The 136,741-nt window shown below is 41.2% G+C and overlaps 7 protein-coding genes across 13 annotated transcripts; 2 read left to right on the top strand and 5 right to left on the bottom strand.

Moving 5' to 3' along the window:
* Positions 1 to 712: 712 nt before the first annotated feature.
* Positions 713 to 8,761, top strand: taf1c (TATA-box binding protein associated factor, RNA polymerase I subunit C). 2 transcript variants are annotated; one of them, XM_037752486.1, is made up of 15 exons: positions 713 to 1,195; positions 2,394 to 2,505; positions 2,591 to 2,640; positions 2,831 to 2,920; positions 3,309 to 3,370; positions 3,452 to 3,702; positions 3,898 to 4,035; positions 4,119 to 4,236; positions 4,388 to 4,459; positions 4,554 to 4,689; positions 4,896 to 5,024; positions 5,397 to 5,595; positions 5,727 to 5,864; positions 6,011 to 7,434; positions 7,621 to 8,761. In XM_037752486.1, exons 1-15 carry the CDS (start codon positions 1,067 to 1,069, stop codon positions 7,849 to 7,851), a joined length of 3,279 nt encoding a protein of 1,092 aa, XP_037608414.1. In that variant the 5' UTR covers positions 713 to 1,066; the 3' UTR covers positions 7,852 to 8,761. The 2 variants fall into 2 exon arrangements, with proteins under 2 accessions (XP_037608414.1, XP_037608415.1); XM_037752487.1 differs by lacking the exons at positions 713 to 1,195; positions 2,394 to 2,505; positions 3,309 to 3,370 and having other exon boundaries at positions 2,590 to 2,640.
* A 667-nt stretch (positions 8,762 to 9,428) lies between these two features.
* ccng2 (cyclin G2) lies at positions 9,429 to 18,284 on the bottom strand. Its single transcript, XM_037752489.1, has 8 exons — positions 18,180 to 18,284; positions 16,440 to 16,598; positions 16,122 to 16,259; positions 15,461 to 15,711; positions 14,844 to 14,922; positions 14,552 to 14,650; positions 13,232 to 13,431; positions 9,429 to 10,775 (listed from the first exon to the last, which is right to left on the bottom strand). The coding sequence occupies exons 2-8, from the start codon at positions 16,542 to 16,544 to the stop codon at positions 10,643 to 10,645; spliced, it is 1,005 nt and encodes a 334-aa protein (XP_037608417.1). The 5' UTR covers positions 16,545 to 16,598; positions 18,180 to 18,284; the 3' UTR covers positions 9,429 to 10,642.
* A 1,536-nt stretch (positions 18,285 to 19,820) lies between these two features.
* ccni (cyclin I) lies at positions 19,821 to 34,521 on the top strand. Its single transcript, XM_037752488.1, has 10 exons — positions 19,821 to 20,060; positions 21,873 to 22,026; positions 28,526 to 28,660; positions 30,130 to 30,204; positions 30,429 to 30,569; positions 30,963 to 31,091; positions 31,302 to 31,403; positions 31,511 to 31,676; positions 31,950 to 32,182; positions 32,931 to 34,521. The coding sequence occupies exons 2-10, from the start codon at positions 21,916 to 21,918 to the stop codon at positions 33,162 to 33,164; spliced, it is 1,326 nt and encodes a 441-aa protein (XP_037608416.1). The 5' UTR covers positions 19,821 to 20,060; positions 21,873 to 21,915; the 3' UTR covers positions 33,165 to 34,521.
* An 11,260-nt stretch (positions 34,522 to 45,781) lies between these two features.
* On the bottom strand, positions 45,782 to 53,739 carry LOC119478590. 2 transcript variants are annotated; one of them, XM_037753422.1, is made up of 5 exons: positions 51,705 to 53,739; positions 49,908 to 50,147; positions 49,390 to 49,775; positions 49,080 to 49,267; positions 45,782 to 48,153 (listed from the first exon to the last, which is right to left on the bottom strand). In XM_037753422.1, exons 1-5 carry the CDS (start codon positions 53,614 to 53,616, stop codon positions 47,694 to 47,696), a joined length of 3,186 nt encoding a protein of 1,061 aa, XP_037609350.1. In that variant the 5' UTR covers positions 53,617 to 53,739; the 3' UTR covers positions 45,782 to 47,693. The 2 variants fall into 2 exon arrangements, with proteins under 2 accessions (XP_037609350.1, XP_037609349.1); XM_037753421.1 differs by having other exon boundaries at positions 49,080 to 49,270; positions 51,705 to 53,738.
* Positions 53,740 to 55,153: 1,414 nt separating this feature from the next.
* shroom3 (shroom family member 3) lies at positions 55,154 to 110,065 on the bottom strand. Of its 5 annotated transcripts, XM_037752826.1 has the most exons (26): positions 109,399 to 110,065; positions 102,166 to 102,320; positions 88,126 to 88,314; positions 75,973 to 76,098; positions 73,294 to 73,497; positions 72,730 to 73,058; positions 72,377 to 72,641; positions 71,843 to 71,898; positions 71,203 to 71,686; positions 70,724 to 71,002; positions 70,019 to 70,451; positions 69,739 to 69,866; positions 69,476 to 69,625; positions 68,907 to 69,382; positions 68,457 to 68,678; positions 68,105 to 68,315; positions 67,480 to 67,792; positions 66,292 to 66,368; positions 64,649 to 64,740; positions 63,597 to 64,371; positions 63,237 to 63,471; positions 62,804 to 62,949; positions 60,471 to 60,570; positions 60,148 to 60,313; positions 59,908 to 60,029; positions 55,154 to 57,676 (listed from the first exon to the last, which is right to left on the bottom strand). In XM_037752826.1, exons 1-26 carry the CDS (start codon positions 109,582 to 109,584, stop codon positions 57,278 to 57,280), a joined length of 6,318 nt encoding a protein of 2,105 aa, XP_037608754.1. In that variant the 5' UTR covers positions 109,585 to 110,065; the 3' UTR covers positions 55,154 to 57,277. The 5 variants fall into 5 exon arrangements, with proteins under 5 accessions (XP_037608754.1, XP_037608756.1, XP_037608755.1 ...); XM_037752828.1 differs by lacking the exon at positions 88,126 to 88,314; XM_037752827.1 differs by lacking the exons at positions 102,166 to 102,320; positions 109,399 to 110,065 and adding an exon at positions 98,707 to 98,852.
* A 5,243-nt stretch (positions 110,066 to 115,308) lies between these two features.
* Positions 115,309 to 121,759, bottom strand: LOC119478725. The gene is made up of 7 exons (XM_037753647.1): positions 121,644 to 121,759; positions 120,082 to 120,201; positions 119,625 to 119,993; positions 119,371 to 119,484; positions 118,079 to 118,612; positions 117,653 to 117,769; positions 115,309 to 117,521 (listed from the first exon to the last, which is right to left on the bottom strand). The coding sequence occupies exons 1-7, from the start codon at positions 121,723 to 121,725 to the stop codon at positions 116,935 to 116,937; spliced, it is 1,923 nt and encodes a 640-aa protein (XP_037609575.1). The 5' UTR covers positions 121,726 to 121,759; the 3' UTR covers positions 115,309 to 116,934.
* Positions 121,760 to 123,211: 1,452 nt separating this feature from the next.
* mfsd14ba (major facilitator superfamily domain containing 14Ba) lies at positions 123,212 to 135,662 on the bottom strand. The gene is made up of 12 exons (XM_037753498.1): positions 135,314 to 135,662; positions 130,912 to 131,010; positions 130,701 to 130,763; positions 130,198 to 130,325; positions 129,419 to 129,533; positions 128,892 to 129,110; positions 128,457 to 128,570; positions 127,669 to 127,740; positions 127,394 to 127,506; positions 126,981 to 127,078; positions 126,195 to 126,358; positions 123,212 to 125,615 (listed from the first exon to the last, which is right to left on the bottom strand). The coding sequence occupies exons 1-12, from the start codon at positions 135,404 to 135,406 to the stop codon at positions 125,343 to 125,345; spliced, it is 1,551 nt and encodes a 516-aa protein (XP_037609426.1). The 5' UTR covers positions 135,407 to 135,662; the 3' UTR covers positions 123,212 to 125,342.
* Between the last annotated feature and the right edge of the window lie 1,079 nt (positions 135,663 to 136,741).

The following is a 136,741-nucleotide window of genomic DNA, read 5'->3' as shown; positions in this document are numbered from 1 at the left end:
CATCTCCATTCATTGTGTGTATTGTGAGGTTGTAGATTTATTTTATTAATTTTATTTATTTATTTATTTATTTATTTATTTATTTATTTATTTTATTTAGCTGCTTAACCTTTACGCACGAAAGTTCATTATTGACTTTGAAAACAATAGTTTGACCAATATTAATAATAATAATTATTATTATTATTATTATTAATAATAATTATCATTATTTTTATTTTTTTTTATTGTTGTTGTTTTGGTTGCTGTTATTATTATTATTATTATTATTATTATTATTATTATTTTATTATTATTATAATTCTATTATTGTAGTCAGGTCCCAACGTTAGTTCCACTTGGCTACATCATCATTCTAATAATCATTATTATTTGTAAACTAATAAATTAATAATTTAATTAATTAATACTCCACCAAGAAAACCCCATGGCAAACTCCCGAGATGCAGTTGAAAGCTCCGATTTTATTTTGAAAGTTCACCAGAGTCATGATGGTCTTGCTCGATATTTTTCCTATCTTCAAAATAAAAGTCCAGATGACTACGTTTTTTAAGTCGATTTTATTTGATATACTTATTTTTTTTATTTTATACGGGTTTTTTTTTTTTTTATCTCGCATGTCATATCATCTGACGTGTTGCCTCGTTAAACAAAATAAATTAATAAATAAAAAAACAAAATCACACCAACCGGAAGTCGTACTGTTGTTGTTTTCAGTTGGCGCCACAGCGAGCTTGACTGTCATTGCCGCGAGTCTGCACGTGTTCTGCGATACACTGCGGATTTTGGACAATTCCACCACAATTTTAATGTTTTTTCGGACTACTATGTTTGCATCCACGTGTACAACTTGTAGTTCGAGGTGCTGAACGCGTGTCACGATGATCAGAAGACGAGAAACTAGTTTATTCCTGCTAGTTAGCTAGCTAACTGGAGGAGCTAGCATTAGCAGAGCCGGAGAACAACATGTTCAGACTTGTTCCCAGACACCACGCTGAGAGAGAGAGAGAGAAGGAACAACGACACGTGTATCATTAGAAACCCAGACAGTTGTTTTAATTCGTTAATGACAAATACAATGGATTACCAGTTCCCACAGCAGCTTTTTCCTTCGTTTTATAACTGTGGACCTCCGGACTCGGCCGTGAAACACTGTGCGGGAACCTGGGGCAGCTATGGCCGAGTCATCCCTCAGGTGAGTCACCTGTCAGCTCAATGACTATTATTAATAAGCCAATAAATATATTATTCCAAACTATATACATGAATATACTCAACTAAGCCATGTTCGATTATGACAGTATTTACATGTAACGTTATGTATATTTTCAAAGAAGGACTTGATTGAGTTTATTAATAATATTTTTGTATTTTATTGGGTAAACGGGTACTGTAACATTTTATTTAAAAAATACTAAATAAATATTAATTGCAATATTTACCAAAACGTATTTTTATTCAGCCATCACCACTATCTTTAATAGTTATTAAGATGTTATAATAGTTTTGCATCAAGTAAGGAATGAATGAATGAAAGACTTTATTTCGAACATAAAAATAAATAAAAACAGATACAAAATAATAACATACATTTAAAAATATAAAATAAATAATAGGGTAAATTAAACCAAAGAGTGTGTATATATATATATATATATATATATATATATAAAGAAGCAAAATTAATACAGAAATATCAATTTGTCACATTTTATTAATTAATGCTACATTCATTTTTAATATTATTTTTTCATCAATTAATGACATATTTATTTATAGAGTCATTTATTTATTTATTCATTAATTCTTTTATTTTGGCAGGTTCCTTTGTCCATGCATTTCTGCCAGGAAAAGAAACAAATTAATGTAAAGTTATACATAATTAAAATATATATATGTCTAAATTATGAGATACTGAGTTTTAATATTTTTTTTGTTATGCTTTACTTTTATTGTGTGTGTTGCAGAAATGGGCTTCAATAGGAACTAAATGCAGTCCACTTTCCAGATTCACAAACACCAAGTAGACACATCAGTCTAGTTTAAGTTTTTTAAAAGACAGCCTAAAGACAATCTAGGTGTGTTAATTTTGTGTTCAGTGATGTGATCTATAAACGGGTGTTATTTAAGAAACAGCAAGTTGTGAAAACTCCTGTTCTGTTCCACTGAGACCATTAGACAATAAAACTGATCGCTTAGCAGATCAATAGCAAATATTGCTGATCATTTTGATAATTATAACAAATTCAGATTTTGTTAAAAACGCCAACATGATCTGCTCTCAGATTCTCTGCTGTGGTGATTTTTGGACTGTGTAGGATTGGATCAGTCGTTTGAAGAAGTCATCTGTACTGTCACACTTTCTTATTGTTTGGGTGTGTTTGTGGTTTCAGGGCAGCTCTGGTCCTCTCTCCAGCTGGTCATTTACATCCAGTCATCAGGTCAGAGGGGAGACATGGCGCCACACCGAGCCGGTGTCGGTTCCCCTCCTGTCTCCTAAAAATGGTGAGTCCCAGTCAGCCGGTTTTACCTCACTGGAGTACACTTGATTTAAAAAAAAAAAAAAAATCTATTGTCATTTTCTTTCCAGCTTTCCTTTGGCCTTTGAAGCCTCCAGATCCGCTGGACTTCATAGAACATGTGAGTGCGACAGTTCTACACAACAAACCTGTCTCAGATTTAAGAGATGTGTACTATGCACCTTTTTTAAGCCTTAAATGCATGTGTACATTGCTTCATACCTCTGGTCTTAGGTGACCCAGCACTTGTTAGTTTTTTTTTTGCCTTTTTGTTTTGTGTTCTGAGTTTTCTAAACAGGATTTGTATTTAGATGCAGAACTTCTTCATGGACCACAGCCAGGACGCCTTCGGGTGCATGGGTGAAATTCTGAGCGAACATTTCAAACCAGGACCGAGAGAGGTGAGATTCACAAGAATAGACTTTCTATGTTTATTTGATTTTTGTATTCATTCGGGTATTTGTTTGTTTGAATACATGTTAGACAAAATAAACAAGTTACAGACATCAGTTTGTGCTCTGGAAGCTTTATGATTTTATAGACTGAAATATGAAAAGTTAATCAGTTATTGATCAATAATCCTTTAAATCTAAGTTAATTAACAAAACACAAGTAAAGTACACTTCAAATTGCTAGTAGCTTCTCCACCTGTCATTATTTAACAAGCGGTGACTAATCAGTCCATGATAGATTATTAACATCTATTATTTAAGTATAGATATACAGTATAAAAGATAAACTGAAGAAAACAGAATGTCATCAGAATGTTTGCATGTTGTTTTTATGCAGAAATATCACAGGAATTCAGTCTATGAGGTGAAAAACGTCCTCGACATGCTGAACATTAAGATGTGAGTGGACCTGATCGATCAGTGGATATCTCTGCTTGTCTGATGGGTGTTTTATTTCGTCACGTTGTGTCTCTTGTCCAGGTACTCCAAGTCCCATTCCTGCAGATTGCTGGACACGTACAGCACCCTGCTGTCGGACGTGGTGCCCGCCGTCCCTCCTGAGCTGCTGGGTTCTCTGCTGTACGAGGAGTTGACGGAGCAGAGGGACCGCATGCTGTTCTCTGAAGGAGCCACGGGGGGCGCTCTGGCCTTTGTCCCCTTCTCACAGAGCGGCAGTGACTCTCAGCGTGGCTGCCTCATCTACCCTGGAAAACAGGGACATGACTGCCTCAGTATCCTGCAGACCAGATCATATACTAGAGTTTTAAGACAAAGATTTACAACCCAGTAGGTTGTTGAACCTACATGTCTTTTGTGATATAAAACAATAACACATAAGACTGATGAATGGGTGAGGATGTGAAACAGAGTGGTGTCCTTCCTGCTGTGTGTTTCTGCTGCCTTTGTTTCTTAACGCAGTACCTCAGACTTCCACAGAGTGGAGCTGCAGCACCACAGAGGAAGTTCCTCCTGTCTGGACGCCAGCAGGAGCAGCAGCGACTCCTTCAGCTTCCAGCTGAAAGGCCCCATCAGACAGATCAGCTCTGCCTCTCTGCTCGACGACTGTAAGAACAAGAAAGCATTGAGACATGTCATCAGGAGTGTGATGCCCCGGCTGTGCACATTTTAACATGTTTGTCTTTTGCAGGTTGTGTTGCAGTGCGATCGGACCACCTGTGTGGAGTTTGGAGGTTCAGTGAAAGAACCGAACCTCGTCTGCTGCAAGTTGTCAACACCAAAGAGGTCGCGACCTGCATCAGCGTCAGGTGAGGGATCACGAGGGAGGAGCAAGGCATCAACGCCGCTGCAGGGTGGGAGTTCAATTGCAGCCTCAAGGGTCGGAGACGGGAAGTTATGAAAAATATTCCAACCGAGGAGAAGGTGTAAAGTGACGTCTTGTCTGCTGTGTGTTGTCAGTCCTCATGTTTTAGGTGAAGTTCTGGTGGCGAGTGAGAGCGGAGCAGCAAACCTGTGGACTGTGGGCAGAGGGTGAGAATGTTTTTTGTACTTATTCTCCGTACAGATAACTGGTGTAATCTGTTTCAAGTCCCATTAAAATGAAAGTGACTCTCTGTGCCGTCAGGATGCAGAAGGTCCGGGAGGAGGTCGACAACCTGTACTTCAACGCCAAGTCGTCGTGGCGTTGGTGCGAGTTCTCCGCCCACCCGAGGGTGATGTTGTACGCAGACAGGACGGGGGTGGAGCTCACAGACATCAGGGTGAGACATGAGATCGTGGTGGTTGTCTCAGTTTGGACAAGCCTGAGTTTAGCTTCTGTTTGTTTTCACCGTGTAAATGAACAACATGGGAATCATTTTAATCGTTTTAGTGTCCTTCTTTACCAGATGACTTTTGAATGTAATTTGATTTCTTGGACTCTTGTCCTCTATCCCTCTGCCCCTCCCTTCCTCCTCTGTCCCTCCAGGCGAGTCCTGTCTCGAGTCACACTCTGTTTCGTATCAGCAACACCCCCGAGTGTCGCAGTGGGGAGAGACTCATTCTGTCCAGATATCTGGGAGACGTCCACTCCTTCCAGCACCTCATCACCACTCAGGTACAGCAGCACTATTAAGCCTGAAAACAGAGCCATGAGGAGGTGCAGAAGTCTAGTTTTCTCTCAGAACACTTGAATTACAATATGCTGAAAGGTTATTATGGAATTTTTGCCCAATGATGCCAAAAATATTCTGCCTACTGCCACTTTAATTTAAACAAGGGAGATTCTGATGCCTGATTTGACACAATCAGATGATTTACATGAGACTCGCCACTCCGTTAGTGTGTCGATATACAAAAACACTGATCTCACAAGCCATCATCCCACCCAAGCACCTGTCCAGCTGATACATTCTGCTGGGTGTCATATGGCAGTTTTTTTCTTTCAGTTTCAGAAAGCATTTTTAATTCCTCTCTCTCTCTCTGTCAGTACTCGGCCTACATCATGGACGAGCGTTTCCCCTGCACGCCCATGCTCAAGTGGGATCACCTGATGGAGTCCCCACCCATGTTTTGTCACACTGTTCGTGGCTCGGCCTCCTCTGGCTCAACAGTGGGTGGGGCTAGGACCACCAAGGTCCTGCTGGGCTCCCACAGCTCTCAGGAAATCGCACTGCTGCAGTACTCAGGTCAGTCCACTTTGATGTTTCTACAAATTAGTGCTAAATGTTTCAGTCTAATGGTCCCTTTGGAATCTCACGGGTGTTCACGTTCCGTACTAAACATCTGTACTAAACTCCCTCTGTGTGCGTGTTTTCAGGAGGCAGAGCGGAGGCCTGTTCTAGTCAAGGTCCTCCTCAGGCGCTGCTCAGAGCCAGAGACAGTCTGAAACACCTTCCTGTCCAGATCCCTCACCGCTTGGACATCGCAACCAGCAGATTGTCCTCCCCTGCTGCAGGTATGGATAGACGATTGCAACCAACTGAGTACCCCTCTGCTCACTCCTCCCTTTCAAAACTGCGGCTCTGGGTCTGAACACAGCATTACTTTAAAAAGATAATCATACATATATGATGTGGCTGAACGTTTTTGTGTTGTTATCAGGTCTGACTTGTATTCAGAAGAGAGGAGGAAGAGAGGCAGGTGGCGAGGAGTGTATCTGTATCCTACAGCTGACGGAGGCAGGAGATATCTTCTACCAGGTCCTGGAGCCTGCGCAGCAGGACACCTCTGGACCTCCAGCAGTAGAGGACGACCTGCCGCCACAGCCAGCTCTGAAAGAAGCCACAACTTCAGGGAGAAAGACAGCCAAACGGCCTCAGTCACTTTCTCAACTGGTTATATCGGACACGTCGAGCGATGAGAGCGTAATCGGACCGACTCAGCATCCAACTGTGCCGAGGTTTGTGGCCGAAACGCCGGAGAGGGAACAACAAGGGCTGATTGTGTACTCTGACACTTGTTCTGAGGATTCAGAGTCCAGATGGAGAGGTCGAAACCTGAAGCGACTGCGGCTGCAGGTCGTCATCAACGATGATCCAGATCTGGATCAAGTGAGTGGATCGGACGCAGGTGTGAAAGATGGAGAGGTGGGTGAAGGTAACGTCGATAGAACTGAGGAACCCGGCGGTGTGGAGGAAACCGTCAGCAGCTTGGGTCGCTCAGAGTGTCCGGCTGCCGTGAAGCTCAGCGACGCCACTCTTGTCACGTGGAAACATTGGCTCCAGAAATTGATGCAAAGGAGTCGTGAAAAGAAGCCCCGTCAACGCCGCCCGCAGCACCTCACATTCGGAACTGAACACCTGCTCCACCGTGTTGACGATGAAGCGAGTGATTCGACAGAAGCGAAGCGCGTACAGAGCCTGAGGCGTGATCTGAGAGCGTGCATGTCCAAGCGCTCGCTGCTGGTTCACGGCGCCGTCTCTGCATCCCTCGGGGCTCCAGATGTGGTAATGGTGCCAGATGTGGTGGATACAGAAGTCTGGAGTGATCAGATCAGCCATCGCCTGACCCTCTCCTGGCAGGGCGAGGAGGCGTGGCGGGCGTGGTGGGAGGACCAGCTGGGCCTGAACAGGGAGGAGAAGGTGGCGGCTCTGAAGAGGAAGAGGAGGAGGGAGAAGGAGGCGAAGAGAGCCTCCGGGCGACGCATGGAGCTCTCCGGGAGCTTCACCTCGTCTGTCAGCTACCAGACAGAGCTGAGCGATTTCTCCGATTCCACTGGCTGGTCTTCTGCCGCGAGCCAGGGGGCGTGGTCAGACTCCGAAGGTAAGCTGTCCCAGTTGGAGGATGTTTCGGAGAGTGGGACGCCAAGAGCCGCAACACCCTCCACCGTGCAAACTGACACTCCAGTTCCCACGCCGACCCCCACACCTCAAAGTGTTAGATATAATCAAGTTGACCAGCAGACCCCCAGCAGCTCCCGAGCCCTCCCCCCATCTCAGACACCAAAACCTGACTCCACACCGGCCAATCAGAGGAGAAACAAACGTCCAGTCAAGGACTACCTCAGCTCTCTGTTTGCACCACAGGTAAGAGGAAGGCGTTCAGTAATGTGTCATGTTGGTTTGCCACTAATGGCGCATAGACACCAAGAGCAAAGCAAACTTTTCGCGCAGTGCGATCTCTTACAAAGTCCATACAAAATGTTATAATAACGTGTTATTATCGTGTTAACTTTGACAGCCCTCCTTTTTTTTTTCCTGGTCCGTCTCTAGGATGAGCCCTCGCAGCATGACAGTTATTTCCTGGAAGAGGGGAGCGCCGCGCGCCCCCCACCTCCACCAGCGACCTCGTCCTCCTCCCAGAGGAGCCTCAGGATGGATCTGTCCCAGGACGCCCCCGTCTGGTCGGGTTTCTTCCAGTCCCAGAGTTCACAGGGTCGGCTGGGGCTGTCGCAGGCGTCGCAGGCGTCGCAACCCAAGAGAAAGTCTCGAATGGGATTTTGATTCACTGGTCGGTCTGTCCGTCACACGGAGGGGGAGTGTATCGTTTGGAGTACCTGATCTCAGGAAAACAAAAAACAGTCTCAAGGAACGTTTTTCTGATTTCCGGCTTCTTCATCTGCCTCAGGATTTGTAAAAATGGATTTATATCGGTATTATTCACTGGGATTGTACATACAAAAAAATTAACATGCAAACGGGATCTTATGGAAGTGGATGAACTGACTGCATGTTGGAAAAGGATCCCTGGCACTGTTGCTGATCCCTGAAGACGTCTGCAGACTGGCTGAAGAAGACCGACTGCCGGCTGGTTTGGTAGGACTCAGTGCAGTTTATTATCTTTGTTTTGTGGTTTGTGCCGTTTGTTTGCTGATGTCATATCCTTTGTGTGTGTGTGTGCAATGTAATGTAAGATCAAATGAGCAGTCATTCATTCTTTGCATCATGATGAGGTGTTCACACTGCAGGTGACGTTTAACTCTAAATGATGACTGTTAAATGATTACAAAAAAAGACATTGCTTTTATGTGTTGGAATGAAAGGACTCAATCATCTCGTTGTTTTTGGTGTGAAAACAGGAACAGTTTTTACTTCTAAGTACTAAAATATGACATTTCCAGGACCGGGATTTCCTGATTTGCCTAAATCAGCATCTATCTGGTATCTGGTCATAATTGTGACCTTGTGTACGAATGTGAGTGTGAAAGTGAAAGATTATTTTTTACAGAAAGTCTGGGTTTCTTTTGAAATTTCTCTTTACCAATTCTGTTTCTCAGAAATCAGTCGGTTATTTTTTACTTTGGTAAATGAAAGTACACCTCGCTCACTGTGATAAATTATTTTTATGAAACCTTTCTACATCTGCTTCTCTAAACAAAACAGAACTGATTTGAATAAAATCACTCAAAGAATATTTGGGTTGTCATTGAAAAACAGCAGGACATGGTAAAAGCTTTACACGGTATTCTCAAAGACAAAAAGGGCCACGTGTAAAAAAACTTGAAATGAAATGTTCAACCAAGTTAAGCTGGTTTACTAAAGGGATTTCCACTCTAATGAACAATTATATTACAAACATGACAAATGTCAGCATTGAAAACAAAAAAGTTTTGTTTAATTTTTCGTGGCCATGTTGCAGTACTCTAGTCTGACGATTGATTAATGTTAGAAGTCTCACGGTTTGCCAAATACAACCTAGTATCAGGGCCACTGTGGGACTATTTTAATTTGTTTCAGGTGTGAATTTTGTGACAAAATATCTAAAATGGTTGTTGAAATATATCAAATTAGTGTCTTTTCATGCTCCTATGCATTGATGAATATTTTAATATCCGTCAACCAATCACAGTGGACAACGAAGGCCCTGAATGCTCCGTCATACTGAAACCAATATCTGCTGGAGGATTTAAATTCTGTTGATCACCCCGCCCTGTGACATTGTTGTCTAAATAGATCAGTTATGTTCAGTTATCTGCATCATCTGGTTCGTTCAGTTTATACTTTCAGGTTGAGTTATAAAATGAATCCAAACAGCTGGTTGTTGTTTTCAGACACAATGGAAGAAAAAGACAGACAACAGATTAAAAATAATATTTTTATAAGATTTTAGACTTTTTTTCAGTACAGTGACAAAAAGAGAATAAATAACTTAATATCTACAAAAGAACTATTAACATTTTTTTTTTTTTGTACATCATTTACAGTTTTACATGTTTTTGTATTAACATTTTTTTTACATTTTTGAAATTTTCGACTTTTTTTTTTAACACCGTCGGCATCATTTAGTTCCATACAGCATTCTCACCTAACAGTCTCAAAACACCAAACTTTTTTTTGTAAGCTACATCCTACCATTTTAAACCAGGGTCATACGTGCACACATCCACAAACACACACTCATTAAATGTTTTCATCAGCAGGGTTTGAACCTGAACGCTCTCTGCCCCCCGCTGCCTTTGAGCAAGGCACGTCACCCTGACTGAACACACTGAACAACTTCTGACACAGCAGAGTTTCACCTCCAAGACACAAAGTCAAACCTCCAGTCTGACCATTTAACACTTCAAAATGACATAAAAAGAAAACTGTGCAAATAAAAAGTTTACTACAGAAGATGAGAGCAGACGTGCGCACTAAAGGTTTTCTGTCAGGAGATCACAACGCAGTTATCTCAAGAAATGACAAACAAATTTACTTTTCAACCCTGTTAACTAGAAAATAAAGACCGTTTAGTGGTGATCAGGACTTCAGTGAGTCTGTATCTCAGAATCAGTACCTTACATTAGAGGTCTTAAGTCATAAATTAAACGTTTTGATCACCACCCACAGTCGCTCTCAGCTTCTGTACATCAAGAAAACTCCTACCCTTAATAAAAGCAGTCTTGGATTAATAACAGTCCAAAAAAAACATTCTATTAAATAAATACCACGTTTTGGCAAATTATCTTCTTGTCGACAACGTGAACAGTTTCTGGTCTGAACAGACGTCTGAGGTTGAGAAGTTTCTTATCGGACTGCAGGGTCTGCTAGCTCAGCGCCTTTTTTAAAGACCAGACGTTATCTAACATACATTGTATATCCTTAAAATCTGGCATCCTGGAATGTGACATCTCAACATGCACCAACACGGCTACAAACTAAAAAAATCTACCAGGAAGAGTCCGGACTGCTCAGCTGCCAGTTGTTGTTGTTGTGAGACTCTCCACCAGCACCGGAGCTTATTGAACAATAAATTAAAGACTTTGGGTAAAGAGGGGGAAGGGGATGAGACGGCGAGGCACTGGGGGGGAGGGCATCAGGCGTGGAGGTGTTGGCGGTGTTTTTGGCGGCGGAGGTGCAGAGGGAAGTAGGGCCCTTCGGCGTCGCTGCCCGGAGAGCTGCTGAGAGACTCCTCACCTGAACTCATCATGTCCTCACAGGAGTCCTCACTGTAGAGACACACACACAACGATATACTGTCAGTACACAGTTATATAACACAGCTGATTAAATCTGTTGATTGACCTGTACTAGGTAGAGTGACACAGAACCTTACTAGAAAAGGTTCGGGCAGGCGGGTGACAAAGCAGCGTTCCGTGTAAGTTATTAATAACTTACAGAAACATTGCATGCAATAGTCCACCTTCTCATCCTCTCTCTCTCTCTTTCAAACAAACACAGAAACCAGCCGTGGTGGCGCCACAACATTTGAACACAGGATCTGTGCCACCATCAAGTAATGCGCTGTCAAGAGGTCGCGATCATTTCACGTGTCTGTGTGATGACGTTGCGCACACACACCGCTGCGCTCAAGTGCGCTTGTCTCAGACCTCAGTCCTGACAGTTGTGCTACTATAGGCTAATACATAAAGTTGGTGGTTTGCGGGTCGGGTTCAGGTGGTTGATTGACGCAAATTTTTTGCGAGCCGGGCGGTGCGGATTGGCTCCCATTAACAGGTCGGGTGGGTGCGGATCATAAAAAGACCCTGACCCACGCATCACTAACTTGTACAGATCAGGAAGAAGATGTGTTGGAATGAGAGCAGAGAAGAACTGACAACTGTTTTGTCATAATGATGTTAATATGAATACTGAATAGTAGTAGTAGATAATAGGTCAAATAGTGGATTAGTCAACAAACGGAAAACTGACAATTTTGATAATCAAATCACTAAAGTAATTCATTAATCAAAGATTTCTTGTTCAAGACAATCGTCAATAAAAGAACAAGGTATTTTCTTGTTATAGTGAGCTACATGTTAAAGTAAATTAGGTACATTTGTTTAGTTTTCTTGGCTGTTTATTAGTCAGATTTAAATTGACATTGGTCATAATTTATGTTGTTTGAAAGACTAAATGGTAAATATGGATTAAAACTAAATAAAGAAATACAATCAAATATGATTGAGGAAATATACTAATGAAAATAAGCATCACTTTGCCCTCTGAGGATTTTATAATTCCTGACCTTGATAAGATTTATGTCACACTAGGACAGAAGAAGACAGTTTATGAGTAAAGAAACAGTCAAGCTGACCATGTTCTGACTTGTGATAGTTAAAGTCTGACTCAGCTGTCTGTCTGTTAACGTCTGCTGAAAGTTCAGGTGTGGAAATTAACATAAAAAAAGGCTTTAAACAAACATGTGATGTTCAGCAGGTTTGTGTTTGAGCTGCTCTTTGGGTTAATGATCACTGTCTGCTGTCAGCTGGGTAAAGTTTTAATGTTTCGGTTCCTCTTTATTCTTGTTACGCACTCTCCAGAAGTTCCATGTTACATAAAGGCGAGGCCCTCTGGCCTCATGCGACGTCATGGAAACGTCTGTCAGTGGTGGGACGTGATTAGTGACTCGCACACATCCCATCATGCAGTGCTGGGAGATATGAGAGGCCTTGACAAGCTCAGACAGTCGGGGGGGGTTGGGTCGGCCTGTGTGTGACGTGATGTTACAAAACACCAGAAACTTGTGTGTTGCTGCACAGCTCGTTACAGAAGGAGTGTTACGGCACACACAGTACACTGTAAAAAATGCCCCCCTCTAAACTGAAACACAAATTAAATTTGCTAAAAAAAATGATAGTTTTCACTTCCAGCTAAATCAAAACTAACTATGAGATGATTCACCACAAGACTACTGCTGGTAAACTAACTGGGTTACTTCATACACTGTTTCCGTGCGGTGATGTTTGTATGACACACAAGGTGTGTCTGGGTTATTTTTTTATACCTGAAATGCCTCTGTTATTGTCGTCAGGAGTGTTTGGAATTTAACAGCAGATGTGAGCTGCCATCACATGATGTCAGTTTGACGTCTGCATCACAATGAAACTGAATCCAACACAGTCCGTAGTTCAGTTAAGCAATTCCGAGTCTGATTGTTGAAGTTTGTTTTGAAGCACAGAACTCAGTGTGTTTGTATCAAAAAACATTTTTGCTTCTCAACGTTAAGGCCCTGAACCACCAAGCCAACGGTCGGCCGTCGACCTAGTTTTTTCGGTGTTTCCCGCACCGTCGGCTCTATTCTCCTGTGTCTGAGGTTTTTTGGCTGATTTAGCATGTTGAATTGGCGGCAGTGCCCGTCGGTGAGAGAAATCCCTCCGGATGTTCAGCTTAAATGAATCATTGCATACGATCATTCCAATACACGGATAGTTTTTAAGTGGTGAGTGAGTGGTGTGAAAATGGTCGGCAAAAATGCCGCTTTGTTTCACGTACGTATCATTACAACGACTTGTACATCCGCCATCCTCCGCCTTCCTGTTTCCCTTTTTAATTGATGAATACAACAAAACAAACGCGACGTGAAGCGACGCAACTGGTGGCCTTCGTCGCACCTAGTTCTTTGATGTCGGGTTGGTGTGTCTGGGCCTTTAGTATCTTGCACAGGTGTGTTTGGGGCTCTTACCTCTCGCTCTCGTCCCAGCAATCCTCTGGGATGGTGGGCATCTCAGGGACGATGCGGAAGCTGTGCAGGTTCTGGGCGGTCCGCCGCGACACAATCCACTGCAGCTTCCTGTGGTTGGGTTTGCTGCATTCAGGGGAGGCGTAGTCCGACAGGCACAGAGCCACCCGCTCACTCCACAGCAGCAGCTCGCCGTCCGTAATCTGAAACCAGAGCAGCAGTTCAGTTTAGCCGTTTGGCCCTCTGCCCTCTTCACAGACTGACATCAGTGCATTTATATTAATCTAATTACATAGCCGTATGTCCCTGTAAGCAGTAACCTGGTTTCTTTTTTTTTTCCAGGTCAGGAGGTTATGAGAAACCAGGTTAAAACAGCGCCTATAGGTTTGTGCTGGAACCTGATCAGCTAGTCATGCAACACCTGAACTTCAAAGTGTTTATAAGTGGGGGGGTTGAGGGAGCAACACAGCATGATCTAAAATAATATCTCAACTCTATTTAGGATGTAAATACTGTACTGTTACATTTCCTTAGTGGAACATTATTTGAAAAAGCAAAGCTTCTTGAACAACATACAAACTTATGGAAAAATACTGCTCCCATATCACCACATATATATGTTTCAGGGAGGTTGAAGTACATGTTAACTGAATATGGTCATTACGTAAAGGAGGGTGGAAAAGCCTGAAAATATTACCAATTCAAGCTCAAACATTTGGCAGAGTTTTCAGAAATCCCACCGTGAATGCAAGCATTTCAAAGTCTCATTTCCGTGTGGAGACGAACACTCACAACACAAGACACCAGTTACATAACCACAGTCCTCAGTAGAAATGTTGTGGACCAGAGCCGAGCCAAGAATAAATAGACACCCCCCTACCCCACCACCACCACCACACCCACTCCTGCTGCTATTCGGAATATGATTATACATATTCTCTGTGTTGTGTTCACTTCCCTTTCATTGAGCCAGATACTGGAATCTCACCTTGAAGTATAAAGCCTTGATGTAATGTTGTTTGTCATGTTACTATTTATGGAAATGCTGAGTTGATACTGGTAGTATCAGCTCAGCATTTCCTGGATCAGTAGTTTCAGTCGTTTAGTTTTACTTTTATAAAATCACTAGAGTCCTGTGACATTAAACCTTTAGACTCTCATTTCCTCTAAAAAATGAATTTGCTCCGGGCTGCTGTTGTGAGTGTTGTTGCCCCCTGTTGTGGGAAGCAAACTGTCTTTTTTTTTGGTGTTCCAATAGATTTCCACAGGTGTTACTTTCCCTTCCTAGATGAGTTGTTGTGTAACGCAGTCATGCGTGTTTACCTTTAGATGTCTCTGGATGTGATAGGCTATTTCCAACTTATCCCCCGACTGAGCGGCTTCGATCTCCTGCCTCAGGAGCGACAGGGCTAGGACGGACGGCTGGATGGACAAACAGACAGAAAGAGAAGTGAAGAAGTGGCAGGGACGAAACAGACTGAGGCTTGTTTAACAGTCTCAGTGTTGTCAAACTAAGAGCAATATTAAAAAAAAATAAAAAATTCTGAGCCTCTCATTAGACTGCTGAACTACTGTAATCCTATCTGACCTTTGACCCTGTGTTGTGAATTCCTACCTTTGCTTTAGAGAAGGAGATCCGGCACAGACAGGCTTTAAGTTGAGCTTCCAGCTTCTCCAGGCTCAGAGTCTCCTTCCTGTTAACACACACAGAGAGTCAGGTTTAGGTGTGTTTTCAGGTCAGTGATGTTTCCCAGGCAAACAGCATTTTTTAAGACACAAGACAAGGTTATGTAAGTGTGAGGTGCTGGTGCCAGCGGCATCCGACAACAAATCTTATCGGTGCACTTCAGTCAGACGCTGATAGCTGACCTACATCAGGTGGAACTGCCTGTGACAAACAAGCAGTGGTGTGGAGAAGCTCTGCCAATCAAATCATGGGAAGATCTTTGCGTTCACACACCCCTCTGAACTGAACTCTGGTATTTTATCTTGACATTCAGAGAGGTGAAACAAATCCCTAATGTGCCCCAACAAGGCCTGCAAACAAACATTGTGTTTGTAGCTGAGGCAGAAGATAAACTTGACTAAATGTTGACTTTGATGGATTATATGTATCTGCAGCAAGGTTCAAGTCTTTACAAGTACTGACACCAATAAATCTAACAGCTGATGACAACCAGCAGGAATGTCAACTTTAGTTACCCCATAATTCCCTGTACGCGGTGGTCTCACCTGTCTGTGGAGTGCGAAAGTGCGATCTGGTGGTACAAGTGCAGAAAAGTTAAGGCAGTGATGGCTTTGGACTTGAAGTCGAGCTTCTCGGCGACGATATTCTCCATGCGGCAGAGGTCGGACACGGTGAACCGGCACTGGCCGATGCGGATGAGCTCGTCGGTGGGCGCCAGGTCGCACTCCTCCTCCGTCACTTTGGCCGCCATGTGGAGGCAGCTGATGCTGACGCAGGACAGGTGCTTCTGCTGGATCTGAGGTGGACGACACGTGAGTAAGAAAGTGTTTGGAAATGACTGGTTGAGTAAAAACTTCATATAAGATCAGCAACAAAATCATTTAACTCACTGCATTTGATTTATTATTCAGTAACGAACTGATTAAGGAAGTAGGAAGTAAAATAATTTACAAATGAGGAATGTTGTTTTTTATTAATCCTGTGTTCATTTTCTGTAAACATTTTAGTGTAGATATAATTTAAAGCTGAATTCTTTTAACTGAATTAATCAGTTTCTTTGTTTACAACTTCTTTACTCCTACATCTTCTGTTCAGGTTTCAACACTTTTACAAACCGCATTAGCAGCCAATATGTCACCAGGCCCCGTTAAAAGCGAAAGCTAACGTGTCCAATGTCTGGTACTATCAGGTGTGAGCATCTCGTACCCTAATCATGGCCAGGAATCTGTCCAGCAGGTTAACGGCCAGGACGAAGGTCTGCGTGCTGTAACCGAAGAAGCTGGTCAGACTCCACAGGTCCTCCACTTTGGCATCTCTGCACTTGGCCGAGATCCACCTGTCATCCTGGAAAACAAAGACATGCTGTTGATTGACCTGGTTTATCTGCCACACACTCCGATGATGACTTACATTTTGGCAGAAAAGTATTGAAGAGGCTTGCTTGTCATACTACTAGACTTGGGACATTTCCCATTTTCCGACTTTGCTGTGGATTAATGATACATTTTTTTCAGACGTGCTCACCTCTGTCGTGGATTCGATGAGGCTCAGCCCCGTCTCTTTAGGGAGATAATAAGCCTCCTGCTCATAGTTCACCCTCAGCTCCTTCATCAGCTTGAAGGCGTCCATGACTCAGCTGGCACTGGAGGAAGTGATCTCTTGTTTTTTACCACAGTATTTTCACTGCAAAACAGGAAAGCACCCAGGTTTAGTTCCAAAACATAGCCAAGTATTTTATGTCAAAAGGTTCTCCGACCAGTCCAAAATACAAATACAATAAACAAAAAAATCCCAACTGTAATCAAGATCAATCTTGCAAGTGCATTTTTGTTGTGTCTCATGTGACACTACCTTAAGTACTTGTCTGCATAAAAAAGCACTAAAAAAAGTAAATATATTTTTTTAAAATTAACAAAATGAGAAGAAAGGGCTGTACCACCATAATTAATCAAAAAAATAATAATAATAATAATCAAGCTTCTGGCTTCTCTCATGTAAATACACCTGAAAACATCACCTCTGGCTCTTTAAAGTTTACACTTTTTTTTAAATATATATATCAGAATCAGAATCGCGTTTATTGCCAGGTGTATGAGGTATACACTAGGAATTTGCTTTGGTTTTGTTGGTGCAAATAAGCAGTAAAATAACAAAAGAATAGATAAAAACGTTAGAATAAAATAATTTAAATTCTACCATTGTACAATATAAGCTTTAAACAAAAGATAAATAATTTAAAAATATGTAAACCAAACCATTAATAGAATAGAATAGAATAGAGACTTTATTGTCATTGTCAAAACAACGAAAAACAGTTTAGCATGTCTTGGCAGTAAAAGCAAATATTAAAACCAAACATAAAAACATTCAAATCAAAATATAGACAAATAAATGGATCATAAAGTGCAGGTGCCATGATTATGGTTCAGCAGCTAGTGTAATTAATTTATAGTGTAATTAATTTACCAATTGTGAAAGTAATCTGTTTAATCTATAATGAAAAAAAACAGTATCAAACAACAGCTTTGGTTTCACAGCTATTATTTGAAAAGTGTACATAAAAAAAGGAAGAAACAAGAATACCTGGGCAGCTTTTATAATTCCATTATTTATCCATGTTTGGTATTAAAATAAATAAATAATCTTTAGTGATATCTTTGCTGTATTCCTGCCATAACTGTTACTGTATATTTGGCCTACATTTGCTCTCAGCCTTACCAGAGGGGTCACAGCTCAGAGCCCAGCCCACTTCCCTCAGCTGGGCTCCGGTGTCAGATTTCCTCTGCTAGACGCTTTCTCCAGAAAAACAACTGCTTTCTCAAGCTTCTCTCTGTTACTTAACAACCTAAAACACACAAAAACACAACCCACTAGGCTGTGAATCCTCTCGTTTTATCATAATAGTTGATTATAACCCGAGTAAGCTAACAATAACCGCAGCTGTAGCTATCGTTAAATCCTCTCTGGTAGGAGCGGGGGAGGGGCTGCTCTTTTTCATCCACTGAAACCTTAAAAGGGTCTATTAAACTATAGCTTTCAACACCATAATCAATAACAACACATAAATTATAGATTATAGTGCGGTATTGATGCTTTAGAGCGATTAAAATGTGCTTATAGTGGTTTATTTTTGAATATAATCGAGTTAAAAAGCTGTTTTACACAGGAGACGGATTCACAACAACAGACAAGCAGGAAAAACATAGGAACTAACGTTAGTTAGCGTAGTCTAAGTATAATTGTAATATATGTTAAAGGTTTTACCTGTTTTATTGCAGGTTAAATCCACATCTCTGTTGTCTTGTCTCGTCTTCTTTCTCCTTTCTCTTCTCTCTTTTGTTGATGTTCATAATGATCACGCCCATCTACCTACGTCACACGGTAGAAACCAATCAAACGCTAGGGGTTCAGTAATAGAAATCAACCCCCTTTTTGGCATAACGGCATAAAATAAAGCGTACAGTTAATGTTTTTGGTGTCGTTTTGACTTTATTTTTAATATTATCGTCTCTTTAAATTAATAGTCAATCTTTAATTCGCCGATAAATGCGACTGGAATCGAAATATACCCCCTCTATTACATGAGACGATCCCCCTTTGATTGACGTCTCTCTAAGCCAATCAGAGAACAGCAGTTTGACATGTTCAAATAGTCCGCCCAAAATGGGATGCTGTGATTGGCTCATGGCTGCATACAGTCCTGACGCAATCTTTGCATTACGTAGTGGCTTTTGACTGTTGTTTTTTAGCAATTGTCTTCAACAAGCTTTATGATAAATGTCAGACATAACGTCTGTGAATGTTGAAAATGGTTCCCTTGTTGCAGTGCTAACAAAATAGGGAGATAGGTAATAGTCAATGGCAAAATGTAAAGGTGAGTAGACATTGTGCACAGAACTTGACATTTTGCAAACTACACACTGACAGCTGTTGTTGTCTGTTGGGCTTGAGTTTGCCATGTCATGATTTGAACATATTTTTTAATGCTTTTTTATACTTGTAAGGGTTTCTGGACAATATTTGTCATTGTTTTGTGTTGGTAATTGATTTCCAACCATAAATATATACATACATTTGCATAAAGTAAGCATATTTGCCCACTCCCATGTTGATAAGAGTATTAAATACTTGGAAAATCTCCTTTTAAAGGTCCCATATTATAAAAAAGTGAGATTTTCATGTTGTTTTTTTTATTATAAAGCAGGCTTAAGTCATATTTAAATACTGTGAAAGTATCGGAACATTCAATCAACAAGGAAATATACACAGCCCATATTCAGAAACTCTGCATTTGAAACAAGCTGCCAGGATTTCTGTCAATTTGTGATGTCACGAATATATAATATTTAGACCCTTGACACAATTTTAACCGTAAACATTCTAAATGTGTCCCAGTTTATTCCTGGTTGCAGTTTATGTGAATGGTATCAGCTGACAGGAAGTACACATGGACCCAAGCTGTTGCCTATCAACACAATTCTGTTGCAATTTCGTCACAATTCCGTCGAAATGCGCTAAAACGGAGCGTTTAAGACAGAGGGTAAATACAGGCATATTCAGGCTGGAAAATAAAGTTTTTTTTAACATTACAGCATGTAAACATGTTCTAGTAGAAACACAAAATACAAGTATGATCCTGAAAATGAGCATGATATGGGACCTTTAAGGTACATTTTGAACAGATAAAAAAATATAAAAAAGAAATCATAATAAACTTTTTTGGAGTTTAAAAGTTATGCCACCAAAGATATCTTGAAGTACAGAAGGCTCACTATAAACTCACAATTGAGTCCCATTTGACTGTATGTGTATAGAAATGTGTTATTATAATGGGAATATTCCACAGAGGGTAGGATTGTTTTGTCTTCCAGCTCAGCCTGGAGGTGGGCGGAGTCTGGCTGTAGTCTCTCTTCCCCCCTCCAGTCCCCTCCTCCTCGGAAGTAGACGCATCAGTCTATTCCGTTCTTTTATTTTTATATATTTTTTAACAACAACAACCCCTTTTCTCCCCATCACGAAGCACCATGGACGCCAAGATGGACGAATAAACCGAAGAAGGGTCCCCGATTTCACCCCTAATATTAATCCTGGGACTGAGTGGACCGGATGAAATCCAACTGTGCTGTTCTCCGCTCTGCAGGGGAGGTGAGAGGCTGCTGGGCTCCGGCTACTTACTGGGTCTGAAGGAGGCTGCTGGGCTCCGGCTACTTACTGGGTCTGAGGCAGACATTTAAATGGCCCATGTTTAGTATAGTTAGCGCAGTAAACGCGCTCCAACAACACCTTTTACATGACACCATCCGATAGTACTGACCCATCAACACGTAGAGTTATCTGTTAGTAACGTATGAATTTGAACGCGAAGCTAACCCTAGCAACTAGCTAACCCTAGCAACTAGCTTACCCTAGCAACTAGCTTACCCTAGCAACTAGCTAGTTTCTAGGGTTAGCTAGTTCCTAGGGTTAGCCCCTAGCAACTAGCTTACCCTAGCAACTAGCTAGTTTCTAGGGTTAGCTAGTTCCTAGGGTTAGTCCCTAGCAACTAGCTTACCCTAGCAACTAGCTAGTTTCTAGGGTTAGCTAGTTGCTAGGGTTAGCTAGTTGCTGGGGTTAGCTAGTTTCTAGGGTTAGCTAGTTCCTAGGGTTAGTCCCTAGCAACTAGCTTACCCTAGCAACTAGCTAGTTTCTAGGGTTAGCTAGTTGCTAGGGTTAGCTAGTTGCTGGGGTTAGCTAGTTGCTAGGGTAAGCTAGTTGCTAGCTAGTTGCTAGGGTTAGCTAATTGCTAGTAGCTATCTAGTTGCTAGGGTTGGCTAATTGCTAGTAGCTATCTAGTTGCTAGGGTTGGCTAGTTGCTTAGTTCCGTTCCAGGGAGTAGTCGTATCCATGGTGATAATGGAAGGTAATGCACCTGCTTCAGGAGGCCCCGGTGTTTTCCAGAGAAGCGGGACCTCCCGGATGAGGTTCAAGGTAGTTTCCCAAACCAGATAAAGTACACTAATTTCACCCTGTCACTCTTTAGACGGTGACTGATTTGATTAACAGTTACAAAGGTTGCTGTATACACAGTTTGATTAGGTTAGTCAGGTGGCTGTAATGTAACTTAAAGGTCCCATATTATGCTATATTAGACCTTAAACTGTATGTTAACACCAGCACCTCTTGTGGGTAACGTTACTATACGGGTTGTTTAGGGTGTGCTTGAGCCAACTGAGATCTGATACTGGACGGATCCAACCTTCAGCATCTTCAATGCCCTGAATGAACAAACAGGACCACAAGCTGAGAGTGTCCTCAGTCAGCTTTTCATGCTGTGTTTGTTCCATTCATTATTAACCGCATAGCAAAGCTGCTAAAATGGATTTGTCACAAAATTCCATTTATTTTTCATGATTTGCTCTTGGGATGGGGGATGTTTCCCATATCCTAGTTTATCACATTTAATTTTATATCCTAGTGTATGTATATATATATATATATTTGGGGTGGAACGGTTCGGTTCGGTGCATTTTTGTTACAGCGAGGAGGTCATGTTCTGATTTCTACATGCTTCTTCATTTATTTGTCAAAAATAAGTTAACAAATGTTTGCCTTAACAAAAGTATGGCTTACATAAGGAACATAAACACTTCTTCATTGTCAAATCTTAATTGAAAGAATAGGTCTTCTACAGTAATTAGTGCAAACAAAAAATGCACATAACTACATGAAAAAAATACACAATCGACCTTATAACTTATTTCAAATGAACCGAACAATTCATACACGACCCGAACCGTGACTAGTGAACCGAACGGTTCGGAATTTTTACCTGAACCGATCCATCCCTAATATATATATCAACATCCTACACTACTGTCATTCACATCTATCTGTTCTCAATCCCCAGTGTTTTATTAGGCAAATCAAGCTTGGTGAATTGGAGTATGTGATGTTCTGACGTGCTGTGTCACTGTGCAGGTAGCTGTATCCAGTGGGGAGGTAGGCTCAACCAGGGGAAAGAATGAAGTTCTTCGAACCCTGGGGACGCCAGAGGCTGTCTTTTCTTCTGGAAAAGGCCGCCTCTAGGGAAGCCAAGATGTGGAAGGTCTACGTGCCAAAGAAGCCCTCACAGGTGAGGATTCATCTCTGGTAACTGATTCACTGATGAAATGTGTCTTATCACTGACAAGAGATGATTTATAGGAGCTACTGCTTGGGCCAATGATTCTATATTTGAATAGCTGGGTCTATATGGTTTGTCTCAAGCAGAAGTCTCATAAGCTTTAACTAACACTCCAGAACTGACTTCTTGTTGTATGTATTACTATGGGCTTACAACAGCTTCATAAACAATAAATATAAAATAACATAAAGTTAAATTTACTCAGGTCAAACCATTTCTGGTTTAGAATACAGACAGAATAAAGACTAAATACATGAAATGACTTGTTAAAATAGAGATATCTTTGCAGTAAGTAGTCTAGTCCCAGCTCTGGTGGCAACATGTTACCACGAAGCAGCAATGTATCAGAAACACAGTGAGTCACTGAACAAAGACTCCACTGACGTTTTGTGTCATCATACCCATCACCAGACTCAGCTGGTCTCACCCAGTTTCCACATCTCAAGACACATCCTCAAATGATGTCACAATGGTTTTTTTTTCATCACACCCTCAGCTGGTCTCGCCCAGTTTACTGACGCCGTCACAGGATATCACATACCTGTGAAATTACTTCTTTTTGACCATTTCTGCTTTATATTTTTCCTTTTTATTATCATTTCCTCTTTTAAAAAAAAAACAGTAAGTGACCGTGACCATAACAACACCACATCCTGCACATCTTACATGAATAATACTCATTGATTATAATAATTACATAATTGGCCAGTAAATGCTCTTAAAGGGTCATGAATAATTGCCTTTCACTGTTCTATCGGTTGGAGTAAAGGAAATAGGTCAATTATCTGGATCAGCAACTTTTTCAATGTCTCCTGTTAAACGTCTGAACCATGTCTGTCCCATTTCTGTTGTGGAAAAATGGTTGTCAACAAATATTTTTTGGCATAATTTTTGTTGATTGATAGCCTGATTGTTGCATTACAAAGAAATATATTTTTTTCCCACGATCTTGCATTCACACTACAAGGAAGTTGGCCTCCATTATGTTGCATCTACATTGCATTAGTACTGCAGTATTTTCCTGGAACATTTCCTGTCAGACGTGTTGCTGTTCTGCCAGCGTCATGAAGTAGTGATTGTAGCCTCATCTAATCAAGCTGATCATGCTAACCCAGCTAATGGGATTGACAGTGGGCTATCCCTAGTCACTAATCTCTACATGAGAAACCTAACCAGTTACACAAATGGAAAAACAGTACCACACATAGAATATCCAGAAATGAAACTTCATTTTTGCTGAAGATGTGAAAGTATGTCATCATCACACGACTGGTGTATGACCAAGAAATACGTGTTAAATGTTGATGATGGTGGTTTGTGGTTTTAATTAGCTTTCTTTACTTTCCTCACTCTGGACATCTGTGTGTGTGTGTGTGTGTCCACTATGTGCTTTCTATTTTTTCCCTTCCTCTATTCTGTTTCCGTATGTGACACTATCGCAGCTACCTGCACGTTGTTTCCATATTCACAGCTGATCTAATTGTGTGGCTAAATTCAAATTCAAATTCAAATTACATGGAATTAGCCGAGGGGTAATCTCTGACTGTTAATCCTGCTGAGTCACTGCAGCACGTTCATGTCTCTCTGCCAGTTTAATCTGGCCAACTCAACACAATCAACCTCCTGTTGTTGTCTGGATTTGGATCCAAGAGCACAGTCATGGTAGCTGAACATCCAAGCACTTTCCATTGGAAAATAACAAAAAAGTGAATCAGTTCACTGGGCCTGAATATGTAACATAATGACAAAAGAAAAAATATCTCCTTAGCTTGACCGTCAATTAAATTAGCAGAGGACTAATCGCTGGGAAAAGAACATCTCCTCACATACTCAATTCTAATCTAATTCAACATATCCTGGAGATACAATAAAGGAATAACCTAAACAAAGACCAAGGTTCTGTTCAATATCACATATTAGTCATACTAAGTATGACGTAAAATTGAGTATGTAGTGCGTTCCAACTGCATACTATGTGGATTTTGTGTACATGAGAAATGCCCAGATGTATACTACATTAACAAGAATGTATGTATGCGATCTGAGTTTACTGGACAAACTCAACCTCTCCAAAATGCATTGCGTCTCAGCAGACTGCATTGTGGACTGCGAGGCAGACGGTTCTGGAACCAGCCAACAACAGAGCTCGTACAAATGTGTATGTTATAATATTCATTTGCCTTAAGATAATACTGGAAAATGTTACATCGAGTAGAAAAGGTAATGTTGTTTTCCTTTTGTGATCATCAATTTTCAATCAACGGTAACTCAGACGTCATGATCATTACAGTCATGTGATGCAGAGACGACGTATTGCTTCTGTTTACTTCAGTGATAACAGTCTGCTGGTAATGGCATACTCATTCATTAGGTATGCGGTACATACTGATTGAGTAGATAGTACGCTGTACGTTACTATGTGATTTGGAACACAGCCTTGGGCCTGCCTACTTGTAGTTATGTTTTGACAGTGAAGAGGCCAGTAAAAGGCAGTAAATGACGGCACAGACACAGTTATGACACTTATCAGTGCCTTTAGCAGGCTTGTAAACTGGTGTAAGAGGTCAAAGAGGCAGTCCCTCGGAGGCATATAAACAACAGCAGTGTTGCTGGGCAAATAATACCTGACCAGATGGTACGTAGTCACCTGTAGAGAAGACTTGTTTTGTACTGTAGGACTCCAGAGGATGCTTGTTCTCCTTTTGAAAGGCCTGCTAGATGTTTTCTGATAACCACTTTTTGACAGATATGACGAAAAAAAGTGTTGTCTGCCTGATCTGAACTTGAGTTTGTTACTGGACTTGTTTACTGGTTATGGACTGTTCTAACAAACCACCCCCACCACTATGTATTATCAGATCTGTGGCTGACACTCACTCTCTGAAAGAGAGAGGAAGAGCTGTCATATGATGAGTGAGTTGGATTACGTAGTGTGTGGGAGGCTCCCTGACAAACCTGGTATACCCAAACATGTTCTGAGGGTAAACAAGGGAAATCTGGCTGAGGCCACAAGATCTCCACAAGAGGTTGAGAGCATGGAATCCGATTTGGCCATGTCCAAAGCCTCCATTGTGGAGGCAGCTGCCCCCATTTGTGGCCAGAAGGTTGTTGATGCCTTTCGTGGGCAGCGACCAAACTGCCTGCTAACACCAGCAGTGAAGGAGGCCAGGGCCAATAGCTGAGTTCCAGCACCTACACCAACAATACCTTCTTTGATTTTTTTATCTTTTGAGAAGTAAACATGCTTTTCAATAAACGTTTTTTTTTTTCATTCCGAAAACAATGTCCCCAAATATTAAATGCTGTGTGAATATAAGCAGGAGGGATTTGGATGTTCTTAGACAAACTTGGTTGACACACCTCTTCATTGTTGTGTGAAGTTTGGGGAATGGACTGGCAGATATGAGTGGTGGTATAATTTTTAAAAAGGGGAAATGTTGGGTATGCTCCAGTTACCTTGACCTTGTACAACGCACTAAGAAGGGCTACATGTCCCCTCTGGCCTGTCAGTGCCTCAGGTTCCCCTAAAAAGAGCTGAAAGAAGTGGCTTATGAAAATCGTCTGGACTACTTTGAGTAGCTGCTGCTGCTGCTGGGGAAGTAGTAGAAAATAGATGGGTGCCACTTTTACAGATTTTGTCTTCTTCGTCCAGCAGTGGAAACAGGCTGGAAGCGAGCCAGTTGTTTTAAGTTTGGACAGCTAAGAGCTGAGAGGTTGAACAGTGTCAAGTTGCAGATTAGATGGCTAACAGGATCGGTTGCCTTCTGACCTTTGATCCCTGCTGCTAGTACAGACAGTGCCACACATTCCACTCACTGTACCAGTGATTTCACCTCTGAGACAAATCAGGAATACAAACATTAAGAATTCATTTGAATGTTGAGGTAGTTTTTGGTCAAATTTCTTCAGGTGCTTTTGAAGCTGTCCCTCAAAATAATCACAACACTGTTTCAACAATTGAATAGTTTGGCATAACAAACATTTTAGGGCTGTCTATTGGCAAAAATCTGGTAATACGCACCACGATACAGAGGTTACAATTCAATATATTGCAATATATTGTGATCCTGTAATCAACACTTACACCCCTAATTTTCAACAGATTATATAATGTTTAGTCAGGGAGCCCTGATGGTAGTTAAAATAATGTTTTCCAACCTTTTATTTTATATTTTGATTTATTATTATTATTATTATTATTATTATTACTGAGGCACATATGTAAAATGATCATAATATTGATTTCGGTTACATCATCCAGCTCTAGTGCAGACAGAGTGGTGTAACCTCATATAATGTTTCTTTATTTGCTCTCCTTATCAAAGGTTTATGCCACAAATACCACTGTACAATCGTCTCTAATATCTCTGGAATTGACCCTTCACTAAGTCCCGCCCCTTGAACACAGACTGACCAATCATAGCGTAGCATCGGCCCGCTCTTACCAAGGTCCAACAATGCTACGGCTGTGCTCCATAGACTCCGCAATTGTTTCACATTTTCTTCATTTTCAAGCTGGTTTTGTGGATTTGTAGCTAGTCATGGTTAAACATTGTGTTATAGTGATACTTGTTACCCGAAGAGGTTGGAAGGAGATATACGTTTCTAAAAACGCTTTGTAATGATTGTAACAGTTAATAGAGACCTACAAGACCTGTAATCTGTAGGCTTTAGCTACTGTCTTTGTATTTGTGAAGGATCAACTGAGGAGACCACAGTTTATAACTGAGAAGTTGTTGCAGTATCTACTATAGGGTTATTTATTTACTACAATAATTAAAAATTACCTGTATTGTACGTCAATATCTGTTGCAGAAACATGTGTTCAACCTTTCATAACAAAGCTGGTTGTGTCTTTGACCTGTTAAACCCAGGTCAGATAACACATGTTGACTCCTTCAGACCAACATCAGTGGTCCCTGCTTCAGTTTGAAACCCAGCTCAACATGTTGAGTATGCAAACTAAAAGGTTGTACATATCATAAAACACTGTTGATACCGTATGTCAGATGGTTAACAAATGGAATTGCTGGAATGTTATTGGGTCAGGTTTCGGCTGGTTGTCGAGTTGGTTTAAGAAGACACTGTTTGTCCTTTCAGTGGAAAGTATGTCAGTCACGAAGGCCTTCCTAAATCCTTACTAAATATCCCAAACTAGGTGATTCAGTTGGATAAACAAGTACTGTCTAACCCTGTTTGGCCCTGTAGTGGAAACCAGGCCAAGTGTTGCCCTGAAATAGCACTGCTGTCTTAAAGAGAGAAGAAAAGCTATATGTATATGCTGTGTATATATATATATATATACATATATATATATATATATACCGATCAGCCATAACATAAGGTCAGCATGGGCACCCTGACCGGTCTCAGGCTACGCAGCCCCATACGCAACAAACAGCGATGCACCGATCAGCCATAACATTAAGACCACCTCTCAGTGGTCTTAATGTTATGGCTGATCGGTGTATATACAGTATATATATATATATATATATATATATATATATATATATATATATACAAATTTACATATTGTTTTTGTTTATATCATTCACTTGTAATGGGTTACATCTTATAGGCACATACATGTGGTCATTTTTCCCGTATTCTGCATATTGATCATATTGTAGTCTTAAAGTAGATAGATTAGAGCTGAAGCAATCAGTCAACAGTAAAATAATCTGCAACTATTTTGATAATTGATTTACTTTTCCAGTCATTTTCCAAGCAAAAATAGTGGATAAAAACATTCTCTGATTCCAGCTTCTCAACTGAGAGTATTTACTACTTTTCTTTTCTCATATATAATAGTCCACTTAATATCTTTGTTTTTTTTGGTCCAACAAAACATGATATTTTTATGTTAATAATCGAAAAAAATCAGCAAATTCATTGAACTTGTGCCTTAACGGACTTGACCTAGGCTAGAGAAGAAATAGTTCAAGATGAAAAAAAGCCTTTTGTCTTTATCCTGAGAAAACATTCTGTCTCATTCTGTGTCCTCGACATAACAAATAATTACTCTGTGTCAAAACAGTTTTCTTGTAATAGAATATGAATTCATGTTAACAGGAAAACCAACTTAATATGTTAAGATCATCAAACATCACCAAAGATGGATTGGGATTTATCAAATGCGTCACTGATGATTATCTCTAATCTTTAATTTCATCTTTCATACATGCAAGTAAAATTCGGAATAATGAATAAAGTAGGCATTGTGGGGGAATCTGCTCCAGTGTTGTTCCAGTGAAAACAGAGTTTGTCACTATGATGATGCATAACATAACAAGTCCATCAAAGGCTTCTGACTCATTTTTACAAGTAAGAAAGAGGAAGCATAAGTATGATGACATATTTCAATATCAGTGGTCAGTACAAACCTCCCTAGGCCTAGCTTAATGAGGCCTCTGTTGTTAACCTCGCTGTTTGCTGTTTGTTGTAGGATACAGACGTCTCCCCTGCCCAGCGGGATGAGGCCGTGCGCTGGTTGACGGAGCTCCACAGCAAACTGCAGCTATACCCAGAGACCCTGGTGTTAGCTGTTAGCATCCTGGACCGCTTCCTCGCTTCCATCAAGGTAAATAAATACCACCAGTACTACTTTAATACTACTGATGTTGCTGTGAGTGTTAACAGAACTACCAAGTGGAGCTGCTTTTATTGATTGTTAATGAAACCGTAGAAAATATATTATCTCCATCTTGGTTTTTAACTCCCGAATATAAACATTTAACAGTTTATACTACTATTACTATTACTGTCGCCACTAATTCTTCTACCACTGCCAAAAGGACATTGGTGATCACTGGTCAATTTTAGAAAAACCTGCATATTCCTCTAAGGTACAGGTACTAGGGCTGTCAAAGTTAACGTGATAATAACACCTTAACGCAAATTTGTTTTCATTTTTAGTTGTAGCAAGCTCAGTTTTAAAGCTAGAGTGAAGATACTGGCATCATATGAAACTACAAAACCTAAGAAATCCATTGGTACCAACCATGTCAGACTAGCTTGTCACGATGAGGTTAAATAACGCTCCAAACTTGGGCTAAATTTTGGCGAGGAAAAACTGGCATGGCCATTTTCAAAGCAGTACCAGCACAGGAGCAAAGCAATGTACACCTTAGTTTGTTGAGAGGGGGTTTGGTTAAATACTGTCTGTGGATCAGTGGCAGGCTGTTGATAGCTTTGTTTCTGTTTAAGGCTTTGTTGCAGCTGACAATCTGTGTAAAACCCAGGAACATTGGGTTCTGAATGTCTTGACACCAAAGACAGGAAGTTACTGTTTTTAACTGAGGAATAAAATGTTCCAGGATTATCAGAAGCTGGACTCGTTAAGAAACTCTGTATACGTGCGTGTGCGTCATGAGCATTTGAGTTTCATATCCGATTTCCTCTTTGTGGGCTCAACTATCTGATCAATAGATACTGCTCTGCTGCTGTGGAAGTAGAGAGCAGACTGCTGCCTCATGAGTTCTGCCCTCAGGCTAGTCCAAAAATGCTGATTCATGTTTTGAATAGTTGCGTTGTAGGCATTATTAATAGCCAGTGTTGTTGACATGATATTGATTGGTGCTGCTTTGAAAACACAAACAATACTACTATTGCTTTAAGATGGAATAACTAAATATATTTCCTTTTTTACTTAAATTGAGTAATCTTTGCATACTTGACCCGTGTCAATGCCATTTTTTCCTCGCCTAAATTTAGCACAAGTTTGGAGCGTTATTTAACCTCCTTCGCAACAATCTAGCATGACATGGTTGGTACCAATGGATTCCTTATGTTTTCTAGTTTCATATGATACCAGTATCTTTACTCTAGCTTTAAGCTACAACTACAAATCAGAAGTTGCGTTAATGCGTTAAAGAAATTAGTGGAAATTATTATCGCGTTTACTCTGACAGCCCTAATAATAATTCACCATAACAACACCATATGTCTTCCAACATACTTCAGCATACGTCAGCTCATGTCAGGTTGACTTCAGCACACTGATGTAAACATGTGATTGATTTACTGATTGATGGGATTGTTTGTCTTCAGGCCCGTCCAAAGTACCTGCGCTGCATCGCCATCGCATGCTTCTTCCTGGCTGCTAAGACCTGTGAGGAGGATGAGGTGAGCACAACCAACACAACACACATACGTAATACACAAGCATACACTCACTGAGGTGCAACAAAAGACTATGTGAAGTTAATAGCTCTTTATACAAGTGTTTGAATACAATGAGCTAACTGTGTGTGTGTGTGTGTGTGTGTGTGTGTGTGTGTGTGTGTGTGTGTGTGTGTGTGTGTGTGTGTGTGTGTGTGTGTGTGTGTGTGTGTGTGTGCGTGGCTCAGCGCGTGCCCTCTCTGAAAGAGCTGGTCGCCTCCAGCGGTTGTGGCTGTTCACCGTCAGAGATCCTGAGGATGGAGAGGATCATCCTGGACAAACTGAACTGGGATCTGCACACCGCCACAGCACTGGACTTCCTTCACATCGTACGTCTGTCACACCCACACACACACCACCACTGTGTCTGACATGATCGGACCTTTAAGGCCTTTCAAAGTTAGAAGGCTTATTTATTTAACAGTCCCCACATCCTGAGGTCTGTCATCAGTGAATTACCATCACCGTTTGTGTTTCAGTCAGTTAGTGACACCTGGTGGCTAAAAGATGTTACTGATCCTGCTGGATAATGTTTTTTCTTTGATTCACCTCTTAGTTCTTCTTAGTTTTTTTTTGTGTGACTTTATTGATACTCTGTGTTGAAGTTGTATAAAAATGTAATAAAACATGTATTACTTTTTAAATGTACTTGATACACTAACATTTCTTTACCAGCTAGCAAGACATAATGCAGATTACTTTTTGCTTCTCCTCTCCCATAGTTCCATGCGATGGTATTGTCGTGCCGTTCCGGGTTTCTGGACTCCATGTTGGGACTGAACCGCTCTCAGCACCTCACCCTGCTCACACGGCGACTCTACCACTGTCTGGCCGACCACACGCTCACACAGGTTCGCACTCGCAAACACTCTCACTTTACTTTACAGCAGAGATATCTCTGCTCCTCCTCCTGTATGTATGTAACACTGGTGAAGTTAAAGTTTTTTCAAACACAACACAGAGGGAAGTCTCTCTCTCCTATGAGGCTCAGGTTCTCGTACACCTGGACTTGGTCTCCTGCTTGAACACTGAACAAGTTTGTCCCTCGTGTGTTCCTGTAGCTCAGAGGATCCATGCTGGCCTTGGCCCTCATCACCCTGGAGCTGGAGACCTGTTGCCCTGACTGGCTGGCTCTTACCATTGACCTGCTGAGGAAGGCACAGGTACCACACTGACTCTCTTTCATTGTATAGCTTCAACTTGTGGCCAATCACGCGGGGATCACGTGACCAAAACACGTCCTTCTTTCCTCCTCTTCTCCCTGTCTCAGATCGACAGCTCTGAGTTGATTCGGAGTCGAGAGCTGGTGGCTCGTAGTCTGTCCACACCGAGAGCTTCCCTGCCTCCAAACACTGTCTACATCTACCAACCCCTTCAGAGCCAACCCATCCTGCAGCCTCCGGCCCAGGACCCCACACTCCCCCGCTGCACACTGGGTATGTTTAAAGGGGAACAGGTGTTGTGGAGTCTGCATATGTGAACAAAAAGTTGTAAACATCCTTTTTTGGCTCCAGAGGGAGCTGTGTGAAGTCTGATAAATGGCCTTGAGTGATGTCACTTGAGTCTGTGTCAGTTGAGTCTGAAAACTACAAGTTTGAAAATGAAAACAATCCTGTGGTGTGGAGTTAGAAAGAAGTGTTTACCAGAAACTTTCTGCTTCCAGCTCAGAAATGTATTTAAATATTTCTGTAACTTTTTTCTCTCACCAGGGATCATCACCTCCAACAGCGAGTCTTCCAGGGACCATGCCTTCGTCACCGCCGCTCCTGCCCAGCTACAGGCACCTGCTGATGGGGAGGAGGGGAGCCGGCAGCCCTGGAGCTCCATCTCCTCCTCCACCAACAGCAGCGTCCCAGTTCTGCTCTCTCCACCCAAACACCTTCGCCATCCTAACCACCTGCAGAAGGTCACACTGCGCTGCAAGTCATCCTCCAAGCGCAAGGTAACACTGTCTCTCTCTCTCTATAAAAAAAAAAGAAGAAAAACTTAATGTAGAGACTTCAGAATTGTTAACGCTGTTAGCATCGTTAGCTATGAGCTGCCGGCTCAGTTGTCGCCATGTTGAGAGCTGTGCGAAGGTAATAGAAATGCTCCCATCTTGCATTTAGCACCTTTAATTCTTTTGTTTTTCTAAGCAAAAAGGATTTAACGTCACTGGTTAAAACTTCTCAATGTTTTTCACAGAGTCCCCGTTTGGGACATTGGTTAGCTAGCTATAGAATATATCATACTCAGTGCAGCTTTTTTCCTTCTCCACTCTATTGTGGTACAAATGGGAGGACATGTCAAAGTGGAACTCTTGTTCACTCCACAACTCCACCAGTTTCTCCATGTTTACTTTCTACCCCATTTACTGCTTCCTGTTTGGTGCTTGAGAGAGCGCACCTATTGGTTGTTGACAATGTTTGCGTAATTGAACTTAAGATAATATTTAACTTGTTTGATTTTATCAGAACATAAAGATGACAAAAGACTGACTTCAGAGAGCTCGGACTGAGTTTTATGACCACTTAACACTAAACGATTGAGATCATAGGAGCACGCCACAACTCTAGCATAACTCTCTGATTTTATTCCTACATTGGAAATATGTCTGTGACAGTGAAGTCGCTTGAAAAGTTGTTTGGTGTAAGGTGCATTAGTAGCAGCTTTAAACCTGAGTAACAATAGATGTCTCTCTGTGCATTCAGGTGGAGGAGATGGAGGTGGACGACTTCTACGATGCCATCAAACGCCTCTACAACGAAGATGGCACCACCACCGCTGCTGTCCAGGAGGGGGCAGCACCTACACCTTCAATGGGGGCCATAACTACAGGTGGAGGAGGAGGAGGAGGAGGTCTGGGTGTCTGCAGTGTCCTGTTGTCCCGACAGGAAGGCAGCTCTTCCCCCTGCCCGCCTCTGCAGCCAGTCAGTGCCTCCTAGAGACCAAACAGCAACCTGTTTACCAAAACCACCTTCACACCGACATCATCTCTCACTTTCAAATGAATACTCCTCAATCAGTGATGGGCAACTCCCTCAGCAATAGGCAACAACGATTTTATTCAGTGTTCCCATTTGCATAAACAAAGCAATGTAAAGGCAGCTCCTGGGGGAGATGTTGCCCATCAGAGTCCTTTACAAGGCTGCTTTTGATGAAACGTACAGTAAAAGAAGAAAATCTCGATCTTCTCATCTAAATAAAGCAGCGACTCAGATGATTTCAGCGGTGAAGATGGTTTTGGTTTCAGTGCAAAAACGACCCCAACGTGACCCCGAGCTGTTCAGCGGTCCTCAGATCAGTTCCCATCATCCCCTGCAACAGGAAAACGGAGCCCAAAAAAAATTCAAAAAACAAAAAAACGTGCTGCTGCTACTATCTTATTAATTATATTTGTTGAACACAAATACAATATTACAAAAGGTTTAAAAAAAAATTATAAATAGAAAAGTTACCTTAAAAAAAAATTTACTTTTCAATCCCCGTGTCTCTCTCTCTCTCTCTCTCTCTCTCTCTGTCTGGAAGAAACATCGTCATTGTTTGTCAACTTATATTCGTTGTTCACATCTTAAACTCTTCTCTCATTTCATATATTTATGTTTTTATCCTATCTTCTTCCCTGTCCCTCCTCACTCTGCATGTTTCCTTCTCTTTCATAGAGTCTAAATTAAATGTCTAGATGAATCTCTGTGTTACTCACCCTGATAGAAAAAAAGTTTTTTTTAGTGAAGTGCAATTTGATTGTTAATAAGATGCTAATATAAATATCCCTCCTATGAATCCTCTGTTTTTCCCCTCCCCTCTCAGCTTGTTGTGACGGCTTGACTGAATGAACGTTACTCAGGTTGTTTTATTCACCCACAAACTAAAAAAGCGACACCAAGAGATGTCGATTATTTCCTAGTAACGCACATGCGCTGATCTAAAACCTTAAAAGAGTCTTGGTCGTGAGAACTTTCTAACGGAAACTTCCAGGCCAGAGAGAATTGAAGTTCTAGTTTATATATTCAGATGTAATAAAACAACCTTGAGGTATTTAAAGCATTTAATATTAAGCTAAGATACAGAAATGTGGTTTTGGAGTTGGTGTTTAAAGCTTCAGAAGGAAAAAGTGACACTTTGATGTTCAAAAAAAAAAACCCCCGCTAAAACAACATGCTCTGTTTTCATCTCTTGAAGTTCTGTTTAATATATTTTTATTCCTGCAAAAAGCTCTGTTGATCCTGCTGTAGGAGCTGCTGGTGGCTGCTCTGGGTCCCTGAATGCACCGCAGCACCAATAAATGAAGAGATAACTAAATACGCTCTTTGTCTTCATTTTATCACACAAAAACATTTCAGTGATGAGTTTTATTCAGCAGAAATACAGAATTCTAAATACAACTTTTTTATGGGTTTTTTTTTAAATACTTTACTAGAACTTACCACACTGAGCTATTTCACAAGACATATAGTTACAGTCACTCAAAAAAGTCAAAGTATAGTATGATAAAAATAAAAAAAAAATTTTGGTGAAATCTTTCGACATGGTATACTATGGCTTTTTTCATGAAATTTTTTCGGCCTACTATACTATGATTTTATCATGACATTTTTCGTCATACTATGACCTTTTTTTTCATGATATTTTCGGCCTACTATACTATGATTTTTTTTTCGTGAAATATTTTGGCCTATTATATGATTTTTTCATGAAATTTTTCAAGATATACTATGATTTCTTTACGTGAAATTTTTCAACATACTATACTATGATTTTTTTTCATGAAATTTATCAACTGAATTTTTTTTCATGACATTTTTCACATATACACTTATACTTAGACACTTAAACTATTTTTTCATGACATTTTTCACATATACACTTATACTATGATGTTTTTTCATGACATTTTTCAACATACTATATGAATTTTTTTTCATGAAATATTTTGGCCTATTATATTATGACATTTTTCAACATACTATGATTTTTTTATGTGAATTTTTTTTTTTGGATGGAATTTATCAACTAAGATTTTTTTCATGAAATTTTTCAACATACTATACTTTGACTTTTTTTCATGAAATTTATCGACATACTATACTATGACTTTTTTCATGATATTTTTTGACATACTATACTATGAATTTTGTTTCATAAAATGTTTGACATACTATACTATGACTTTTTTTCATGAAATTTTTCAACATACTATACTATGATTTTTTTACATGAAATTTTTTCAAAAATACTATACTATGACTTTTTTTCATGAAATTGATCAACTATGGTTTTTTTCATGAAATTTTTCAACATACTATACTGTGGCGGTACTGAGTTCCCCAGACTTTAGTTGTTCAGTCAGAAGACTGAAAAACAGTTCCCATCCACATAATAATATAAAATAAAATGCCTTCTTAATAATAATAATGAACAAATGCCTCTTCAATAATGAACAAATGCCTCTATATTAACAAACAATTAAGGAAACTGAAATATTGGTTTGTGTTTTTCCTTTTACCCTCCTTTAAAGTTTTCCCAAATAAAATACACTAAAAGAAATGGGTATAAAGGGTTTCATTGAAAATCAACAAATGAATAGAATACAAAAATACAGCCTGCAGGCGTTAGGCTATTGTAAGGCAAGCCAGCTGTTGCACAAATAGCACCTAATCGTCCCAGTGCAGGTAACCTAATTGGTTGGCACTTAACTTGTTTCCCCAACTAGGAGTCAACACTCTCAACAAACAAAACACAAAGATCACAGAATCCCAAAAGGGCCCAAAACAGACCAGAGTTTCTGGTAAAGCTGATAACACATGTTGCATTGAGTGAAGGAGAGATCAGAATGACACTGGGTGTGCAGTTTCCCTCCTCTTTTAAGCCCTACAGAAAGGGCGTCGTTACACCCTGATTGGCCAAGAGGGGAATGCACCAAGCTGCTCTCAACTATCATTTAAGAGCCAGTCCCCACACCCTGCACAACAGGTGAACTGAATAACCCTCTAATCACTCAGCAACTCAACCAAAAAAACACCAGGGAAAAGGGAAACAACAGCAAGCACCAGAGAATTGGCAGCTGCCACACTCCCTCCCCCATATAATAAACACCGCCTCCAAGGTGTTTTACACACATCCTTTAGACAGTTATTTACCTTTAATACAATGTCACAAAAAACCCATAAATTCATCCTCATCACTAGTGTCACTGTCCAGAAAAATGCGCATGACCGCCTCTCTTTCCTGAGCCTCCACTTCAACAGAGGTTGGGCGACACTCCTTCAAATCACACACATTAACCACCCTTAGATCCTTTCCGGTGTCCTCACGCACAATCCTGTAATTCACAGGGCCTACCTGCTCAACAATGCGGTACAGACCAATCCATCGTGGGGCCAGTTTAGCTGTGTAATTTTTGGAAGCTTTGGAGACGGGATGGGCTTTCATCCAGACCCTATCCTTCATTTCATATGTGACATATCGCCTGTTTTTGTTGTAGGTATGAGCCTGTTTCCTTTTTGCCTGTGCCAGATTGGACTCTACCAGAGCTTGGACATTTTTCAGCGCACGTGGGACCTGAGAAGAGGGCTCAAAAGCTCTGGCAAAAGGTCCCTTCAAAGATCCTCTAAGCAGCAACTCAGCTGGGGAAAAGCCGGTGGCTTCATTGACTGCGGAGTTCAGGGCAAAACGCAACTCCGGTATGAAACGATCCCAACTCTTATGCTTCTCTCCAACATACGAAGCTATCATGCTTTTTAGTGAGCGGTTAATACGCTCAGTCATGTTAGTCTGTGGATGATAGGCAGTTGTGAGTTTATGGACAACCCCCCAGCTATCACACAACTCTTTGAAAACCTCTGATGCGAACTGAGGTCCCCGATCTGATAAGACATGTTTTGGGACACCCCAACGTGTAAAGATGTCCTTCCGCAGACATTTGCTGATTGTGGAAGCAGTAGCATTACGTAAAGGAAACAACTCAACCCAACGACTATAATAATCTACCACAACAAGTAATTGGGTGTTTCCCAGGGAACTACGAGGCAGAGGGCCCATGAGGTCCAAACCAAGCATTTCCCATGGCTCCGTTACCTTTGTCTGCTGGAGCAAGCCAGCAGGCTTCCTGGACTCAGGTTTATATTTCTGACAAATAGTACAAGATCTTACATATTCTGCGACATCTGTCCATATTTTCGGCCAGTATGCAACTTCACGAATCCTTTGCTGGGTCTTATATCGTCCAAAATGACCACTCAAAGGGTTATCGTGGTATGCATGCAAGACGACTGGACGAAGTGACTGTGGAACATATACCTGGTATAGGTCACCACGGTCAAGATGTTTGGTTTTCCTGTAAACCGTATCCTCCAAAATGACAAAACCGGAGTCTGCTTCACCGCCAGGTTTGTCATCAGTGAGCAGTGCCTGATATATTTTCTGGATGACTGGATCACTCCTCTGGGCTTTCCAGACATCCTCATCAGTCAGAGGAAAAGGTACAAACTTCTCATCCCGTGTCAGGGAACGAGTGTACAATGCAAGGGAGGCCGGACCAGTGGCCCGCGACAGAGCATCCGGTGCGTTGTTCAACTTACCCTTACGATATTCAATCGTAAAAGAAAATTCCTGCAGACGCAGTGCCCAGCGTATAAGCCTGGAGCTAGCTTTATTGGTGTTAAAGACCCACAACAACGAAGAGTGGTCAGTGACAACAACGAAAGGTTTCCCTTCCAGATAGTGTCTCCATTTCTCCAGACTCCACACCACAGCCAGACATTCCCGTTCTGTCGTGGAGTAATTTTGCTCTGACCTTGTTAGAGAGCGGCTGCCATAAGCGATAACCTCTTCTCTAGAGGAAGTGTTCGATCTCTGAGCCAAAACTGCCCCTAGACCCGTAGAACTTGCATCGGTGTAGACGACAAATGTGTTACACATATCAGGGTGACCAAGGACAGGAGGAGAGGTCAGATGGTCTTTAAGACATTGAAATGCCTTCTGACACTCCTCTGACCACTTAAACACGACTCCTTTCTTTTTCAGCGCATTCAGGGGCTCCGCAATCATTGAAAAGTTAGGGACATAACGGTGGTACCATCCAGCCAGACCCAAAAACCTTTGAACTTCCTTGAGGTTTCTAGGCACAGGGTAGTCACAAAGTGCTTCTGTCTTTGCTGGATCTGCTTGCACTCCCTCCTTGCTCACTACATGACCCAGGAATTTAAGCTCGGGACAACAGAAGTGGCATTTCTTAATATTGAGTGTAAGGCCAGCCTGCTGGAGGCAATCAAACACTCGCTGGACGTCATGAAAGTGATTCTGTACATCTTTGGAATAGATTATGATGTCATCCAAGTACACCATACAGCACTCTCCTAGGCAGCTCCTCAGCACTTGAGTCATTAGCCTTTGGAAGGTAGCTGGAGCTCCCTTCAAGCCGAAAGGCATAACCCGAAAATGGAATAATCCAAAACATGTGACGAATGCCGTGAGGTGCTGGCTTTCCGGGTCCATTTCTACCTGCCAATAACCACTGTTGAGATCTAAGGTGGTGAACACAGCTGAACTTGCCAGAGATTCAAGTATCTCAGAAATCGTTGGTAGAGGATAGGCATCTCCCTCGCTACGTTCATTAACACGGCGGAGATCAACACAAAATCGGGGTGTTCCACCATCTTTTCTAGGCACCACTACAATCGGGGATGCCCATGGTGAATGGGAACGTACAATGATACCCTGTTGAAGCATCTCTTCGATCTGCTCCTTAACCATCTTCCGCTTTTGTAGGGGTAATCGATAGGGGCGCTGGGTAACCACAACATCACTGTTTAATTTGATTTTATGTTTCAGCACAGAGGTACGGCCTAAAGTGGTGGTGCAGACCCGCGGGTTGTTTAGCAAGAGTTGGTACAATTTCTCAGCCTCCCTCCCTGTTAAACCACTGTCTGCAACAGCAGTATGGAGCAGACTGAGTAAGTCATCACCTTTAGGAATACAAGCTAGGTTACACCAGTCATCACTAACAGCAGGCAAGAGCGGTAATGTAGGTGGTAAGGTAGTATACAAAGCAACACTGCTCACACTCAGAACACCCCAACCATCGCTAGGGCACAGGGCAGGCTGGAAAGGGAAAACCCTGGTGGTGTCATCATCAGCAAAAGAGTATACCTTGTCCCGGATGTTGACCTGGAGCCCACTCATGCTCATAAAATCTAAACCAAGAACTAATGGATACACCAACACATCTGCATCCAGTACTGCGGTAGGTACGAACCAACTGTTACCATGCATGCTGAACTCCAGCACTTTACATCCAATAGGATTTGCTTGCTGGCCATTCGCAAGATACATTGGTCCACCCTGCCATGATACAAGGGACTCATTGGGGCCTTTGATCTTATTCCACAGACTCACATGTAATAAAGTGTAAGTAGCACTTGTGTCCACAAGCGCTTTCCCATGACGCCGACGTACCGTGATGGGCACAACCAACTGTTTTAGACTAGTGGGCGGGTGAGATGGAGATCCCACCACACTAGTAGACTTTTGCTTCTGGCAGTTCTTGGCTGCAGGCTGACTAGCAACAGTAGCCATGGAACCTTTTTTACTGGACGCTGAAGTCTGTTTTGACTCTGACTTTTGCTGTCTACTGTATTTTGAGCTACCTGGGAAGACATGAAACTGAGGGCAGAACCCTGGTGCATGCTCACCATGGCAACGCCAACACAAAACCATTTCAGGTCTCTTTATAACCTTCTTTTCAGTTGTACCATTAGCTTTGTGAGATTCGTTCAGAGTTCTCCTGTACCTTTTCTGGTTTTCATAATCTACTTCTATTTGACTCCCAATGCGGATCATCTCATCTATGGAGGTAACCCGACCACAGAGCTGACATGCCAGAAAGGGATTCATAGCCTTCAATATTCTTTTTAAAATCTCATCATCTGTGGCCGAAGAGTGCCAACGTTTGATAAGTGCTTGAAAGGAGAAAACAAAGTCTCGTAGTGACTCATTTCTTCCTTGCACCCTGGTTCGAATCTGTTCTTCCAGAACATCAACATAGTCCTCGGGAAGAAAAGATGATAGGAAAGCTCTCTGAAATTCCTCCCATGAATGGATTTTCTCCCTAACAGTCTCCCACCAATCACGTGCAGAACCATGCAATACACTTCTCATGGTCGCTAGGATCTCACCATGGGTAAGTGGTTTCAGAGACAGGAAGTCACTGCATCTTTGCAAATACACCAAAGGATCTTTCTCATCCTGAGGCCCGCCATAGCAAGGGAAAAACATCTTAATTGGAAGTTTGCCATCAGTCACTCTACAACCATCATCCTGGAAAATTTCACCCTTAGGAGCAGCAGCTCCTGAGCAATCTGAAGGAACTCCCACAGGTGCGGAGGTAGGCAACAAAACCACATTTTTAACAACTGGAGAAACAGGATATGTGTGTGCTTGAGACGAAACTGCAACAGGTGTGACTGCTTCTTTAAGGACCCATTCCTCTCGCTTATGTATTGAATTGACCTGAGAATTGAGTGCACACTGTTGACTTACAAGAGACTCAAGGGTAGCCTGCACTGAACCCATCTGCTGTTGCAATGTATGCACCTCAGTCACCAGAAGTTGTACATCCTTGTTTTCAGTGACCGCGGATGTAATGGAGGTCATCAAGTTTTGACGGTCAGTAATCAGGGACTCTTGGAACTCAGACTGTGTTTGTTGTGCATTCCACTGAATGGCATTTATGCACTTTGAACCAAAATCCCTTACTTCTGCAAGCAAATGGTTACTTGCTTTCTCCACCACATTTGTTATGAGAGTAGTACACATTTTTAGAGCTTTATCGATGGGTATGCCCTTTGAAATGTTTGACAGCCACTCACGCTGCCAATCCACTGTATTTTTAAACACAAGTTTCATCGACTCTACAGCATTAGCAAAAATGACTCAATCCGAATCTGAGTGTTCCTGGGTGGGAGGAGCTACAGGAACTGGGGATGAAGGCGGAAGTAATAAGCCCTCTAAAGCCAAAAGAGGATGAGTGTCCACAGACAATTGTGGTTCTTCTGGAGCATCTACCCATCCCTCTTCATCATCATCATCATCATCATCATCCCGTAAGTGCACCTCCTGCCCAACTACAGGCATATCCAAGCTAACATTTAGAGAAAGCTCGGATTCCAATTCCGCAAGCGACGGTTCCAATGCGGTCATTGTAATGTCTGGATCTTCCCAAGACATGATGGATAGTCACTAGTAATTATTTGGACTAATAGTCAAGCCACACTCCAAATACACATTTCAGAAATATACACTCAAATACACTTGCTAAATAGATATCAGAAGATGGGACACAAAACTAAATCTCTTTATTGAAAGATTATGCTTTGTGTTATGTGTCCCTTCGTGGTTGCCAATTATGTGGCGGTACTGAGTTCCTCAGACTTTAGTTGTTCAGTCAGAAGACTGAAAAACAGTTCCCATCCACATAATAATATAAAATAAAATGCCTTCTTAATAATAATAATGAACAAATGCCTCTTCAATAATGAACAAATGCCTCTATATTAACAAACAATTAAGGAAACTGAAATATTGGTTTTGTGTTTCCTTTTACCCTCCTTTAAAGTTTTCCCAAATAAAATACACTAAAAGAAATGGGTATAAAGGGTTTCATTGAAAATCAACAAATGAATAGAATACAAAAATACAGCCTGCAGGCGTTAGGCTATTGTAAGGCAAGCCAGCTGTTGCACAAATAGCACCTAATCGTCCCAGTGCAGGTAACCTAATTGGTTGGCACTTAACTTGTTTCCCCAACTAGGAGTCAACACTCTCAACAAACAAAACACAAAGATCACAGAATCCCAAAAGGGCCCAAAACAGACCAGAGTTTCTGGTAAAGCTGATAACACATGTTGCATTGAGTGAAGGAGAGATCAGAATGACACTGGGTGTGCAGTTTCCCTCCTCTTTTAAGCCCTACAGAAAGGGCGTCGTTACACCCTGATTGGCCAAGAGGGGAATGCACCAAGCTGCTCTCAACTATCATTTAAGAGCCAGTCCCCACACCCTGCGCAACAGGTGAACTGAATAACCCTCTAATCACTCAGCAACTCAACCAAAAAAACACCAGGGAAAAGGGAAACAACAGCAAGCACCAGAGAATTGGCAGCTGCCACAATACTATGACTTTTTTACATGAAAATTTTCAAAAATACTATACTATGTTTTTTTTCATGAAATTTTTTAAAAAATACTATACTATGACTTTTTTACATGAAATTTATCAACATACTATACTATGATTTTTTTACATGAAATTTTTCAAAAATACTATACTATGACTTTTTTTCATGAAATTTATCAACTATGTTTTTTTTCATGAAATTTTTCAACATACTATACCATGACTTTTTTACATGAAATTTTTCAAAAATACTATACTATGACTTTTTTACATGAAATTTATCAACATACTAAACTATTATTTTTTTACATGAAATGTTTCAAAATTACTATACTATGACTTTTTTACATGAAATTTATCAACATACTATACTATGACCTTTTTTTCATGAAATGTTCGGCCTACTATAGTATAGTATATACTATGACTTTTTCTCATGAAATCATTCAACATACTATACTATGACTTTTTTCATGACATTTTTCGGCCTACTATACAATGACTTTTTTTTCATGAAATTTTTCAACATACTATACTATGAGTTTTTTCATGAAATTTTTCAACATACTATACTATGAGTTTTTTCATGAAATTTTTCGACATGCTATACTATGATTGTTTTTCGACAATATTTTTCGACATACTATGACTTTTTTTTCCTTCAAAACGTACTTGAGAGCAAGTAAAAAAAATAAATATAAAATCATAATTCAAAGCACCCACAGCATACAGCCAGCTGTCCTTTCTGCATTTGTCAGTTTAAACTGTGTTGCTCTTTGCCTGGATTATGATTTAAACTTCATCGTCTTTTGTATTATTGTCATACGATCTGTACACCGAGCACTGATTGGTCAGTAGGCAATGCTTTCATATGAGTTGATCTATTATCTGAAACATAACCTTCTCCAGAGCAGGTTAGGTGTTCTGCAGAAGTCACCATGGTGATCTACCCTGCTAAGAATTGAACCACTGTTGTAGGACGGAAAACCCAGAGTTAAACCTGAAGTTACCTCACTAACCCCAAATCCTGCTTCGTAGTACAGGCCTGAGGCCTCTGGGCCTTATGAGCGTGTTCAAACAACAACCCAAACACACACACATATTTGTATTTCTATACTTGTGTGAGACTTCAATCAGATAATCCATAACCTAAATCTGATTCTAACCCTAAAACCAAGTCTTAACCCTTAAACTAAAAATGTAAACAATGTTATGACGGGACGAAATGTCCTCAATCTCATAATCCAAAACAGGTTCTCACAGTTACACGTACAAGAGCACAAACACAGTCATGAGCAAACATGTCCTTGAGCCTGTTGTGTTTCTCCTCACAGATTGAACATGTTATTACCGGTTTCAAAACCACTGTTAGCAAGATACAGCTGGGAGGAGCCACTGCACACAACCCATATGTCACTAAGGTGGTGTTCACCTGTGTTGGTACATCCTTACAATGCACACAGTCCACAAACCAACCACTACTTCTATGACTGAATACCAGTCCTACCCATTCCCCAGGTTTCTGTGTGTAACGACGGCTCGCTGTTACGGGAGTAATATAGTATGTGTAACTATAATTACTATACATATGGATTATTGAATATACTTAATGAACACACGGAGGTATTAATTAATTAAAACAGTCAATAAAGGTGCGCGGGTGAAAGAGATCCCTGGGGACTCGCGCCCTATTAATAGTTCCGGGAGGGCGAAACCAGTGGGAAGTGGGTGGAGGGGAGTTCGGCGGGACTGTTTTGTGTGTATTTGTGAAGGGGTAGTGTTTATGGATGTTTATTGAGGATAGTTGGGTGTGTATGTATTTGTTAAGAGGATTTATATGTGGGGGATGGCTTTATGTACATAAATGTGGATGTTTTTGTATATTGGTGTGGTGTTGTGTTTGGGAAAATGGTATGGGCCAATTGAGGGGAGTATAAAAACCATGAGTTTGGGTCCATTTGGGGGAATACTACGGTGGAGGCAACATGTGTGACGGGTGTGGAAAGAAAAATAAATGCTTCTATGCTGAAATGCCATCCAGTTGTGGACTGATCCTCATTTCCTCCATGACCGCTCGGGGATTCTAACACTGTCAGTTCACTTGGGGGAATTAGAATGAATACCATTTTATTTTAGAATAAGTACCATGTTAGCACAGCGTAATCTAAAATAATAAAGGTCTGAATGCACCTTAGTTGATACTGTACTTCAGTGGAGCAAATCCTGGAACACATTTGCAGTTGGCGATCCAGAGAAAACATCTTGTTTCCTGCTTTTCAGTGTCTCCTAGGAACAAGAAAAAGTGTCAGTCAACTATCAATATGACAATTCCTGTTTATTCTCAACGTCAGATATTCAGTGCAACAACTTTTAAATAGCTTGAGCATTAGTTTGACAAAACAATCTTAAGCTTTTTCATGAACTTTCAATCACATCTCAAAGTCTTCATCAGCCTTCCGTATCCTGGTGTAACTAGGGCTGAAACTATTATTTCCATTATTGATCAATCTGCAAACTGTTTTCTCAGTCTAAATATTGAGTTTACAATGACGGAGAAAAATGGAGAAAAGCAGAAAATCCCCACATTTAAGAGGCAGAAACCAGAGAACATTAGTTGTTTCTTTTTTGTTTTTTTTCAGTTGATAGAAAAGACAAAAAATAAAACAAAACAGGAAAACTAAGAAGTTGAAAAAATAAAATGAACTAGTGAAAGATAAATAGAAGAGTGAAATAAACAAAGTTTTTAATTTATTTTACCAACTGATTGGAGGTTAAAGGGGAATAAACTTTTCGTTTTAATTGACAGTATTATTTATTGACATTTTAGGTTATATTTTTAACTTTTCTGAACTTTTGTCTTTTTCGTGTGTCTCCATAGAAATCACCTAAAACTGTAAAATAATGTGATGAGAACGTATCTAAGTGGAAAACCCTCTTGTGCCAAGTTATTTATATCCATAAAAACTGACCACAGCGTTTAAAGATGTCAAATACAGATAAAAACACAACACCTCCAACTGCGAAACATATTTATTATACTAGACGATATTTATTTACTCAGGGTATAAACAGTGGTGTGAAAAATACTGTACATACTGTAGAACATCAAATTACAGTAAACTTCAGATCGCAATAATTTACAAAGCAAAACACATCAGGTTTATCCTGCTGGTGAATGTTAAAGGACAATACTAGTGTTTTTTTTTTATATATACGTTTTTCACCATTAACTATAAATCCTGTATGAATTCCCAATCCAACTCCATCACAAGCTATGCGCTCAAAAATTAAAGGATCATTTACCAACTACCACAATTTACCTCTTATTTTTGTAGCTTGTCCATCATTTCTATCAGTTCTAATAATAGTTTGACATTTTGGGAAATGTTATTAGATGAGAAGATTGACACGACTCTCATATCGGTGCAATAAATATGAAACTATAGCCCATTGACAATTCAAAATCCACCTACCAGCGCATCTAAAGCTCAGTAATTAAGTTCAATTAACATATTATATCTTGTTTGTTTTTACACAGGGTTATATTGCTGGTCTTTTTCTTGGCCGTCAAAGTAGCTCAAACTTACTTCTTGGCTTTTACACGGATTATCATTTTGTAAATGTTTGACTAACCAGGGGGCTTGTTTAAAACCTGTCTGATCATCTCACTGCTCGTGTTTTACGACCCGTCAGACTTCTTTTCAGTGATGTCACCGCATTCCCAGATCTCAGCTGGTGAGTACAATGTTGTCATTGACAGACATGAAGGAGAAAACTACCAAAATAAGACCCTAGTTGTAACAAACCAGAATTACCACCCCACCAAAGTAAAACACCTCTAATTCAGTGCCAGCAAAAAAGTGAAGCTTTACAAAAGTAGTGCCTACTGCAGCGTGATTTGATTTCATCGTAAAGGTGGTCATGATGTTTTGTCCTCTACCTCCCTAAATTGAATTTCACTGCAAGTTCATTTTCGCAGACACGAACTGAAACGAAAGGTCGCATGGAAGGAAGAAAATCAATTTTAAAAACTGATGGAAAGTTTGGAAGCAGTATGAGGAAGAAAAAGTACATATTACATGGGTGGGTGTTAAAAAACCGCAGAATCATGTCCGTTTTGGAGTACTGAAAGTGTCTCCAGCGAGTGAATCAAAGCTTCCGACTGAAACTGGAGCTCATGTTGCCCCGCGGCTCATAAATTTCCACCTTCTGCTGCTTTGTCCTCTCACCACAACAACAGACAATCACGCTGAAATCTGATCCGCTCTGCTAATCTACAAGTGCTTGCAAATAGCCTCTTGCCTCAAACTATCACATGTCTCAGATCCAGCAGTCTTTGTCAAACAATCTTTCCTTTGGTGTTCATATCCGGTGAAACTGAATGCTCCGGTGCAGAAACTAGTGCTCCCTGTCGTTGCAGTTATTTAGACTGAGCTCAAGGCTTTAGGCTGACAAAGCTGACCAAGCTGACAAAGCACCAAGAACAAAGGTTCATATAGCCGGGTTTCCACCAAAAGTTCCGGGGACTTTTGCAGAGTACTTTCAGAAAGTACTACCCCACAATCAGGACCTTTTTGGGGGTAAAAAGGCCCCGTAAGACGTCCCCGGAACTTAATTTAGACACTGGTCCCTGCGGTGGAAACGCAATGAGTTCCTCAAAAGGTTCTTGGGGAAAGTTCCTGTGGTGGAAATGTGGCCTGTCAAAAAGTCAACTGTGAGGAACTTGGTTTCTTTTAAACTCATGACTGTGGGGTATTAGTTCCTTAAAAGTTCACACACAAGTGATACGTTATCTATCAGTTTGTCATAAAACTGTTGAAGTATAAGACTGTGAAAATACGTAATTAGAAAGACCACACACCCAAAAGTCGCACAAGTGATGTCTCTCTCTCTCTGAAGCTGCGATGTGTTTCGTACTGGGATGTACTCACACCAGCGACGGGTTTCACTCGTTCTTTCTCTTCCCGTCTGATAAAAAGACCAGGAGTTGCTGGATAAAACACTTCAGGTGAGATAACGTATTATCATATATATTTATTTATTTATATGTTGGGATATTACAGTAGACAACTACAGGGTTAAACAGCCAATAGGCCACTGATTTGACCATTGATGCTAGCTACACCACCAGCCACTGAATGGCATACATTAGCCACGTTTTGATCTTGGCCGTGCTTTGGGAAGGCCCAACTCAGGTGTAAACCTTGTTTGCGTTTATGAAACCAGCCGGCCAGCAAACCGGTCAGTAAACCAATCAGGTTTCAGAATTAAAATCCCACTCAATCCATCAGTTGAGTTTTTAAAAGGAGGAGTCAGAGTGATGTCCTAAAAACGGAAGCATCGATTTGTGTTTGAGGAACGCTGCGATCGACGACGACCTTTTGACCCTCGTCGTGCCCGTCATGGTCAGCGGCCTGTCTCCCGGGGAAGCGAAAGAGAGGTGATGCCGCCGACGCCGGCGGTGCGGCTGGCGCTGTTCCAAGTTGGGGTCTTCTCTCCCGACTCCTTCCTCCCCTTTCCCAGTAAGCCGCGCCGGAGCTCCCAGCAGCTCGAAGACATCCGGCGGCCAGGTGCGACTCAGATACTGCCAGGGCTTCTTTCCAGCCGTGTCCCTCAGCTTCACGTCTGCGTCGAACTTGCTAACCAGCAACCGCATTATGTTCTTGTTGCCGTGCATGGCGGCAATATGGAGAGGCGTGTGGCCGCATGTTGACTTGGCATTTACGTCGAGGGTCAAACCAGCCTTTTGGACTCCATACCTGAAACCCAAGCAGAGAGAGCAGATCAGTGCCTGGTTGCATAAGGTATATTTACTAGGGCTGTCAAAGTTAACGCAATAATAACACGGAAACAGTGAGAGATTCTGAATGGACCAAGCAACAGACCTTATCATCCCTAGGCTGCTTGTATGGAAGACTTAACCTGCCAAAATAAAAAATAAATAAATGACTCGATAAATTAATAAATATGACATTAAATGTAGCAAAGATTATATTAAAAATAAATGTAGCCAATAATTAATTGATAAAATGCAACATAAATTGATATTTCTGTTTAAATTTGCCTCTTTATTTAGTTATCTTTGTTTTAATTCCCTGATTTCCTGATATTTATTTACTCTTCTTTAATTTCCCCTTTTTATTTATTTATGTATTCATTTGTATTTTTTTAAATGCAAAAATAAATAAACAGAAATAAATAAATAAATACATTTATAAAAAGAAATACATAAATATATAAAAGGGGAAATTAAAGAAGAGTAAATAAATAAAAAAGGGAATTAATATAAAGATAAATAAAGAAGCAAATTCAAACAGAAATATACATTTATGACACATTTTATCAATTAATTAACGGCTACATTTATTCAATTATTTTTGCTATATTTAATGCTATTTATTTATCGAGTCATTTATTTATTCATATATTTTTGATGTTGGCAGGTTCCGTCCTCCATAGCTAGAGGGGCTGTAATACCGCCAAATTCAAACTATGTCTTTAAGGCTGACATGTATGCACAAAACATCAGAGAACTATCAGAAACATATCAACAATCCATGTAAGCAGTTCAGATATCACTAACTACAGCCCACAAAGCTCTTTACTCTTCAGTTTCACAATGCTAGGTGAACCAGACCTGTTTTACAGAGTGTAAACCTGTCAAAGCTAACTGCTAGCTGCGCACCATAAGGTGTTGAGGACTCTGTGGTCGCCGTGTTTCGCAATCCAGTGCAGCACAGTGAAGCCGGAGATGAAGTCTTGTCTGTTGAGCAAGGACGAGTCCTCTCTGAAGAGGGTGTAGATGTCGGGCCAGGCACCCGCCGCTCCCTTCACCAGCCAGGCGTGCTCCCGGGGCTCCAGAGGAACCAATGACTGCTGACAAGGGCAAACATCAACTTAATCAATGACGTGTTTTGAGTGGTAAATGTTAGTTTTGACCCTGTTCTCCCCTACCAGCTAAACTACCATACCAAGAGACTGTCTATAAGTCTCACCTGCCTACTGGAGCCCTCATGATGAGCAGGTGAGGAGGCGGTGGTAGGAGAGCTCCTCCTCCCTTCCACCCCCTCGTTCAGGTCGGTGGAGCTGCGGCAGCGAGGCGGCGTGGAGCAGGACGACAGCGAGGACGACGACAGGTTGTAGCGTAGGCTGAGTGATGAGGAGATCATGTGGAGGCGGTTCAGACGGGCCGCCTCACTTCCTCCTCCGGCCCTCTCCTCCTCCTGGAGGATCTGGTCGAGGTCGGCTCCCAGGCTGCGGCACATCCTGTTCCTCAACTGGCTGCTGAGCCGCCTGGCGACCGATGGACGCGTCCGCAGCGGCGGCGAAGAGGTGGAGCCGTCGCTCGACTCTGTCTCCTCTCTGTCGTCGTAGATATCACCTGCGGGGTGGAGGAAAGGGCTCAGTATGTTTAAAACAGTCATGTGACCTGTTAGATGTTGTCAGCTGATGGACTTACAGACCTTTCACTATAGAAAAGATCATTAAAAGTCCTACAAACTGTATCTCTGACCTGTGGAGAGGTGCCACGGCATCACACGGGCTGTAGAGCTCTGGTCGACGTGGAGATGGTCATTGGAGTGATGGAGTGGTGACAAACGATCTGAGGGCTCCTGGTCGTCATGGAGACTGCCTGTAGAGTGATGCCAAGGCGTCGTTGTTTTACTGTTGGCTTGATGCGTCACAGATTCTAACTTTTTCCTTTGGGCTCGCCCGAGTACTTCCTGGATTTGAGACCCGCTCCCAGTGCGACCTGATGACACAGCAGAGTTAAAGGGACAATCCGCAGCTTTTTTATACTAATGTCTGTTTTCTGCTCTCAAAAGCTTTTCCATTTTCAGGTATCAATAAAGTAAATAATACCAAAAGTTGGCATTGGCTGTCTGGTCAGATTCATAATCTTGTTTACTTATTCTTTGATCAGATTATTCTCGATTTAAAGAAAAAATGGCAAATTTAGGCTGTGTTCTATTTAGACAAAGTTCTTGTTTGGTTGCTGCGTTGTCGGCACAACAGCTGGGGGCTGTAAATTCTGTGAAACGTTACACAAACAGCAGGATAAAGTGCATTTGTTTGGTATTTTTAGCGGTGGATTAATCCACATGTGGTGCTCTATTAAGTATTTGGGGCAGCAGGACGGTGTATGTGGGATTAAGTCAAAATAAAATACAGTGTGTGAGTTCATGGTTATGAAGGAACATGTCCCTCAGTACAAGTGTGGCTCATTGATGTGTTTATAAAGGAACAGTTGATGAGTTCCTTTTCATATAACCGGGGCACAATCCGGCAAGAAGTGAAATATTTGCCGGCGGGAGGAGGCGTCACTTTAAACAAAGCATGGATCTGTCAGAGGAGCAATCAAAGTTTATTGTGTCATAATTGTTGACAAGATAATGAAGCCACAGAGGCAAAAATTATACCACCAATCACCTGTTGACTGCTCTCTACTATGTGGTATTTGCTCATTCAGTTGTAATTGCATAATGTATTGTGCTACGCTATTTCATATACCCGAATACCCTGCTGTGTTTGTATCAGCATGTGGTCACGGTAGGCGTGCACGCCGCTTTTCGCTGACTGAGATGCTTTTTAAATGGTGTGCAGACTCCGCCTACTCTGCGCACCACAGGCGTACGCCGGCGTGGTAATGGTGCGGACCCAGTGTGTAGGATCTGGCGGTATCTAGCGGTAAGGTTGCAGATTACAACTTCTCCTGTTTGCCAAGCAAGTAGGAGAACTATGGTGGCCGACGCGAAAACGCGAATGGCCCTCTCTAGAGCCAGTTGTTGTAAGAGTAGAGTGCTTAGAGTGTGTGCGTACGTGGGAAGTGAGTAGTGAAGCAAGAGAGAGAGAGCGGCGACGTCGGGAGGGAGTAACATTATCGACTTCGGCCTTGTTTGGTTGTCCGTTCTGGGCTACTGTAGAAACACGGTGGTGCAACATGGCAGACTCCGTAAAGAGGGGAACCGCTCCCTATCCGTGAATCTCGTCCATGTTTACTGTTGCAGTGTCGCATAAATAGTTTGTCACCTTTTTATGGCTTGCTGTGCACAAAAACAACGAGTTAAACAGCTTTTCATACGTCAGCGGACGAATTTGCCTTATCGTCACGGGTCTTTAGACCGCGGTGGAAATGCAAACAACAATGGGCTGAAGGAACCTTTTAATTCCAGGGACTAAACTTTTTGTGTTTTTGGTGGAAACCCGGCTATAAACGGCTCATTCTAAGGTAACGAAAACAGGACTTGAGTAAAATATAGAATATCACCAGACTTCTCCTTTAATCCTAACAAACAGACTGCAGCCGTACCTGCTCTGGCCTGGAGCTCTTCATATCTGCTGTTCGACGGCATGTAGCGCTCCGCCTCTAAAGGAAGGCTACGTCTGGTGGACTCCCCCGGCGGGACAGACCCGGGTTCCATCCCCGACCCGGCCCATTGTCCTCTCTGACCCGCCCCTGACTCCGAGCGCCAGCCTGGGCCACCACCAGGGGGCAGCGTTTTCCCTTCAACATCCTGGACGTAAATCTGTGGGAGCTTCATTTCTGATGATGAAGAGGAGGACGAGGAGACGGAGGAGACTACGGGCTGGTCTACGATGCACAGCGAGGAGGCGGAAGAGACAACGGGCTGGTCTACGATGCACAGCGAGGAGGCGGAAGAGAGGACAGGCTGCTCTACGATGCACAGCGAGGAGGCGGAGGACACGACAGGCTGGTCTATGATGCACGGCGAGGAGGCGGAGATGGCCCTCCCCATGTCTCCGAGCGGAGTGCTCAGGGGCCACGCTCCTCCTGCTGAACCTCGTCTCAACTGGACGACCTCCTCCTCTTCCTCCTCATATTCATCATAAGAGACGGCAGATTTGTAGCTCGGCCTGTGTCTGATGCGGCGTGGGGCACCCTGCGCCCGATGATGAAGAGGAGGCTCCTGATGAAGACTCTGCAGCTCTGCAGGCTGCAGACGGGCCTCCCGCCCTCTGAGGGGTTCTGGGACTGGGACCTGCTGGCTGGTTTCTCCATGGGGTCTGATGTGGCGTGGGGCACCCTGCGCCTGAAGACTGGCGTGATGAAGAGGAGGCTCCTGATGAAGAGGAGGCTCCTGATGAAGACTCTGCAGACGGACCTCCCTCCCTCTAAGGGGTTCTGGGACTGGGACCTGCTGACTGGTTTCTCCATGAGGTCTGATGTGGCGTGGGGCACCCTGCGCCTGAAGACTGGCGTGATGAAGATGAGGCTCCTGATGAAAAGGAGGCTTCTGATGAAGAGGAGGCTCCTGGTGAAGACTCTGCAGACGGGCCTCCCTCCCTCTGAGGGGTTCTGGGACTGGGACCTGCTGACTGGTTTCTCCATGGGGTCTGATGCGGCGTGGAGCACCCTGCGCCTGATGATGAAGAGGAGGCTCCTGATGAAGACTCTGCAGCTCTGCAGGCTGCAGACGGGCCTCTGGGACTGGGACCTGCTGTCTGGTTTCTCCATGGGGTCTGACGCGGCGTGGAGCACCCTGCGCCTGATGATGAAGAGGAGGCTCCTGATGAAGACTCTGCAGCTCTGCAGGCTGCAGACGGGCCTCTGGGACTGGGACCTGCTGTCTGGTTTCTCCATGGGGTCTGACTGCAGGATGCACCACCCTGTGCTGTCCCACTTTAGTGCTCTGATCTGGGTCAGGAGGCTCAGAGAGTCTGGGGGTCTGACTCACCACCTGAGCTGCTGCTGCTGGTCTGACAGGAAGTTCAGGTGTGCTGCTTACCTGTTTCCTTTTTAGGTTTAAATTAGTTTCCATGTTGTTGTTGTTGAGCAGCATGATCCCAGCTGCAGGTAGGATCGTTTTCCCGGCTGTTCCTCCTGCAGGGGCGGGTGCTGTCACCTCCCTCAGCTGTGGGAGTTTCTGCCGAGGCTTCTCTGCGCTCCAAGCCGGGCTATGCTTCCCTTTCTCCGGGGAGAGCTCGGCGTTCCTCCCGGTGGGCTGCTCGGATGAACTCCCTTCTCCACCACCGACATGTGCATTGAATTTCTTCCTGAGAACAACATAAGAGACGCCGTCGATCTGTCTCACGGTGGCCACGGAGTTGACGAACTTCTTGAAGAGCTCCCGGTTTCGGTTCCGGTCCTCATGGTCCCTGATGAAGTTCCTGAAGTGCAGAATCAGATCAGAGTTTTTCACCTGGCCTCCGCTGCTCTGGAGGAAATGTAACAGCGTGTCCTGAGTGAAGTCTGTAGCCATTGTTCTCTTTATTTCACTGAGTATCTCTCTGTCTGTCTGCTGGTCTCAAAGGTCGGGAGTTTCTGTCAGAGGAAGAGAATAAACGCTCCGCCCTCCTCAGGTATTTACCTACCTCCTGCATTCCTGCAGGGGACCCGGATGTACCTGAATAATGTATAGAAAATAAAAGTTTTCTATATATGATATATTTGACAAATTTCATAAATAAATGAATTAATACATAAATAAATTGTTCGATTAATAAATAATTATGTCATTAAATGTTCATTAATTAATTAATTAATTAATTGATATTTCTGTTTTAATTTGCGTCTTTATTCATTTATCTTTGTATTAATTCCCTTATTTATTTACTCTTCTGTTTAATTTTCCCTTTTATTTATTTATGTATTTATTTTTACTAATATTTGAATTTATCCATTTTTTAAAATGTATTTATTTTTTGCATTTATTTTATTTTAAATAAATAAAATTAAAGTAAATAAATAAATAAATGCATTGATTAATAAATGAATTCCCTTATTTATTTATTTATTTACTCTTCTGTTTAATTTTCTCTTTTATTTATTTATATATTTTTTTTACTAACTTTCTAATGTATTTATTTATTTTTAATTTATTTTATTTTTAATAATAAAATAAAATAAATAAAAATAAATGAATAAATAAAAGGGGAAATAAAAGAAGAGTAAATAAATAAATAAGAGAATTCATACAAAGATAAATAAATAAAGAAGCAAATTAAAACAGAAATATCAATTTATGTCACATTTTATCACTTAATCAATGGCTATATTTATCTATTTTTGCTTCCATTTACTTTTCCTTTTTATTTATTTATATATTAGTTTTTGCATTAATTTATTAAATGCATGTATTTATTTATGTATTTTTGTATTTATTTATTTATTTCTGCATGATTTTCCCTTTGCATTTCATCCCTTATTTATTTCCCCAATCTTATTTATTTCTGCATTCTTTTCTTCATAATTTTTTTTACACATTTCTTTTTTACCTTTGTTTATCCATTGCCGTGTCATTATGCAAATGAGGGGGCTGGCACTCAGTGTGTGTCATGCACACACATATAAGTATAATATATTATACTAATAATAATAACTAATATATTCTATATCTTCTATGAGCAATAAAAATGATAATAAAAAAATCAAATATAAGAAAGTAATATAAGAAGTCATGAATAGGCTATTTTATAATTTATTTATATTTATATTATATATTTTTCTGTTTATATTTATTTATATTTATATATTTAGTTATTTTTCTGATTTTGCTTAATCACTTTTGATAATGTTTTAGCAGGTTTTCTTGTAAATCATCCCTAACACTGCAATATTGTAAGTCTATCCCTGTAGACATTCATACTGGCTGAATATTCTTTTTGTTTGGCATGAAATATTGCTTCCACAGGTGAATGAACCACAGTAACTTGTTGCTTGTTGTATCCCAAGTATGGTGTCACAGTAGACATATTTAAGTGTATGCGTGTGTGGTACAACTTGAAGACGACACAAAGTAATTTACAAAATACATTTATTTTGCAAAAACCACGGAGCTGTTATTTAATTGTCCTTTCATAAAGCGAACATTGAATTTCATTCAAAGATAAAAATGTCTGAGATATTCTGTTGTGCCTCTGAAAATAACAAGAACAAACGATAATCAACAGTAGAATCTGGCTTATTGATGACGACACACGGCAGCCTGTGTGTGCGCTGTGCTGTTTAGAGAATATGACAAACTGAGAATATTTAAAAGGTGCTCTAAAAACTAAAAACAGTAAAATGAAACGTGTTGGTGTAGAATAGAAAACAGGTAAAGAACTGATCAGTACTTCAAATATGTGAAAACCCTCTCTGCATTTTAGATTCAACACACCGCTGCTGCTGATAAACAACTAAACAATAACTATTGATTCTGTAGACTGATGCTTTTTACACCTGATCAGAACTGGACTTTTATTTCACAGATATCCACAAAGAGGACCATTGAAATAAACGAAAAAGAGAGAAAAACATAATTTTATCCTTCATGTTTGGTAGGTTTCCGCAGCTGTTTGTGTGACAGCTTGTTCCTGGGAAGAGCGAGGCATTTAACCATGATGACACAACTAGTCAGTTTAATGAATTAGGTGATTGGCAGGACAATTATCATCAATTTCAATGATTGTTTAATTGATGCTTCTTTTCTGTGTTTCACATCATAATAAATTAAATATCTTTTGGTATATTAAATTGTGGCATTTGTATTATTCTTGACTAAATATCTGACCGATTAAAAATTCCTCAAATCCAAAATGAAACCAAGTTGACGTCTGCAAACAATTCATCCTGTGAAAGTCTTTGGAATCTATACTTTTTTTTCTTTACATCAAATGTTTCATCACATCGACTTTTAAAGAGGCACAACTGTGTTTATCATTCAGTGTAAATTCTGCAGCAAACAGTAGTCGAGCTGCTACAGTAAAAAGTGCTCCAAGCTGCAGACGTACAGACAGCAGTGACAGTAGTAGTGTTACAGTATCATGTGACAGTGATCGAAGCAGTTCCTCCTTCAGGATCTCAGTCTCTCAGAGTTCTGACTCTTTCTGTATAGCGGTAAAATAAAAACTCCAATTTTGGTGTTGATGTATTTTTGTACGTTGACTGTACATGTGCGAAAGCTGGTCTTGTGGAAAAAGTTTGACAAGATGACACTAAAGATGATAGTATTTTGTCTTTGGGAGATAAAACACCGGCTCACTCTGTCTCGTGATCAGAAGAGTCCTTGGAGGAACGTCTGAGGTTCCTGAAAGCACCGTCAGAGTTGTTAAAGGACAATTCCACAGTGATCGGGACTTTCCGTTGACTTTTAAAATATATATTATTTTGATCTTTTTACTTTTAATTCAGGCTGCTGTCTGCGCCAGCATTATCGTCAGTTTTTATTAAACTCCTTTGGAGTTGTTCTAAACCCTGATACACTTTCCCAGTTTATTTCTAATTTAAGACTAGAACAGCTTAACACACAGTGCTGAGCTGCATCTCAAATTAATCTTCAGGTTCCCAGCTTTCAGATGATGTACACCACTTCTATGTGACATCTACTGTTGACCTGCTATCTCCCCCTAAAAAAACCCTGTACGCCCCTAAAAAAGACCAAAACGGTGGGTCTCAGAGGGTTAACTTGTCGCTCTCGTCTTTACTGAGGGGTATATTTAGAATATTTAGATATTGAAAGCAAAAATATTAAGTATTTCGAACAAAATAAGAGCTGTAAAACTGCGGGAAATGACCCATAACAGTGGAATTGTCCTTTGAAGTATTTGACGATGAACCTGAAAACACCCGATGCCCCGTAGAAATCATCTGTCAGAGCAGAGTATCATCAGAAATGTTGGCAGCGGTCGGTTTAGTCCACTCAGCGCTGGTTGCTGAACAGAGGTGTAACGTACAGTCACGTGTGAATAGAGCGAGGCACATTGTGTGAAGTCTGCATAGCTGTTTCAGTGTGAACAGAGCCTGTTTCTCTGCCTTCATGTAAAGCTCCTTCAATAGAGCATCATCAAGCTCGGAGTGAGTTTTTTTTAGGGAGCCTACTGTCTTTTCTTCATTTCCCATCCTTCACTGTTGCCACTCATAACAGCGGCCTGTCCGTGACATCACAGTGATGTCACAGTGGTAGACCTGACTAAGTGGACGGGGCCTGGAATCACAGAGGGTGGAAGCAGCGGTGGAAAAGGAGAAGAGTAGTGGGCGGGGCTCGACATCGTCATCCCTCTCGACCAACTGTGAGCCTCCGCCACCTCCTGCGGCAGGCTCTCGGCCAATCGCGTCAGCTGCTCCTCCCCCTGCCGTATGAGGTCGTCGACGTGCCGCTGGCGAATCAGAAGGGAGGGCTTGGTGCCGACGAAGCGGCGGTAGTCCTGGAGCTGCGGTTCGGTGAGGTAGCCGGACAGGATGGCGTGGACCACGCGCTGCCGCCGGTCCAGGTTCTCCTTAAGCTCCCGGGCGTCTTCGGTTTGACCGAGGAGCAGAGAACGCTTGTGATGGAGAGAGTCCTGAACGGGACGAGACGGCAAAATATTTATCAGCTTTCACACAATCTTAATACTTTAAGCTGTTCATGTCAAAATCCAAATATTCTTTGACTACTAGTGTGCATGGGACTGCGCTGTGCGCAGGATCCTGGGAAGTGTGTGAGGTTTTTATATGTTGTTTTTATGAGACGTGTATATGACCACATGAATTTCCCCTTGTGGGATAATAAAGTTGACCTTTGACCTTTGACCTTTGACTAAAATGCTTAATGTTAGCATGTAACATGTTAAAAACCCTCTTTCACACACAGTTCCCGGTAAATTGCTGGGATAACCTTTAAGGGACCACTAGAGATTTTCACTGTTCACACATGCACTACATTCAGGAACATTTCCATCTTGCGCCTTTTCATACATGCCATGGTGACGCCGGAATAGATGGGGCAAGCGACAGTCTGGAACTTACAGTATGGATGCCAACCACCATAAAACTCAATAGAAGAAGAAGATGGGCCAGATGTACGTGTGAAGACGCCTCTTATTATTTTCAGGAACATAGTGTGCGAGGAGCTGTTTTTGTCCGGTGCCAATGTTCTTGTAAAGTATTTATTATATTTATTTATTGTGAGTTATGACATCAGAAAATTGGCTACCATCTGGTGAGTTTTTTATTTTCAATAGTGTTCCCGCAATAAATTTTATGAATCACTTTGTGACTGAAATGTCACAAATCAGATCCAGGATTCGGAGCATGACGTTCCTGGATCAGGACAAATAAGCAATGTGTCACTCAACGCAGACAAACCAGCTAACACTGACAGAGTGGAGCTGCAACTGAGGAACGCAGAGTCATGTTCGACAGAGTATTTTAGTTCAGCATGACCTTTCCTCTGGTGCCACCCTAAAGACAAACTTAACACGTTGCTCTCCAGGATGTACGAATAGCAACGGGGAGGCTAGCTTGGCTGCAGCTGTTATTCTTACTTTGAAAGCTCAGATATATCTTCCATTAAATGATACTGAAGTAAAGCAAACAAACATGGATGACTCGTCTCAGCCAAAGTCCATCATTCGGGTTAACTACAGTACATCCTCACATAAAAGTCATTCTGATCATAAAGCAACTACAATAAAACTGTACCTCAACACTAGACAACTTCATTCAGTCTGACAGTCACTGTCATTAATAGTGACACTAACAACTGCTATCTTTAGGTTGTCTGGTGCTGTTAACGTTAGCAAATAGTTACCACGACAATCTGTCCCATTGCTGCCATCCAAAGTACATGGCCTGAACTTCATTCTTTATTCTTGACACCTCTCCTGTTTTTCTCCAATGGACATCCCTGGTTTAAATCTTTATTCCCATAATACTGTGTCACTGGATAAACAGATGCATGTTACTTTAGCTCCACTTTGTGGCTGTTGGGTGCAGCACTTCAATCCAGGTGAGCCAGGATCGGAATCATTTTACACTCTTTTTTAAATGTTTTTATCTAGATGAACCTCCATTATGCTCTCAGAGCTCTCGTTAATATCATGGGAGTAATATACAGGACTGAACTAAGACCTCTGTATTTAGTGAACGCTGACTGGGAGACTTTTTCGTGAATGGTTATACTACGTAGAAAAATACTTCATATTTTACAGACATAGCAGATTTGCATGGGATCAAAAACACAAACGACCTGAAGTTGTTAAAGTAACCGGAGAACTTAAAAAGGACCTGTTAAGCTTTTGTGCTTTTTTCCATTTCCTTTAATGTGTTCTTTTTGTGCATGTAAAAGGTCTGCAAAGTTACAAAGCACAAAATCCGATTTACTTTCCCACACAGAAATACTGCTCCTGAACTGCCTGAAATGCCTTGATTGAAGTCACGCCTTTTATTCTGTAACGTGGTGATGTCACCAAGTGACACATCTGCATGATAACTGCCTAGCAAGTAGTTTGGCACAACCTTAAACAAAGCTAGTTAGAGAGGAGCTGGAGCGGAGTCCAAAGGGGTGGTTTGGTTGACCAATCATATCAGAGGGCCAGCTGACCAATGAAAACAGACCTCTGAGGGTGAAAAGAGGTGTTGCAGTACAGCTGGTATGAGAAAAGTAAAGTGTTTTTTGAACATTAAAGCATGTAAACATGTTCTAGAAGAAACCCAAAATACAAGTATGCATTTGAAAATAAGCATAATAGGTCCTCTTTAAACCCAGATAATATGAGTCGTGTGCAGACAGGTAGGTCCTGTCCCGTCTCACCCTCTCGTCCGCTGCGTCCTCCTGCGTCAGCTCCCCTCTCTCCAGAGCGAGCAGAGATCTGTCGATCCTCGACAGCCGGCTGCACAGAGACAGCAGCAGGTTCACGATCCTCTCCAGATCTCCTGCAAAACACAACCGGGTCAACATCTCAGTTTCTGACACACTGCAGGTACCAAAGAACCATCGCAGCTGTAGTCACTGAATATTTATACTGCTTTTTTTTTTTTACAGATGTCGTACCGATGAAGATGCTGTACTTGTCCCTCTCGTTGGGTTTGAGGCGTTCCTGCACCAGCGTTTCAATGCTGGCCCCCAGCTCCTGGTGACGTCTGTGCTCCTCACACAGCGCCTCCTTCTCCTGACGCAGAGCCGCCACGCTGCACCTCAGAGCCTCACACAGCTCCACCTGGTAAAACACAAGAATAGCCAGGTGTTTCAGCTGCGTTACTGCTGGGGTGCTTTGTTGAAACCAATACAGATTTTTTGTTTTTATGTTTATATTAAACAAAGAAAAGTTATAATATTAATATAATTAAAGACATAAAAAAGAAATCAGTTTTTACCTTCCTGGTGTTGAGGTCTTTCTCATCCTCATCCAGATCCGTCTCCGTCCCTCCATCCGTCGCCGTGCTCTGAGCAGGATCACAGACGCCATCTTGGATCCTAGAGACATTATTTAAAAACAAATTATAATTATCTTTTAATCTTTTTTTCGAATGCCATTTCCTTACGATCTTTTCATTCATTTGATTGCTACACTGCTGCTGTTGATGGCCAAGAAGAGAAATAAAAAAAAACTGTAAAAAGAGTAAAAGCAAAGAAAGAACAAGATAGGTAGCAACAGAAAAGAAAAATAAACATTTAAAGAGCAAGACGACTAACACAATAAAAACAGAAAAAAGGAAAATATAGAAATGAACATACAAACAAATGAATTGAAAAGGAACACAGAAACCAAGCAAAATGAGAAAAAGAAATACCCAAAAAAGGAATAAAAGGACCATTTAGGGTTGGGCGATATGACCTAAAAAGTACTTTTCATATCTCGATAATGATATGTATCACAATGGTTTCTGGTAATTCAATAAATAAATAGTCTACATGAAATAACTACACAGTAAAGCCTATTTTTGTATACTCCTGTGTGAATTAAATACTTGAAAAACACCAAAAAAAAGTAGGCTAAGTACTGAGTATTTTCTCATTTTAAGAACTTGAGTGCAAAATGAACAAAACAGCTTTAAGTGAAATGATAGAGCAAAAATAAATAAATATAGTCCTAACCTATATCATGATAGAAACGATATAAAAAATACATATGATAGATATCGTTTTGATGATATGTATTATCATATTGCCCAGCCCTAGGACCACTATAGAAATAAGCCACTAGGAGTCAGCGTTGTTCAGCTGTTTAACCTGCAGGAGGCCATCCGAGTGGAAACCAGAGTAAAAACAAACACTCATCTATGGTAAGAAGACTTCAGCCTTTTAATCACAAAGACATTGAAAGCCTTTAAGCAGAGTGTCTTACGGCTAAGACCAGTATTGTTTTGTATTAATCCATAGTTCTTCTATGATCCTCTGTGTAGTGAAGTTTAATGAAACAGTCACTGTGGTCCAACCTCACTCTCTCCACTCTGCTGTTGAGGAACGTTGATCAGGTTTGTCTGGTCTCTCCTGTCCTGGCTGACAACACCAACACTCAGTCAACAGGAAATCATATTTTAACCTCAATGTTACACCATCACTGTAGCTTGGTTTCAGACCTCCAGCAGCAACTCAACATACATCTGGTGGTCTGTTCGTTGACGACTGTTCCCACGGTTTGAGAAGTAATAGACCAATTAGAGCTTAGTAGGCGGGATTAAGAATGGGGATGTCATCTTCCTACACAACCAGCTGGCTATCCAGCTAGAACCAAGGTTGAACCTGATGTACCTGCTGTCATGACATGGCAACAAACCCACAAAACTTGCTTCATCATCTCCATGAATCTGAACCAAAAATATATGTAACTGATTTAAAGTTTCTGGAAATACAATGAGCAGGCACTCATTGTCAGAAATGGCAACAGTAACATTTGTTTCAACTTTTGAACTTTGGAAAAACTCGCAAAAACATTGGAGTGTAGCTGCAGAATATGTTTTACCGAGGTCAAAGGTCAAGGCACAAACACTACCTTCCTGCAGTTCACTTGACTAACCATGTATAACAGGGAAATGATCCCTCTAAATTGATGATTGTTTGCCTTTGTTTCAACAAGGAAACATTCCTACACTGAACATCATGTTCACCAATAAACCAAAACACATTCAAGATGTCGCTGGCTTTAAAGGCCATAACGTGCAGAGACAGCAGAGATTAGCGATGTTCCTCGTCCGTGTCAGCGGCAGATAGGAGATGAAACACAAACACAACAAGAATGACAAATGTTGGTTTACAGGAAGTCCCTGTTAAAGTCTCTTTCCGCAATTTTGGTCATAAACACACTCAACACGAAGGTCTTTATCCTTGTGTTACATAAAGGACTTTAAAGGAAATTCAATGTGATCCTCCTCCAACGTTAAACTACATCATCAATCTGTGATGTCCAGTTTTATAATTCACTTCTTGTTTGAAATTCACAATCCAGCTGTTGTTCTTACTAACTAGGTGAAGGGTACATCTACATCACAAACAAACCAGCACGGTTAAACCAGGAGCGCAAAGAGTATTTCATTGAAAAGGCTGTTGAATTCATTCTATTATGATTATGTTTGCATGGAAATAAATTTAAATATTCACAAAAAAGAATAAGTGTTTTGTTGATGCTAAAACTCAGTGTCTTAGTCTATTTAAAATATCGCTGAAATTGTTTAAGACTAGTCAAAGAGAAAAGAAATGACAGAATTACCTGTCATCCAATCGGCTACTGCCCCTGCGATGCCACGGTGATTTACCAACCGATTTGCTGTTTGAAAAGATCTCCTCCATGAGCTCTACAGTGGATCTACCCCCCCACGTGTCCAGGAGGGGCGCCAGAGAGCTGTCCTGCAACACCTGGATACAATGAAAAAGGAAGAATCAAACTATGTACGACAACAAAGGTGGAGTCAGATCTAATCACGACAACAGAGGTATAGTTGGAACTAAATACACTGATAAAGGTAGAGTCAGAATTAGGTATACGACAAAGGTAGAGTCATAACTAGGTGTGGCGAGAAAGGTAGAATCAGAACTAGGTACTACGACAGGGATTGAACTACAGTATGTATGAAGACAAAGGTAGAGTCAGAACTAGGAACAGCAGCCTTTACTCAAATGAACTGCTGACTCCAGGTACCCACCAGCTGCCGGGCCAGCGCCTCCACTCGCAGCTCTTCGGATGTCTTCTCCCTCTTGGCTAGGGGTTGGTACTCAAGACCTAGGTTGTCCTCGCTTGCGGTGGATATGATGATGGGTGTGATGGTGGAGGACTGCGTCTTCATGGAAGAAAGGAGGATGGGCACAGGCGAAGGGAAGATGTAGGAGGAGGGGGACAACGTCCTGGTGGGAATGCTGGAGTTGTTTAAAAACTCCGTGCTAGAAATGAATACAGAGAAGAGAACAGAGAAATGTAAAAAGAGAAAAGAGTCAGTAGAAACATTAAAAAAATGTCCATAATGATTTCAATTCAGGTTTAAATATGAAAATGTTCCACAACAAACCTTCCCACAGTCTGGTGTCCAGCTTCCTGCTCCAAATCGACTGGAGGGGGAGGGGGAGGGAGATCAGGAGGAGGAGGAAGGAAATCCTCCAAGATGCTTGTCTCTCTGATTGGTGGAGGAGGAAACGGAGAGTCAGGAGTTGGGAGGAAGACCTCGTCATAATTCTCCAGCGATAGGCCTGTAGAGGATTCTAGTGGTTGCTGCTGCTGGTCAAAGGAGCTGAAGAGGTTGGACTCCGAGATCCGCAGAGAGGACAGGTGCCGGGGAATGGACGGATGGGAGGATGGCGGAGGAGATGATCTGATGCCCCCGCTGTCCTCCGTGTTTGGTGGGGATGAAAGCTGGAAATGGGGCAGAGGTGTCGGCGTCACCGGCGAAACTCGTTCTGCAGAATACCCTCCTATCATCTCTAAACTGTAGGATCTCTCTCTGTACGTGTCCTTTGCAGTGTCTTCTAATATGCTGGCGTCACTCAAACTGTGTCTCGTCTGTCTGTCCGTCAACGGGGTTTCATTGTAGCTAGTAGTGTCACCGCCATCATCATCACCTGTGCTGGGTGGCGCAATGTCTGGGAAGGTGATGGCATCCAGGTTGGCCTTGCTCAGCCTCTCACTAGCATGCCACTCGGCACTGACTCTGTCCTGAGTCCCAGGTGGGGAGAGGGGGCAAGGCAGGCCAACGGAGGCCGCCAAGGTGGAGGTGCTGGTGGCTCGCTGCCGGTCGGTGTTCCTCTGTCGCTCCCGACGAGTGACAGGAGTGTGGAAGGAGCCTGGGTCTACGATCACAACACAAGGAAGGGTCAGAGAGGAGTCACTTTTCTTTTAGCAATAAATTCCTGTAAGCAAGTACATTAGGGTGCATTTCTTTCTTTCTAATTTTCGTCCTTAACTGGCTACTCCTTTCATCCCCAGCTGATGATTAATCACATGAAAAAGCCAGATAAGGAAAAAATATTCTGTAGGTTGAAGTGAACTATAGTCTGCACATGCTTTCTTTCAAGGAGTTGAGAGGAGGTCAAAAGTTTGATAACTTTTTTTTAAAATTTTGCTCACCTTGCGAAGGTCCTGCAGGCTGGACGGTGTTCAGACTGTCTCGGGAGTGTTGAGGAGACACGTGGCCGCCTGATAGCTGGACTTCTGCAGATCTGAGAGACAGATAAAGAAAGAATTAACGAAAGGAAAGAACACGTCAACAGACAATGTTCAGTTTAAGTCGTGGCTGTGTCAGAGTTTAACTATTATATGGTCACTTTTCAGCATGTACTTAGTGGGGTTACTGTATAAGTTAAGACAAAACATCAAGCAATATTATACAATCAAAGAAAAAAAAGTCAAAATCTGATGGATGATTTAGGAAATTAACAACAGAAATATAAAGAAGTGCAGTTTGTAGTTAAACACAGTGTTATGGGCCTTCCTAAATGTTCTGTAATTCCTCACAGCGATCATTCAAATTGCTGATCTTATGGGGCTGATTGTTAAAAGGTCAGTGCTCAGTATAACCAGTAGTGGTGCATTCATGTTCCTGGTTATATTCAGACACCAGGCAGATCTGTCTAAACACACACACACACACACACACACACACACAGAGAATTCCTGAAGTGACCTCTGACCTTCACATTTTGAGAGCAAACATATTTAAGAGTTTTAAGTGAATAAATCCCCGCGGACTCCAGTTGGTATTTTGTTTATTTTTCTGTCTCTATGCCAGGGAGTTTTTTCTGCTTCCTGAAATTCCTCAGTTCACTCCTCTTCTTCACTCCTCTCCCTCACTCCTCCCTTTGCCTTCCATTGAACTCTTTCACTCCTTCTTTCTTTCCTGCATCTGATCCCTTAACTCCTTTCCTACCTTCCTCCCCCTCTCCTCTTCTTTTCATACTAAGAGATACTCCCTCCTTCCTCCGCAGGGGCTTTCACAAAGTCTGTTGTGAAGCTGCCTTGAATTCAATTTCAGACTCTCTCTTTTTTTTACCTGCTTCCCTTCTTTCCCTCCTTTTCCCTCTGTTGTTTCACCTTCTACATCCCATCTCTTCTTTCCCCCCCACATGTTGTTCTCCCCTCTTTTCACCTCCTCCCTCTTCTCCTTCCCTCTCACCTCCTTTCTCACTCTCTCCATCCCTCATCTTCTTCCTTCATTTCCTTTCCTCACCTCGTTTACCGACCTATTTTTACCTCCTTCATCCTTCTCTTCTCTTTTTTTCCTCCTATGTTTCACCTCCTCTGTTCTTTCCCTCTCATTCCTTGTCTTCATTCCTTACTTCGTGGTGCCAGCAGCTGGGCACATGGACTCATAAGGCCACGGTTGGTTTTAAAATAGCAAAGTGCCTAAAGCACACACACACACTCTGGCTGACTTTTAACAGCCTATTATGGAAGAGAGAGCTAAAATATCAGCACAGAAAAGACGTGAATTCCCAGGATCCTTTAGTTTTTCAGCACAAAACAAACAGCCAGCCGTCTGACATTCTGCTCAAACTCAACTTATTTGCGTTTCATTTTGTAAACAGATTGACACAAACGAATCACCACACAGAGAGAACATCTGTGAGAAAAAGATGATGCCGTTCAGCTGGAGAGGTTTTCAGTGTCGGTGACTGTGGGAACCCATGAGGGGGAAAAAAAGCTGCTCTGGGATTTGAAGCATCAGCTGTTTGGTCACACGATCACATGGTCTAAAAGGAGACGTGGCGTACCTGTCCTCGGCGGGAGAGCGGCGTCCAGGTTCAGAGAGGAAGACCCCATACATCCTGACGTCACCTGGAGCGAAGTCCTGAAACACACACAGACAAAGTATAAGAGGATTTCACTACTTTTGTTTATCCTCTCCTTATGTTGTATCATATTCCATATGATTTATCATCCATATCATTGTGAATCTCCCAGCTGGGGATCAGTAAAGTTTGATCTTATCTTATTATATTGTGACTAGGTCTGCGATAATAACGCGTTAACACAAATTTGTTTTAATGCCACTAATTTAATGCATAAACGCAACTTGCGGTTTTTAGGTTGTAGCAGGCGCAGTGTTAAAGCTAGAGAGAAGATACTGGCATCCTATGAAACTAAAAACCTAAGGAATCCATCGGTATAAACCATGTCATACTAGCTTGTCGAGAAAGAGGCTAAACAATGTTACAAACTTGCGCTTCTTTGTCAGCTGCTTAACTTAAAAACATCAACGCTGTGAAAAGCAGGACTGTTGGACCCTTCAGTGTTTAAAGTAAGAGGACAGAGTGTCTGTTTGTCTGACTGAAGTGTAATGATGTTTATGTGACACCGCCTGCTCTGATCACTGACGGAGATAAGAGACAAATTCATCCTTTACTGCATTCCTTTAAGAGCTCTGCAGATTCTGTGTATGAAGGATGTATGTGTGTGTGTTATCTTTGCTATCATCCACATCGGACAGCGCCCAGCCACCGTCTCTCCGGCTCTCTGGCACCTCACAGGAAACTCTGAGGTCTCTGGGTATTTCCTGTGTGACTCAGGGCCAAACGTCCCTTAATGGCAAAATGTCATTTTAATTTAATTTTAATTTCTTTAACCTTGCGATTTATAGGTTATCAATTTTAAAGCTAGAGTGAAGATACTGGCATCATATGAAACTAGAAAACCTAATGAATCCATTGGTACCAACCATGTTATACTAGCCTGTCAAGAAGGAGGCAAAATAACGCTCCAAACTTACACTACACTTTGGCAAAGGAAAAACTTGCACTCCTACTAGCTTGCACCTTGCAACAAAATTACAAAAAAGTTAAATAAAAAAAGACACAAATGAATGAAACAAAACATTTCAGAAAATCCACAGTAAATTCAGTGATTTTGGGCTACAACAATATCAACTGAAATGTGAGCTGCTGGTAGGAGTGAACTGTTACCTGGTTCAGTCTCTCTACTATGGGGGTGGAGCGGGAGCGGTAGTGGTGAGGAGTCATCGGTCTCTCCTCGGATCTCCCCAGGAGATCCTCAGCAGAAGCCGACCTCCCGGAGCTCCGAGTTGACCCGGCCCTCTGCAGAGCCCCTTTAAACTGCGTGCTCAGTCCCAGGTCGGGTTGAGGCTCTGCGGCCAGCTGCTGGGGGTCCAGGCCCAGGTCTCTGCTGGAGGACTGACTTTGTCTGCTGAGCCCTGCTTCATGCGTGATATCCTGGAGGATCTTGGCCTTGGGCTCAGGAAGAGAGCCAAAAGGAGCACTGGGAGTAGAAAACAGGAAGGAGTTATTAAATTAATAACTTCATATTAAAATGTAAATGAATACATGAATTTCTGAAATTCCATAACAATCCATCCAATAGTTGTCAAGACATTTCACTCAAAACCACAAAAGTGATGTCACTGCTGGTGAGTCATTAGGTTTCATCCTCTGAGGACAATGAATGTCTTTACAAAATTTCATGTGCTATCGATGTTGATAAGATATTTTGGTCTGGACCGAAGTGGTGGACCGACCAACTGCTATGGCTAAAAATCAGTGTTAGATGCAGCCGGTGTCTGGTTTTGGTTACCCAGGAGGTGGGTGTGACGGAGCCCTGGGAATGGTCACCCTGCCCGGGTAGTAGAGGTTGGACTGGAGGCTCCGCAGGTCGTCTTCAGGAGGGAGCGTGGAGCACAGACGGCTATCTCCGGAGGAGAAGCTTCGGTCTCGGCCAGAGTCCTGGAGGGAGAGCAGGCTGGAGGCGGAGGAGACGCTGAAGGTGTCAGAGTGACAGGAGGACACTGGAGAGAGGGGAGATAGAGGGAAGAAAAAAAAAAAGGATGTGATTAATATATCTGTTTCACTCTATAAATTATATATTTGCTTTACCTTCCATTTATTCTTCATCCACTCATCAAACCATCACTCATCCCTCCACCCACCTGCATAATTGCTGTTCTCAGGCTGTAGATAAGCGCTACTGGGCCTCAGTCCACCCCTCTGTCCTCCTCTTTTCACGCTTCTCTTCCTCTCCATGTAATCAGCCAGAGCGTCGTGCTGAAGCTGCCGCAAGTCAGGTCTCGACGTGGCGTTCTGCAGGGACCCGCCCCCGACGCGACTTGCCACGAGCTCGAACATCTTCCGCCGGTCTTTCACGCTGGTCTCTGACAGACAGGGAGATCAGGGTCAATGCCCATGCTCAGCCACATGCAGACTCTAGATGTTTCTGATGTGCCAGATACCCAATGATCACAACACTGACATTCCTGTCAAGCCAATCTATTTTGGGAGCAGCTTCCAGTGGTGTACTGACTTTTGTATACAAAGTCTGTCATCTTTATATGTTTTGGCCACAGCTGTTTTTATATCTGCATTTTCTAAAGTATATTTACCTCCTCCACGCCTGAAGAGAGCAGTAGTCTCTGCATCCGATATCCCGACCTCGTTCATGTTCTCTGGCTCCGAGTACGATCGCTTCTTCTGGTCCACTGTCAGACGCCTGCGGCCGCAGATCCGCATCACAGAAGGAGGTCCAACCGGCGGGACACTGGGGAGGGCGGGGGGGCTCGCGCCTCGAGTCTCGGGGCTGACCATGTGCCTCTCCTTTGGGGTGTGAAAGGAAGTGACCGGTGGTGGCGTCTGTGGTGTGATGACGACGCCCTGTGGTTTGGGCATGGTTTTTGGGCCTTTTTTCTCCGGGGACTGGTGCTTGGCGGAGACAGGTGGAGGCTGGTGGCTGCTGGAGGAGGAGGAGGAGGAGAAGGTAGGAGGAGGCTGAGAGCTGATTGAGGAGTTGAGGTCTCTCCGTCTGAAGGAGGTGGACCGCAGGACCTTAGACTGGGCGTCTTTCAAAGAGTCCCTGTAAGATCTGAAAAGAGACAAGATTACATCGTCAGTGTGGCTCAGAGAGACTCGGGACACTGACCTGTTGGAAGACTCTGACTTGTGGAAGGACTCTAACCTGTTGAAGGACGTGTCCTGCATGGAGCCCAGCATCTCTTGGATGTCATGTGTCCGGGGGAAGTCTTTCCTGCTGTCTCCCCCCCTGGATTCGTCCAGGTTGTAGGTGCTCCGACTCCTCTGGAGGGCTAAACTGGGATCTGTATGGGTCCTGAACACAACACAGATATTCAGCTGCTTTTTGACAGGGAGTGAAGTCCAGTAAATCTGAAGCCAATATGAATATTTATATCTAGTTTTATCAATTACCCACAACCCTTCTACCTGTTTTTCATGTGCTCGCCTCCTCTGTAGCTCATGGTCCTGTGGGCGCTGGCCCTGCTGGTGCTTCTCTTCAGCATGTTTCTGAGGTCCTCCGCTCCACACGGGGTGCTGTGGCCTTTCTCGGTCAGCTGATTCAAAATCGGAAAACACAAAGCAGTGAAGCAGCATTTTCAAATTTCGGAGGTAAGTTTGGGATAACACAAATCTTGTCTGGTAAGTTAAAATATCCATAAAATATTGCACACAGTACCAAACAATGTTTGGTTTGAGTTATCCTCACATGGGTGTCGTTATCTGGTGCGGTGATGGTGCTCTGACTGCGCGGCCTTCCGGTGCGTTCCCGACGCTCGAAACGACTGACCTTCTCCAGGACTGAGAGGCTGCGGACAGGTCCCTGGTTGCCCTCACTAAAGCAACTGTTGTCATGGCTACTGGCGACACTGTTGCTGGGGCTAGTGCATCGCTGCACCTCGGCAAGGGCGATCTCCAGACGGGTCAGTGGGTGTTCCCTGTCTTTCTCCCGCTCTCTGTTGTCCCACTGCTGGTACTGCACAGCTGCTGAGTCACTGAGATGACGGTGAGGAGGCTGGGAGGCGGAGGGGTGTGAAGCCTGAGGCTGAGGGTGAACGGGTAAGTGGGTAGGAGGCACTTGTCCCTGGGAGAGCCTGGAGGACGCCGCTGGCTCTGAATGAACGCTGCTCTGGTCCAATGATCTGAAGGGAGGGAGGAGGAGAAAATTGAACTTGCTGAAAAAGCTTAATATCATGCCCTGGACTGCAAGGTCAGCAGCTGCTTTATTATGCCATGAAGTCACGTTAACTCATTCATTCACAATTATTGCTGATGTTTTGGTGGAGCTGCTGATTGCATCTTAAAAGAGGTTCACAAAGTGACAGAGACAGAATCAGAAATCTCAAAAAATGCTGTGAAGTCACAATCAGAAATGATTTCAACATGTTAATCCACACAGCCCTCCATACTGTACCTGCGCCCGTCTCTCCTGGACTGGACAGGTATGCAGGGGTCCCTCCACTCTTGTGAGGATGGGTTCCTGAGCCCAGCAGTGTGGGAAAGGTGTAAATCCTGGTTCTGTTCCTGGAACACTTGGCTATTGGGTTTCTGGTTTGTATGAATATGGGGCCCTTGGAAGCTCTGACCGTGAGGTTCTTGGTGCCTTTGGGCCCCTGTCTGGTCCTCTGATCCCTCTCCGGCAGTTTTCAAGTGCAGTCTGGAGAGTTCAGAGTTAGACTCTTCCTGTTGAGGCCTGATAAAAGTAGAGGACTGAGTTAGCATTAAGGGCCAATATGAGAGTAACGCCATAATAAGATACGCAACATCAGCGGTGTCACAGTGTAGGAAAACCGACTTTGCATCTGGGACGTGAAAGCATGATGTTGTGCATTTAGCCAAACTTTGGTGGCACTCAAAATACAGCTGTTGGTTGAAATATCAGCATGAAATCACCTGTCTGCCTCGTGTGCTGGAGTCCTGAGCTGTGTAGAGGCAGATGTTGACGAAGAGGAAAAGGGGTGTAGTGAAGAAGAAATGTTGTTTTGGTATCCGTTTTCTGTAGCTGACATCCTTCCATCCCTCCGCCTCTCTGTTGCTGCTTCCTCTCTCCCTCCGACGCCCTGCTGCTGCTGCTGCTGCTGCTGTCGGCTGTTCTCCTTGGCCAGGGCGGGGTAGACTCCCGAGGAGCCCGGCACGTGGCTGGCGCTGGGCATCTGTGCGTAGTGGGGCTCAAGCTGGGGGACGGGGTACACACCGGTGGGCAGAATGAGTCGTCCAGACGACTGGGGGATGAGGCCCGCGGGTCCAGAGAAGGGTCCGGTAGGGGAAGGGGGCTGAGGAAAGCCTCCGCCCTGCCGGGGCTTCGTAGTGGGGCTGCTCTCTGGACTCTTCTCTATCACTGTGTGGAGCTGACCCTCAGCGCTGTACGAGCCTTTAGCTGGAACCACAGAAACGATGGCAGTGTTTGTAAGAGTAGCGCAGAGGATGATGATAGCAGAGCTTTCCTCTATCTCTACACCTTTACTTGATGAAGCAGAATTTTGGATCCTTAAAATGAGAAGAATCATGGAGATACAATATAAATATGATTTACCTGCACTTGAGGCCACCGGGCCACTGGAGTGATGCCAGGAACCTTTCTGCAGAGACCTGAGTAAAATACATTAGACATTTGATTGGTTTAAGTGATATTTCATTTTAAACAAGTACGTCATATTTCACAACAACAATTTAAACAAGCATTGTTTTGTTCTAGATGTCTTTGTCACATGGTATCAATTTATACCGTACAGTTTCCTATTATGTTGTACCTTACTGCGCAATACTGTGGTGTATTGTGTTGCTCTGGATCAAAGTGGATGGTATCGTAGTATTGTATGGTATTGTGATTTGCGTGATGTATCGTATCATATTATAGTATATTGTTTTGTATCATAGCATATTGTGTCACATCATATCATCCTATCATATCGTATTGTTACCATAGACTGTACTGTATATAAAATGTGGATGTAGTCACGGTGATCAAACCGCCGATCATCCGATTAGTGGACAACCCGTTTCTACCTCTGAGCCACAGGCCCCTCCATCAATCAATATTCACTCTGATTTGAGAGACCCTACTCACCGCAGTGACCGGGCGTGCTCGAGACTGGACCAGGAGTTCGGTCTCTCGTGGTTCCTGATGGCTGCGTAGCTGTCGCTGCGTCTCGGTGGAGCCGGCGCCCCCGGCCCCCCCTTCAGGCTCTCATAGGAACTGCGGCTGGCTGCCGGGCCCCATATTGGACCCACACTGTGTCTGTTTGACGCCGGTACGCCACCGCCACTGCTGCTGCCGCTACTGCTGCTGCTGCCACTGCTGCTGCCACGGTAACAGACCCCACCCACCGAACCTGGAACCAATAGTACAAAGAAAAACAATGACGTCATCACGTCAAAAGTTACATTACCCGAAAACCATCCCTGAAGCAGAAAGTTCACCTTGCAGTTCTCGGTTTAGCCCCGGCCTCGACCCTCCCCCTCCGCCTCTGGAATCGCTGTTGCGTAGCAACGCGGCGGAGGTGGAGCTCAGCTCGTGCTCTTGAGGCAGACCCTGTTGGTTGTCGTAAACCGTGCGGACGTAACATATGTCGGCCTGCTGCATCTCTCCACTTCCTCCTTCTCTCTGAGGGACGGTCTCCAGCGAGTAGGAGCGCTCCGGGCTGAAGGAGGGGTTGGAGGCGAGGTACTCTGGGATGCTGGAGCTGGTGGAGAAGGACGAGTAGGCGGAGTCTCGTTTGCTGTGGAGGTGGTCGATGCTGTTGGAGGACCTGGAACATGAGATTTAATTTGAGATCATGACACACATAATGCTATAATTCACGTTATTTTATCATTAGTTTGTGTATTATGAAATAATTAGTTTATAAGTTCTATATTGTATCATAGCTGATAAGAGACGATAACAATTACATTCTGCTTACATTAGTACGCTATGAACAGTTTATTGTTGCACACATTATAACATTTATATACTATATTGAGTATTTGTTTGTCTGTATGAACCTGGCAGAGGACAGCTGGTGGCAGGAGGAGTAGGCGGGATGGGGTCCGCTGTGGGTGTGGTGGTGCTGAGCTCCGGAGTGAAGCTGGGAGGACTGAGGAGGGTCCAGGCTCTCCATGCTGCCCCTAGAGCTGTACTGGTCCGGACTCTTCCTCAGGTAGCCGCCGCCAGAGTCAAACCCGCCGGACAGGTCGGTTGTCGAGGCACTGAGAGACAGCGACATGGAGAATTTATATATTTTTATCAAGGAGACTCAGACATGCTTTGGCAACGTAAATATGTAAGTAAACTTAGACACAGTGGAGCTTAACATCAGCATGCTGACATAACCACAATGACAACGCTGACATGCTGATGTTTAGCATGTAATAGTTTCTATATTCTAGGGCTGTCAAAGTTAACACGATAATAACACGCTAACGCAAATTAGTTTTAATGCCACTATTTCTTTAACGCATATTTCAGAGGTTGTAAAAGGCTCAAAAAGAAAAGCTAGAGTGGAGATAAAGGGCGTCTTATGAAACTAGAAAACCTACCAAGCATGTCTTACTAGCTCCAAATTTACACTGAATTTAGGCAAGGAAAAACTGCCATTTTCAAAAGGGGTCCCTTGACCTCTGACCTCAAGATATGTGAATGAAAAGGGCTTATATGGGTACCCACGAGTCTCCCCTTTACAGACATGCCCACTTTATGATAATCACATGCAGTTTGAGATGCTAATTAGGTGATCAACTTAATTCAGTGCTTTTAAGAAGGCAGAACAAAATGTATGATATTCAGACTTGTGCCGTGTTGAAGTGTTCCAGAAATGTTCCAGGTCCTCGTCAGATTGCCGTTGTGACTTTTACATAAAATGACTCGGGTGTATACAGACATGACATCAAACTGCCAGAACGGTTACGTCACCAGGTGCATGTCTGAAAGGGGTTTTATTTGTTCTAACTGTTGGTTGTAAAGTTGGTGATTTGCTGCCGAATCTGCCGTTACCTCACTCTACTGTAGATAACTGACTGGAATGTAAATGTGTGAGCATCTACGTCATAGTTTGACCCACCAAGTCCTTCAACCGAACACAATGCAATTACTGCTCTGGAAAAAGGGGGACACTCTCTGTCTGCATCTCTCCTTTTTTTTTCTGTGTCAGTAACTTCTCAGAGTCTTAACTTTTGTGTCAGCGTCCATCTCTTTCTGTCAGCTGTTCTGTCCGTCCCTGTTTGACTTTCTTTCTCTTCTGTTTTCTTAATTTCTGTTCTATTAAAGCGGAGTTGCAGAAATGTTACGACAAACTTTTTATGCAGATCCCCACTTCACTAACAGGACACCACAGTCAAGAGTGTGTGTGAGTGTGTGTGTGTGTGTGGGGGGGTGGGGGTTGTTGCCATGGGAGACCCAGAGGTGAGGGGGAAGGGCATCAGGAATGCCCGTTTCTACAGGCATCGACGTCAATGCTCCGTCCACCCAACACACACACACACACCCACACACACAACCACGTCAGAGGCTTTTATTCGCCTTTCACGGCCGTTTAAAAGAAACAGTGATGTAACTTCCTCTGATGACATAAAACCTGCTGACCAACAAAAAAAAAACACAACAATAAAACAATTATGTATTCAACCAGTTTGTGCAACTGAGATGACTCAATATATATCACTGCAGATACTTTAGCTGAGGACACACGTTACTGTGTGTAAACTTTTATTATGATCACGTCTGCAGACATATCATCCAGAAGGAGCTCTGACTGGTCTGAGACAGCAGATTTGGATCCTAAAACCCTTGACACTACAAGACAACGTGGACAAAACTCTCCATAATGTAACTAACCCTAACCTATGTCTCAAATGTCTTAATTTGGAAGTTATGTAAAGAATTTAAAGTTTGAGGTCAGTGTTACAAACCGACATTTTGACACCTTAGAATCAAACACACACCACGCAGACAGACAGTCAAAGGTCACACATCGTATAACAGACAGATAACAGCTAACAGCTCCTCACATTGATCCGTATCTTGGTTTCCGTCACCTTGACAAATTCCTGCCCTAGTAACACTTTCTAAAACACCCTCACTTTCCAAAAATGTCCTCTCTACCAAAAGAGTTCCTCGCTTTCCAAAGATTTCCCCTCTTCCATAAAAGTTCATCACGTTTCAAAAATGTCCTTGTTTCCCAAAAAGTTCTTCACCGTCTTCAAATGTCTTAATTTGGAAGTTAAAGTTTGAGGTTTGAGGTGTTACAAACTGACATTTTGACACTTCAGAATCAAAACACACCACGCAGACAGACAGTCAACTGTCTCGGCACTACTCTCGGTCAAACTACTGACACACCGATGCTACTGCACACAGCGGAGGAGAGACAGAGGAGCCGCGGGATCACAGGAACACATGCACATAAAAACACACAACACGTTCTCATCCGTGAATAATACGGCCACTTTGTATCTGACAGAGCTAAAGGGGGACTTGTGCCTCGGTATCAGACGTTGAGGGGCGTTATAAAAGCAGCGGTATTTGACCACCTGAACGGGCTTGCACACCCTGCGCGCTGTTATTGGCCCAAACACTCTTTACTGAAGCCCAGAAATGTCCTAAACACAGCAAAATAAGATGGAGAGAGAAAATCCAGGCAGAGGGCTGCAGGGTCTCTGCAGATACACTGCAGATTGAACACTGACCTGTCGTGGTAGCTGTGGTGCCAGGCGCTGCTCATCGTTTCCATCCCGCCCTGATCCGGCTGCCGCTGACCTTCACCGAGCTTCGTCGAATGCCACGAGTGAGGACGAGACGCCGGCTCACTGCGTCTGTGGGGTTGAAATACAAAGAGAGAGTTTAGTGTACGTGCAGTATTTGACCTGTTTGACTCGACTCTTATTCATTTTCTTGCTGAGTTAGACGAACAGATTGATACCACTCTCATATCATGAGGACTGGAATCGGGGGGAAACAGCTAGCTTGGCTCTGTCCAAAGGTTACAAAATAAACCTTCCAGTTGCAAGGCAACCAGCGGACACTCCAGGAAGTTACTGGTCATAGTCAAAAATCCGTCAGGCACATAAATTGAAAAAAAAAACGGCAAATAGTCATTTTTACGCTTCAGTGGAAGATACAGTCACAAATCTTGTGATTACTAATTAAAGTAAAAAAATATTTCAACTTTTTAAAGTAAAGAAATATTTTAACTAATAAATATTAGTAAAGAAAAGAAAAGAAGTAAAGAAATATTTTTACAAATTAAAGTAAAGAAATATTTTAACTAATTAAAGTAAAGAAATATTTCAACTAATTAAAGTAAAGACATATTTTAACTAATTAAAGTAAAGACATATTTTAACTAATTAAAGTAAAGAAATATTTTAACTAATAAAGTAAAGCAATATTTTAACTAATTAAAGTAAAGAAATATTGTGACTAATTAAAGTAAATAAATATTTTAACTAATTAAAGTAAAGAAATATTTTAATCAATTAAAGTAAGAAAATATTTTAACTAATTAAAGTAAAGAAATATTTTAACTAATTAAAGTAAAGAAATATTTCAACTAATTAAGGTAAAGAAATATTTCAACTACTTAGAGTAAAGAAATATGCCATTCCATGTTATAAGATGAGGTGAAGGCAGTCAGTCATGTCAGGATACAAAGAGAGAAAACCAGACATATGTTCATCTTTCCAATTGACCATATTGTTCATACTTGAACCACAGCAGAATAATGCATCCACAGGCATTTGAATAGACAATGTTAGGATTTATTTAATCAGAGATTATTTATAAAGGTAAAAATCATATTTCCACTGTTGCACTTTGGCCAGCAGCTAAACTAACTGGCTGTTAACCAGCTACCGTATCTGACTTTAGGCAAGAAAGCTAATAAGTGTGTTTCCCAAAACTATTTCATAAAACAACAAACAGAAATTAAGTACATTTAATTTTTGAAAGACTTTTTGATTAACAGAAAGCATCCAACACTCACACCACAGTCATGGGTTCTGTTTTAAATCATGTTAGTCTCCTTTCACCCTGCACAGATCTTCATTCCCAGAACCATTAGAGGTCTCAAACTGCTGCAGGGAATCTACCGCTGAACGCAGTTTATTATCAGAGCTGGAACCAGAAAACGGATCATTTCGAGTTCAACATTAATAAATAATGTCCTGCTGTGTCCTCCCACAGTAACACAACACAACACAACACAACCACAGCTGCATGGCCTCATTCCACAGAGATCTGACTCACCTATCGCTGCCTTTCCCTTCCTTACAATTTAAAAAATGCCTAAATACTTTTAACTTCAGGCTCCTTCAGGGGAAATATTACAACCAGATATTAAAAACCAAAAATGAAAATGAAAAGTAAAACTGCCCTAAGACAAACACGTGCAACATAAAGTTTTATTTAGCCATATTTTGGTGAAAATATGTGTGGAACTGACGTATTGACCATCAAATGGTCACAAGAGAAGTGAATTATGCTGCAGACGTGGTTTAAAAAGTTTTTCACTGTACAAATCTACTGGAAGCAACAGGAATTCAAACTGACCTACGACCTCTGTTCATTGTCTGACCTCTTATTGTAATCAGTAGGGGGTCCGTTAGTGGACTACATTTTTTTTTGTAATTATTTCTTCATGGTGATGTAACTTCAGGGATAAAATGATGTGTTTTTGTTTGTAGTGATAATCTTTATGACATCACCAACATAATTTTTTAATGCGTCATCTAACCAGTTATGATAACAGAGACATCGGTTACAATAATCTTCCACTGATCCTCGTCATATTTGACATGTTCTGCTGCTGTGTATTTATCCACACAGATAAACAGGAAAAGATTTGTATCTGAGTAAGTAGGAGACAGAGACATGAAAGCCTGTATGTCTGTGAACCCCAGGATCCCTGGGTAATGACGGGACGTGACTGGAATACCTCAACGCGTTATCATCTCTGTAACACGTGTACGGATATTCACCCTCGCCACTAGCTCTCAGGGGGACTGGCTGGAGTACAGCATGGTATGATTTGGTTCGAGTTTCAAATCCAAGTCTAATTTTGAAACCTGGACCACACTAATGCACACATACATGTCTTGGCCCTGCATTCACAAGTCACCAAGGTTGTGTCCAAAACATAGATATCAAGTCCTAAATGTCACAAATGTCATGGCATCATTGGCTTTCTGTTTCAAAGTTTGTTAAAAAAGAACCAGAGGATCAGGTACAAATTTCAGGTTGTGCTATTAAAGTCCTGAATATTCAGTGTGCAAATTCAACCCTTTCTCCTACAAAATGACGTTCCCATACAACTAAACTGCATTCTAAATTACGTCACGTATCGAGGGAAACGTATTTTCTCGCAGATTACGCTCACTGTTTTAAACGCATGGTTAACGTTGTAAATTGAAACAAAACAAAACAAAAAACGCAGCAAAACTATTTGGCTAGGTTTAGTGAAAGTAACATCATGTTTTGGTTTAAGATTACTACCAAATTAACACAAAACATCATAAAAACGCAACAAAACTACTTTGTTAGGTTTAGTAAAATAAACATCATAGTTTGGTTTAGGATTACTACGAAATTGAAACAAAACACCGTAACAATGCAACAAAACTACTTCGTTAATTTCAGATTTCGAACATTTTTACTGCATCAATTTAGATATTTTCCAAAGTAAATGCCCCTAGAAGTGTATGATTCAACTTTTTCCCATGGGCTAGTTTTAAAAAAGTTAACAAACATCACATTAAATCTTAGTGTAGCTTCCTAGCCATAATAAAAACGCAACAAAACTACTTGGTTAGGTTGAGTAAAATAAACATCATGGTTTGGCTTAAAATTACTACGAAACTGAAACAAAACGACCACAAAAACACAACAAAACTACTTCGTTAAGTTTAGGCAACAAAACTACTTGGTTAGGTTTAGTAAAAAAACAACATGATTTGGCTTAAAATTACTACGAAATTTAAACAAAACACAAAACAAAACTACTTTGTTAGGTTTAGGCGACAAAACAACTTGGTTGGGTTTAGTAAAAAAAATCATAGTGAACGTTGAGTTTTAGTCAACCACCCCGATCTCCTCATTGTGGACTTCCACAGACTACTACTTTAGAAACGTATTTGTTATACGTCAAAAACAAACATAATCCGCGACAAAATAGGCTTCCCTTGAAACGTAATTCACGATACGGTTTCATTGTATAGGTACGTAAGACAGGGCCGGCAAATTAGAGTTGAGTCATGATGAAAAAATTGGGACTAAAGTGAGGCAACAACGATTACCACATTCGGTTTGATCAACACCGACGATTTTTGAGTAGCAGGAAGCACCTCACACTGTTTCCTTCTCCCGTGTTTCTGACTAATAAACTAAACGTAGGACCTGTTTTACCTGGAGGTGAACCTGAGGACTTTGGAGATGAGGCCGGTCGCCAAGCCATTGACGCTGGCCTCCGATGGCGCTCGACACAGTGCCCCGTCCGACCGGCCCAGCTCAGCCTTCTTCTGCTTCTTCCGGAGCTTCCTGCGGTAGAACGCCTCCAGCAGCTCCATGGCTTCAACTCAAAGTCCACTTTATTCTACTTTCTACTCTACTGCTTTCTTCTTAGCTGTACCTTCTTGTCTAAGTGTTTCCTCTTCTCTTAGAAAATCCCAGAAAGGTCCATTTCCACACCCTTTAACACTGGGCTGTTTGTTTGGTGTTTCCTTCTAGAAAGCTCCAAGAAAACCTAGAACTCTACTCAACAGTTCCCTTACATGCTCTCTTCTGTACAAGAGCACTTCCAAAAGTACTTGTCCTCTTAGAAATCTACTCATTCTCCTTCACCACTTGGACCTAAAGCCGTCTTCGTTGCAACCCAGACTGACGCAACCACCCTATTCCTGAGTTTCGACGTTCATTTACTCCATCAAAATTCAAAAAGACTTGCCACGACCGATCTCGTCTCTACCACCTTCTGATCTGTCCCTTTGCTCCAGTTCCAGTCTGGGACTGTCTGCTCAGATTGAGTCGCGTTGCGTTGGTCCCCGTCCCCGAGCTCGTTAAGCAAATGAAGCAATTAAGCGTCATTAGGCCGTATGATAAAAGCATGAAGTAAACATCCTTAGCCTGGCTTGGTCTGGATGGTAGCTGTTGATGTGGTGTGTGTGAGCGAGAGACACTGAGAAGAGAGAAAGAGAGAGAGAGAGGGGAGGAAGGAGAGAAAAGAGGGAGGTAAGGTACAAGATAGTGAGAAAGAAGGAGTAGCAAGAAAGGGTGGGAGGATGGAGGGAGATAAGGGCCGTTAGGGAGAAGATACTGAGGAATGAAGCAACTGGAAGACTGATGGAGAGATGGTAGAAAGAGAGGAAATGGTGAGGAAGGGGAGGATAAAAAAAAATGGCGAGAGACATGGAACTCCACAATATTGTCTTTCCTGTGCCATGAAATAAAAATAAAACAGAGGATAACCTGAGGAGGTGACGAGGACGCAATAACAAGAGCAGAACGGTGAGGAGGGAGGAAGAAGAGGGAGGATACATAAACATGGAGAGAGAGAGAGAGTTGTTGAAAACAGTGAGCTGATTTTGAAGCCGTGGGCAGAAAGATGTCTCATGATGCAGCATGTGCTTCTACAGTGAACAATGAACTGATTATTATTGATTGTTATATTATCACTGCCAGACGGATTGGAGTAAACCAGGGCAGACGCATTGACGAAAGTTAGGAATCACTGATCAGTATTCAAGTTACTTTACAAATGTAACTAATTACATTGTTGTTGTTACTTAAAAATAGATAATGATACATCCATTGTTCCCAGAGTTTGATGATCCCCTGACTTTTTTCTCTACCACCACCAGCAGGTTGACATTTTTGGTTCGGCAACTATTGTACAGATTGTCATGAAAGTTGCTCCAGATATCAATGTTGACCACATGATAAATCGAATCAGCTTTGGTGATCCCCTGACCAGTAGGAATGGTTGGGCTTAAAACTACTACGTTTGTTAAGTGAAACTGAACGTTGTGAACACAGGACACGAACGAACAGCTGATTGTAAAGTGAAACCGAAACTTGGCATGGGACACGAACAGTGGTCTCCTGGATGAAAGTCTTGTGTTTGTTGGACCCATCCACCTCTCTTTTGCTCTTCATACTACGTCACCTCACTCCTCGACCAGATGGGTTTACATTGTAGTGAATTGAAAGGCCGGTGCGGCTCATACAGGCACTAAAAAGGGTGCATTGTGCGTCGGCATCACACGCCGATGGGCGTGACAAACCGGCGGTAATTTACGCCCTGGGAATGAGAACGGATCGGTGGATGGATTGGTATCAAGCTTGTTAACGTACAGCTCATGAAAAATAGATTCCACTAAGAGACAACGCACTCAGTCCTCTAAATGTGTTACTTTAATGACAGAAAATGTTTCATAAATGTCATTTTTATTTTGTATCTGGATCAAAACACTGAAAAATTGGACTGAGAACAGAATCTGATTGGAGGTATGAGCCATGTAGAAAGTAGAAATTATAAGCTGATATACATTTTTATGGACCGTTAAGAAAAAGGAAATGTTTGTATTGACACAGTCTGGCTCAAACTGTCTTTACTGCCCTGTTTGTGTGTGTGTGTGTGTGTGTGTGTGAGTGTGTGTGTGTGTGTGTGTGTGTGTGTGCGTGTGTGTGTGTGTGTGTGTGTGTGTGCAGGGTGTGTCTCTCTGAACACAGACCTTATCTATTGCCGTGGGAAACTGTTCCTCCAGCCCAGAATAATAATCTCTTTGATCTGCTCGGAAACCAAAATTGGAGAGAGAGAGAGAGAGAGAGAGAGAGAGAGAGAGAGAGGTGGGCAAAAGTGGATACGGGGGACACACTTGAACTATTCTTTTGGGCATAATCTTTCTCTACCTCAGCCGTGGCTGGTTGGTTTGTGTGTACACACAGAGCTGACCATAACTGTGGTAAAAACCCCAATGGAGAGATGCATATTCTGAATGCGCTGTACCAGCCCAGTTGCACAGCAGTTTGTGACATAGTCACAAAATTTAATGCATTGATTCGTGTACAAAGACATTGGTCTATGGCCATTTTCAAAAGGGTCCCTTGACCTCTGACCTCAAGATATGTGAATGAAAATGGGTTCTATGGGTACCCACGAGTCTCCCCTTTACAGACATGCACACTTTATGATAATCATATGCGGTTCTGGGCAAAAAACATCAATTGCAAGCAGTATAAATGTGTTATTTTCACCTATTCTAAAAATGGTGTATTTGAATATTTCTGCATACTAGGGTCCCTAAACAGTCTTGAATTACATAGATTGGGTATCACTGTAAAGCTGAGACTCTTGTGAATCCAACAGGTCCAATTGTATTCATGCGTAATGATGTTAGTCCCCATAGTAGACATTTCAAAGAGATTTCATATAGTGACGTTTTTACTCAGATTTGATGGCGGTGTGTCTTTATACTAGGACAGTTTTCCTAAAATTAGATTTGAAAAAATCGCAATATATTGCCTTGCTTATATCGCAATATATCGTCACCACATTCTTTCCAATACACAGCCCTATGATGACCCTGTAGACTTGTAGCCTGCACTCTTATACCCACAGACAAATTGTCCTTTATTTGGTGAGACAGGTCAAGGGACATCATTCCAGAAAGGTTTCTCATACCAGAGGGTTTGCTAATTAGTGGCCATTGATAAAACTAGTGGAACAAGTTATACAGTGAAGTTGGTCTGACAACTGAGTGGTATTCAGATGAAGTCACTGTTGTTTAACCTGAGCAGATAAAATGTAGATATAAAGCCAGGTCAAGCTGCCAACTATCTGCACTTTGCTTGGGTGAGTATAAGATTCAAAGGCAGATAAAGGTGTGTTAGGTCAGGGCTCAGAATGGTATCGCCTGTCATGAGGCCGGGTAGATTCATGACAGTACAGTCTGATACTGCAGGGCTTAAAGCAAGACGAAGGCCAATCCCTGTGTCGCCTCACGTCGCCTTTGTCTTGGCCAAAAAACTGCACTCGAACCCACCGCAAAGACTACAGCCAACGGCCGACTACTGTATGCACGTCCTGCGCCTGCTTGAGAGGAAATAACCTTCCATACCAGCAGGTGGCGGTGGTCTGTATTCGTCATTCAAAAAGGGAAACCGGAAGACTGAGGACTGCGGATATACAAGCCGTTGTTATGATAAGTACATGAAACAAAGCGCCGTTTGCCGACCATTTTCACACCACTCTCACTCACCACTTAGATTCATTCCAGATGTCTGTCGTGAAAATATCTGTGTATTGGAAGGATGAGATGAGATGAAGATGAAAAATGAGAAGAGACCTTCTGTGTTTGCCGTCTTGACTTTACTCGTTGCCTTGCTTTCCTCACTTCCGTTTCTCTTCTCGTGCATTGATTCGTTTAAGCTGAACAGCCAATCAGAGTGATTTCTGTCAATGAATGGCTCTGCTGCCGATTCAACATGCTGAATCAGCCAAAAGAACACAGACACGGGCAGACTAGAGCCGATGGTGCGGGACACACCGCCAAAAACTAGGCCGACGGACGCTCACTGACGGCCCCAAACTGTCCTGTCCTGACTTGGTGTGTCTGGGCCTTTAGAGACAGATCAAAACATAATTTATTATGAATACTGGGCTGTCATAACAACACTAACCCAACTTTTGGCACATTTTACTGTGTACTGATAACTATGGAACACTGGAACATCCTAAAGGACTTCCTGAACCACATCAATAAACCCTGGAAACTCTTCAAGGACCCCTGAGACCATCATCAAATGACATCCAAAATATGCAGACACTCACTAGACTACATTAACCATGAACCACAGAGAATCTTGCTCACCGGTGTATGTTTATACTTTATACAGTAAATCAAAATCTATTCAACAGTTTAACCACAGATCTAAAGCAGAGCTCAAGGTATATTAAACTGCAGGTAACCATAGCAACAGTGCAACAGGTGAAACTAGCCTAACCATTGGGTTAATCTGACCACATTAAAGGTAAACAACAGCGTAGTCCCGCCCATCACCAGAACACAATACACAGGATCGGACACTAGTATGATTCACAAAGTTAATGACAGGTCTGTTAATACAGGGACTAACACTAGAGACTGCACTGTGTGTGTGTGCGTGTGTGTGTGTGTGTGTGTGAGGGAGTTTGTTTGTATTACGCGTGTGTTTTGTGCAATTACGTGATGTCGTTTTAGAAAAATGTGGTGATTCAACTAAAGAAACATCTGAAAAGGAAGGAGGAGAGGAGAGGACCGGAGGGGAGGGGAATGGAGGAAGAGAAACAGGAGGAAGAGGAAAGGAATAGAAGGGAAAAGAGAGACAGGAAAGGACAGGAACGAAGGAGAAGTGATGAGATGGAACAGGGATGACAGGAAGGAAAAAGAGGAGCAACGTAGGAAAGGAAAGAAGGAAAAGAGAGAAAGAAAAAAGGGACAAAAAAAGAAGAAAAGGAAAGGAAAGAAGGAGTCAGAGAAAGAGACCGTGTGTGTTTATAAGTCAGTTTGTCCGTCCTCTCCGTATTAACACCCAGCCTCATGGGGCTCTGATGGCCCACTTCCTGTTTTTGGACCAATAAGAGACAAGCATTGCCCCCCGCTCTACCCCCCTCCTCTCCTCCTCAGTGGTATCTGATAACCACCCAGAGCCCAGGGGATTGTGGAAGAATAGAGTCATTCTGCCTGTTTATGTGACTGTAGAGTACATTTTAATGACGCTGTTGTTACAATCACCTGCAACTACATGGTGTTGCTCAAAGACACTTCAGCAGAGAACTAACTTTAAACTGCTCAGTCACCCTTCCAAAATCAAAGTATTGTGTAATATACACACTTGCCAACCCTCCCCATTTTCCCGGGAGACTCCCGTTTTTCATCGCCCTCTCCCGGTTTCCTCCCGGAGTCACAATTCTCCCGTGTTTCTCTCCTTTTTTTTTTCCTTTTTGTTATCTTAGCCTGTTTCAGGAACTGAACAGTGTGTATAATCTCTACTGTTTCCACCCGGACGACAATAGAGCTACGCCAACTGTCGTTTCCCGGCGGAAGAGAGCAGTCTACGCTCGCGACACAGTGCAGTTTCAGCTCATGTTTAAGCTGCACTTGCCACAGCGTCCAGCACCCAAAGTTGGGCTTTACTAGAAAAGCGTGGCGCGGCGCAAACCATTGGAAATAACAGGTTTCAGAGCGCAGTGGTGGCTTTGTGTCGTTGTGTCTGAAAGGACCTTCAGTGAGTGAGAGATGGAGAGAGAAATGGAGAGTACTAAGAGAACGAAATACTCAAGCAGGAGCAAAAATAAATAAAAACAGATGAATATTAGTTTATGCCAGAGATTGAGACGTCAAGCTCACACCAGAGGGGCAACATATTCAGTTTTCTTTCCAGGGAGTTAAAGGTAAAATTAAAAGTGAACAGTGAACTTACTATTTTGTTATTTATCGCTCTTTTAAAGTCACCAGAATGCAGGAAACAAAGTCTCTGAAACTCAAATTTGGTTTTGAAATCCTCCCTTCTTTTAAGCTCTCAAGGGTTGGCAAGTATGTGGAGCTTTGAGTTTTTTCCAGGAGTATTGTTTTCAAACTTCAATGTTGTGAAATGTTACAAGGACTGACGAGTTTTGGAATTATAAAGTAAAGAGGCCAACTCTTTACTTACAGGCTTCAGGCTAATGATAACAGTGGGCAACTGGGAAACCAGAAAACTCAAACCAGAGTGAATGTCTGTAGTCACACTAGCACCCTCCCGAGGCCGCACAAACACACACACACACACACACGCACACACACACACACACACACACACACACACACACACACACACACACACACACACACACACACACACACACACACACACAGAGTACTTCTAGGACCTGACCTCCATATTAGGATGAAACTGGCTGTAGCAGAGTTTCAGTATTTATAGACTGTTTGTCTGTATGGACGGAGCTGATACACACAACACAGAGAGAGAGAGATGTACAGGCCTCATACGTTCACACTCAACAACATAACATGTGATTCACACTTAGTTCACCATCACAGAATCTTGTAACGTCCTATCACAGCGCTCTGTAAACTGAGTGGTTACAGCGTGTGCCACATAATAACAATGTCCAGCCTTTGTTGCATGTCATATCCTCCCATTTCTACACTGTCATCTGTCAAATAAAGGTGGAAATGCAAATAAATTAAAGGGACTCTGTGTAGGAATCACAAATTGCTTGTTAACAGTGACACCTGTGGCTGTTAAGTCAACGACAGTCAGCGTCCTGTTGCTCGCGCTCTCACTACCGACACACACAAGACTGACAGGCATCATGTCGATTAACGTTATCAACATAAGCCAGCTAAAACCACAATATCACTCTATATTTCACCTGCTTGGCAGTAATATTAGCTTACCAAACGAAGGTCCCTCCATGAATCGATGTTGATCCTAGTGTTAACTTTTCCTGCTTCAGCCTCCCGACCGTGGTCAGAAGACACAGGGGAGACACCGGAGTTTTGGCCGGAGTCGATAACGTCACTCGCTCCAGAGTTAACCCCCGTCGCTCCACTCAGCAGCAGGAAAACAAGACACGGGAAACCTCCGTTGGTCTTGAGGAGCTGCAGCATTTATTTCTGCACAAACTGCAACTTCCACTTCTCAGAGCTAAACTAACTCTCTTCTGCTCCGCTGCTCACACACACACACACACACACACACACACACTCTCTCTCTCTCTGCACTGCCTCTGCTATTCTCCCACAACACTAGTTTTCCCCACGACGTCAGTCACATTCCTGTTTTTTCAAGACAGGCGTTAGCGGACTCTATTTCTAACCGAACGTTAGCTATGATAAAGGCACTTGCAAGCCAAGCGTGCATGACGTCACATCTGTTGGATTTTCCCGGAGAAAACAGTCCGCATTTTTCACCTTAAAAGCAGTCTAACGGCTGAGAGAGGAAACCCGGAAACTTGTAGAAGGTCTCACTTTTTAGATTATGCTACAATGATTGAAAAATATTTACACGTGTAAAAAGTTACATACAGTCCCTTTAATGATATTTTAGTTTATTTAAATTATGTTCAGATGTACTCAACAGCAACAAAATCAGAAAAAAGGCAGGCAGCAAGTTCAATTAATGGTGCATAGAGTGTCCCCATATAAACTCAGCATCAGGTGTTTAACATAGAGCAAGTAATTGGTTTTAATGAAATGCATGAATTGGTCTAACAAACAGCTGGACTGAGCCCTAATGAAGGAAACAGGAGGCGGTTACCATAGCAACCTGAGCAGACTCAGTGTTACACTGTTTGTTTCCGTGTTGATCTGAGTTTGAACCTTGAGTCACAAACACACAACAGGACACTCTAATAAATCCTCACACACACACGCACACACACACAAAAAAGGAAGCACAGACAGGACATCCTATCACCGGGGGTGACGACCTTTTCAGCTGCCCCAGCAGTAAACATGTCACTTTTTTGACTTCGCTTCCTGTTTGACCCATCCAACACGGTTAGAAAAATAAAGAGAATTTATCGATACTGGAAGGAACTGTTATCATCTACCAGACAGGAAGTCCCAGTCAGCGACACTGAACTCTGAGGAGTTTTCTGTGGTCTGAACAGAGTCTTTCACATGCTCAAAGTCTTTATATACAGAGTATCTCTCCTACTAAAGCCCACCGCTTCAACTTGTGGAGAAATCTAAAGCTTGTCAGACCGACTTAGTTAAAGTTGTAAGAAATGATTGGATAACTGTTTGAGGGAGGGGTTTAGCAAAGCAGCCAATTGATGGAGGGTCTCAGCTCTCTCCTACCTGTTCTTGATGCGTAGTTGGACTGCTCCTGCTGAACATCGTCTGCTGTGGTGGGATAACGGTGGTGTTTGTTGTTGTGGTGGTGGTGGAGGTGGAGGAGGAGGAGGAGGAGAAGGAGGAGGAGGAGGAAGAGCAGGGAGGGAGGGAGGTGAAGTACCAAACTCCTTGATGTATCCTGGATCAAACTCCCTGAGGGAGAGAAGCAGAAAAGGATGAAAATAAATCTATATCCTTATGCATTTGTTGTTGTTGTTTCTTTCCCCACTGTACTGAACTGTGACTCCTAAACCGGGGTATGAGCCAAGTCGTGATTTCTGTGTACCGTTACACCCCTATAATTTAGTCATTTATCAAATAATGTTCACCACAGTAGCCTACGGAGCGTGATAAATTACGCTGCAGTTTAAAAGGTCAACCGTGGTATCAACAACAGTGAAGAGGTCAAAGTTCAGAGATCACAGGATCCTGGAAGTAGAAATACTCTTTTGAGCTCTTTTGTTATTCGAACAAAGAGAGAAGTCCATTACTCTCTATTTAAGTATGTGAGCCTGTGAATCACCTGTCTACACACACACACACGGATAAACACGTTAACTCAGTTAACCAAACATATCTGTACTTAAATCTGCAATAACTGTTTCTTTTAGGCCACTTGGGGGGGCAGCTGAAACAAGATGTGAACCACAACATTGACATATCGTCACCATTTAGGTTGATACATTGATCTTGTTAGCATCAACAACCAATCAGAGAGCTTGTGGCTAATGAGGGGTGAAGCAAGAAGTTCCTATTTTTAGAGCTCGTTGGATAAATTCAGGAATTTGAATCAATTCAGTTTAAAAATGTGAATACATCTTGGACATGAATTCAGAAGCTGTGGTGCAGTGATTTGGTCCTGACTGCAGCGATAAAGTAGTATAAGTACTAGTAGTTAGGGCTGCATAATTAATCGAATATTAATTGCAATCACGATTTTGACTTCCCACAATAAAATGAACATGATCGCCTTCGATATTTACGTTTAAAATGTACGTTCTGCTCATAGAAAACGCTGCAGCATATCAAATCAAGCGCTTCCTAAACGATCGAGATGTTTTGGCTTCACTTTAGGGTATAGATATTATCTATACAACCAATGTGTTTATGATTAAGTTGAGAACATAAAATTGTTTATCTAGCCTCTTAATGTTGCTAATTTTGCTCTCAAAGTGCACCAGATTGAAGCATTTAACTTTAAAATGTCGCTAACAAAAGGGTATGGTGAATATTCCTGTATATTTTCATATTGGAATATATATAGGAGAAAAAAAAATATTGCAATATAATTTTTTTCCAACATCGTGCAACCCTAAATGTACATTAGCAGGAATGTAGCATGGAAGTGAAAACAGTGCTCTCTTTATTCAAATGTGTAAGTGCAATAAAAAATATGTTGTCGCTAAAATCAAAGAATAATCATGATAAATAATCGTGATTATCATTTTGGCCATAATCGTGCAGCCATATTAATAGTAGTAGTGCAGTAGTAATATCCATCTCTCAGCGCTGTTTCCTCCCTCCACCCAGCAGAGACATTTGAATCAATAATCCTTTCAAACAGAGGTATGAATACAGAGGACAACACACAACTTATCAAAACACACACAGAGAGAGAGCAACACACCCAGACTTATATTATTAACTGAGCACATTCCACTGATGAGTATTCAGAATGGACTTCCCCACACACACAGGTGCACAGATAAAGGCCCATTACAGGGAAACCTGTCGAGCTGGTCAGAGGAATGCGTGGCAGCTACAACACCCTGAAGTCACCTCAACAGGAGGAACACATTCCACTTACCCATCTCATTACACACACACACACACGCACATGCACACGCACTATCACACACACACACACACACACAATGCTCTCTCTCTATCTTTTGCCTGTCGTGCTGTTTGCCTATATATATGCATATCTATATATAAATATGTATATATATATATACTCTGAGCTGACTTGACTATAACTTGCCCCAAACTGCATGTGATTATCATAAAGTGGGCATGTCTGTAAAGGGGAGACTCGTGGGTACCCATAGAACCCATTTTCATTCTCATATCTTGAGGTCAGAGGTCAAGGGACCCTTTTGAAAAATGCCATTTTTTCCTCGCCACAATTTAGTAATTCATTAGGTTTGGAGCTTTATTTAGCCTCCTTCACAACAAGCTAGTTTGGCATGGTTACCGATGGTTACCAATGGTTACCAATGGTACCAATGGAGTCCTTAGGTTTTCTAGTTTCACATGATGCCAGTGTCTTCACTCTAGCTTTAAAACTGAACCCGCTACAAACTAAAAATTGCAAGTTGCGTTAATGCATTATCATGTTATTATCGCGTTAACTTTGACAACCCTAATTGGGCAACTGTTGCTTTTACTGAAATCACTGCAACGCAGAAAAGAGAGAAGGCGTCGGAGGAGATGGTGTGTACCACCATTGAACCAACTGAGGCAGAAGGAGGGTGAATTTTCTGTGCTTGTCGTAGGATGAAATGCGATGCTACCAAGCTGATCAATCAAAGTTGTTGCGGTCTGCGTTGTCACACCATGTAGTTGTCGTAGGGTACGCATCTACGCTGTAGATTCAACGCAGAAGTATAAACCAGCCTTAACCCCACAAACAAACCAAATTCAAATTCTGCTGACTGACAGTGAGTCAAGCTGCACTTTAATGAACCTTATGTGTGTTTTTATCTTCTCTGGTGTCACAAAGAGTCAAGACTGCAATCAGGAGCTCGTAAATAAAGGCGAACGGGTAAAAACAGGTATCTTGTGCTGCAATATTATGGGGAGATAGATAGATAAATAGTTACAGAGACCCACCTTTTCAAGTGGTCTCGGTCTGGTTGTTTAGTCCACACCAGAGTTTGACTTCAAAAGATATATTTTGAGATCACTTCCATTTACACCTACAGTACAGTTATTCCCTGGAGGCTGCAGAATGGTCTAGTACCGGTAACGTTAGGGTTGACAGATGAGTCCCGACAAAGTCATTGTGTGAACATGTCTGTGTCCCCACAACGTTGTCGACACACACACACACACAGACACGCACATAGGGCAGTTGCCTGGGAGACGGGTTTTGTGGCGGTTCATCCCTGTAATGACTTCTTCCTCTTCTTTTTTTCAGCAGAGAAACTCAAACATTCATTAAGCTCGATTACGTCAACCGACAACAAAAGAGCACAAAGACAGAGAGTCACTGGAGATGAATAGAAGAAGACAAAGAGAGAGAGAGAGAGAGAGAGAGAGAGAGAGAGAGAGACGGAGGGGGACACCTACAGACAACTACACTTCTGTGATTAAAACTTCCAGTGTTCTAATTCCTCTTGGCCTCCGTTTGTCTCTGAGTACATTTCCAATTTCAACCCTCCTGTTTTTATTTACATTTTTTATTTGTTCATTAAGAAACTTGAATGAAAAAAGATTAATAAAAAACCAACAACATGAACTCCACCAGTTACAACCCAGTCTCACTCCCAACTCGTCAAATACAGCCATTTGGTCAGCGCCCCTGGGCATCGGAAACCGACGCACGGAGGCACCCTTTAGCGACAGTATGTGACGATCCAGGCTTTCAACTAACTCCAATGTTAACCCAACCCGTGGTGTTATTCAACGGTCGGAGAAAGTGCAAACAAGCACAAGACTGTCAACCAGTCTGTCAACCGTATGAAACTAAAAGTAATTAAGAGTTATTTTGTCACATTAGTCTTTAGTCACGTAACTCGTCGGTATCGTCTGTCCCGTTAGTCACGTGAGTTGTTAGTCACATGAGTCGTTGGTATCGTGAGTTGTTAGTATCGTCTGTCCCATTACTCACGTGAGTCGTTAGTCACGTGAGTTGTTAGTATCGTGAGTCCTGTGAGTCCCGTGAGTCGCTAGTCAGTGAAGTTAACGTCAATGATGCTCGTTTCCTAACCCTACCTAAGTGGTTGTGTTGCCTAAACCTAACTTCCTGTGAAAACGGAAGTTTTATTTTGAAAGGACACTATGCATGTAACAAGCGTATATTGACACGTCATTCCTGGTCCGTCCAAAAGTAACGCAAGAGGGGCACCCCGTGCGTCGGTCTCCGATGCCGAGGGGCACTGACCAAGCGGCGGCATTTGACGAGATGTAAGTGAGTATGTGTTGAAAGTTAATCATTAGTGCAACCATTAAAGTTACTGGAGCAACTGCTGGTGATGGAAATAGCAGAGTGAGCTTCAGCCCTCACATCATCAACATCATAGCCAAATCTAAGGACGTTAACAGTCATAGCACCTTGACAACAGCTGGAACAAATACTTCTGCTATCGCAGAGATCACTGTTATTGTAACCAACAGCCATAATATCATACACACTGTGACACGCTGCCGATTACTGTGCTGCTGCTACGCTGCGTGACCTCCCAACACTCCTCATAACATTTTGACTTCATGACTCATCTCCTGCTCTCGCCTCCGTTCAACTCTTTAACTCTCTCGGTTCCCTGCAGATACAATGTTCTTATTCCTATTTGAAAAGTCAATTTAACAATAATGTCAGTTGAAAAGTAGAATTTAGAAGAACATGACTGAAGTTGAACGCCGAGTGCGAGCCCTTTCATTCATTTGAATTGAGCTGTTCCGGCAGCGTAACGGAGAGCCAACACAGGCCCAGCAAAACAACGCAGGGTCGGCCAGCGCAAAAAGTTTAACCTGGCTCAACCTCTGCATTTTGTTGCGACTAAAAATAGTTGCCTCTGTGATAATTATCTAGAGTTGCACAATCCTGTGTGAGCTTATTATAAACTGTTGTACAGTGGCCTATGATGAACCCTTTAAAGGCATTCGTTTGTTACTCAACTAGACTCACCCTGTGTTACCTTGACTTCTTGAAGAGAACTTCTCACATGCTTCCACAGTCAACGGAGTAGTTTAATTCAATTAACTAAATTTGAATGAGCTGATTCAGTGTGTTATTGTATTGAGTTAGTCTTGTTTTTATTAAATCAAATTTCTTTAATGATTATAACTCGTCAGTTTCGTCAACATAAATAAAGTGATGACAGATTGGCCAAGTGAAGGCAGATGTTTGTAAGGACTTAATTAATTTACTGTAATAGTGTTTTAGCTGGAATAGATTTTCTGTTATTGTTGTTAAATAAATATAATTTATGGTTCTGATAGATTGATGTCATACTTCCCATTAACACTCCCTTTTTGTGCGGCAAGTGGGAGAGCAAACAGTTTTTTGAACGCTGTGAAAATTTTGTTTTTGAAAGGCTAAACACCAACAAATATGGAGTGAAGCTGAATATTTCGTTAGATAAAAAACATGTCGTGAATTTTGGAAATGATTCCATCTATCTTTATTGGTAAACTGCCAAATTACACCAAAATGTATCGAAAATTACTTTATTATAAACATCATTTAATAATTATATACTAAAATAGCATATAATGGTTAAAATAGGGCCCTTAGGCTTGAGAAGCGGCTGTGCGCTGCTCTTCATTGGAGATGGAAAACTAATAGAAGACATTTCTGATCAGGCACAAATCTCACCATTGTGTGACTTATTGTCTACACAAATGTAACCTGGTAGCTAATGTAATGATTCAGGGAATTTTTTAAAAGAAATTTCAAAGAAGTTACTTTCTAATTATTATCTATTTACCAGCAGACATGGATATAAAGCATATCAATTAACTTTGTATTCTTTTCCTGGAAATGTATTAATTAAATTACCAGCTATTGGGAAATAGCGGAACGTAATTATTAAATAATGTTTATAAATAAAATATTGGGGTAATTTGGCAGTAATTCCAAAGAAATTTCTTGCTTGCTAATTATCACCTTATTACCATGAAATTTGCAGACCTGTAAAATGAAGTGTTACCCATAAAGATAGATAGATAGAATCACCCATTTTTTGTGTGATTGTACCACTGTTTTGTGTCCACAAACTCAAAAAATATATATACTTAATTAAAGGATCATGCTGTACATTCCGGAAAAAAAATATTTTACTATCCTGTGGAGTGATTATTCTCGGTGGTTTTAGCCAAATCTTTGCCAGGACACATGGACGGCTTTACATTCTGTCTGAGTCACACAAACAAAACAAAGCAAAGCATATGCAAATACTAAGACCAGTGTACAACAAGAGAAGACAGCCGCCAAACCTGCTCGACAAAATACTGACTGACGAGAACACTGACAGGACAAACACAACCAGTCTGAAATATATATACTGTAACTACATTATGGTGGTGGTATCATTAATATGGACGAGACAACTCTCACCAGATACTGCCTTCCATTCAATTATGACTGAGGATTTCTAGTAGTGTAATCAACCACAGCTTCTGAATCCTGATGTTTGTTTACATGTGAAGCAGATGCTACAGATGCTACATTGGCATATCAGTCTGTGGTCGGTCCACCACTTTGGTCCAGACTGAAATATCTCAACAACTACTGGATGGACAATCATCAGGTCAAATGTTGCCTGGCACTGCCTGGTGTGAATTCAGCGTCAGAGAGGATGCTGCCGCCTACTAGCTAGTGATATAGTGCTTTTTAGTTATAGTTATTAATTTTATTATTAATCATTGTTCCAAATTGATAGTTTAGTATACTATTCTAAGAGACTAATTGGCTGTCATGTTCTCTTTGTTAGGACGGTTGGTGCCCCACAAGTTTACTGAATGTAAATTAAGTCATATAATTACACATTTTTTTAGATAACCATTTTAATGCGTTTTGAGCTACTGCACCAACATAATTTTGGCGCCCCGTTATATTAATATAAATTGATTTTATTGATATAATGATAATATTTGCCAATAAATAGACCTGCTCATACCTGCGTCCCTGACAGTCCCTTAGATCTCAAGGAAGAACAGACATACACTGTATGAATACGTTCTGTAATGAATGGGACCCAACAGTGAGTCTCTGCTCTGACATACAATACAGAAAAGCACTAAAAATGATGCTTTCCCTCTGAGCAGCAGGTGCCTCCTCTCTGTTTCCTTCTTGTGCCTCCAGGAAAACAAAGAGTCTTCATGTGTAACGTAACACCAGTGAGTGAAGTGCAGACTGCTGCTTACTGGGGATTAGAGGACAAAACAGTGGAAAAGCAGCTGCAAGATGCAAGGCCAGGAGTAATATAGGCAACAAAGTTGGCCCACACACACTCAACACAAACACACCCAGGTGAGCACAGGTGAGTGGTGATAATCTTACCTCACTCATGAGGACAACCAGTGTCAGGTACCAATTAAAAGAAGGCACCAAAAAAACATGACACGCTCGCTACACACATGCTACCCCGGGAACACACACACACACACGAAGGAAGTTCATTAAGTCGGGCTTCCTCTGCTCACTACCTTCAAAGCTGCTCTCAGTTGGATCAGTTTGTAGGACTGGGACGATACACCTATCTCCCAATTCAATACTATCACGATACTCGGGTGCTGATTCGATATGCATTGCAATTCTACAACTATTGCTTTTTGATATTACGATTTATTGTGATTTTTATCAAATTTTTAAACTCTAAACCATGGGAAAAAGTTGAATCATACACTTCTAGGGACTTTTACTTTGGAAAATATCTAAATTAATACAGTAAGAATGTTTGATTTCAGCATGTATGTAGTCAGAGATGTCCTGAAGTCAAATATATCAGTCATTGTCATGCATTATTTCAAGAAATTCCCCTCACAATTTAGTGGTATTTTCCACTAAATCTTATTTCCATATATGTATTTTGTATATTTACACCTTATTTTGAAAACCGGACGTAGTCATACTTCCTTAAAATGTGATAGTGCAGTTCGTATCCACGTGGATCCTCCGCCGTTTTCTACTTTCTCGTTTCGGCTCACTGCGGTTTGTTTTGGTTGACGGCTAGGGAACCGATATGACGTCACATTATTCAGACTACAACAATAAAAGCGGTAACTTCCCTTTACCTCCACATAGACTCAAATGAAGCAAATGTATTGATTCTGGCATTAAAAAATCAATTTTCAAAATCGTAAAAAAAATCAATCAAATTTTTCCCACCCGTATCAGTTTGTGTCACATCCATCTGCGAGCACGACAAACAAATTTGTTTTAAAGGAATAGCTCAACATTTTGGGCCGTACACACCAATATCAATCTCATGTCATGTGTGTTAAATACAGAGTAAGAGTCAACATGTGGTTAGCCTAGCTCAGCATAAAGACTGGAAGCGGGGGGAAACAGCTAGCCTGGCTCAGTCAGAAGTTCAAACATACACCTATAAACACCTCTAAATCAATCCCATATAACAAATGCATTAAAAACACATCAGTGAAACTATGCAAACACACCCACACACACAGATTTCCACACACTTACAGCTCTGACCGGCAGCTCCTCAGAAAACACTCTGGTTTGTTTTCGTCTTGTTGTGAGGACACTAATGGCATGGTTCTCTCTCTCTCTCTGATTGTCTAGTTGTGTTTGTCTGTCTCTCTCTCTCTCTCTGTTTGATTATTACTCTGTTCTCAGCCAATCAGGGCCCGCCTGAACGCGCCAATCAGAGGGAGCGCAGCAGGTACGGAGGAGAGAGAGAGAGAGGGGTGTGGTGTCCGACAGGTGTGCTTGGTTTCGACATCCCACACACCTTTTGTTATAACTGACACAGAGGATGGAGGACACACATATATATAACCAACTATACAACCAGCTCTCTCACACACAGTGCATTCAAACACCTGCCAAAGTCACACACACACTTTTATAACACCTGCTGAACAGAGCACTCTCACAGACTCTTTTTGAGGCAATAACCATCAGTTCAGTTCAATAAATCTTTATTGCCCCAGAGAGGCGGGCGCTGGAGTGTGAAGAGGAAGTGATGAAAGGCACGAAATAAGAAGCCCTTTAAAGGCGGAGATCGACTCATCAAACAGCTATGCAGCTCAAAAGTGGAAACTTCCACCTTCCAACGACTCCAAAGCTGTCTGATTGACTTATTGTGTCTTGTTTATAGTGTTGCGAAGTTGGAGGAGTTATTTAGAGTGAAGTGAAGTTGACTTTATATTCTCACAGACAATGTTAGGTGACTGACAGTGGAAGCACTTCAAGGCTTGGAAGGACATGAAACTCTCCTGCTTAAATCATCAGAACAAAAGATGAACAACTGTGTTCGAAAATATGTTTCTTTGATAAACACAAATTTCTTTAACGCATTACGCATTACTGGTATCATATGAAAATAGAAAACCTAATGAATCCATTGTCAGTGCGGTCTGTTGTACATCGATTCTGGAGGTCCATGACATGAAAAAGTTTCTAACTTTTTCTAACTTCAATTTATGTCCATCGCTCACTTTATGCTCTTGTGTGAAGTAGCCAAGCAAAAAGTTTAATAAATAAATAAGTAAGTAAATAGTTATAATGGTATGCATATTTAGAATATTTTTATTGTTCAACACAGTCCATTTCAGTAGAGACATTAAATACGACAATAGAATAGAAATAATCTTGTTTTACTGTTGTACGGCACTTTGTAGGTGGACGTTTTACTGGCCTCCGGTAGTCGCTTTCAGTCCAAAATGGCGGAAGCATAGCTCTGACATTGCAATGGAATGAACAATAGACTTTCACTTCTTTGCTATAAATGTTCTTTGCGGATAGTCAGACCCTGGGCGAAGCTGACCGATGCTACGCTATGATTGGTCAGTCTGCGTTTGAGAGGCGGGACTTAGCGAAGGGTCAATTGCCAGTAAAAGCATCCAATCAAAGAGCTTAAAATGAGGTTGCCTGTTATCTGTGATGATTGCTGTTATTGTAGAAACCTGATTAAACAATCTTTCAGTTTAAATCAGTTCACTTTCAGATTCTGAATCAGTTTGGGATGAATTCAGTGACTTCAGCGTCATGTTTTGTTCCCCACTGCAACAACAAAGTGTCCTGAATATACCACCTCCCTGACTCACCCCTCTGACTGGCTTCTCCTCCTTAGAAGCTGAGGCTCATGGGTATTGCAGTTTTTGACAACATACCATACTGACAGAGAAAACGCGATTTCTCAGAAATAAATCAAACTGATAGTTGTTACATAAACCTCATGGTTATGATTAATTTATTCAGAAGACTTCTCAGTTTCTATGTTGAGGAATATTTAGGAGATTATCAAAGGAAAACAAAAAGAAAAGCAGCAATTTTATCGTATTCATTTCCTGTCCCTGCTACTGTACCTTGACTACTTCTGCTTGTTAGAGACGTCTGGTGTGTGCTACAGCCGCCAGTTGACACACATATTGTGTGTAAAAACTGCTTTTTCTGCTCAAATTAAGCTTGTATTTGTCTGCTTGGATTTGAAAACTCAGCAAGACGCTATAGTCTAAAGGTGAACGGGGCTCAGGTATGCAGAGTTTGACCTGCTGCACAGTCCACTGCACATGGCCACAACATGCAAATCAAGGTCCACCTCCGAGTCTGCCTCAGTACAAGCCCAGTAGAACAGAATAGAATACACATATTCAATAATTAAACTACCATCAACTTTTATAAAAACAGACCTGAGAGCAGTCGACTTATCGTGGTTCCCCATCAGGAAGCCGATCAGATCGACACGCACCGCTGCTCTCTGCTCGTCCGGAGGAGAAATTCTCACGCCTTCCCTCATCGCCACACCTTCCCAGAATGCCATGTGTGCTTCTACACCTGTCTTGCGGTGTGTGTGTGTGTGTGTGTGTTTGTGTCTGAAGTCTAAAGTCCTGTATTGTGTCATGCCTCTCATGCGTCTTCCAGTAAATAAAAGCTGCAGTAGCAACAGCAGCCTTGCAAAGCAGTCACACCCCAAACCCAAATACATACCTGGCTTTGTACCTGGCTTAGCATCAACCTGAATATTAAAAGAGATGCTACGTGCAGACAAGCTTGAGAAATGGAGCAAATGCATCCCCATTATTCAATGAGGGGGAGCAAAGTTACAGTGTTGCTACCCCACTTTTTGTATTTTTAAAAATAAACTTATTATCATACAGTCCCCGCAATTATATATTATATTTAAGCCGTCTATATCAATGATCATGTTACTATTTTCAGCAACTGACAAAAACAAGACAAATAAATAAAAAATAAATGCAAAAATAAACGAATAAATGCAAAATTAATAAAAAAATAAATACATAAATAATTAAAATAATGGGATTAATACAAAGATAAATAAATAAAGAAGCAAATTAAAACAGAAATATCAATTTATGTCACACTGACATATGTCATTAATCAGTTAATGGCTACAATTATATTTAATTTTGCTGCATTTAATGACATATTTATTAATTTATCGTATCACTTATTTGAGTAATTTATTTATTTATTCATTTATTTTTTATTTTGCAGGTTCCGTCCTCCATAGTACATGTCATGCCGTGAACTTTGTAAAACAAAGCTTACTTCAGGTAAAGCTGTCACCGGTATGTCTCCCTTGGGTGCCAGGATCAAATATCAACAAACACGTTCAAATAAATCTTTATGAGAACGAATGGCAGCGACTGGATCTGAAGATTTCGGATTACAATCATGCACTGTGTGATTTTATCCGCCGTTTGTCACCGGCACCAACTGGAACGGACTCGGTCCAACTTGGTCCGATCAGCGTCACGCCCAAATCTCATTCATAATCAGCTGAACATATGTCATAATGTGTGTGACAAGGAACGAGCTAGTTAACTTTGCTAGCTTAGTTGAGGTTAACTGAGCAGATGGAGCTGTAGTTCAGTGTTTTAGAATACAAGATAAGTCACTAACAGTCTCACAGCTACTAGATAAAGACAAAGAACGTTAGTGGATTGACCAGATATACAACATGCTGCTCTTTGTTTACAGCCTCACTGGCGTGTGAAGAAAGACGTGGATTTTTATTGAGTACATTGAATACTAAGAGTTCACTTTCACTCTCTAATTAACTACATACTGCATGTAATAATCAGTAATGGCAGGGCTGGTAATGAATGATAGATAATAGAAGTGAACAGTGTTTGCCTGCCTGTTCGGGTGTGTTTATTCCAGACAACCAGCTCTGATTTGGACTATGAACCAGGATGTACAACAGAATCTTGACCAGTTACAGATTACACTGGCTGACTGGAAAGAAGGAACGAAGGAAGAAAGGAACTTCTTAAACTGTCATTCATATTAGTCATCCATACGGGCTCTTTGTACAAAGATACAGTTCTTATTCAACATTAGCATAAAGGTGCTTGAAGCCTAACAAAAGTTGATTGCAATTCTAGTGTTTGAGTATTCCTACTTGATTAACAAATATAATGATTATACTTTTGATATTAATTTGAGTGATCTATAGAGTACAAATATCATATGCTGGTTTAAAAAATTTGCTGTAATTGTCTGTCATTGTTTATGACATTTTATAAAATGGTTAACTCAAATCAATCATCACCTTTAAGGTTATGGAGAAGTGGATTGAGCAGATTGACCATCTCCAGAAACAAAATCCACCTGTTGAACGACATGCAGCGCAACAGAGGTTCCACTATGTTTCCCAGTAGAAATACACCAACAACTGATGCCGGTCTTGACACCAGAGAGATTATGGCCTTAAGTGGATTGGCAACCCAAACTCGGGGACCAGATAAAGTGGAGCAACATCCTCGCCACGTCAAGCAACACACCTCCACCAAACAAAAAAAGGCAAGTCTAGTACAAGCAGTTATCAAAGTCATCCTATTGACGCTGGACAGTTCCTCAGAGGTTGCACAATAAATGACAACATACAATAATGTAAATATAGAGCAAAATAATGAAATCAATATAACGCTAGTCTGTGATGAAAAACAAAATATATACAGTATAGCTGCTAGTGCACGTTCCATAGCAACCGCCTCGGTATGTGCAGGCAACCAGCCAGGGAGGGCCTATTCTATTGTGAGCATTATTATTTATTTATTCATAAACTAGAATTACCGCCTCACAATTGTGTGCCTCCGCCAACCAGTCAAGTTACAGTTTACATCCATGTCTGTCCAAAGTTTGTGTGAAATTGTCATAATTATTAGGATATGAATTCTTGTGTTACCGCCAAAAACTAGTTTTGTGAGGTCGCAAAAACCTTGGCCTTGGTCAGTTCATCCTTGAATCCAGGTGGACGTTTGTGCCAAATTTGAACAAATTCACTCAAGCTGATCCTGAGATATCACGAGAATGGGACGGACGTGAGGTCACAGTAACCTTTGACCACCAAAACCTAATCAGTTTATCCTCGAGTCCAGGTGGACGTTTGTGCCAAATTTGAAGAAATTAGCTCAAGGTGTTGCGAGATATCGCTTTCACAAGAATGGGACGGACGTAAGGTCAGAGTGACCGTTGCCCACCGAAATGTAACCAGTTGATTTTTGAGTCCAAGTGGACGTTTGTGCCAAATTTGAAGAAATTAGAGGAAGGCGTTCCTGAGATATCACGAGAATGGGAAGGCAATAAGGACACAGTGACCTTAACCTTTAACCTTTGACTAAGGCTGTCCCGAATACCTTTTTTTTGGGCTTCAAAGCTTCGGTGAAAAATATTCAAAGGTATTCAAAGCTTCTAGTAGTGTAATTGAAGTAGTGAAAGTAGCTTCCACTACTCTACACACACTCACCCCTACACACAACAAACGAAAATCTAAAATAGGTGTTTCCCCTTGTTGCTAAGTTTCCTGCTCGTCATTACCCATCAACCAGAGAGTTTTCCCCGTCAACCTTTCTTTCTCTCTCACTCACTCACTCGAGTTCTGTTACCCAACTTCAGCCCGATGAAGTTAATAGAAATAGCCAAACTAACCAAGCGAGCTAAAGGTCAATATTGGATTAAATAAAAGAAAAATATGGCTTTGGATTTCAGGTTTGGGTCTCAAATTTGACAGCACCAGTCTGATTCACTTGAGTCGTATCTTATAGAAACGCTGATGCTGGGTTTGGGTCTCAGTTTGAGGCCCGTTCAGAAGTCACAACACATTCACAAAGAGTCTGTACCTGCGGATGGTGAGCTGCAGAGTCTTGTAGGATCCTTTGACCAGAGCGATGGCCTCCTGTCTGTATCCCGTCAGCTCCACGTCGTTGATGATGATGATCTCATCCCCCACCAGCAGCGGCTGCTCCAAACGGTCGGCCTTACCGCCCTCCTCTACCTGCACACACGCAAACACACAAACACCTAAGGTCAGTTACTGAGAAAATGGCGAAGCGAAAATGTGCACTGCAGAGGTCAATGATTTTGTGGAAGCAATTTGCATGTATTTAGCTAATGATTTAGCTCAGCTCATTATGCAGTCAGGTCCTGAGCTCAGAAAAGAAATAATGGAGTGACCTCAGAGGTCTGCTGGGTTCATACTGCAGTCCTCCCTTGCCTGTAGTCTTTGTGCTAAGCTAGGTTAAACACATCCTGGACATATCTCTGTACTGGAAACACAGCGATGAAACTTGTTGAGTCACACTTGCTGTGGCCAGCCGTTATCAGGGTTTCTATTGTTCTGGTAGGTAGGACACACTTTGTAGTGTGTGCATGTGCGTGTTAGAGTTGGGAAAAGTAGGAGATGTTGGCTGTTTGCCAGGTGGCTTTGTCATTCTCGCATCCTGTTTGTCTCTATTGTTCTTTACAAAGTTTTAATTAGCTATCAGTGTGATTTCAACCTGCAGCAAACATTTAGACATCATTGTTGTTGTCTAAAGTGATGATGATTCAACAGACACACACAGACATACTGTATATATCAGCATGACCCCTCTCATTATCAGCACTGCCAATGATGCCTCTTAGCAGCCTGACAGTGTGTGCACAACATCAGAATGTACGTCTGGGTCTGTGTGTTTATTTCTGCGTGTGCATGTGTTTTGTCCTCTTTAAGGTCACATTGTCTCGTGGTCTTGTCTCTGTGAGATAAGCTCAATCAAATGGTGAGTTGGTCGTCAAAACGTCCCTGCACAAACATCACCAGCTCAGACTGGATTCCTGGACGGATGAATTCATTGTGAAATAAAAACATGTTTTCTGCTGTGATTCTCATTTACTGCCCACCCAGTGAAGTCAAACAGTTCAGCTGAGAATAAAACTCTGACTGTGACTTGATGCATGAGAGACTTGATCACATTTTCTTTTCTTTTTACCTCCTTCCCTCAAGAGGCTTTGCTTTCTGCCAGGTCACCATTGTAAATAAGAATTTGTCCTTAATTGACTTGCCTGGTTAAATAATGTCTAAATCAAAAAAAGCACTAAGCAACAGATTAGCACAATAACAGAGGTAGACTAAAATACTAAAATGACAGAAACCATCTTTGGGAAACATGTATTTGACGTGAACTTTAACGGTTTAGTTTGGCCCATGTCCCATCTGCTAACATGGAGGAGGCGGGCTTTATGACCTATACTGCAGCCAACCACCAGGTGGGCGATGGAGATACAAATTTACGCTAAATTTTGGTGAGAAAAAACTGGCATGGCCATTTTCAAAGTGGTCTCTTGACCTCTGACTTCAAGATATGACCTAAGATACGACAAGCACAGAAAATTCACCCTCCTTCTGCCTCAGTTGGTTCAATGGTGGTACGCGCCATCTCCTCTGACAACTTCTCTCTTTCCTGCGTTGCAGTGATTTCAGTAAAAGCAACAGTTGCCCAATTAGGGTTGTCAAAGTTAACGCGATAATAACATGATAATGCATTAACGCAACTTGCAATTTTTAGTTTGTAGCGGGTTCAGTTTTAAAGCTAGAGTGAAGACACTGGCATCATGTGAAACTAGAAAACCTAAGGACTCCATTGGTACCATTGGTAACCATTGGTAACCATCGGTAACCATGCCAAACTAGCTTGTTGTGAAGGAGGCTAAATAAAGCTCCAAACCTAATGAATTACTAAATTGTGGCGAGGAAAAAATGGCATTTTTCAAAAGGGTCCCTTGACCTCTGACCTCAAGATATGAGAATGAAAATGGGTTCTATGGGTACCCACGAGTCTCCCCTTTACAGACATGCCCACTTTATGATAATCACATGCAGTTTGGGGCAAAAACCATGCAGTGTTTTTCATGCAGTATAAATGTGTTATTTTTACCTATTCTAAAATGGTTTATTTTTGGTGTGTCTTTATACTATGACAGTTTTCCTAAAATTAAATTTTAAAAATCGCAATATATCGCCATATATTGAAACGTAACCCCTGTATCATGATACGTATCGCATCACCAGATTCTTGCCAATACACAGCCTTATTGTCCACCCTGTCTTTGCCCAAATTAAGATTTTCTGACAACTAACTGACAAAGGTTGAATCTGAATCAGGAACCTGTAGATAACTCCACAGGTCAAAGGTCAGGTTCACCCTGAGGGCTAGAAATATTGCACCAAAAAGTGCCTTTATTTAATAGTTGTTTTCACATACTTTCCTTTGATTGACAGCACTGTCCTGAAACAATAAACCCCGCCCATCTGGGACTCTTTGAATGTTAAAACAACTGCCAGGAATTTCTCACAGGGTGTGTCTGACCCTCTTCGGTATTACAACATGTGTTGCTTTTCAGCAAAAGCATGATGTGTTTGGGCCCACACACTGTAGCTCCAACATTTGAAGGGTCCTCAAACAAGGTTTACGCTCATATACAGTATGTGCTGAGTGACTTTAATCACCTATGTACGGTGGCCCTGAGGGGGCAAATCACGACAACATTACAGAAAACCCATCAACAAATGGGGGGATCGGTGTGAGGCCCGGGCCCCTGACAAACCAAGATGGATTTTCCAAATAATCTATGACATGTGTGCCGGAGTAACACAAATGTGAGATGTGTGTAATGAGCTGTGTGAGCTGATATAAAGGAAATGAAACATCCTCTCTGAAAGAAAACCAGCGTGTTAAAATGTAAACCATTGCTCACCTCTGTAGAGCAGTGCACATGCCTGCACTGTTTGCCTTTTTCAGGAGTAAATATACCCAAATAAGGCTCGCAGAATCACTCGGTAACTCGGTGAGAGTGAGTGTGTGTGTGTGTGTGTGTGTCACTGACTTTGGTATTCCAGCTGAAATTCATTATCCTGCAGACGGAGATATCCAAACAGAGCGGCTCAGCCTGTTCATACCGTGACTGAAACAACATACCTCCTCTAATCAATAAAGACTGTGTGATTTGGGGAAAATATCCTCAGACAGCAGTGGGGGGGCTCCGCCAAGAAAAAAGAACTGAATTAATATTGAATAGCGAAGTTCCTTGGTGTGGATGTGAGTTACAGTATGTGCAGTAGGGGTGGGCGGATCGATGTGAAAATATCGATACCTATCAATACCTAAGTCTCATTTTGAAGATCGAAAAAAGGGATCAGTTTTTTGTCTTCTACACCCATTTGCATTTTATCTTATATTACAAGAACATGTAAAGTTACAAGCTGAAAGTGGATGCAAAAATGTAATGCAATACACAAAATAAACTTATACATATAATATATGAAGTGATCTAGTGGCCGCCTCTCTCTCTCATATTGGTTGCTTGTTTGGGGATTTTTTGGGGGGTTAGAGTTGCTTCTTTTGGGCTTATTTCTATAGACCTGGTTGCTTGTTTCTCTCGTGAGATCTGGCAACACTGATGATAGGTCATAGTCATGTCATCAGGGTTATCTCAGCCAATGTTATTTACTCAGATCTGACAAAACTCCCTTCACAGCCAGAGAAACAGAACACATATAGTACTAAATTTACTGGATTCTCGCCATGTCACAAAGATCACGTAAGAATCGCAGGATCATATATCACGCGAAAATCCATCTCGTCAGGCTTCAAGTAAAGCGTTTGTGTCCGGCAAGCCAGATCACGAACCAGTGCCAGTTTGGTGCTAGTCATGAGACCTTCAGATTAAGACTAATTAAAACTGTTTAACGTGAGCTGAACAGCCTGGATTAACAGAAATCTTCACTGTGACCTCTGACCCCCAACTCAGAACCACAAGAAATGTACTGCACCGATGATGAACAAGGTGAGGGAGGGTTACACTACTCTAGAAGAGGAAGAAGAGGAGATTCAGTGTGGACGGAGAGCCGGAGAGGACGTTTTCAGATTTAGTGTGAGCAGAGAGAAAGACAGACAACACACAGAGAGACATTAGATGGAGACAAACGGAGACTGAAAGGGAGAGGAAGTAAAAAGAAAGTGAAGACATACTGAGAAAAACAAAGAGGCTGAAAGACAGACGGTCAGTCATCAGGCAGATGTTGGGTCAAACACGGAGAACGGTGCGAACACTGATCTAATTACAGTACAAAATAAAAGCATGAGTGTGTTCAAAAGCACCCAGGGAAACACATAATTCACATTCTTGTCCTATTTAACAGCAGTTTGGCCCTCGTCCCAGAATGACCTCCCCACACACACACACACACACACACAGACACACACACTCACCAGCCTGCTGATTTGCATTTTAATAAAATGAGGCCACCGTGGCTGTAAGGACAGAAGGGGAATCATTAGGGATCCCTTTCCTTGTTACAGTAGCTGTACTCAGCTAAATAAGATAGCATGACAAATCAGTACAATACTATAGACTATCATACTCACTGTACCACCAACTACAATCATATCTAAGGCCAGGGCTAATTGTTTTTAAATCCAAATCACACTTTGAAAGTGCCACATTTTAATTAGGCTATAACTCACATTATCAGTGATGCCTTATTAAGCTAAAGGAGGTGAAATAAATATTCAGCAACCATCGATTTTGCTAAAATAACAACTTTTTTCTCAGGTTAATGTCAATTTGGTGAGTTTGTCAGCTACAAATTTAAAACTATGCATGCGTCAAAATCTGTATTTCTGTCAAATAATGTTTACCCATGTGCTTCCCTTAAGTCTTAAGGTTAGGTTATGCATAACCTAAATTGCTTGAATACCCATTTTAATCCCAATCTTAATATTGACCAAGTCCCTAGCGTGGGTCAGGATATCTTGGTCTCTGCTGCTTCAATTTTTACTTTCTTTTTCTTTTGTCTTAACTTTTGTATTTTTCAACTTAAACCCTATTTTTCCATGTTCTTGTGTCTAAGTGACCAATGGGATTAAACACTTTTTGAAATTGGTCCAGTATTGAGGGAGAATGCTGTAGCAACCAGCCGCTAAACGAGCTGTAATGTCATCATTTGGGGGCAACCTGATACCGTCCATATACGTTATGCATAACCTAACCTAAGACCCAGTGGTTATAGGTGTTGCAGAGATGACTGGATAACAGATACAGATAATATTTGGTGCAGGTTAAGGTAAGGGGAAATTATGTTATTTGTTGCATTATGGGAACTGTAGGTTCCACTGTTTTTGGAGCATGACCCATAACTAATGTTGCTTTGATTTTGATTATTATTTTTGACGGTTTTATGTATAAAAGGTACTTTAGGTAACAATTTGCATGCATTAATTGCTTTGTATTTCTGACTGTTTGTTGCATATAACAGCCTGTGGACTGATTTCTATGTAAAGGACTCGGGACGGTTTACTTAACTGCCACCGGTGTCATTGATAACAAGGATTTATTTTCTGAAAGTTACATATAGTACCTTTAAATGTCTCTTGTGAGGCACCCATCTATAAGGAAGTGTCATATTGCTGGAGTAACCTACCTTTAAATTGCAATATCAAAATAATGGTCAAAGGACCATTATGTCACTAATGACAGATAGATATAGATAGATAGATAGATAGATAGATAGATATAGATATAGATAGATACATAGATAGACAGTATAGATAGATAGATAGATAGATAGATAGATAGATAGATAGATAGATAGATAGATAGAGATAGATAGAGATAGATAGATAGACAGTATAGATAGATAGATAGATAGATAGATAGATAGATAGATAGAGATAGATAGATAGATAGATAGATAGATAGATAGACAGTATAGATAGATAGATAGATAGATGATAGATAGATAGATAGATAGATAGATAGATAGATAGATAGATAGATAGAGATAGATAGATAGATAGATAGATAGATAGATAGATAGATAGATAGAGATAGATAGATAGATAGATAGATAGATAGATAGATAGATAGATAGATAGATAGATAGATAGAGATAGATAGATAGATAGATAGATAGATAGATAGATAGATAGATAGATAGATAGATAGATAGATAGATAGATATAGATAGATAGATAGATAGATAGATAGATAGATAGATAGATAGATAGAGATAGATAGATAGATAGATAGATAGATAGATAGATAGATAGATGATAGATAGATAGATGATAGATAGATAGATAGATAGATAGATAGATAGATAGATAGATAGATAGATGATAGATGATAGATAGATAGATGATAGATAGATAGATAGATAGATAGATAGATAGATGATAGATGATAGATAGATAGATAGATGATAGATAGATAGATAGATAGATAGATAGATGATAGATGATAGATAGATAGATGATAGATAGATAGATAGATAGATAGATAGATAGATGATAGATGATAGATAGATAGATAGATGATAGATAGATAGATAGATAGATAGATAGATAGATAGATAGATAGATAGATAGATAGATAGATAGATAGATAGATAGATAGAGATAGATAGATAGATAGATAGATAGATAGATAGACAGTATAGATAGATAGATAGATAGATGATAGATAGATAGATAGATAGATAGATAGATAGATAGATAGATAGATAGAGATAGATAGATAGATAGATAGATAGATAGATAGATAGATAGATAGATAGATAGAGATAGATAGATAGATAGATAGATAGATAGATAGATAGATAGATAGATAGATAGATAGAGATAGATAGATAGATAGATAGATAGATAGATATAGATAGATAGATAGATAGATAGATAGATAGATAGATAGAGATAGATAGATAGATAGATAGATAGATAGATAGATAGATAGATGATAGATAGATAGATGATAGATAGATAGATAGATAGATAGATAGATAGATAGATAGATAGATAGATGATAGATGATAGATAGATAGATGATAGATAGATAGATAGATAGATAGATAGATAGATGATAGATGATAGATAGATAGATAGATGATAGATAGATAGATAGATAGATAGATAGATAGATAGATAGATAGATAGATAGATGATAGATAGATAGATAGATAGCCTGTCACAGGTGTAAATATACATCACATGTGTAACACACATTATAAGATGCCACAGTGAGGAAGAGTCCCCTACCTTGGAGATGATGAGGGGCTCTCCGTGCTCCAGGCCGCCCTGCAGGGTGAAGCCCCACGGTGCTCCACCCTGCAGCCGGGCCTCCACCAGCACCCAGCCGCCTCCACCTCCTCCTCCACCCGCAGCCTGCTGCTGCTGCTGCTGCTGCTGCTGCTGCTGGAGCGACGCCCGGACGCCGTTCTCCATGCCCGGCTCCTCTCTCTGTCCTCAGCCTGGCGGACTGAGGAGGAGGAGGAGGAGGAAGAGGAGGAGGAACCGGACTGCAGAAAACGATCTCTCCTTTACAAACACATTTCCTTCATCTTCATTCATTTACAACTCCTCGAAGATAGGAGAGAAAAGGAAACAAGGAGGTGTCCGAGCAGCACCGAGCTGCAAAGTGTTTCCTGCAAAGTGCATTCCTGCAGCGCAGAGAGCGCCTGATCCTCCGGTTAGAAAGAGACTCCAACAAACACCCGGAAACCGTCCTGCTGGAGTCCAGAGAGGAGGCTGTAAAGTTTACTGAGAGGAGAAAGTCCTAAAACTCCTACATGAACGAAGGTCAGATCAGATCAGATCAGATCAGACAGGAATCTAAACCTCCTCTCTCTCTCTCTCTCTGTCTCTCTCTCTCTCTCTTTCTATCTCTCTTCCGAAAATCAGTTTAGCATCACAATAGGATTTACTGCGACTCACTGAGCGAAAAGAAAAGAGAGAGAGAGAGAGAGAGAGAAGTGGAGTGAGGTAGGGTGAGACAGAGAGACAGAGAGAGAGAAAGAGAGAGAAAGAAGGGGGACAAGAGAGGAGAGGTGGGCAAGGAAAGAAAAAAAAGGAAAGAAGTTAGAAATAGATGAAGAAATAAAGAAAGAAAGAAAGAAAGAAAGAAAGAGAGAGAGAGGGAGGTAAGAAAGAAGGAATGAATGAATGAAGAAAGAAAGAAAGACTGAAAAAGAAAGAGAGGGAGGTAGGAAAGAAGGAATGGATGAAGAAAGGAAGGAAGAAATAAATAAATAGAGGTAGGAAAGAAGGACTGAATGAAGAAAGAAAGAAAGAATGGAAGAGATAGGTAGGAAAGAAGGAATGGATGAAGAAAGGAAGGGAGAAAGACAGAAAAAGAAAGAGAGAGCTGGAGGTAGGAAAGAAGAAATGAATGAAGAAAAGAAGGAAGAAAAAAGAAAGAGAGGGAGGAAAGAAGGACTGAATGAAGAAAGAAAGGAAGGAAGAAAGAAAGAGAGAGAGGTAGGAAAGAAGGAATGAATGAAGAAAGGAAGAAAGGAAGAAAGAGAGGGAGGTAGGGAAGAAGGACTGAATGAAGAAAGAAAGAAAGGAAGAAAGAGAGGGAGGTAGGAAAGAAGGAATGAATGAATGAATGAAGAAGGGAAGAAAGACAGAAAAGGAAAGAGAGGGAGAGAGAGAGGGAGGTAGAAAAGAAGGAATGGATGAAGAAAGAAAGAAAGAAAGAAAGAAAGAAAGAAAGAGAGAAAAAGAAAGAGAGAGAGGGAGGTAGGAAAGAAGGAATGGATGAAGAAAGAAAGGAAGAAATAGAGGGAGGTAGGAGAGAAGGAATGAATGAAGATATAAAGAAAGAAAGAAAGAAAGAGAGGTAGGAAAGAAAGAAAGAGAGAGAGGTAGGAAAGAAAGAGGTAGGAAAGAAGGACTGAATGAAGAAAGAAAGAAAGAAAGAGAGGGAGGTAGGGAAGAAGGACTGAATGAAGAAAGAGAGAGAGGGACGGAGGGAGGAAAGAAGGAATGAATGAAGAAAGAAAGAAAGGAAGAAAGAGAGGGAGGTAGGAAAGAAGAAATGAATGACTAAAGAAAGGAAGAAAAATGGGAGAAACTTGTAGAAAGGGGAGAATTTAAAGAATAAAAAGAGAGAGAGAGAGGAGGAGTGAATGAAAGAGGGCCATGATGGACTGAGAGCGGAGAGTTTCTGAGTGTCTCTCTGATGAGTTGTAATCCAATCCTTCACAGCGGATCTGAACTCTGCAGCAGCAGCAGGTCTGACACACTGTCACCATTCACACTGGAACCAGATTACTGCGGAGAAACCACATTAAACCGTCTGCTGGATCAAATCGTTTACACGCTTCACAATAAACTGACAACCAGAGTTTACACACCTGCTGGTTGATGAGCAGGAAGCGTCTCATCGGCGGCACTCAAAGGGACTGTTTGTAAGAATCAGAAATTGGTTGTAACAGCGACACCTGTGGCCGTTAAGTCAACGAAAGTCGGCGTCTTGTTGCTCGCGCTCGCCCGTGTGCACGCGCTATTTGAATGTGAGCGAGCATCCGTCAAAACAGTGAGGCGAAACATGTCAGCTAAAACCCACAATATCACTCTATATTTCAGCTGCTTGGCAGTAATGTTAGATGACCAGACGAAGGTCTCTCCATGAATTAATGCTGATCCTAGTGTTGGCTTTTCCTGCCTCAGCCTCCCGACCGCGGCCGGAGGGAACAGGGGAGACACCAGCACCCGGTCGGAGACGATAACGTTACTCGCTGAGGATCCCCGTCACTTCACAAGACACGGGAAATCTCTGTTGGTCTGGAGGAGCTGCAGAATTTATTTCTGCACAAACGTCCACTGTGCATTCACTAGATATTCTCAGAGTTACGAAGTCTTCTGCAGTGTGAAGTGTGCGCGCATGCACGAGTAGAGGTGGAGCGAGCTGAGCGAGAACGAGCGTGGTGAGTGAAGGCAGGCAGGCAGAGTACAGCAGAGACTCCGGCTCTGGAGACCAAAGCTGGAGGACACAGAGGAACATGATTTTTTTCAATTACCTGTCTCATACACTACTGTCAGGATTTAGTGACCGTTATATAAAAATAACTTTTTAAAATCATATTTGCTCCAATTCTACCTACTGCAGCTTTAAACTTGAGGCCTCAGATGACTTCTCGTATGTGAAAAGGAGTCGTAGTGATAATTAACCCACAGCGAATTCAGTTGCAGCTCGTTCCAAATCACGCCGAGTTGACCGTGGTAATGCATGTTCGCCTCGCTCAGAAACCATCCTTACTATAATAATAACACTACTTTAGGAGCAACAGAAGTCAGAACACGGCGGCTGGCGGTACCACGGTTTTGCAGTCTGTGTGGCTCACGTTACCACAGTTTCCCAAGCGTGTTGGAGAACTACGGTGGCCTTCAGGTAACGTAAAAAACATAAAAGGTCTCTCTCTAGAGCCAGTGTTTGGTTTGTCCGTTCTGGGCTACTGTAGAAACATGGTGGAGCAAAGTGGCGGACTCAGTGAAGAGGACCCGCTCGCTATGTAGGGCTCATTTTAAGCTAATGAAAACACAACGATTCTTAGTTTTAGGTGATTATACAGAGCCCCTAAATGTTACACACTGTCAACACATTTTACGCTGATCATGTGAGGAAGATCATGCAATTACATTTTTTATTTGAAAGCAGGAAAATCAAAAATATGTGAAAGAAACAATGACGTTTTAACTCCCCCAGTGACAGCAGCCACTCAGCTTGTGTCACAGTAACATTCAGGTGAAGCAGCAGCAGTCCCTCAGCTTGAGCTGGGTGTGTTGGCAGTTGGGAATGTGCTTTGATGGACGTGTCATCAAGTGTATCAGCTAACAGGGGTCAAAGGTCGTTGTTTTTTTTTTTATGAAGAGTGGAGAGGATGGTGACGTTTTCTGCCTGAAGCTCAGTTGTGATGGATTCAGGTCGAACAGACAACGAGGAGGCAGGACAGTTCACATACTCACAGGATGAATTTTAAAAGGTAAAACATCAGCTTTGACATGTGATTGCATCAAATTTACATCAACAGAGGCTCTGACAGAGAGTGCTTGTATTTGTAGGACAGTTTTTCCTTTGAAGGCCAGTGCTGAGGAGGAGAGAGGACGTCGTATGCTATCAGAGATCGCCACCTATAGGTGTGTACGAGAATTACATTCAACTTTTCCTAAAGACCGCTCAAACAGATCAGTGGTTCACAACCTTTTTTTTTGTTAGGGGACATAGTTTATGGATATTTCATGTTATATTTAATGCATAACAATAACAGTAGAGAAAAACTCATAAACTGCACTTTTAACTGCAGGAAGTTCGTGTAAAACAAGCAATTTAGATGAATATTGCATCAGAGATGAACTTTTTCTGTTATTTGTAGGAACTTTTAATACAATTTTCTGTCTGTATTTTGTTTTTCTTTAATTTATTTTAACAATCATACATAATTAATAGGCTTCTTTTTTGACAAATTCAGGGTTTTCTTCTCCCTGACATTTGTTCTATTAGCTCTTTGATTGTTTTAACTGCGTACATTTCTAATGCAGGCTGTTTTGCAGAAAGGGAAGACTCTGAATATACTGTATATGTATATGTATATATATATATATATATATTATTATTATTATTATTTTTAACAATTATTATTATTACTACTATTACAATGAATCAATCGGATGGTTAAATGGTGGATGGATTGGTTTTATAATATATATAGTATTATAATAATCACATATAAAAAACAGCATTGCTTGCAAAAAATACATTGCACCAACAATACTTCACTATATCCGTCTGGCATAACACCCTCCCCCTTTCTCCCCCCATCGCATCTTTACCCCATCAAGTATCACCACTCCTCCTCCCCCCTTTCTTTTTCCTCCTCTTCTTTCCCCCTTTCCTTTACTTAATTATCCACCTTCACCTTTCCCTATTTCCTGGCTGGGGCGGCCTGACGTCCGGTTTAAAATAAATACAAAAAAATAAAGAAATGAATTGGGAAGGAGGAAGGGAAAGATAAGGGAAACATTTTTTTAAGAAATCCCTCTCCCAACACAGAACAGGCTCTCTCCTGACGGGCGACAGTAGACACCTCTGACAGCCAGCCCTCTCTCCAGGGTCTGGGGGCAGCTTAAGGGGGGTAACCTGTCTCAGGAAACAAAAAAAAAACAAAAAAAAAAAATACAAATGCAAATACAAATAAAGACCAATATATAAAGACAAAATATGATAACATAACATTGTCGGACCATGGGATATTATAAGCCACCCCTGCCACGAAAAATACTCAATCCCCCACCCCACCCCCTCTCTCTCCCGCCCTTTTCTTTCTCCTCTTTAAATACAAACAAACACCCCCCACACTGCATACATACAAACGCACACAACTGTACACACACACTAGAACCTTACACAACAGACTGCCCTGCACTGTCAATAACACCACCCTCCCTCCACCAACATCTCCTATTTATTTGTCTCATTTTGTTTGTTTTGTTAGAATTGGCCTGTCCTGTTCATTTTGTCATGAAACCCGATGTATTTTATTTATTTTTCTCTTTTGTTTGTTTCTGTTTGTCTTGTCAAATTTCCACTGTTTTGTCATGCTTCACTAAATTAAAAAAAAAAAAAAAAAAAAAGCTAGATTGTGATAGAGTTAACAAGGTACTCACTTTCCTTTCAATTCAATATTTCACAGTAGTTTTACACTTTCTTCCGACTGTAATTTTACTTTTGTTTTGTGAATAGCTGGAATTAAGCGACCTGTAAAGTTACCTTTTTAATAATTATTTTTAAATAATATCAGTACACTTTAACCCTGGTGAAAGTAGTGTTGATTTGTGAACATGATCTCAAAACAAAAATATGATTATCGGAGTAAGTTTTCGAGGAAAAAAAAACACACACCTTCCGTTGGTCCTTATATTTTATATATTTAATAATAATAATAATATACATATAAAGTCCAAAGTTGGGAGGACAAATTTCTGCACATACTGGTAATACAGTTACTGTGATTCTGATAAGGCACTGAGACAGATTCAAACAAACGTGCAGATTTACACAAACGTGCAAACACCAAACAAATTATATAAATTATTCTTATATAAATGTGAAAAAAAACAGGTTTAAAAAACTGTCAATAATATCCGATGTCAAAAAAATAACCATTATTGCGTCAAAAGATTTTGATTTAATCAATAAGAACATCTTTTTTAAACATTTAAAAGTATTAACATGCATAGATCTTTTTTAAAGATGACTACTTGAAGGTCTATAAACTTAAAATCATTTTTACAGCTGTACAGCAGCTGTTAATGAGATAATAGCAATAAAACCTCAACAAGTTGATGAGCAAAGAAACGGTAAATGTAACATTCTCATACGTAGATCTTTACGTAGCTTTAGAGAAAGCTAAAATAAATAAAAGGGGCACATTACAGGTTCAGAAAACAAGGTTCTTTTGTGACTGAATTCTTAAAATTTGTAAATACTGCCCTAAATATTGAAACACCTGTACTCACAAAATACATTTATATAAACTTAAAAAACCCAAATGGTGGGTATGTCATTTAGGAATGAATCTCATCACCGTGACATTAAAACCACACAGTGGGACAAAAATATACTTTGAGCACGGGGAATGACGCTGACGTTTTTCTCTATCTTTACTAGTCTCTTGCGATTTAATTATTTTTGGGAAGGTTCTCTGGATGACCATTTTGGCAACAACAGTTATTCACAACACATTTTAAAATACTGTAGTGCTTTAAGAGTATGTCAATCTATTGTCTTTTGGTCAAATTGTGTGGTTTTACCATAGATAGCACTAAATCCATACAAAGATGTCAGTCAGCCCAACATGGTCCACAAATGACATGGCTTTGGTGATCCCGATTCTTTCCTCTAGTTCCACCAACAGATAAAAATGTCCACTTGTCAAACACTTTGGTTCATGTTTATGACCGAGATGATAACTTATGTATGTTAACATGCTATTGTTTGCATTAGGGTGCTACCTTTGGCAAGTTAATAGCTGGTGAGTAATGTTAGTACAACTGTTAGGAAGCTATCCACCTTATTCTCGGGAACATTACTGTAGACTTTACATTTTCTAAAATGTCCTTGCAAAGCTCTGGTACTTGTTGCGCTGTCCGCGGCTGTTCTAAGAACCAGAAAAAGGGATTGTTCTTGTGACCAACGGTACGGTTTCCATCGCCTACCTACAGACCTACCTATGATTTCATGTGTAGGGAGGACACAGCATGGTAGCGTTGGTTTAATGACAGCCAGTTACTTTTACTATTTTCTTTACAGTTTAAAATGTAAGGCAGTTTATGGCACGGAGTGCAGGGCAGCGTTAGACTACAAATAGTTTAAGTACGGTTATCTGTGTAGAAAAAAAACAAAACCTTGTTACTGTGGAGATACTGATCTGCCTCAGAGCTTTTCAGATTGTTCATCGCTTCACCGTCTGTAGCAACGGAGTCAATAAAGTAGTTAAATATGCTAGTGTAGGTTATATGAGGCCACTTATTCAGTGTCACATTATCCCGTTTGAGGTGTAATAGGTGGTGTTCACACATGTTTTACTAGATTTTTAATACAATTGCTCCAGGAGAGAGGAATAGCGCAGCGTTACCATGGAAAACGCCAGTTCCGGTTCAGTGACACGATGCACCAGAAGTTGCACCCATAATTCACGCAAGGCATCATGGGGGCTCGGAATAAGGTGGATATGAAAGAGACTAAGGTAGAAGAAAAAAACAACAGTGAGACTGACTTGAGCTCCACAAACACTAAACCTCCTCTGACACGCTGTGGATCGTCTCAATTATCTTCTTCTTCAGTTTCTTCACTTTGTCTGGCGGCGTCTCGTTCAGACACTCCTCCACGTACTTCAGGAACCCTGCGTGCGGCGACACCGCCTGGCTTTGACAGAACGTCCTCATGATGTCCAGCACCTCGCTGGAGGGCGGCGCGAGGCGACGGCTCGCCCGCTTGCGTCCTCCTGACACCCTGGAGGAGGCCGTGGAGGGGGAGGAGGAGGGGGACGAGTGCTGGGAGTCTGGGGGAGTAGGCGAGGGAGGGGCTTCGAGGCTTCGTGGAGTGATGTTCAGTTTGGTAGCAGTTTGGTTGGCGCCGTGGTAATGGCTGGTGAGGCCTTGGCTGTCCAGGTGGAGGAGGCCGGACTCCTGCGGCTCGTGGAGGTCTTCAGGTCGCTCGTCCTCATCGCAGGAGTCGCAGAGGAACATCAGCTCGCGGTAGTGTTTCCACTTTGGCAGGTAAAAGTCCTCGGATCCACATGTTTTGTTTGAGCTCACCGCCTTGTGTTCACGTTGGAAAATGGTTCGCAGGTTCCTGAACTTTGTCTTTATGTCTTCCACTGAAGAATGAAGAATCACAGAAACTGTTAGCCTCAACACTTTGGAGAAATGGTGTGAAGAATAATTTTCTTCAGATCACAATTTAAAGTCAAAGTTATCCTATTGACAACATTATAACCATAATTGTTACCTGTGAATGGGACTGACTCGTTGTCAGACAGGAGGCTGCTCAGCGTCTCCAACAGACTCTGTCTCAACAGCCTGTTCCTGTAGCTCTCGGACTTATGGTTCCACAGACAGCTGTGCCCTGGAAATAAGCACATGATTAGTATTATTCCTCTCACTATATCACTTTCAGTTGTCAACATAACATGTTTACAATAAAGTAATTTTCGATACATTTTGGTGGTAAATATTGGGGTAATTTGGCAGTAATTCCAAAGAAATTTCAAATGGGTTACTTGCTAATTATCACCTAATTACCATGAAATTTGCGGACCTGTAAAATGAAATGTTTTTCCCACTTGCCTCTCATCATATAAAGCCTGGTCTGTACACACCCACACAGCCCTTTAACTTAAAAAAATCCAACCGCAACATAAATGATGCCACCTACCAGAGTAAAATGCTATGAGCTGCTGAACTTTGGCCTCGTTCCAGTGGCAGCGGGAGTCGCTGCTCAGTCTGCTGTCATTTAGAGGGGAGGGGTTGGTGCAAGGTTTGCTGTCCGTGGACGGAGAGGCGGGGAATGTGGGAGCAGTTGTCGGGCTCTCTAGTTTGAGATTATCTGGAGACGCAGAGAGGAAGATTTGGTATGCAGCGCTGGTGTTGGTTTTGGCATCGCTGGAGGGAGCGGACGGGTTGTTGAACTTGTTGTTGTTGGTCTGGGCGGAGCCGGAGGAGAGGCTGCTCAGGGTGGAAGAAGGTGTTTGGCTTCCATGTTCCAGATCGTTGTCTTCCTGTGGCGTCAGTATCTGCAGGTCGTCCGGGCTGTCGTCTTCGTCGCAGGACTCGCAGAGGAAGAGCAGCTGCTGGTAGTGTTTCCATTTGGACACGTAGAGTTTGTCAGACAGCCTGCTAGCCTGGACCGCCTTGTACTCACGGTTGAAAACTGTCCGAAGGTTCTTGAACTTGCACTTCATGTCCTCAACTGCAAAACAGGAACAAAGAAGTCACTTTCCATAAGTTCATGAATAAATATTAAAATCTCCTACATCACTTGTTTCTCAATTCATGTTGTTTTTTCTATTTGATTTTAGAGCGACAACTACCGCACGCACGCCTCTGGGAACCTATATATATATATATATGTGTATATATATATATATATATATATATATATATATATATATATATATATATGTGTATATATATATATATATATATATACATATATATATATATATATATATATATATATATATATATATATATATATATATATATATATATATAAATATAAAAAAAATATGTGAATTATTCTTTGTTTATTTTCTAAGAAGACCTTAATCTATCTATTAATCTATAATTTAAGCCATTTGCTATAAATATTCAACACATTTTAAAGAAAATATGGGGAAGTTATTCATTGGGACAGTTGCTGCATAACAGGAGTGACCCAGATCGCAATGTTCTCCCTCACGAAAGAAAATAAATAAGTAACTAAATGTTAACCTATTACCTTAAAGCAGCGGATCTTAGGTTGGGCGACTGGGCCTTGTGGGGGCGTCATGGGATGGTTTAAGGGATGATAATAAAATGTGAAACATGTAATAAAAATGTTGGTCCAGCATCAGTTTCCTGAATTGTATTGTACTTGTGATCTCCAGTGGGAATTGAACCCAGACAGGGATAACATGTTGGGCTGCAGCCATTAAAAAACAAGCAGGACAATGTGATATTGTTTACCTGAGAAAGACACTGCGTGATCAGACAGCTGGTTCCTCAGAGCCTCCAGCAGCCTCTGTCTGAGCTGACGGTTGTTGTGGTTTTCAGACTTCTTCTTCCAGAGACAGTTATGCTCTGTGCACGACAACAACAACAACACCCATTAACTAGGAAACACTGTCATTGTAAGAATCCAAACAAACCATCAGAATGTTTTGTCTTTGTATCCCAAACCATCTGTAACAACTAATCATATGAATCTGTGTTTTGTTTACCGGAGTAGAAGGCTATTAGTGCACGCTCCCTCTCTTCAGTCCAGTAACATTTAATCATCATGTTGGAGGGGATGCAGGAGGACGAGGAGGGGGAGGAGGTGGACAGGGTGGGGAGGAAGGAGATGATCAGCCCCGGGGAGGTGACGACAGGCTGGCTCTCCTCCTGTGGAACGGTCAGCGGCGAGGGCGGCTGGTCGTCGGGGCCGTCGTCCTGGTCCCAGCAGCCCTGCAGGAACATCAGCTGCTGGTAGTGCTTCCACTGCGGCACGAACACGTCGTCCGACCTGCACACCTGGCTGGCCTTTACCATTTTGTACTGACGCTGATAGGTGGTGCGGAGGTTCTTGAACTTGTTCTTGATGTCTTCCACTGGAAAGAAAAACAGAAGAGCAGATGTTTTTTGCTGCTAAACAAAATGCCACTTGGGAAAATCAATGGCTCCGAACCACAGCCTTACCTGTGAAAGGAGCAGGTGGGGGGTGACCTGACAGGAGGATCCTCAGGTGTTCCAGGGTTTTCCATCGCAGCTGTCGGTTCTTGTAGCTCTCTGACTTGTGGTTCCACAGACAACTGTGCGCTGGGAAATAAGAAACAAAGCATTTCTTTTTCATTATTGCCAAATGTTGGTTCATCGTAACCTGACCCGCCAGATGGTTTGTTTAAAAGAACCATCTGGGGTGCCTGGGTTAGCTCAGTTGGTAGAGCGGGCGCCCATGTAACAAGGCTTGGTCCTGACCGCGGCGGCCCGGGTTCGAATCCGGCCTGTGGCCCATTCCGCATCCACTCTCTCTCTCCCCCCTTTCCAAGACTCTATCCACTGTCCTCTCAATAAAAAAAATGGAAAATGCCCCCAAAAAATAACTTACAAAAAAAAAAAAAAAAGAACCATCTGAGAAGCCAAATCATTGGAAAGTGTTTGGAAAAGGAGCAGGTTTCTGTCAATGGAGTCTGGTGGCTTTAAAGGTCCCATATTGTAAAAAGTGACATTTTCATGTCTTTTATATTATAAAGCAGGTTTAAGTGCTTTAGAAATACTGTTAAACTATCAAAACGCTCAATATACGGAGGAATACACACAGCCCGCATTCACAAATTGTGCGTTTGAAACAAGCCGTTAGGATTTCTGTCATTTTGTGATGTCACAAATATACAATATTTAGACCATTACACGGTTTTAAACGTAAACATCCTAAATGTGTCCCAGTTTATTTCCCGTTGCAGTGTATGTAAATAACATCAGCTGACAGTAAGTAAACATGGACCCAAGCTGTTGCCTAGCAACGCAATTCCGTTGAAATGCACTAAAACGGAGCGTTTCAGACAGAGGGTAAATACAGGTATATTCAGACAGACAGAATGAGGAAAATAAAGTTTTTTTTTTAACATTACAGCATGTAAACATGTTCTAGTAGAAACACAATAAACAAGTATGAACCTGAAAATGAGCACCATATGGGACCTTTAAGGAGAGCATATTCAATGTATGTTTATATATATATATATTTAGTTAGGTGATATGTGAGTGTTTTTTTTAGGATATTCTGGTGAAAAATATATGGGAGCATCAGGAGTCACTATGCATTATTATAGTTCCTGAAAAAATATTGTATAATTTGCATTAGGCTTAAAGACGAGATTAAAATGTGTTGACAATCAGAAGCACTGTAACTTCACAACATGAATACTGATCCTAAAATCTAACAAAACTCCATTTACATTCAATTAAAAGCCAAAATACTTCATTAATTTCATCTATTCATATTCAGACTAACAGGTGAAACGTTTAAAACACACAAACAGAAGTTAAGAAGCTGTTTTTTAACACATTTTAAGGTGAATAACAGCTAACTATTCTTCAGTTGCTGTAGTCGCCATTGCTGTTCTCTGTCTGGTCATTTCCGTCGGTCTCGTCGAGCAACGGTTGCCCCCAATTTGTTGCTAGTTTACGACAACACATCGACCAAAACAGCAACTTTTTTTGGGAGTTAAGAGTTGCTGTTTGTAGGGTGTTTGACTTACTGGAGAAGAAGGCAATGAGTGACCTCTCTTTCTCCTCCGTCCAGAAGCGCTCCGGTGTGAAGCTGAACGGAGGCGCCTCCATTATTGTTGCCCTTGGAGCCTTCTTCTTCTTTCTATGCCGCCACACGTGACTCACAAGTCGGGCTCTGATTGGACGAGACTGGGAGCAATAACCCGCATTGCCCAGTAGAGGTCGCTGTTGACTGCTGTTCATCTCCTCAGCTGTTGCCCAAATGTCAACACACAGATCTGGCACTTCTGCTCTATTCTACATGAATTTATTTTAATTTAATTTAAATAATAAATTAATATTTATATAATACAATACTTATATTTTTTGAATATAAAATATATATTTTTATTTAAATAAATTGAATGCAGTTTAGCTCATTTGATGATTTTAATTTAGATTGAGATTCATATATATATATATATATATAAAGTATAATAAAATAAAATAATAATAATACAATATATAAAATAAAATATATATATTTTTTATATAAGATATATATTTTTATTTCAATAAATTTAATGCAATTTAGCTCATTTGATGATTTTAATTTAGATTGAGATTCGACATTTAAATATTTAATAGCTATTTAGTATTTCAGCTGTTGCCCCAATGTCAACCCACAGAGGCACTTCTGTTCCACACTACATAGTTTTTTTTTAATTTTATCTAAATAATAAAAAAAGTCTAATTATATATATATATAATAATACAATATATAAAAAATATATATATATATTTTTTATATAAGATATATATTTTTATTTCAATAAATTTAATGCAATTTAGCTCATTTGATGATTTTAATTTAGATTGAGATTTGACATTTAAATATTTAGTAGAAGGAAGGAAGATCATGAACCTGACATTGTTTGTCATCTAATGTTTCCAAGGTATGTATGACCTTTAAATCTAAAATGTATTATTTAAAAAAAAATCAAAATCTAATTTATAATGAATTTGTAATATAACATAACACCCCAAACTGCATGTGATTATCATAAAGTGGGCATGTCTGTAAAGGGGAGACTCGTGGGTACCCAAAGAACCCATTTTCATTCACATATCTTGAGGTCAGAGGTCAAGGGACCCCTTTGAAAATGGCCATGCCAGTTTTTCCTCGCCAGAAAAACAAACATTGGACTTTTATTTAACCTCCCTCCCAACGAGCTAGTATGACATGGTTGGTACCAATGGATTCCTTAGATTTTCTAGTTTCACATGATACCTTCACTCTAGCTCTGAAAGAAAGTAAAGTCATGGTTATAACTATGTTAAGTTCTTCAGATCTCCTTTAGTAAACAAATTAAATCGAGTTCATCAGACCTAACAGTGTGTACAGTTACATAAATGCACTACAAATGTTATTTTTCCACAGTGACGTCCTCATGTCCTACACCAAGAACGTATAACAGAACATATAGTCACTGTTTCTGAATGAGATGAGTCATTCCACAGTTGAAATAGGCTAAAGAGAAAACATTTTTCTGGTTCTCAGGAGGACGTGTGGGAACAACAACCAGCTAGAATTTAAAAAAAGCACTATTCAAGCAGATGCCTAGTGTTGTTCTGTTTTAATTTCCAATAACCAACAACTGGCTGGTACATTTCCAGACAAGACGACAGACAACGTATATTTACAGTGAATCCCATGTACATTTCATATCTTAACATGTACAAACATCCAATCCATGTACAATATTTACACTGTCGAGTCAGAGTCACTGCTGCAGGACTAACTGAGCGAGTGCAGTCGTCAATTAGATAACTGTGAGTGTTCACATGCACACTAATATCCTACTTGTGATCTGGGATATTATGATCATCTTTGCTACAGAAACTTGGATTTTCACTCATCCTGGTTTTCAAAAATTATGTGATTTGGGTTATTTCAAGTAGTCTTTGATTAATGAAAGATCTTAAACAGATTAGATTAAAAAAAAATAATTAAAAATCAGATCTGTTTAAGTTTATACAAGAAAAATTGCAGATACGTTGATCTGATCTAGCACCTTTCAAATTGTATTTAAAAAAAAAAAAAAAGATGAAAATAAGACTCATTACCAGGATACTAGTGTGCAGGTAAACATGCTCAGGCGTGACAAATAACTATCATTATATTTTGTTTCATAATCTAATCTGAATGAACATATAAAACATAAAGAATGATCTCATATAACAGTTATATATGTTTAGCTGCACAGGGGGGAATTGAACCCCCAACCCAGACTGTGTTAGTGCCATTGATCTACACAGGACTGAAAACTGAAGGAAAACCTTCATATCAACCACAATAAACAAGCCAATCTCCCTTATATACAAACCCTAATATCATTCACATGTACATTTACATTTCAAGCTCATTAAGCAAATAACTATATGTGCACTCTGTGTCAGTTATATACTGCTAAACTTTCTAAGTCTTCTCTAAAGCTCTGGTAAAATCTCCGTCTGATGCTTCAAGTATAAGTTCATTCACAGGAATATCACTGCTGTCAGGGAAAAACCTCATATCTGCAACAAATAACCTTCCAACTGTGGGTTATGAGACACCCCTCAGCACGCAAATGACCAGCGAAGTTCCAACACTGTTGACCGCTACAGCCAAAGTTGCAGCTCTGAGGTTTTCCCACTGGCAGCAGCCAGCAGCATTCATAATATATATAATATTGATATAAAAATAAAATAAACGTGATACAAGATGAGTAAATCCAGGTTGAGTGTGATTTAAAAACACGCTGATCTGAGGTAGAGTGACAAACGGGGATAATATCTGGTGAAATTGTGAGTAAAAACTACCCGGGGAGGTGCTCTGTTATTTTGATTAATTTTTGATGACCGTGAGATGAAAATAACTATTAAAACTTTTGACATGTTGGATTTCAGGTGGCTGACTCATCTCTCAGCTCATCACATTCATTCCTTGTTAGCGATCGATAGCTTGTAGAAGGTAAGACACTGTACACTTATAAAAGAATAAAAACCCTGCCAAAAAGAAAAAGAAAAACTTCTTAAAATCTTCAAAAAAAAAAAGTATAAATCAACACTAATGTTTTGGCTGCGGTAAATATGTTGTTTCATTTGTACAATAACCAATAAGAAATAATCACAGCATCAAAATACGGCTTCAAAAATGATACAGCTGAAGGTAAAAACACCTTTTCTTGTTTATCACAAAAACAATCAACAACTTCAAGCTTAAAGATGAACGATAATCCTTCCATTAAAAACGCAAAAATACTCTTTCCCTTCAGGGGATTTGATGTGGGCGTGTCCCAAACCAGGCCATAAAAAAACACAGTTAGTCCCTCCTCTTGTCAATCCAACGATGGTTTCCCTTTAAACTGTGTTGTCCCTGGTGGCCCCGCCGTCTTGCTGGCAGTCGAATAATCCTCTTCAGTCAAATCGTACGACAACATCTGATTTGCAGCTCCCGTCACCTGGTGAAAGAAACATCCTCATTGGTCGCTCAAAAGATGTTACTGCCTGAAGTTATATGTCAGTACCGCCTCCTGGCAACGCAATAATGCTATTGGAGCTTCTTGCCGCCAATCGCAATCTTCTGACAATAAAAGTACACTTAGTTCCGCCCTGCAGCAAAGAAAATGTGTTCATCTTTGTTACAGAAAGTCAATCATTCAAACCGCGATGTAAGTCCCACTTTCTGTGGTCCTTCCACCTGTCCATCAAACGATACTGTCCTGCAACAGCGGCTCAAAGTCCTCGTCGCTGGCGGTGGGAGGGGTCTCCTCGTCGCTGCCCGGGAGGGGGGTGTTGATGTGGACGCCGGCCAGTGAGGACATCGACTCTTTGCTGTCCAGGTGGGGCTTGTCGCTGAGGGACAGATGGGAGGCGGAGGAGGAGAAGGAAGTCTTCTCGGGGATGAAGAGTGCAACGATGAAGGCGACAACCACGCTGCACGCCCCCAACAGGAAGGGCGGGCCGGGGATGAGGCCTCGCTGAGAGAGAGAGAAAGACATTTTTCCTTTCATTTTCTCAAATCTCATCTGGAGCACAACTGACTAAAGCATATCACACATTGCTCATATTTTCTCTGTTAAACATGGCATGGCAATTCATTTTATATAACACATTTAATTCCAAGTAAAATCAATTAATCAAAAAATATGGCTGTCGATCGATTCAAATATTTAAATGGGACTAATTGCATAATTGTCCATAGTTAATCGAAATTAATAGCAAATTAATCACACATTTTTTATCTGTTCAAAATGTACCTCAAAAGGGAGATTTGTCAAGTATTTAATTCTCTTATCAACATAGGAGTGGGCAAATATGCTGATTTATGCAAATACATGCATATATTTATTATTGGAAATCAATTAACAGCACAAAACAAAACGTCAGTGTGACCGCCTGCCTACGATAGACTGCTGACATAACTGCTTAGAGTAAATATAGTTAGATGCAGGCGAGAAGTGCAGAACAGTTTTCTGCAGAAAGAGAAGAAGGTTGTGAGACTCTGGTGTGGAGGGTTGGGGTGTATTTGAGTGTATTTGAGTGTATGCTGGCTGTACCTCAGTGGGACTCTGCACAGGTAGGGGGTCGATGTTGAACTCTCCCTGGATGGGGTCTATGGGGCTGAGCTCCACGTTGAAGAGGAAGAAGATGAATCCATACAAAGCTGGACCCAGACCATTACACAGACCTCTGATCCCTGTGATCATGCCCTGGACCACGCCTGCAGGGGGGGGACAAGATATGGTCATGTTACTGGAGACATGTTACTGGAGACACAGTGAACGCTGTATCTGCTTACAGATTTAACTTTCACTGCCTGGTTTAGTAATACAAACTTCCATCTGAAAAATCCATAATAACACACTGACCTATTGATCTGAGGAGAGGAGGAGAGAATAGGAGGAAAGAAAGGAGATGAGAGGAGGAGAGAAAGGAGAGGAGGAGAGAAAGGAGAGGAGGGGGGAAAGGTGAGGAGAGAGAAAGAGAGGAGAGAAAAGAGAAGACAGGAGGAGAGGAAAGGAGGAGAGAAAGGAGAGGAGGGGAGGAGAGGAAAGTAGGAGAGAAAGGAGAGGAGAGAAAGAGAGGAGAGAAAGGAAAGGAGAGGAGGAGAGAGGAGAGGAGAGAAAGAGAAGAAAGAAAGGGGAGGAGAGAAAGGGAGGAAAGAGGAAAGGAGAGAAGAGAGAGGAGAGAAGAGAAAGGAGATGAGACGAGAGTACAGTAGAGTAGAGTATGCTAGAGTAGAGTAGAGTAGAGTAGAGTAGAGTAGAGTAGAGTAGAGGAGAGGAGAGGAGAGGAGAGGAGAGGAGAGGAGAGGAGAGGAGAGGAGAGGTTTTCTTTATCACCTTGTTTATCCGAATCAGCAGAATGTGACACCAGAGCAGAGACAGCTGGGAAGGTGATGGAGGACATCGCTGCTACAGCACCAGCTGCCCAAATCATCCTGTTAACAAACATGTATGTCAGATCTCTTTGTGATATTGTCCAGATTGTATTTCAATGCCGCCACCACAGAAACAATTTAAGGTTCGGCAACAAAGCTATGTCATTAGGTTTAGGCAACAAAATATTTTCTACTATATACTTTTCACCAGCAGTGAACAAACATCAGCTTCTTAGTTTGATTATTGGAGCCAATAAACAATGCTTATGATAATAGGTAGCTATACTAATCATGTCATATTGCTAACCATTCCCTCTATTCAACCTACAACCAAAAACAGGTGGTGAAAAACAGAAACCTCTCATCAGATCTCACCATGGCTCTGATCCAAAGCCGTACCAGGCCAGCTGGAGGATCTGGAAGCCCAAACCCAACAGGACGGTGTTTTTATTACCCAGAGTCCTCATCAGCAGTGTGAGGAAGAGAGTCTGAGGAGGGAGAGGGAGAGGAACAAGAATTTTTATTTTGTTCAAACCTTGTACTTGTGTAAGAAACATGCATAATTCATGTGTCAGGATGTGATACTAGAAATGATGAGTGGGGCTTATGTGTAAATGGTGTATGAATATCCTCTAGAGTGTTTGTGTTACCTGTGCTACGATGGAAAGGATGCCCACCACTCCAATAAAGACAGCGATGGTCGTGGAGGAGAAATTTATGACCTGGAGGGACAGATAGACATTTGTTTTTATCATAATTAATACTTTCTAAAGAGTCATTGAGAAAAAAATAAGTACTTTATGCTCACTAATAAACTAAGATATGTGAATGAGAATGGGTTCGACGGATACCCACGATTCTCCCCTGTTATTTTCAGGTATTCTAAAATAGTGTGTTTGAATATTTTTCCATACTGGGGTTCATAAACAGTCATGGAATTACATAAATTAGGTATTTCATATAGTGAGACCATTTTTTGACCTTGACTTGACCTTGCTGTATAAATTGACCTGTGGTGACCTCTAGGATAATCACAGCCTCATGAAACCTTACAACAACAAACTAGAAACCTAGAGCATTCAGAGGATGATCGGCAAACTTTTGCCTAAATATCTTCATGGCACAGCCTCTTAAAGACAGTCATTTCTTTGTTGTCAGGGATCCCATGGGTATCAGAGGGTTTGATAATTGTTTTTTTAGGGGTGCTGAGATGATTTAGGAGTGAGCCGTCCTAAAAAATAGTCCAAAATCACCAATGCTATTGTTTAACGTTATGTTAATTGGTGCACACAAATTATTAATTTGATAGCGCAAATGTGACGAAAATCTTTAAATTCCACACACAGTCACTTTAAAAAGCAGTTGTAGTAACAATGGCAGTAGTACTGTTAATACTTGCTCTTGGAAAAACAGTGCATTAGGCAGCAGTGTGTCTCACCTGTCTCAGGTAGAGGAAGAAGCTGGAGTACTGTCCGGCCTCTGGCAGGTAAGACAGGAACACAGTGATGCAAATCAGTAAGACTGTCGGGTCCTGACCCACCTTCCTCAGAGACTGAAGGAGAGAGAGAGAGACGGGAAATACAAAGTTACTGTAATGCCTGGGACTCAATGATACAGTCTGGGAAATGCATCTGAATCATATCCATTATCAAATATTATTATATCATTATGCTGTAGCAGTATCAGGCTTCCATACAATGTAATCCTGTAGCATCATTAAATTATTAAAATAATGTTACTGTGATGAGGAACACTGAGGTGCCTTCACCCACGTCTCCACTACTGTGTCCAAAAACACAACAAATCTACCTGCTATGACTTCATTATTCAACCAACCAATCAGCTACTGTATTGTAGTATATTGGTTACTGACAGCGAAGGGGTCGGCCTGCTCCCAGGATATGGGCGCCCCCCAGGTGTTGAGCCTCATCTTGTCCGGCAGAGACTCGGGCACGGCCAGCAGGATGAAGCAGATGTCGGCCAGAGCGATGAGCGTGGCCAGCAGAACCACCAGGTTGTCTCCGTACCAGGCCGACAGGTACGCACCGATAGCTGGACTCGTTACCAGGCTGGCTGCGAAAGTAGCCGACACCTACAGAGTTAAGAAGAGAGACAGAGAGAGACAAAGAAGATGGATTTTAAAGGTTGGAAAACCCAGTAAAGGCTGCACTTAATTTGTTGAAACCAAGAGGCGGAGATGCTGAAAGCATTTTTGTCTTTATTATAAGGACAATAAACTGAACACACCACCTTTCACCTGTCTCAAATGTATAGAAGATGAATAAATAAATTAAAACACTGTATATTCATCAGACAAAGGACCCTATTATTGTAATTGTCTCTTGTATACTTTCATATGCATATATTTTGTATGACAACGCATCAAACAGGAGTCCTTACCAGACCGTAGGCTGTACTCCTCTCTCTTTCATCCGTCACATCAGCAACGTAGGCGAAGATGACCGAGAAGGTGACGGAGAAAGCTCCGGACATGGAGATCATGGCGAAGTACCACCTGTAGGAAGAGCAGGTGTGAGGAAAACTCAGTTCCAGTTTCAAATTCCAACTGTGGATGGATTTGTCTTTTACATATATTGAAGGTACAACCTCAAACAATGGGAAACCATGTGGAAAATCTGATTAAGTCGCAGGCTGCATGTACGTCGTGATTTAGTCCGTTTCCATTGCACTTTCTTGCATTTTGTTTTTATTGATAGACTAACTTTTACACCTCAGGAAGCGTGAAAAACTTTTTTGAGATATTTCAACTTTTTTTTTTTTTTACTTCCAGTATATTAATGGTTTTCCCAGTTTAGTGTGAAAGAACTTTACTGGCCAGCACAGAGCCCTGACCTCAACCCCATCCAACACCTTTGGGATGAACTAAAGCGCCGACTGTGTACCAGACCGTATCACCCAACATCAATGTTGGACCTCGCTAGGGCTGTACCGAATGTCTAGCGGTGTCCCCGACTAAGAATCTGAATAGCCGAATCTGATTAGTCAAGTCTTGCCTATAGTCGACTGATCTCAAATGTCATTGACCCCCTCTGTTTAAGCTTTATTTATCGATAGAAAAAATATTATAAACATCAACATTATTGGCCATCATTGTACATGTATATCTCAGTTTGTATGACATTAACATGATTGTGCCAGTAGAGAGCAGTGAGTCCTACCAGGGGCTGAGCCTCATCAGAGGGATTGGAGCGCAGGTGAAGAAGACGGTGACCAACAGGAAGGTCCGTCTGCCCCACACGTCCGACAACGCACCGATCAGAGGAGCAGACATGAATGACAGCAGACCCTTGATAGGAAGAGGCGACCAAATAAACAATCCTACATCTGCAATAGTGAAATATATTTCTGTTGTTTGGTCTTATATCAAACAAGATTCCACATTTATTACTCTTTTAAATATGAAGATAAGTTTACTAGTCATGGTTAGTACCTTTTAAATAATGCCTGAGAAAATTATACTGATGATGTCGTAGTGATGTCATTCGGGTTGAAAAACATGGGTGTTTACGAGAAATGTAAGATGCAGAGGTTTTGGAGCCTGACTAATGCTCGGGCCTAATGTTAACATTAATCTGTCTCTTGTGTGACCCCTATCTTTATGGAACTGGATGTATTGATATCTACAGTATGAGTCAAAAAGCTGAAGTGTTGAAGTTCTTACCTTCACGCCTTGAATGAGGCCGTTCATCAGGAACGTGTGCTGGGGAAATGTTTCATGTAAAACCTACGAAGAGAGGCACAACACCAATATTTAGACTAGAGGATACTCCAGCTTTAAAGTTCATTACAATCTGCATTAACCCATTTAGTTGCTCGGAAGTTGTCACAAACATATGACCAATGTCTTCCCACCACCACACAGTGTTACTCACAGTGAGCATGGGCGTGGTGAGTAATCCCCAGGCGAAGAACTCCAGGAAGATCACCACCACCGCGTGATACACGCTGGGCCTGCCGATACCTTGCTGGAGCTGAAACACACATACACACATTTTACAGTCAAAATTACATTTTAATGTGAATTTTACATTACATACAATATCAATTTGTCATCATGTTAGCAGTTGTATGTCTTCTGTGGCTCTGGATGAAGATATTTAAAGTCTGTGAAAATAATCCTGATGACATTGCTATGACATCATCACGGTTCATACCAGAAAGCCTACGTTACAAACTGAGGTAGAGGAGTTTAAAAGACGTGGTTGTTTCCATGCAGCTTAAAGAAATATGGTATCACATTGAATTATGGGAATTGTAGGTTCCAGTATTTTTGGAGGTTGGCCCATTCTAGGGACTAAATGTCAGGATTTCTTGCCCTCTACTGCGCAGGTTTTGTGTCTTACAAGTTCAGCATTAGACCCCAAGATGACATTTTAGATGTGTAACTTTAGCCCACTGCTAGTGTTTGCCTCCAGTCTTTCTGGTGTTTTGCCTCCAGCTAACACCGTGACGCAATCATGACGTTGACACAAAAGTCAACGTCATGATTAGTCTATTGACAAATAAACACATAAAAATACATATAAAAACATGCAGATTTTAACCTTTGTATAATAACATTATTTTATGGCGTACAGGTAATCGTCTATAGAAGAGCAGGCTAGGAAATAAACCCATTTTTTTTAACACAGTTGAGCAGTTTGGCTGATTAAAATAGAACGAGTATTAAAGTGGAGCAGCGCACATGAAGTGATTGTCAACCTACTGACACAGATACACAGGATTAAGGTGGTGATATGGACTATTTTCTATCTTTAGCTTGGATAATTACAGGTTCTACCATCACATATTTGAGATAATGACTCATTCTTTGCTGCTCTCCTGTATTATTACGCTTCATGTCAGCAGGAGGGATATTAGAGGATAGATCATTAATGGGGTGAAGATTTCCGCTATCTTCCGATATTCTGGTTGCCTTTGATACTTCAAACATGGCTGATACCATTTTTTCTTAATTAATTTCAAATTAACAAACAATGCAATACAGTGACATAGTAATATCTAGCCACCTTCATCCCGAGCCTGGAACAGCGCTGCCCCACCCGTTGAAAGGTGGACAAATATTTTCGGTTTATTATGAAACTGTAGCACACTGGATGTCAGATCACTGATATCATTTTAATTAGGCCCAAGGTCCGACATGTTAAACAGCAAATAGACATTATTGCCAAGGTCCTACCTGGCTACGTTACCACTTTATGACCATAACACCTGAAAGTGGGGGGACAAAAAGTCTTGTTGTCCCCCCTATTCCAGCGCCTGTCTGGGCAAATGTGTCCCGCCTCTTTTGCTCTCCACACGGACTGTTTACCTGCATTCAACCAAAGCCTGCTCCAGCGTGATTGGTCTCTACTCGGACTACAAACACAACCCATACTGGACTGAACCCCGCCTCTATCCACGGCAAGACAGTTGAGCATGACCAGCTTCAAATATCTCGGACTCATCACAGACAATAAACTCAGTTTCAATCAACACATCACTGACATCCATAAAAGATCCCAGCAAAGACTTCATGTCATCCGTAAACTCAGAGCGCTGTCTGTTGCTCCCCCAGTTCCTGTTGTTGCTTTACAAAAGCATAATCCAACCCTTCCCACTGTACTGTTCCCCCTGCCTCTTCACCATGTTAACCATCTCCAACAAGAACAAACTTGCCGGCATCACACGCACTGCCTCAAAAATCATCTTCCTTCCCACACACTGTCTATCAGATATGAACCTCAGAGCCATCACACACCTATAGCACTCACAATATCAAATGACATTGATCGTTTGACGCACTGTCCCCGGTCCGTCCAAAAGTAATGCATGAGGGGTAACCAAGCCCCCAGGAGCGCCAGTCGTTGATCCCAATTATCATAGTGGCCAAACGGCAGTGCTACAACTTCTGTGTCTGTCACGTGATGCCATTGTGCCCAAAAATACTTTTTCCCAAAGACTTACATTGGGAAAGAGACGTCTGTAACTCAGTGGCAAATTTTTTTTGAGGTGAATATACTTCCCAGTATGAACACTCGAATATCCTTTATTTGAATTATTAGGTCCTAAAAGTTGTAAAATGCACTAATAGCTGAATCCAGAGTTATTTCCCTTCCTCTATTCATGTGAATGAGACCCAGACCGAGGCTGGAGCGAAGGACTGGGAGGCGGAGTTAGCAAGCCGCGACGACACCGCGTCGGTTGTGACCCCTGTGACCGAGCCATGTGAGCGACCGGACGCTACTACACCTGCACCATGGGCCCAATGGATGCGGAAGATCGCCGGAAGATCTGGGTACTTTTGCACTAGGAAGTCGAGCCATCAACTCAATTGATCTGGTGTGTATATTTATGCCTCTTTGTGTTTTAATCATCTAATTTCTCATCTCATCCTTGATCGTCTTTATGCTGGATACAAAACTTGTGACCTTAGTGATGCTGAATGAATGAACCCTTAGATGATGGTTCTATTAATGTTATTTTCAATCTCGACAGGTTGTCCGGTAAGAACAGGTAGACGGTGACGGGTCAATTAATCCAGGTCACACATACTCTCACTGAGATGCCACTCATTTATTGTAGATGGTTTATAAATCCTTATGTGAAGATGTGTGTGTATAGGGCTGCAACTTACTATTATTTTCACTATTTATGAATCTGTCAATTATTTTTTTCAATTGATCTTCATCAATACAATGTCTGAAAATTATAAACAAAAAAATTATCCATTAAAATTTCAAAAATCCCAAAGTGAAGTCTTCAAATGTTCTATTATTTTCAGACATTATATATCAGACAGAGAAAAACAGCAAATCCTCATGTTTCTGCTTGATGCTGTAACAACACAATTTGAGATAAAGATCATTTTAATAGCATGTTTCTGTTTCCCCTTGAAATTATATGTCTCAATAAAGTAAATTACAAACTAGTGGTGTTAAAATAATGTAATTATTTCTCATGAAGGATGTTAAAATGGAGGCTGACAGAGCCTCCTGTTGGATCTGCTGTCCTCGCTGTAGTTCAGGCAGAGAGCTGTTATGCAACAGATAATGGATCCATCCATGACCACATCATCATCCTCTCCTCGCACTAAGCTGAGCTGTGACTGTGGGCCACATTATAAACCCGCTCTGCCAGGCTCTCCATTACATTTACAACACAACACAACACACTTCTCTCTCCATCTCCATCTCCATCTCCATCCGACACAGAAACAGCCATTTTGGACCCCAGCTGCTCGGTTCTGGCTGTAGTCATCCATTCATTTGATCATCTCTAACATGTTTATTTCTATTACTAGTGGTTTATTCCTGCTAGCAATCGTCAATAAATACATTTTTAAGCCGATTTGAGCAGTTTTTATATGTGAAATGGTCCTATTTATGGTTGTTTTTGTTGAAAAATGAACATAAAGCACAACTGAATTAGAAAATGAGCAACATGCTTACGTCATATGTTTTAATACGTCACACACACCTGAACCGTTTTTTTATTATTATTTTTAATTAATTCTAACTGTACATTATATAAATATAACATGCATCATTTAATATATAAACATTTAATATAATTAAATATAATGTCAAAAATTAAATATGATATAAAAAAAACTAAATATAATTAAATATAATATAAAAAATGAAATATAATTAAATATAATATAAAATAATTAAATATAATTAAATATAATATAAAATAATTAAATATAATATAAAATAATGAAATATAATTAAATATAATATAATATAAAATAATTAAATATAATATAAAATAATGAAATATAATTAAATATAATATAAAACAATTAAATACAATATAAAATAATTAAATATAATTAAATATAATATAAAAAATGAAATATAATTAAATATAATATAAAATAATTAAATATAATTAAATATAATATAAAATAATTAAATATAATATAAAATAATTAAATATAATTAAATATAATATAATATAAAATAATTAAATATAATATAAAATAATTAAATATAATTAAATAAAATATAAAATAATTAAATATAATATAAAATAATTAAATATAATTAAATATAATATAAAATAATTAAATATAATATAAAATAATTAAATATAATATAATATAAAATAATTAAATATAATATAAAATAATTAAATATAATATAAAATAATTAAATATAATTAAATATAATATATAAGCCTACATCATTTTAAATCTCATGGTTTGATGCAGGATAAACAGTCGCACACATGTTGATAAATTAATTCTAAATTAATATCAATATCAAAATAGCGGGTTCATCCACCGACCGTTGCTCCGTCCTTCATGATGATCTTCTTGACGAGCACCACTCGGCCGGGGCCGGTTCCAGCCGCCGCCACCGCCGGAGGCTCCACCGGCATCTCCTCCACACACCTGCCGCGGGTCACGAAGCATCCATGTCGCGTAGATATCCGCGGTTCTCCGGCTGCTTCCAGGATTCCTCCCTAAATGTAGCCTCGCAGGAGGCTAAGAACCGAGCTAACGGCTGATAATAAGAAAGATAAACCGTGTTGAGATGACCGTTAATGTTCAAAATGTCTAACAACCGTTAGATCCGTTAGATCAGGTCAGCCCGGTACTCTCTCTCTCTCACACCGTCAAGTTAGACAGGAACAGGACAGGAGTTCCGGTTTGGGTTTAGCTTCTTTTCAGATTAAAAGCAGCATTGTTTTGCATGCATAAGTTATTTTGACCAAATAAAATAAATAAAATAAATAAAATAAATAAAATAAATAAAATAAATAAAATAAATAAAATAAATAAAATAAAATAAATACAAATTTACAAGAAAGAGGCCAAACTTGTCTGAGCTTATTATCTATGTCAAACAATACATTTTCTTCTATAGCTGAGTGTAGGCCTACCGACAATATTGAGTTGCAGAAACATCAGTTCCCCCTCAATATTTCTTTGTGGTTCCTTATACTTATACTTTATATACTTTATACTTTATACTTTATTGTCAGACAGGTCTGAAATTTGTTTTGCATAACCACAGCTCCGTTTGCAACATCACTGAAAGGACAAAGACAATAAACAAGGATACAAATATTTAAACATTACAATCACAGAAGACAATATTCAGGGCCCTTTACCGCACATTTGATCTGGGATTAGGCTCCATATTTAGTTTAAGGATTGACTGATGCAAAAAAGAGTGCTTCAGTCTAACCTTATTAAATTGTGGAACCCTGTATCTCCGATTCGATGGTAACAGTTGATATTCACTGTTCAAAACATGATTGGGGTTAGAGACGATGTTGTTAGCCAGCCTTAAGATGTTATTATGATAGGCTGATTCATAGAGTTTCTCAAGGGGTTGACCAACAATCTTTGAGCAGATTTTCATTTGTTGGAGCAGTTTTGACTTTAAAGTAGTTGACAAATTCTTGTACCAAATTCTTTTACACTGTGAAAGAAGAATTGCTTAAAATACCCTTAATGAATGAATGAATATACCTCTGAAAATTCATCAGAATCTAAATCAAGGTGTTTCATAGCGAGAGAACCCTTAATCTGTCCATTAATTTGAAAAGCAAAAGCTAAACCTTTTAAAAATACCTTAATTACAGAAGCCCTTAATTAAGAAATTATGTAAAAAAAAAATGTATTGGGTATATTAAAGGGACTGTTTGTAACTTCTGACACGTATATATCAATCCGGGTCAGTGTCCCATGCGCGCTCGCGTGTGGCT

The sequence above is a fragment of the Sebastes umbrosus genome, chromosome 19 (genome assembly GCF_015220745.1).
Source record: "Sebastes umbrosus isolate fSebUmb1 chromosome 19, fSebUmb1.pri, whole genome shotgun sequence".
Classification (NCBI taxonomy): Eukaryota; Metazoa; Chordata; class Actinopteri; order Perciformes; family Sebastidae; genus Sebastes; species Sebastes umbrosus.
The sequence above is the reverse complement of the archived record's forward strand: the minus strand, read 5'-3'. Positions and strand labels throughout refer to the sequence as shown.

Bases quoted from the DNA above. Each gene is read 5' to 3' on its own strand.
- taf1c (XM_037752486.1), top strand. From the start codon at position 1,067: ATGACAAATACAATGGATTACCAGTTCCCACAGCAGCTTTTTCCTTCG. The intron at 4,460-4,553 runs GTGAGAATGTTT...CTGTGCCGTCAG, and splicing joins CTGTGGACTGTGGGCAGAGG to GATGCAGAAGGTCCGGGAGG. The intron at 7,435-7,620 runs GTAAGAGGAAGG...GTCCGTCTCTAG, and splicing joins GCTCTCTGTTTGCACCACAG to GATGAGCCCTCGCAGCATGA.
- ccng2 (XM_037752489.1), bottom strand. From the start codon at position 16,544: ATGGACGCCTTCAAGCTGATGAAGGAGCTGAGGGTGAACTATGAGCAG. The intron at 15,712-16,121 runs GTACGAGATGCT...CGTCCACCTCAG, and splicing joins GATTCCTGGCCATGATTAGG to ATCCAGCAGAAGCACCTGTC. The intron at 10,776-13,231 runs GTAAGAGCCCCA...GTGTCTCTACAG, and splicing joins TGCTGGGACGAGAGCGAGAG to TGAGGACTCCTGTGAGGACA.
- ccni (XM_037752488.1), top strand. From the start codon at position 21,916: ATGAAGTTCTTCGAACCCTGGGGACGCCAGAGGCTGTCTTTTCTTCTG. The intron at 22,027-28,525 runs GTGAGGATTCAT...TGTTTGTTGTAG, and splicing joins TGCCAAAGAAGCCCTCACAG to GATACAGACGTCTCCCCTGC. The intron at 28,661-30,129 runs GTAAATAAATAC...GTTTGTCTTCAG, and splicing joins GCTTCCTCGCTTCCATCAAG to GCCCGTCCAAAGTACCTGCG.
- LOC119478590 (XM_037753421.1), bottom strand. From the start codon at position 53,616: ATGGCTACAGACTTCACTCAGGACACGCTGTTACATTTCCTCCAGAGC. The intron at 50,148-51,704 runs GTACGGCTGCAG...CTGTGTCATCAG, and splicing joins AGAGCTCCAGGCCAGAGCAG to GTCGCACTGGGAGCGGGTCT. The intron at 49,776-49,907 runs GTCAGAGATACA...TCCACCCCGCAG, and splicing joins GCCGTGGCACCTCTCCACAG to GTGATATCTACGACGACAGA.
- shroom3 (XM_037752826.1), bottom strand. From the start codon at position 109,584: ATGGAGAACGGCGTCCGGGCGTCGCTCCAGCAGCAGCAGCAGCAGCAG. The intron at 102,321-109,398 runs GTAGGGGACTCT...GCGTGTGTGCAG, and splicing joins AGCCCCTCATCATCTCCAAG to GTAGAGGAGGGCGGTAAGGC. The intron at 76,099-88,125 runs GTAGGAGAGAGC...TCAACCCCACAG, and splicing joins CAACTACGCATCAAGAACAG to ACGCAGTGAGCCGGCGTCTC.
- LOC119478725 (XM_037753647.1), bottom strand. From the start codon at position 121,725: ATGGAGGCGCCTCCGTTCAGCTTCACACCGGAGCGCTTCTGGACGGAG. The intron at 120,202-121,643 runs GTAAGTCAAACA...CTTATTTCCCAG, and splicing joins ACTCATTGCCTTCTTCTCCA to CGCACAGTTGTCTGTGGAAC. The intron at 117,522-117,652 runs GTAACAATTATG...TTCATTCTTCAG, and splicing joins CGAGTCAGTCCCATTCACAG to TGGAAGACATAAAGACAAAG.
- mfsd14ba (XM_037753498.1), bottom strand. From the start codon at position 135,406: ATGCCGGTGGAGCCTCCGGCGGTGGCGGCGGCTGGAACCGGCCCCGGC. The intron at 127,741-128,456 runs GTGAGACACACT...CTGTCCCTCCAG, and splicing joins TCTTCCTCTACCTGAGACAG to GTCATAAATTTCTCCTCCAC. The intron at 127,079-127,393 runs GTGAGATCTGAT...GTTTGTTAACAG, and splicing joins GGCTTTGGATCAGAGCCATG to GATGATTTGGGCAGCTGGTG.